Source organism: Streptopelia decaocto, assembly GCF_964273445.1.
Source record: "Streptopelia decaocto genome assembly, chromosome: 1".
Lineage (NCBI taxonomy): Eukaryota > Metazoa > Chordata > Aves > Columbiformes > Columbidae > Streptopelia > Streptopelia decaocto.
In genome coordinates, this window is record NC_138663.1 from 39,541,159 (window position 1) to 39,679,256 (window position 138,098).

A 138,098-nucleotide genomic window follows, 5' to 3' on the forward strand; every position below is an offset into this window, starting at 1 on the left:
GAGTGTCCATCCCACAGAGCTCTGATGTGCCTTCACGGCTCAGCGACGAGGTCAGGTCTCCCCATCCTGCCTGGCTCCCTCCTTCCTTGGCATTATTCGCCTGTGCCCCTCGCTGTCCCCCTGCCCTGGTCCCCAAATCCCTCCTCTCTCCCTTCCACTCTTCCTCCCTTTGCACTCCGCTCCCTTTCCCTAGCTGCCTCTCCCCCTCGCTGATTGCTATGCAGTCTGTAGCTGAGAAGTCAGTAACTCTGTGGTAGGATCCAACAGCTTTCCGCTCTACTTTAGCCCATCCTCGCGTGTGAGCTCAGAGCCACGGAGGCACCGCTGCTGAGCTGCCGTGGGGGAGACGAGAGCGCAACCATCAGCAGCGGGAAGGGGACGGCGGGACCACCAGATGCCCCGGGGAGGCAAATCCTCTCACTGGGCTGGCACAAGGGGCTGAAATATCCACTGTGAGGGCTTTTTTCCCACCTGGATTTGGGGTGCTGGGCTGACACCTCTCCCTGAAGAAGGACCAGGCTCTCCCAGCTTTTGAAGAGCATTTGCTACAGGGTATCAGCTCCCCACATCCACAGCCCAGCCTCCCCACCCTGCAGCGCTGGGGCTGTCCTGCTGGGACAGGCAAGGATGGGGAAAGGGACATGGGTAAGGAGGGACCAGCCGTCAGGGCTCGAGGATGGTGCATGGCCACCTGGCCAGGAAGCCTGGATCTGGAAACCTTCCCTGGGTCTCTGTGGCCAGCAGGATCTCAGGGGCTTTGAAGAGGTCACTTCTTCATGGGAATGCAAGGGGCCAGGGGACCCTGTGGCAGTGAAGATGCCCCTTTGATGCCAGAGAGAAGCTGGAAGCTGAAGAGAGCCCTGACCCTGCAGGCAGCAGCTGTAGGCACGGGCTCCCAGGGACAGCCCTGCAACAACCTAGTGGTGTCCATGGGTATGGTTTCCATCTCAGGGTCTCATCTGCCATCTCCAACATTAAGGTCTCTGCTGGAAAGTCAAAAAAGAGCAAAAACCCCACTTTTTGAGTGCCCTCTGGGTCCCAGTCCTGCAGCAATCATGACCCTCCCTGCCAAACCTCATCCCAAGATCCCCTGGCGCATGGATGCCCCCTTGCACAATACACTGCAGGTTCCTCTGTCTCTCACCTGTGGCAGCAAACACCACCATGGTGAGGACCATCTGCTTTTGCCTGGCAAAGCCACCCCGCGGCAGGGCAGAGGGTGTTGTTGGCAGCTCTCTGCACAGATGAGCAGCTGCATGTAGGGACCATGGCAGCCTCCCACGCCAGCCAGCTTGCCCCGGCCCAACCGTGGCCTCTACCCAGCGCGCAGCCTGGGGTCCCAGGGAGCTGTGGTGCTCCGACGGAGCAGGGTCAGCCTGCTCCCTCTAGCCACTCTACAGCTGTCCCTACAGGGACCTTGAAGTTCAGGGAGGGGACTTACTTTCCCAAAAGCCCCACCCCCAGTGCCTGTGGCACTGCATCCCAAGAGCCACCACCTGAGAGCTGCACAGGCACCCCATGATAAAGCATCGCTGCCCTCTGGCACCACAACAGGCCTTTCCTCTCCATGTGGTAAAGGGATGAAGATGCTGCTGAGACATCTTGCTCCTTCCCCAGGTGGGTGAAGCCGCCAGGCACCCACTCACCCCTGCAGCTCCCTCAGGTTCAGGCTGGGTTTCACCCTCTCTGCCTTTCACTCCTCATTGCCAGCTCCCCTCGAGACCTTGCTGTATTTCTCTCCACCTGGGCAGCAAGAGAAACATAGAATGATAGAACAGTTTGGGTTGGAAGGGACCGTCAAAGCTCATCTAGTCCAACCCCCCTGCAATGAGGAGGGACATCTTCAACTAGATCAGGTTGCTCAGAGCCCCGTCCAGCCTGGCCTTGAATGTCTCCAGGGATGGAGCATCTTCCACCTCTCTGGGCAAACTGCCGGTGTTTTACCACCCTCTCTGGAAAATGTTTCTTCCTCATGTCCAGCCTGAATCTCCCCTCCTTTAGTTTAAAACTATTAGCTCTTGTGCGGTCATAATAGGCCTTGCTAAAAAGCCTGTCCCCATCTTTCTTATAGGCCCCTTTTAAGTACTGAAAGGCGGCAATAAGGTCTTCAAGAAGATAATAGCTGCACTTTGTGCACGGCACAGCACCCTAGCATGGCCAAGAGGCAGCCAGCACAGCCAGGGCCATTGTTGGGCACATGGGGACATTGCACCAAGGATGTGACCAGCCTCTCGCTGTCCTTGTGCCCCAGAGGTGCCGTGCCCTGGCCGCCCCAGGCCCGCTGGCCCTGGGAGTGGGGTGGCTCACAATCACCACCCCCGCCCGTCTCCACCAGCACCGTCTTTAATAAGAAGCGTGGAATATTTTAGCACCTATGGAAAAGCCACCACAGACGGTGGTGGCAGCCGTTGCCAGGGAGACGCTCCCAAAAATAGCCCCACTCCGCCAACCTTTCCCGATGCTGCTGTGGGGATGGAGGAGGCAGAGGGATGGAGGGATGGAAGGGTAGAGGGATGGATAGAGGACAGAGGAAAAGGGGGAAAGGGAGATGGAGGAATGGATGATGGATGGTTTGGAGGGATGGATGGAGGGGTAGAGGGGTGGATGGAGGGATGGATGGTTTGGAGGGATAGATGGAGGAGTAGAGGGGTGGATGGAGGGATGGGTGGATGGAGGGATGGAGAAAGGGATTGAGGGGTGGAGGGATGGATGGAGAGAGATGCGGGGGCAAATGGAGGGTGAAGCAGGAGCTTCTGGAAGGTGAGCAAGCACTACCTGCCCCCTCTCCTGCCTGGGGATGAAGACAAGCACAACCACCATCCCAATAGCCCCTGCTTAGGCACCCAGGGTACAGCTTTTCTGTGACACCAGCTAAGACAGCACAAACCCTCTCTGTCCTGGGCAGGTCTGACCACAGGCGTTTAAACCACACAACACAAATTTGGACTCCTTAGCACCTGTCAGGCTCCCTCTGCCACCCTCCTCCGATCATCCCTTCTCTGTCCCAAGTGCTCCAGATCTGCCCCAGACGAGCTGCTCTGGTCACAGGGGCAGAGGTGGCTGATGAGGCTCAACCCCTCTGGGGATGCCAAATCACGTCCCGCTCTGTGACCTCTACAGAACGATTCCTGGGGGCTGCCCACCCTCTTAGGGAGACTGGAAGTGGCCTGAGATATGGCCTACAACAGAAACAGAGGGGGACTCCAAGCAGTTGCCCAGGGGGAAAAGCACAGAAGCCTTCCTGGTGGTAGGAAACAAATGCTTCAGCGAGAAGGAAACCTCCTTCTCCCGCCTCATGCCATCGCAGGACAGGCAGAGGTGGGGAAGGGCCCTCCATAGACCTGCTGCCACCTGGCCCAGCAAAGGCAGAGAGCAAAACTGAAAAACAGAACTAGGGGTGGGGGGGGGGGAATAAAAAGAAACACAAGAACCCCAAATTCCCATTTTTAATGCCAAACCCCAGCTTGTGCGCCTCCTTGTAACCCTGAGGACATTCCTTGTGGTCGCCATGGAAACAGGAGGCATGGAGAGAGCATCACCGAGCTGGGCGGTGGCAGCGCCCAGTATTATTTTGGGAGGCAGGGAGACACCCAGTGCAAGGCATTTCGTGCTGTGGCAGGGAGGGAGGAGGGAAGGTTTATTTTTACTTGCTCCCACCTCATGTGCCATTTTTGCCTTCTCTAAGTGGCCGGGTGCCCCTCACCTTCCCAGCAGCTTTCCCACGGCCCTCCTGCAGGCCACACAGAGATATCCCACGGGGAGACCCCTGCCCCACCACCGTGTCACACCTGGATAAGCTCGGCTGGGCTGCTCCCATGAAGTCCCTCTGATGGTCACCTCACATGATGGCTCCTGGAGCCACAGCAGGAGATAACAGTGTGGCTCAGGGCCAATCAGCTCTTCTTGGGAAGGTGCAATATGAAGAGAGCAAACATTTGCCACCCACAACAGTGTTATCCCTCTGCGCGAGGCTTCATCCCTTGGGTAGGGCAAGAAACTGCAAAGAGGAGCAGAGGACAAGGGGATGACAAGGTATCTCAGATGCTGTGCCCCAGGGGTTTGGGAGGGGATCTGTTGCAAGAGAGGACCTGAAATCTCTTTCTTCCCCCAAAACCTCCCATCCCACTCCATGGCTCAACCCTCTCTCTGCCGACCTGTGAAAGGACCTGGGCCACCAGAGACCTGCTGGGCCACCAGGACTGGGGCTTGGCTTTCACCTGCATGGCCTTGCAGGGCTCTGCTGAAAGCCCCAGCGGCTCCGCTCCAATGCCTGCAAACCAAATTTCAGCCAGTCCCTAACCCATTGCTCCTTTGCTGATGCTCTCCTTCAGTCTAACCTGCTCCACTCCCACCGCACCCGCCTCTGTCTCGATGCCCTGGCAGGGCCAGGCAGGGCCCTCCCCAGTTTCGTGGATCTGAGCGGGTGTTTTCCAGCCCAGCCTGGGAACACGGCTGGAAAAGCTCAGTGCAGCAGGTGCTGGAGCAGCAGAGAGGGAAAACACGGCAGCCAGCCTAATGGGCAGAGAGGAAATGTATGCAAATGTATTCAGAAAGGAATCCGGTGATGCTAATAGACTTGTTAGTCCTCTCAGTAAGCACCAGGAACAATATTTTTACACTTTAATCATTAAGGATTTTACTCCAAGCGAGCCCATAAGGACATGCCGAAGAGGGAGGATGTGGAAGAGATGGCCATGGGTGACAGCTGGGGACAGGGAGGGTGGCAGCCAGAGCCAGCCACAGGACAAAGTCACACAACTCTTGATTAACGAGATTAGACCCATGGCCAGATGCGATTTGCTAAGGGACGAGGTGACAAATTAAAACATCCATTTGGTTGCATTAAAGCAGCTTTATATTAGTGATTAGATAATGAATATCTAAAGGCCCTGTCTCAACACGGAGGTCCCTTCGCTGCTGCCATGAGACCTTCCTGTGTAACCGCAGCTGCAAGGACAAGATTATCCCAACCAGGCTGGTCCCCCAGGGCTGTTTCTGAATACATTAAAACTTTATCACCATCACTACAAAGTTCCTTTCTGTTAAATCTATAAAACCAGCAGTACCTACGCGCTACTTCCACGCAAAGCATATATTAATATTACATTGTTAGTAATCCGTTTGCAGGAATCCAGGATTAATATATTCAGCAAAGTTTGGTTCAAGCCAGTCTTTGGGAGGATCTTCTCTTTCCTCCAGGGCTGTGCTGTGGGATCTGTACCACTCCGGACAGGACACCCGCAGGCGGGGGGGGCTGGTGGGGGTCTGGGGGAGAATGGCTGTGCATGACCTGCTGTGGCAGTGGGGTGTCACATACAGCCTGATAATTCACATCTCTCCCCACTTCTTCGTTTTATCCAAGAGACAAGGCGGAGCACCAGGGAGAAGGCGCTGGAGGCGAGACAGGGCTGAGGAGGGCAGAGGGCAGGAGGCCGCCGGCTGGGAGCAAGACAGAGGTTAATGCACACATGGGGACCGTCCCTGGAAAGCTTGCCCCTTGCGGGACCGTGTGTCCCTGAGGCCAGAGGATGGGGATCCCTTTCCCTTTGCCTTTTCCCCTTTAACAACACTTCCGTGTGTAACTTGAGACAAGTTGGGGAGGAAAAAAAAAAAGAGGAAGGGGAAAAAAAAAAAGAAAACGGGAAAAACAGCGCAGTTATTCCCGCCTCCGCCTCCTCCTCTCTCTCCTCCCCGGCCAGCCGGGAGCCACGTCACCGTCACCCAGCGCTGGCTCGGGGCTGCTCGGCAGGCTCAGCCTGGGGCTCTCCGGGGGACAAACCCCAACTTTTGGCCTGGAGCAGGGAGAGAAAGGCCCTGGGGTTGGGAAGAGAGAAAACTCACCTTGGGGGAAAAGTGAGCAAGAGAGACGTCCAGCTTGAGTGCCTGGCAGGGGAAAAGTGCTTGCGACGAGGGGTGAGGGGAGCCTGAACTTTTCTCTCCCAGAAGAGAGGGATCCATACTCGGGGAAAAAAGGAAAGTTGAGCTGGAGGAGAGTGTCTGCTTGGACGAGGATCAGCGGTGAAACACTCCCTGCCTGCGCTCTCCCCACCCGCAGAAAGCACCTCGGTCCCTTTGCCCCAGAGGAGCTCCCCCAGCGCCATGAACATCTTCCGCATCCTGGGGGACATCTCCCACTTGCTGGCCATCATCATCCTCCTGGTGAAGATGCAAAAGTCCAAGTCCTGCGCTGGTGAGTGCTCCTGTACCCCAGGGAAGGAGGGGGGCTCTTCTCAGTGAGAGGTGCAAGTGAAATGGGTGCCAAAACACATGCAACAGCCCATGCAAGCTGGCAGCCCTCCCCAGTGGGCTCATTGAGGGAAGTCATCCTCCTCTGGGAGGTCTCCCTGGCAGGAGAAGAGGGCTGCGGTGGAAGGATGTGATGTGGCAAGGCGCACGGTCTCACACAGGTGTTGGTGGCGGGGCAGTGAAGGAACGGGAAGGGCAGCAAGGCCAGAGGGAGGTGGAAAATGAGTGTGAAAAGTTGTGGCAGCACCAAAACCGATGACCTTGAGAGAAAGGTGCTGTAGGGCAGCCAGCGGGTGGGCAGGTACCAGAGGCTTCCCCGGCCCTGTGTGAGGAGATCAGGGCAGCAGCTTCCCAGAGGACTTCGCTCAGAGTTCGTAGTTTCTTCCCCAAGAGGCCGTGGGGCTGAGCTGCGGCACCACAGCCACTGTCACAGGTAGAGAAATGGGTGGGTGTGACTGCATCTCCGTGCCAGCAGTGACAAAGCTCCATCAGGGCCCCTGGGCTCCCTGATCCCTGGTGTAGCAGATGTCATGTCATACAACCCATTGCCAAGGTAAGCAGGTGAGGGAGGGGCAAGGGAGGGAAGAGAAAGGCATTTTGATGACAGTAAGGATTGAATTGGCCAAAGAAGTGAAGTTGCCCACCAAGTGCCAGCCCCTACAACCCAAGGCCAGGCTCAGGAGTGTCATGAGGAGCCTGCCTTGTTACTTGGAAGACTCTGGCCAGTCCCGGGGTAGGTCTAGAACTGCCACAGCACCTACGTGCCAGAGCAGGCTCACAAAGCAACATGCACATATACAAACACTTCCAAAGGCATAAGGGGGAACCACCATCCTAAGGGTCTTTCCTCTCACCTGCCTTACCTTCCTTTCTTCTCCCTGCCACGCAGGTATCTCTGGGAAGAGTCAGATTCTTTTCGCCCTTGTCTTCACAACGCGCTATCTGGACCTGTTCACCACCTTCTTCTCTGTCTATAACACTGTGATGAAGGTAAGGAGAGAGCAGTGCAGAGGCAGAGGTTCCCCTCAGCTCGTCGTGGTTTCTCGGGCAGGGGAGGGTACGTGGTCACTAAGTTTTTCAGTCAGAAGGAAGAAGGAGCAATTCCATTTTCTTCACCTGTCACCCACGCTACAGGGGGTTATACACAGGAAGGGTGAATAAAGGTGCTTCTTTTGGTGTCACTGGCCCTTCACTGGCCAAAAAAAAACCCTCCCCACAGGCAGTGAGTGAGCTGAGCCCACCGCATTTAGTACCACCAAAACCAGAGAGGTCAGGAATCAAGCCTGGGTGCCCTTGCACAGCAAGAGCATTAACCGATGGCTACCACCAAACCAGCCTCTTCACACAGAGCCCTAGAGGGCTCAAACAAGTGTGATCCTCATGGTTGGGCAATCTTCAGTTGACCGCTAGAGTATCTCCAGCAGAAATCAATTCATAAGCCAGTACAGAAGAAGCGTTCACCACCATCTCACCTCAGCACAGCCCCACCAGAACCAGGTTAACAGGTCTTTACTTTGGCAAAGCCATCCTCTCTTCAGGCACAGAAGGTGCAATTACAGGTAAGGTCTTTCTGTCTCCCTTCCCTCCTCTAGGTAATTTTTTTGATATGTGCCTACGTCACTGTGTACATGATCTACGTGAAATTCCGGAAAACGTTTGACAGCGAGAATGACTCCTTTCGCCTTGAATTCCTGCTGGTCCCTGTCACAGGCCTGTCGTTTCTGGAGAACTACAGCTTCACCCCCTTGGAGGTAAGGAAAACATGGGGCAGGAGAGGGGAGGGGAAGCAGCAGCCTGACACCAGGCCGCAGAGTTAGCAGCACATTGAATGGCTGAGGTTTTTAACAGCAAAAGCAGGCAGGAAGGGCAAGGCGGGCTGGCTCTGAAGACTCGACCATCTACAGAGCAGCTCAGCGCGGTCTTCTCCCAGTCCCAGCACAGCAGGCTCATCTCCCCTGACACCAGCAGCACTACTCATCAGTGCTCTCCCAAATGAAAACCTTTGTCTCCTAACACGTGTTAAGCAGCACCAAGACTCTCCATTGCCTTCGTTTTGTGTCTCACAGATACTCTGGACCTTCTCCATCTACCTGGAGTCCGTGGCTATCCTTCCCCAGCTCTTCATGATCAGCAAGACGGGGGAAGCAGAGACCATCACGACACACTACCTTTTCTTCCTGGGCCTCTATCGTGCTCTCTACATTGCCAACTGGGTCTGGCGCTACTACACAGAGAATTTCTACGACCAGATTGCTGTAGTTTCTGGAGTGGTACAAACCATCTTCTACTGTGACTTCTTCTATCTCTACATTACCAAAGGTAGGTGAAGGGGATGGTATAAATCCAAAATGTTCATTCAGCACTCCTGCAACGTATGGTGGAGCTGCAGCTCGCCATACATGAACCCTCATATAACTTTATTCTTTGCCGTATTTGCAATGCACGTTGTCCACCTAAAATGCATTTTAAAAAACCTAGTTGTTGAACTAAAGTGGGTATCTTCACTCACAAGGCTCCAGACATGCATGAGAAACAAAGTAGAGATTACCCCAAAGCTAAGTTTGGTTTAACCTCACTTCGGGAAGTTAACAATTGAGATATATTCAATTCTACGCACATTTTGAAAGATTATGAATCACACAGAAAAACTTGGGGGGGGGGAGTGTGGAAATAACTGTAGGCAGATGATGTACCTCAGAAAGCAACTGCAGACATATGGAGATATTATTAAGCCTACTTTTTCTTTTGACGGAAGAGATGTAATGTTCCCAAAAACTTATTCTGTAGGAAGACAGGCATCTGCACGGACAAGACATCTCTGCTTCCCCAAATCAGATACCCCTTCCACTTCAGCTTTGGTAAACGGCTGCAGATCAGAGCTACCAAGTGCATCAAGGGCATTAAATCTGGTAGAACACACTACAGTTTGCTGAGGCTGAAGTATGCTTTAAAGCACTTCTCTGTTGAGGAGGGTGGAATTTGATGAAATCTAGCTGAGCAAACAATATTTTCTTCCTCCTTCACGTTCCCGAACCAGCCTGCCAAAAGCAGCAGTGACAGCCTGCGCTTGAGGGATGGATCTTTGGTGGCTTCATGCAATCTACCTGCTGACAGAGAGGTGACAGGAGCACTGAGCAGGTGGCTGGCCTTGGCAGATTAAGACTTCCGTCATTAAAACATTTTTGTAGCCAGAAAAGTACTTTGTGAAACTGCCATCAAGGTGCTCCACGTCAATTCCTTTCTAATTTTTTTTTTAACTAATTCCCGTTTTAGCTTCACTCGATTAATGTGTCCCATGTCCTTCTGTATTTTGTCAGAAATCCATACCCTTTGTGGTTGCGGATTGTGGAACAAAAGGGGGAAAAAAACAACTGCTGGCTTTCAGTCTCACATCACTAGTGATAAAGCTGCAAAATTTAGATGATATGGGAGGCAGAAGAAAAAAACATTAATCCCCGGGACATCACAGCAGGAACAGAATTGCCTATTATTTTTTTTTTTTGTTAATTTTGCACAAACGTTCTGGATCATGAGAAAAGGTGACTGAAGATATGCAAATGCTTTGCAGACATTTATGAAAGCCAGCAACATTATAGCAGGTTGCATCTCTTGCAAAAAAACCCATCTTTTCAAAACATTTCTAACACAGAAGAGCTCAGACAAAAGGGCAGCGATGCTGAGAAAAAAAGGCAAAGAGGCGTTACATAAAGCAATGTATTTAATAAGACTTCAGAGCCTATACCAAAGCATTATAAAGGGATTTTTATAGAACGCAACTTCTCTTTATCTTGTTTTCAAAACTAGATGAGCTCCTTTCTGTTTAACACAGGGACCTGAAAGATACTCCGAGGAAGCTTTCAGCTCCCAAAAGCTTCTGTTCCACAGAACAGCTGAGGTTGGGAGCAACTGAGGAGGATCATCTAACCCACCCCCTGCTCCCAGCAGGGTCACCCAGAGCAGGTTCTTCAAGGTCCTATCCAGTCAGGTTTTGAGGAGCTCCAGGATGGAGGCACCACAGCCTCTCTGAGCAACCCGTGCCCATGTCTGATCACCCTCACTGTCAACATTTTTTTCTTAAGTGGAATTTCCCCCTGCCCCCTCACTGGTCATCACTGAGCAGTCTGGCTCTGTCTCCTTTACTCCCACTCGCACGCACTTATACACACAGAGAAGATCCCCCCCAGTCTTCCCCAGGCTGAGCGCTCAGCTCTCACATCAGATACTTCAGTCCCTTCATCATCCCCATGGTCCTTCTGGACTTGCTCCAGTATGTCCCTCTCTCTTGGACTGGAGAGCCCAGAGCTGGACCCATCGCTCTGGCTGTGGCCTCACCAGGGCTAAGCAGAGCTGAAGGACAACCTCCCTCAACCCACCAGCAATGCAGCTCAAGAAGCTGTTTGCATTCTTTGCCATGAGGGCACAGTCATGGCTCATCTTCAATTTGGTGTCCGCCAGCACACCCAGGGCCTCTTCTGCCAAGCCACTTACCAGCTGGGCAGCGCCCAGCAGGTACTGGTGCATGGGATTGCTCCAGCCCAGGAGTGGGATGTGAGATTTCTCTTTGCTGACCCTCATGAGGTCCCTTCCAGCACATTTCTCCAGCCTGGCACAGTCCCTCTGACCCCATCAGCCACTCCCCCTTCGCTGTGCATCATCAGCAAATCACTAAGGGTGCACTCTGCCCGTTCCTCTGGCACCGAACAAAGACCTTGAGTAGTACTGGACCCAGCTCCCCCTGCCCCTGGGGTGCACCACCAGTACCAGGCCACCAGCTTGGACTCCACACCACTAACCACCACATGGCCAGGGCAGACACTTTCCCATCCACCTCACCCAAGCCTACAGGCTCCTGGTTATTTCCAAGAGGCCGCCCCATCCCAGCTTTTTATTGGATGGAGTGGGGAAGGCTCAGGGGGTTCAGCCACAGATCATTTATTCAGGTCAAGTTCTCTATTCAGAGGAGCAAGGGGCAGAAAGCAGTGGGGGTAAAACAGCAGACTCCATTTGACATCATTAAGAAAATATGGGGAATTTAAGAGGGTTCACACATGACAGAGTAACCATGGAAGAGGAAACAAGAACCTTTTCCTTCAGCATGATGAAGAAAAAATAGACGTGGGGTGTTTGCCCCCTTAGAAGCAATTTTGTAGTGGTTATCTCCCATCAAGGATCACATAAACCCTTTCCTTTTCTCCGGGTTCCTTAATTTTACCCTTCTCACTAAAGATGCTCCTTCCACAATGAGCACGATTCTCCAGAGCTTAGTGTGCAGTCATAACAAAAGACAAGCAGCTGTGACCCCAAGAGAGCACAGCTCTGCTTCTACCAGCTACAGCGGCACACGGATGCCTGAGAAGGTCCATTCCACAGCTGTAATTTCATTGCCATTTGCAAACATAGAAACCTGCTACCTAGCGCTATAAATAACAAGTTTAGAAAAATACTTGTTGAAACAATGGAACAGTTTAATTATCCCAAGTTCATCCATTACCTTCTCTTTCTCTTTGCACAGTCCTGAAGGGCAAGAAGCTAAGTCTTCCCATGCCTGTTTGAAGACGTTTCCACAATACCACACCAGAGATGCCGAAGATGCAGCTCTTAAGACCGCGGCTTTCCTCTCCTGGCCATTTTTCACCGAGGGATGGCTCAGCTGAGTCCCACTCCAGTGCCAGGAAGACAGCGAGGCCTGGAAAGCTGATGCGCTTTTCACCTGCATGAGACGTTCCCTCTTTTTTATTTCTTTTTACTTGAATTTGGTGCTAGTAAGTAGTGCTGGCCAATACTGAAGTAGTGCAAATGATTCTATCCCAGCTCTTCCCAGCATCTGCCTCCAAAACACAGCTCCACCTTGACCCTGAGGCAGCACAAGGAGTACAGGGGAAACTGTCACTACCTTTAGACCTTCAATGAGTGCCCACGGTAAATGGAACATAGTACTATTAAGTGTGATACCATACACAAGGGCCACTGACCCATTTCACACAGCAGATGGAACAAACTATTACTTCAACTCTGTATGAACTAAAATCCTCCTGGAAGTGAACCCTGCCTGATCCCCTAACTCTATTCAAGTCCCGTAACATTCAGGAGCAATACATTCCCTTCAACTGACATGAATCTTCCAGTTCCACAGGTATTCGAACACCCTCCCCACTCACTTTCAGTGACGGCAGTTCCTCATGTTCTACAAATGGGGATCATTTCAATTAAAATTCAGTGGGTTGCCAACAGGTGTTTCCAACTCCTTGAATTTGACTTTTTTTAAGCACTGGGAAGAACAGGGGCAAAGATGGTTTTACACTCCAAAAATAAAGACAAAGTTCACAATTTATTGACAACAGTGTTTTTATTTATACCTACAAAAGAAAACAAGATGGTATCAAAAGGACAATTTACAAACTAAGAATAGTAACATAGCTCTTAGTATCCTGTGTCTGAACACCACAGATCTATGGATCTCTCAATTCAAGTCTTCATTAATACAACAGGAATGTGTTCAGAGACCAGCAGGTGTGTGAAACAAGCAGCTGATCCCACACAAAGCCACTAACCCTTCCATTGTTCAGAGAAGTCCAAACAGTAAATTGCTTCAGGAAGTGGGAGGGGAGGAGACACCCAACTTATCTGACACTCCCACAAGCTTTTACAGATTGAAAACAACGCAAACGATACTAGAAGCTAATATGCTTTATCAACATGGGCTCTCCAGCTGGTACACGGGACAGAGCAGCGAGCACCAGGTGGGACAGGGCAGCATGTGCCATGGTGCGTTCATGGATTCAACAGTCTGGTTAACACTCTGAACTGAACCGAGACCCTGGGCTTCCGCTGACCTCAATGGCAATAAAGCACCGCAAGACTTGGCATATGTGTTTACACGTGCACAAGTCCTCCCCCAAAAATAAGTGAAAGCTATAGCAGACTGTAAGGCAGCTTTGGCGGTCCAGAGACCCTTTATAAAGCCAGTCAGTGAGATGTCCTACCCCTACACCCCTCAAACACATTTCTGCATTTGAACTCGCAAATTAAAATTAAAAACAAAAAACACAACAAAAAAGTCCCCAAAACAGCTCTACGTTTGCTTGTGAGGGAGGCCAAAGACAGGTCAGTGCCTGGATAAACAAAATGCTTCTGGCTTTCACTTAACACAAGCAAAGGAACTTCCCGTCCAAGCACTGGAATTAGAAGATGGGATGAGGGAACCAAAGTTCTGGAAGATCTCTCTCCCTTTTCCCTCTGTGTCAGCAACCTACCTGCGTATCGCACCAAAAAAAAAAAAAAGCGCATTCGTCCCCCAAAATTTTACTCTGGGAAGAAATTAAATTGAAAAAATAAATCACTTCCGTATAAGCAAACTCTTTTCTTGGGCTCTAAGAAGTGCCACTCTCCTACAGAAGGAGTAGGCTACCTTGGTCATCCATATGCAAGAACACCAACAGAAGAAAAAAAAAAACAAAATAAAGAAACCCCTGCATTCTTGTAATACAAAGAAAATGCCTCACAAACCAGGAGATGTATCCATTCTTCTGTCACATTATCGGATCAAGAGCAGCCAACTCCTGTTATCATCTACTGTCTCTGAACCGTCTGGTATTAGAAATAACAAGTCAACAACATGCTTTACTAAAGGGGAACCCCCCCTCACACCCACCTTAGCCAGTAAAACAAACAAGTTTTATTTACGTATTTACTAAAATTTCACTCTTCTCTAACATTTTCTAAAATGCTACCTACCTGTGAGAGCTCAGCTCAAAAGGACCAATGGAGCGGGGAAATGCACTCAAAAGCCAGGAAAAGCAATAGTCAGAGCAAGGTACAAAAGAAAAGAAGCTTCAGAATCAAGATGCACTAACCAGCTCACTGCTTACCTCATGAAAAGGAGATTCCAGGCAATCTCCCTTTCTTCCCTTCCTCCCCTTGCCCTCCCCCCAGCCCACCCTATTCAAACCTCTTAAAGTAAAGTGTGGAAAACTCTGTCACGTTTTATTCACTGCAGCAGAATTCAAAGCACTGCCCATGGCTAAAGGTAGTTTGTTCATGGGCAAACAAGATACGCTGTTCACCATCTCTGTTAAGTTTCTAGGCTCTCAAATAAGATTTTTCCTCAATAAACTCAATAGGAATTTGAGAGCAGAAACTAATTTAAGGATAACCAGGTTCCACACATTTGCAATTCTGCAATTTTACAATTGTAAGGAAAGAACTTACTTGGCTAAACATTGTAGCAGTGGTACCTACAGTGACTATCTGGTTTTCAGGTATGAAATCCAAGACAGGTTTGGTCTCTTGACATTGGGGTTTCAATCCCAGCTTCCCTACTGCAGGCTGCTAGAAGTACCAGAAGATGGGGCCACTGCTCCCAGAGCTGCAGCAAATGCCAACATTGTACCTGGGGCATTACTCTGAACACTGCCCAGCTCAGACAAGTGAGCAGAGTTTTCCTATAGAAATTCACCTATGATAGATTACAAGCAATAATAGTGAGCTTTAAAAAAAAAAAAAAAATTAAGATTAGAAGTGAGCATTGCTCCCTTGCATTTATAATTTTAAATGAAGTGCTCTTGGTTCCCCAAAGTTTCCCACCTCTCTTGATACTTCCTGAAATTAAGTTAACATGTTACAGAATAGAAACTTTCACCTCTCAAAAGCAAGTTTTCACACAAACCTTAGACACCAAGATGATCAAGCTGGGACCTATCTGCCTTATACCCATTTCTTTTAGAGAAAATAAGATTTCAAATTTCCTCAACATGCAAGACAAAAAAATTAATAAATTTTCCAGTCAACTATATATATCTCTTTAAAAAAAAAAAAAGAAAAAAGAGGACAGGGTCAGCAATGTGGACTGAGGGCCATTTTCGATGGGCTTGAGGGATTTGAATGGTGAATTCTAAGTCTAACCTGCATGAGAAAGACATCACAATGGGAGAAAAAGAAAAGGTTCCTTTAAATGCAAGAGGTCTACACTGGTCACCACCAGGTGGGCAAGTGGTCTCATTTGCGGGAGGGGGGAGGGGGTGGGGGAGGGGGCGGATACTGGTAGGTGGCAGTCTGTCCCATATAGCCCATCACGCTAGTGCCAGGGGGCTGCGGAAACTGTTGTGACATGAGCGGCTGTGGCTGCTGGCCCGAGCGCCCCACCATCCCTGCATACTGCTGTTGGGTAGTGCTCTGTGAGGTTCTCCCAGCGGTGGCAGCTGTGGTGCTGGCACCATAGCCACTAGCACTGTACTCTGCAGTGCCATAGCCACTCGTGCCATAGGCAGCTGCTCCATAGCTCCCTTGAGCGTAACCATACTGGCTCTGCGCTGCCCCAAAAGCAGAATTTGGGCTCCCGTAGGCACTGCCATAGGTCTTGTTGGCTCCGTTGGCATAACTGTCAGCACGCTCACGGTCTCTGAAGCCACCCGAGTCTCTCCGGCCCTCCTTCACTCCCCGGAGCCTCCTGTCACACTCCTCCTGGTACATCAGGTTAGGGTTGTTTACCGAACTGCTCGTTCGGTAACGAGAACGACCTCCTGGCGATGGATATATTAAGATTTAGTACCACAAACAAGTTTTAAATTATGAACTCTGGTACAATTATTACCACCCTTTCTCCCCATTCTACGTCCACAATTTTGCCCACAAGGAGCAAGTTCTCTTGACTGACTATAACTTCCCTACATCCATCTCTTTGTTTTGTTCAAGGTGTAAATATGAAGTTCAAAAAGGGTTCCTAAGGCATGTGCTCAGAAACAAAAGAAATTCAGAACTAACTTAGAAATATAATGAAATTTACTACTGCTTCAGGGAATGGGAGGAAAAGTAGTCTCAGTCCCTGAAGGCAAAAGTCAGTGTATCCCTTTCGTGATTTCAATTTTGCATGTGCATGCACATACACCCTGTTGTCTGTGTTTAGGTAGGAACTGAAAGGACTCACAGAATCATTAATTCTAGCAAATTAGTTCTGTGATGACCTTATCAGGAGGAAAAGAAAGAAAAAAATCCCAAACTTTATAGCTAAGGCAGAACAGTGGACTACCTCTTTTGGACAGAAATACTACACCTATGAAACAGTCTTATTACTCATGTGCTGTGTGTTACCTTAGACTTGGGCCTTCTATTCCTCTACCCTTATCTAACCCTCCCTCCCTCAAAATGGGGACCCTATTCCCTGTGTAGCCCTTTCCCCGTGTGCCTTTACCTCCACCACCACCTCCTCCTCCTCTGTGGTCCACAAGCTGCATCAGTTTTGGATTGATGGCTTGATTGGCTTCTTCCAACACTTTGATAAGCTCCCTGGCTTGTTTCAGGTTTCCTGGTGTGAAGAAGGTGTAGGCAGTACCTTTGTTGGTACTACGTGCGGTACGACCAATACGGTGCACATAATCTTCAGAGCTGTTCGGGTAGTCGTAGTTTATCACAAATTTAACATCTTCCACGTCTTGTGAAGTGCGCAGGTGCGAAGCACAGTGAAGGGGTGGGGTTGAGGAAAGGGGAGAAGAAGAGAGGACGTGCCAACGAAAGGTGGGGAGCACGAATGCAGGTGACAGTAATAAGAAAAAAAAATACAAAGTTAGTAATTGCACGGAATAAATACAAGACAGACTCATCCCAAAAGAGTAGAAGGCTCTAATTTAAGATCATCAGGAACAAAGATCAGTGTCCTGAAAAACAGTGGCAATTTTAAAGCAGTTTTGCCCTGCACTCAAATTCATCCTCCCCGGAATGCATTTCTTTGTCTTCCTGTGTCAAAGACACCAAGAGTTGTGAATGAGCTAATTGAATTCCATACTTTTTTTTTTTTTGCTTTTAAAGAAGTGAAAATGCCACCATCAGACAGAGCAAACTGGGGTGGAAGAAGGGCAGAACTGCCATGGTGCAGCTTTTACTCTGTTGGGAGAAGTCTAACAAATACTAACAGTAATGAGATCACTTACCTTCCACTTGGCAACATGAAATAAAAGGCAATCTTAAAAATATTTACTATTATAAGCCTAATAAAAACACAGTGAAGTACTTTCCCTAGCCTACAGTTTAAGGCACTCCAATTACATTATTATTCAGCCAACTCATTAAAGATTATTCAGACCTATAATATCTTAACTCAGCTTTCTAGTTATCACCAGAATGCATTGCACTAACATTTCACTGTGCTGTTCCATCCAGTTCTGGCAAGCTTTTGTAATCTGGACAATCCTGAGTTACATTAGCAATTCCTTACTTCTAGTGTCAGATGGAAGCAGGAAATGAAATTATCAAAATTGCTTCTTATTAAAATTTAGGAGATCAGAACCATGTCTCTTACATGAAGACAGACTTCACAAACTTTTGGGACAGAAACAAAGTAAATGTTAGTGTAACACTTCAGTGAAACCACCTCAAGTACCAGAAGCACGATATTACAGTAAATGCTCTAACAGCTCATTAAAAAAAAAAATTTAAAATCTGCATTTTAAGAATATTCTGAAAATATCCAAAATAAAACACAGATTTTTGTGATTCCCTTCTTTTTGTTTTAAATAGAGAAACATTCTCTGTTTGTTACCAGACCGATGCACACTCCCTCCTCCTGTGGGAAACCGCTGCAGCCGATCCCGTCTCTTTGCCTTTTATTTTTGGCGGCCTCCTTTCGAAAACTCCGCCCTCTGACACGGGACCACTGGAGCGCGGGGAGCATGCATCAAGGGTCCGTGGCAGCGAGAAGTCCCCACACACGCTCGCTCTGTGAACTGGCTTAGACGCTTCTCTGTTGCCCCATTTGGTTGTGAAGCGCCGGAGAACCTGGGTTCAGGTAAAAGTTTCAGGTCCTCCAACGCTTTTTGTCCCCTATTCGGGGCTCTTGGGGGCAATTGTCAAAAAAATGAAGATACAAAAAATTACATCCAAAGGGTCAGGCTGCATCTATTGCCCAGACTGCATCAATTTCAAAGGGGTTATAGGAAAAATAAAAACAAGAGGGTTGTAGTGACAAGAGGGGGACTTTACGTCTGTTTCTTATTACAGCAAAGGGGGGGCTCCTCAGTCTTTGCTGACTCCAAAGTCCTGAATCACACCAAAAAAAGGGAGTGAGAAGGCAGGTTTCACAGGGGGCTGCGCGAGTCTCCAGCTAGGGTCCTTGATGCAACAGTTTTTTTATAAAGGGGAAAGTGAAGTAAAGAGAGGAGTACGTGTGACAGATTGCATCTTCACAGCCAGGGTGTAACTAGTCTGACAAGCTGCAGGGTATGTGATCCTCAGCCAGTCCCGTTTTGCACATCCATCAGTAGCAAAGTGACTTGAATTACCACAGAGGATACGAGGACATGCTTTCCCAGCAGAAAGCACAGGGAATTTGTAGCTACCAATGCAGACGGAACTGACTTGGCTGGGGAGGAGTGGGAAGAATGGGGAGGCAGGAAAATGCAAGGGGTGATTTCCAGGCTAGACAGTGGTCCTGGTAGAGCACGCAGCTTGCTGAAGAAAGACCAGAGCAAGACTCGGCTTCTCCAGTCTAGCATGCTCCAAAGCACTTGCGCACATTCACAATCTTCCTGCGCTTTTAGAAGATAACGTAGCAGGATCAAGAACTGAAACTGTAGATCATTTTTGACAGCTACCAGGTAAACATTCCCTTTGTCAGACCATCAGAATACCTTATGGCACCGACAGTCTCTGATAATTTATCAGGAGAAATATAAACTAGCAAACATGCCAGTCTAGAGAGCTGTTTAGACCGCCAATGTAGATGTGCCCCAACCCCTGCACTGAGAATGATCTGCAGCTGATATCAAAGCTTCTGTTAAAGAAAACAAAACAAAACAAATTCAATGTTTTTAGTTTAATAGACTGAACAAAAAAATAAAGTAAAAAAAAAAAAAAAATCAGTGCAGAGAGAGGACCTCACTCCAGGGAATTATCACAAAGAAGTCGTTACGGGACTCAGAACTTACCTGGAAGAAGCTTTTTTGAAACCAGTGTTCCATTAGGAAGAGGGAAAGCCCTGGTGACTCAGCCAAAAGGCGCGCGCCCCTGTGTTATGTTATTTAGGTAGAAGCCTTCACTTGCCAGGATCTTGGAGGAAGTCGTCCAGAAGTTTGCCAGTTAAGTGACTTATTTTAAGAAGCAGCAAACTCAGGGCCCCAAAACAAGCAGAGATGTTGTTCAGTAACAAGAAACAGACTCTGGTACCTTTCCCCCTTAGCTCAGGTGAAGTGGAGGATGGGAAGTGGGGAGACTGTTTTCTGAAGTGTATTCCAATTGAGTACTTTTGCAGGGGGAGTGTCAGTTGGTTTTTTTTGAGGTGGTGAGGCTGTTTTAAATGTCTAGGCAAGATGCACAAAGAAGCTACCAGCACATAGCAAGCCTGTTTAAAAAATGCTGCTCCATAAAGCAGCTCTCTTTCATATAAACTGGTTTCAGGCCTCAGTCCCTTCTCCCAACAGGCCCAAGTTCTAACTGCACAGGTCCAGACATGACCCTAGAGGGCAGAGACTGAAGTCCATATAATCACCTCTCTGAGGAAGTGTTGGATGTTTTTTGAGGGGGAGGGGAAGGAGGGGTGAAGGTTGTGTGAACAAAGGCTGCCAAGTCTAGTAATGGTCTGCCTGTATTAAAGTGACCATATGATGCACAGCACAGCCACCCTTTCAGCACATAAAAAAAAGAGAGCTCAGATACATGAGGATTTTAACAGCTAAAGACTTTTCTGAGCTTATTTGCAATGACTTGCAATAGTATTATCTAAAATTTACTACAATGGGACATCAACCCCCAAGTAGTTTATCTGCTACCAGACTCAGGGAGGGGGCAATATTCAATGTCCAATATCAAACTCGGAGCACTTCAGAAGTCATCCTCCTCTTCTAGATGTATAAAGACTGTGCTTACTTGGCACAGAGTGTTTCACTATACAAATATGCTTATTAAAAAAGGGGGCACAACTGATGCATCCAGACAGATCATTTTCATACCAAGAGAACAGAGCTGTGCAATTTTGATTCAATTATATGTTTGGGTCACATGATGTTAAAGACCATATATAATCTCAGTGGTCCTGCCTAGAAGGAACACAGAGGAGGGAAGGTTACACATCAAGATCAAAGTCTGGAGCAGTGCTTTCTCAGATGTGAATACATCTGTGGGGTAAACATGCGTGTACACTGGGGTTGGTATGTTCAAATCTGTGGTGTGTCATATGGGGAGAATATTAGCTATTGGCTGTTGAAATGCTCTCCCACAACTTCCTACTTGAACTTTAATCTGGCACGCTCTGAACTGAGAGCAATCCATCCCTATCATCCAGCATCAAAAGCTGGATTTGGGGAAGAAGTGAGTGTGGTGGAAGGGTTGGGTTGCATAATTGGACGTCTCTTCTCCCTCTTGGCGATCGATTGGTCATGCCTAGGCCTTGCTGCAGACCAAAGCCTGTTCATTAGGAGCAGGAAGAGACTTTGAATATGAAAGAAAAAAAAAAGATTAATGTTAAAAAACGTATTTCACATGTGGGGGAAAATCACGCTTTGAATTTTTTTTTTTTTTTTAAGAAAACATATTTCAGTCCAAAGAAGAAAAATATGCAGCAGTAGGCAAGAGTGGTCTATGTGTACAAACCTAGCCCACGAGATGCAACGTCGGTAGCAATGAGGATAGGAGCCTTTCCAGAACGAAACTCTGCAAAACAAAGCATGCTATGAAGTAATTTTTTTCAAAAAGATAAAGTTACCTGAACTTGATTTACACTAAATGCTCATTTTCCACAATCCAGGTAAGAAGGGTCAATGTCAGAAACCCCAACAAGTCAGATACAAGGTGCCAACTATTTTTCAAAATCCAGCTCTCTGGGTTAAGCAATTGTCTCATTGTGTCTTTGTCAAATGAAAAAAAAAAAAAAGGCAAATACAAGTACCAAAATTAACAATACAAAGGTAAAAGGAGTTCTTCTGAAATGCAATTAGGTACAGCAGCCCAAATTATTCTCCCCTCAGTGATGGACTCACCATTAAGCACCCAATCTCTTTCTGGCTGACTCTTGTCTCCATGGATACACATAGCTGGCCAACTGCCAAACAGAGATGCACATTAGTATAGACAGAAAGTACATATCATACCTTAAAGGAAGCTCTATTGACATTTCAGGAGAAAGAACGCAAAATAGAAGACTTGGAAAATATTTTATTCCCTGTCCTCTTCTGACCTCTATCTACCTAGCACATATACTGTTTTGTTTCCTCCACGTTAAATCCACTACCTACATAAACAACCATCTAAGCCAAGTCACATTTGCTGTATTGATACAGTCCCAATCAGTGCATCTGTATCCTGATACACTAAAAGCTGCCCAGCTTTACAAATACTCTCTCTTGCACTAATGCTCTGAGGAACTGGAACCTTCTGGGAAACCAAGACTCAATTCAGACAAGAAAAGAACAGACGAGTTGTTCCCAACAATAGCATCATGGACATTTAAACCTTTCTGATTTTGATTATAATTTCTGTTTCCCACTAGAAACAAGAGGAGGGAGGGGGGAAGCTAATCACCCATCTCTGCGCATCCTTCGAGTGAGATCATCACATCGCCTCTTTGTCTCCACAAAGATGATAGTTTTGTTTTCCTTCTCTGCCATGATTTCTTCCATCAGTTGTATCAGTCTAAAAGAGACATAAGAGCTAAGATGTATATCCACGTACACAAGGAGCACCCTCTCAGCTTATGTTGATAACATACACAACATGCAACTGAATAGATAAGTCAGTATCACACAGAATTTAGGTGTGTTGTACAACAGTGTGGTTAGAATATATGCAATTGATTAGTTAATTACAGGAGTCACTCATTTTATAACGTTCAAAGGTTAAGTAACACTACAAGTAACTTCACTATTCAGAATTCACATAAAAAAGAAATGGCAGGAAAATCAGCTTACTTGTGGTCTTTCTCACTTTCCATGCATACATCCACTATCTGCAGGATATTGTGGTTAGCACTCAGCTCCAGGTTTCCCACATTGATCTGAACGTAGTCCTGCAGGAAGTCCTCAGCGAGCTGGCGCACTTCTTTTGGCCAGGTGGCACTCCACATCAGAGTCTGTCTGTCAGGCTAAGAAAAAGGGAAAAGAGATTTTAAGTACTGGACTTGAATGGGAAACCAAAGGAGGCTGTCCTTTTACAAGGTACACGCACCCTTATCTGGTCAACAATTTTACGAATTTGGGGTTCAAATCCCATGTCCAACATCCTGTCTGCTTCATCCAGCACCAGGTACGTACACCGACGAAGGTTGGTCTTTCCTGCCTCAAGGAAATCAATCAAGCGGCCTGGTGTAGCAATGCAGATCTCCACACCTTCAAAACAGAGCAAGGAAAAAAGAGTAAGGCTCTTCATTTGAATGTCAATTGGTATTTTTAGTCTGAATGAATCACCTTCCAGAGCAAAATAGTTTTTAAAAAAAAAACAGCACCACCCTCATCCGTACCCAAGATTGAGTCATTTCAGTAGAAGCCCTAGTTTCTTTTTTTTTTTCCATTCTGAAATTACTGCTACAGTGCCATTAGAATAATAAGTGCAGTAGAGAAGCTAAAAGCTTACTGTCAGAAAACACCTGTGAAGAGCTGTCCAAAAATCAGAAGTAAAATAAACTTCTACTCAAGTCTGACCCACCTTCATCCAGAACTACGCAGTCTAGAGAGCTCTCTAGAAAAATAACAGCCAATTACAGCTAAACTCCCCATTTTAATCAAATATGAAGTGCTCCTCTTGCTATACAGGTTAAACTATTTCCACTTTTTTTTTTTTTAATATATAAAGCCAAAACATGGGCTTTAATACTGAGTAATTATGCACCAATGACGACAGGCAACCATCCTGCCTGTATTTGTTAACATAGAAATGGAACTCAAATATTTACAAACTAACATCAGGTATGGCAATTTATTTCCTAAAAGGACAGACTGGTTTCCACCAATTCCCAAATCTTACAGGCAAGTCCTTCAGTGGCACTGAAATGTCCAAAGAAGGTAAGTTTAGGGAAGCAGAAGGGTGAAAAACACCAAAACCCCAACAGCTTTCTCAACACTGCACTTACAGATGCAGAGTGTTTTGTGGCAACCCATATTTTTTGTCTGTGTCAACTTGGAGTTCTCAGAGCTGACAGAGATGGGCACGCTGCTAGTTTCTATAAAGCTCACACAAGATTAGGTTTCTAATGGCGACTCGTCTGCCAGGGGGACTGGATAAACTGCAGTCTCTGTAGTCAATTATGTACTCCTCAAAAGTAAATTCACTAAATACCCCAAAGATCACAACTGAGAAAAAAAAAAAAGTTTTGTGGACTCTTAACTACTCAATAATCTTTGCTGCAGAAAATACTAAGGAATCGTCCAAAATAACACCTGAAAGGACTGAAAGCACTTAGCCTGCCCACATCAGAACACTTGTTTTAGAGCACTCCAGAAAGGTGTGCAAAACCCCACCAAGCTGGTCCTCCCAAGGTCTCTTTGTGTAACTTCATGTAACATGTCTCTTCATTTGACTCTTCCACTGAAAATGCTACCTTTGAATTGCCATGCACTACCATTTTCTTGAACAGAGCTATCCCACAGCCTTCTACCATGCATATCTTTATCCCATTACTGCAGTTTTCAATAATGACTCTGCAATCTGCAGTGGTAAGTAAAATTTTCTGATTTCTTTAGTAGAGCTATATATATATGCTTAACTTTATAATACTTCTTATATCTTTTCACATAATTCTATTATTTATCTAGTGAAGATGAAAGCCATCAGCACATTCCTGCATTTGAAATGGCGTGTAACTAGGTTGCTTGAGCACTACTGTGTTACAGTGGTTGGTGCAGAACCATGGTTCCTCATCATTCTCAACTCCAGTCCCTTGCTAAGTATAGAAAAGGCACTTACAGAATGTTATGAGATACACAAACAGAAATACAGCTTAGTGCTTGAGAACAAACGAACAACAAGAAAATAACCACAAAAAAAAAACAAAAACACACAAAAAAAACAAAACAAAAAAACAACCAAACAAAAAAAACCCCACCAAACTACCAAATCCCACTGTCTCAAGAAGTTTCTATACATTCAGAAATTAAGTTTGATTATTTGAACAAGCCTCGGCAGAAAACTTGAAACCTGTTTTTTTAAAAAATTCCTTAAACTTGCTGCTACTGCATTTCCTCAAAATAACCTGTTATCTTTCTTGTAAGTTTCCTTTTTCTCCTTCCTATATCCTGATGATCTCCGCAAGTTCAAAGAGAAAACAGAAAGGAAATTTAATATCCGAAGCTGAAGTTGCTATACTACAAAGAAGCAAACTAACTCATGAACTATCACTGCAACTGGAGAGATAGCCACTCGCCCACACATAACCCCTTCCAAACAGGTTTTAAGGAGATTTTTTTTTTTTTTTTTTTTTTTTTACAGAGGTTTTACAATACCACCTCCGCCAGAAACTGCAAACAGCTATTTTAAAATTACCTCTTTCTAGATCTCTGATTTGGGGACCTTTGGGTGCTCCTCCATATATGCAGGTACTCTTCAGTCTTGAACATTTGCCATAATCATCAGCCACCTGCTGCACCTGCTGGGCCAACTCTCGAGTAGGTGCTAGAACCAGACACTGCAAAAGAAATCGATTCAGGATAGCCAAGCTGCACACACAACTCAAACTTAATGGCTTCACAGATACCGTAAGCAAAGATGGACCATCTGCTCTTCATTAGCTAAAACATTTAAGTATCTTTAGACTATGTCAGCAACTGCACAGAATTTTAACTAATGAGTGGGATGTTCATCACACTGTGATAGTAAACATTTCTCCACCTACTATTTTGAAATACCAATTAAGCAAAGCGCACATTTCATTAACAATACCATGTCATACACACAAAAAGACAAATGACAAGCACTTACAATCGGGCCATCCCCTCTCTCCAAATATGGCTGGTGGTTGATGTGAACAATTGCAGGCAACAAGTACTGAAACAGAAGAACTTTAAGTCAAGACACAGGACTTCAATATGCAATGCCATCGATCACCTGACATGACAAGTGGATCATGGCAACAGCCCACTTAGCCAAAGACCCCTTCGAGAAGCCAACACCTGATGTGAGGGACAGCAAGAAACCTTGACTATCTAAAACTCAGGATTCTGAAAAAACAGATACTTGCTATCCAACAGAACATAAGATTTTCAGACCTGCTGACCAATCACATTTGCTTTGACATAAGCACAAAATATAGCTGCTCAGCATCTCTCAAAGGAAAGCTCATTTGAATTTGGAGTTTAAGTTAGTAGAATTGAGCAACCCTGGCTCTAACCAATGTTTTTCATAAAAGATAAAATGCCTCCTTAAGCACTGCAGATAAAATTAATGTATACCTTGAAGAATAAACCATTTTTTTTATTTTGACTTGCATAGTTAAGAAAACAAGTATGCTAAAAAGCACTTACTATTTTTTTAAATCACAAGGTAAGCATAGACCAAAGAGAAGTGACTATGCATCCAAACAGAAAATGTACGCAAAATACATTCCTGTGAATAAGGCAGGCTAGTCGAGACTTAAGTATCACCCGTGATGCAATAAAGTAAGATTTAAAAACATGTAACCATCTCACTTTATGCTTGTAGTACTGAGAAGCCCAAAAACTACTAACAAGTAGGCAAGGGTAATTTCTGCAAAGCGACTAGGAATATTAACTGCATAAATAAAAGGGAAGAATACATACAGCTAGCGTCTTCCCAGAGCCAGTCTGTGCAATGCCCACCATATCACGACCACTGAGGGCTAAAGGAAAGCCTTGGCACTGGATTGGAGTGGGTTCCGTGAAGTTCTGGTCCATCAAGGCATCCATCACATACTCTAAGAAATTAAGAAAATAAAAAATTTCTTAAAGGATAATCAAGGCTTCAGAAGATCTTTTAAGAAACAGAACAGGCCTAAACAGTTATTGTTTTCAAGTAATCCTCATTAAGAATGGTAAAATACTTACGTGGAAAGCTACACTGGTGGAAGGCAAAGACTGGCTTGGGGCAGCCTTCCATTCCTCGAATTGTTATCTCTTTCTTTCTTCGCAATTCTTCAACTTCATACTATTTGGGGGGGTGGGGGGGAAACAAAAACAAATGCCAAATGTCAGCTGGGACTTAAAGCACATGATTCTAACTATTAACTCACTTCACATTTCTAGCTAACAGCTTAGAGAAATGTGAATTGAAACATATCTAAAAAGGACTGTTTTCTGAGCTACCACATAGCTTCTTCAGTCTCCAGAGGTATGATCTCTCTATGCAGCCCAGAAGGACCAACGCCTCTGTCTTCATCCAACCAGCCCTTTTTAACAAAAAGTGTCTTGAAATATTTTTGTAATAATTTTACTCGTCTTCCAGAGGTTAGAAATTATCAACAGCTGCAAAAGTTATTAAAAGTAGAGGACCAGATAAGAAATGTTGTTTATGTGACGGTCCTAAGAACAAAGTAAACAGACCCTAATATACTACAAACAAGCAGAAGGCAGGGCAGTCCCCATCCTTCAATTAACACATTCCAGAGGCGGTTAAATACAGAGCTCTCATGGGACAACTTGCAACTCAAATGTTGCCTTGAATATTTTCAGAATCAGCACTTTTTTCTGCATGAAAGAAGACGAGGCACCATCATAATGATACCTAAGACCTGATGATTTTTTTAATCATGGAACTCTTCAATTATTTCTGAAATGTCTGTATATGTAAGTATAATTTTAGCAGTAGAAAACTGTTTTATCTTTTTCTAGATTATCTTGCAAGTCCAACTGCACTTTGCAACAAGCCTCCACAATTCATGACCTTATTCTAATGCTCATTAAAAAAAATAGAAAGATACACAACAATTCCAAACACACACTTTATCCAAAGCAATAAATTTATTGTTCATGAAAATCTATTGAGCTTGAATAAAAAGGTAAAAAAAAAAAAAAAACAAAAAAACCCACTTCTGATAAAAATGTGAAAAGTCTTTTTAGTTAGCTAAGGCAAAGACACCTACAGCAGCTGACACTAACTGTGATTCAGTAGTTCTTTTTAGAAAGCCAGTGCATGCTTAATTTCCTTTATACCACACAAGTATCTCATTAATATTTCACATAAAGATTTGTAAGTCTATATAACTGGATAATAACATATTGTTTGTATTGTCATGTTAAGAATGAAATCTCTCAATTTATAAATATAAAAATACATTAAAGAGCAGAAAAAAGACTCCAGACGTAAGCTGGGTAGGAAGGGGAAATGATTGTATCTACAGAATAAACACAAAGTATTGCATCCACTTTTGAGTCACCAATGTAAGATGGGCATTGTTTATACAATTATGGGGAGAGAGCTAGAGGCTGAAGTGCAGGCAGTACAAAGAAAGATCAAGAGCACTGGATTTGTTTAGCTCGGCAAAGAGAAGACTAACAGGGGGATTTAACTGCTATTTGACAGGTCACTACAGAGGAGATATTGCAAATAATTATTAGGGGTGGAAATACCATGAGAAAAATTAAGCCCTGGGACATTACCCAGAGAGGATATAAACTCCCCCCATCCCTGAGGATAATTCAAATTCAAAAGGACAAAGCACTAAAGAACCTGCTCTACTTTTGTAGATAACTCTGCTCTGATCACGGGATTAAACTAGAGATCTTCCATGGCCTCCTTCAGCCTGAATTACTATTATGATGAAATACAGAGTGTTTCAAAAAGATGGACCCAAATTCAAAGCAGTATATTGGCAAACTGGATCCATCTTTTTGAAAAACCCCGTATTCCTTTCATGTATTTCTGCCACTCTTAGTTCATTATTTTAAGTTCTTTCAGGGCCTGTCTAGTACTGCAGCTCTCAATTCCTTCAAGTCTTGTCTACATTGACAAATAGCTAGACCAGACAAGTATTACAATGATGAATTATAAATGACCAACGGAAAATAGCTCATATAAACACGGCTAAGAGCAGAAGCATCATCTCTGCTAATGTTAAATATCAAGCACAACTAGAACCGCTATCTTGCAGAGCACAGAGATACCAAACACACTTAATAAAGAGACAGCTCTATCACACACAGTCCTGGACTTCTTAGGACACATTTTTTCACTTGTCACATTTTCTGCTGTAGGCAAAATGGAACAGACAGCACCTGAAAACTTACCGGAGTAAGCCTGGCCACTTCTGGATGTTCCACGTAAAAATTCTTCTCAAACTTGGGCAGTTCATTTAAATCCCATTTTTTCTTACGTAAACGTTCCCCTGGATTACCAAATTTCTTTGGAGGAAGAGGACCTCCACGACTTGCTCCAAACCTGGGAATGTCAATGTTAGTTACAAAAAAAAAAAAGAATATTTCATTACTCTGGAATTTTCAGGTTTCTTAAGCATTTTCAACTCTTTACCCACCCCCCAAGTTGACAAATGAGAACAATATTCTAGCAAAAGCCACCCCTCTAACAATCACTATAATGGCAAACAACGCTCTAAGTCAGTTCTAAACCCCAAACCATCTTAAAGTTTCCTTCCAGTACAGTCATTTGTAAGTCACTGCCTTAAATCTTCTGTCTTTAGGTTCCTCAAGGTTCCCTCCCTCAGGACAATGCTGTGGGTGCAGTTATACCATTTATCTTTTCTTCAAACTGACAGTACACTTAAAACACGGCTTCACAACTTCCTCAAGGTTAGTTTTACACAAAAATAGCTACTTCACTGTCTCACTCTCTCTGTCTTATCAAGCAGTAGGCCTCAAATGAAAAACATAATAGTGAAGAACAGAAAGTAAACAACTTCCAGCCAAGCCAGCAAGTTCATCGGCAATCCTGGAACCAAAGTAATAAAATTTTAAAAGAAGTATTTTTAGAGCAGAGCTTAAGAGGGGGGAAAACAGAAGAAAAATTTTAAAAGTAGCTGAGAAAAAAAATCATATCCTCTCTCAAATGCTTTTGATGAAGACTCAAGAGAGTAAGAAGTTAATATTTATTCTGCTAAAAAAATCCCTAACTAGCAGAACTACTCAGAAGTTACTGCTCTTTCTCTCTCCTAAGTTTTCTTCATCTAGTTGATTTAATACACTTAAGAAGGTTAAGTACTAACTGTAATGACTAAATGATGCATTAGACAAAAGAGCTGGCAATAATCTATAAGAGTAACTGAAAACTGAGTGACATAAAAAGATTATTTACTGTAAATATTATAAATGATGTATTTTTAAATGCCACAAAAAGTTATAGCTCTTTCATTACTATCATACAAACACAGCAGAAGGTACTTTTCCAAATGCTATCAGGTCAAATTTTGTCCTATTAGAAGTTCAGATTTTGGTTAATAAAGCTACAGCTTTTTGCAAAACATTCATTTATGAGAAATGCCTGTTCAAAACAAGACTTTTATTTAGATAGCAAATCCAAAGTGCCTGCACTTTACCGAGGAAGTCCACTAGTAAAAAATATGTAAGATCTGAAATAAATTTCTGAATTATCTTAAGCACAAGACTATCTGTTCAGCCAGTAAGAAAATATGCTCTCTTGAAATCACTTTCCAATCAAAACTACAAAGCATAGTGGTTAAGAAAGAAATAAAAAAACAGAACTCAAATAAAGGTATTAACAGGAAAAAGGGATCAAAATAACAACTATTTCTGTATCCAAGTAGTTCTAAAAAAAACCCACAGTCTCACTGAAGTCAGCCAGAGGTTCAAAGTGCCAATGAGTTTCCTTATCGAAGGAAACATATTCAAACACTGATTGCAAGACTGGACACCGAAACAGCTGGGTACTAGGAATATTTGCTCCACAGATATCTAGAGGGAAGAATCGATCTATTTTACATAGAAGTCACATAGTTTCAGTTTTCTATTCCTATACACAACATGGCTGTACACTGACCTGAAAGAAGCAAGCCCTGCAGCAGCCCTCACACGCTGCCTCTGCTGAAGCTTACCCACTAAACTGGCAGTAACTGACACTTTACATTCCAATTACAAGTAAAACAAGATTCCAATCCCACTTAAACTGACTGAAATCTATGGTTATTCCAACGATTTGCCAACAGCTCTCTTTTCAAGTAGAAATTCAGACTGACTCAAAACATTCTTCTCCAATAGAGTGTGTCATCATTTCTGGGACAGAACAGAATGAATTTGTTAAATTCCAGAGCAAAATAGTACAACTTTCAGTTCCAAGAAGTCACCTACAACTCCTTCCTGACAGGAAGAAAACAGCCTGCATTTGTTTACCCTACCGGAGAATCAGAACTGCAAGGCTGATAAACTTTTAACTAGCATGCTAGGTGGCTCAAAATTTTACAGAGGTTATGAAGTATGAGGGTTGTTAGTGGTTACAAATATTTTCACACCTTAAACAGACATACATAACAAACTGAATCCCAATGCATTAAAGCTTCTGATATAATATGCCAAGAAAACTATTTTCCATGCAAATGCCAAAAAACTTCATAAAGCAGCATGTAGGCGCTCCTTTTACTTATGCAGAATCCCTGATCTAAAAGAGAACCACTCACCTATAATCAAAGTCTTTGCAGAAATAAGATTACACAAATTTTAAGGCATGTCAAGTGCTGTGACAATGCTTTGGACAGTGTTAAATAACTGTATATAAATCTGCATACTCAAACTCACTCCCTAAACTCCAAAAACAGCTGGTGTCTGAACTAACTCAGACTTGCCAAAGCATTTACTCCAATGTCCCTGTGTTAAGCTGAGCTGGAAATCTCATAGTGGAAAAACACCAGAACTCTCCTATGAAAAAAATGAAATTATCTTTTATTTTCACAGTGTGAAATGTGGGTGTAAGATAAAGCAAGGATACAACTATATCTCTCTCCACAGACGACAAGGAACTAAATGTTAAAATGCATTGCAACATACAAACAAAATATTCCCAAATTTGCCAGCAAAGAGGGAAAACAAGGGAAAAAAAAAAAGGGGGGGGGGGGGGGGGAAGATTCATTAACCAAGATCTAGTCTGCCATATTAAGAATAACAGAACCCAAGTAATGTGTTTATTATTAATTCTTGAGAATGGAAGGCTGACGACTTGTGATCTAAAGGACAGAAAATGCCCCTCTCCTAAATCACTTCTTTCTCTTTAAAAATGCCTGGGATGAACCTTTTAGTACTGTCAACCCTAAAGAGGAACCTCAAGTCTCAAACTAGTTATATACTATAATACCATTGTATTTATTGTTGCCATCCTCGGGAGTAAAAAAAAAAAAAAAAAAAGATAAAGAAAAAAGAAGGAAAAAAGAAAAACCTGCAAAAACCTCTTCCAAGTCAAGCTTCCTTTAAATAGCAAAATAAAGAATATCAAGCCCTAGGCCTCTGCAGTGTCACACAGCTCCAGTCTGACTGCTACACAAGCTTGGCCAAGCTCCTTAAGTGTGGTCCAGGGCCATGTTCTCCGAGATCACCCGCCCAAGCATGCAAGTCCCCGGCATGGCAGCAATTTTCAATCTCATTTCCTCCAACGATAACCCTGGGAGCGCAACTGAGAAAGATCTTTCACCGCCTGCCATCTTTCTACTAAGTTCAGAAGGAGCAATGACAAACAGAAGGGCAGAGTGTTCAACCATCCCTTGCCAGGGCCACCGAGACCTTGGTGGCTTGGGGGAGGTGGGGGATGGAAGGGAAAGGGGGAGGGAGAAAGAGGCTGGAAGAAAATAAATTAAGGGTAGGGGAGAAAGAAAAACGCAGGCCTTAAAATTGCAAGCAATGCACACACGGTTACACATGAGCGATGGAAAAGCTAAATAAAAAAAAATAATTAAAAACAACCCACCCCACCCCCCCCTTGCTGCCAGAACAGTGCTAATGAAATCTCCAGCTCCCCCCAGCCCCCACACGAGAATTTCAAAGGAAAAAGCTCCCCAGATACCGCAAGCAGAACGCAAACCCCTTGTCCCCACGGCCGTCCCCCACCCTTCCTCCCGCCAGGCCCCATGGCGGGGTGACTGCTCCCCCCCCCCCCCCCACCCCAAACCCGGCCCGGCCTGCACTCCCCCCCCCGCCCTTACCCGCCGCGGTCTCGGTCGCGGCCCCGGTCCCCGAAGCCTCTCATCGCCCCCGGAGGGGTGGGAGAAAGGCAGCGGAAAGCCGGCCGTGGGGACGGCGAGGGGCTAGGGGTACGAGGAGACGGTCCAGCCAGGGGCGGCTGTGTCTCGGAGGAATCGCTTTGCGCCACCTCGCTTCTTTGGTGGGATACAAGAGGAGAAGAATTGGTCAGTGGGTCAGAGACCCGCTGGACGTCGGTGGAGGGAACGGCGGGGCTCTCGGTCGACTCCAGGGCCCGTGAAGTGTGGAGACACCAGCGTCTTGCTCCTCCGTGCTCCCGGCACAAAATGGCTGCCGCCGCCCCAACCCGCTTCAGTTACGCTACGGACGGCCCGGCGCTGCGCAAACAGCGGCCCTCGAAAATACCTACGCCTATTCCCGGAAGCCAACTACGCCCTGAGCCCCCTTGGCGAAATACTGCTCCGCGCGGCAGCCGGGTTACGAAAGGTGCGTAGCGTTCTTTACTAGAGCCGTGCCTCCTTGTGAGGAAGGGAGGGAGGAGAGTAACGCTGTCCCTATTCCTCAAAGTCTGCTACGCAAGAAGTCAACGCCGTAACCCCTTCTGGACAGTAGAGAAAACCCAGGCCGAGGCGTACGTTACGTAAGTACACGGCGTGCGCAAGTTGCGTAACTCAGGCTGACGTAGGGCAGGAAGAGCCCGTGCGTTTTGCGTAAAATTCTTTGGCGGATTGCGGAGCCAGGGTTGGCGGAGGGTCGGAGTGTTACGTTAATTTTGCAGCGTAGTCGCGTTTGGAGAAAACGGCCTTTCGCCTGGGCGCCCGCTGGCCCAGTGGAGGCTGACAGGAGCGCAGGGGAACTGCGGAGACCCGGCCCTGCGAGACGGGAGCGGCCCCTCGGGCCTCCGCGGCGGCGGGGCCGCACCGGTCCGGCGGGGTTGGGTTTTCCTGCGCTTTTTTCCCTGGCAGATCACACGGGATTTTGGCGCTGGGGTAGGAGGGACAGCGGCCATGATGGTTGAGTTCGCCTGAGCGCCTGGAGGCCGGGAGAAAATGGCAAAAGAGACCCCACCGTGCAGCGGTGGGTCACACACACTCCTCCGCAGCTGCAGGGGGTTCGTGGCAACCTCTCCAGAAAGTAAACTGGTACACAGTCACCCCCCGCTGTGGCAGTATTGCAGGTGTACGAATAAATGATTTGAAGTATTGAAGGACAGTGGGCACAGTGTGGGCACCCTGTTCGTGGCCTGCTGGCGTTTGATACCCAAATCAACCAGAGGTTCCTAGCTAAAATATAAAATAACCATGAGGCAATTATGTGGCATGGGCCGTAAGTTCCTTAGTGCTGTGCATATACTTGTAGCAGCTGCTTCACTTTCAGACCGTTGAAAGAAATAACAGCCCAAAATGAGACACCGATCGTTTACCATTCTAGTTTTGCTTGCTGTATGTATGGGATTTGTCAGAAAGAAAAAAAAGCAATCTTTGTGCTTAAAATATTGGAAGAAACTTGGGCGTTTCTAAGTAGGTGGGAGGGAGCCAAGTGACACGATCAGTGACACTTGGTATGTGGCCGTTAGACATGAGTGCCCGGTGTGCGAGAGACTGGTTAACACATAGAACTAGATGTTACATGAAATAACAATGGCTGATCTGTTCCTGGCTCTCTCAGATCAGCCGACCTCCCAGCCTTTGTCCCTCTAGACTTCACTGTGAAAAATAGCACTTTACCGCAAGAAAAACAGTAAATATAAGAAACCACTCAAGGAAGACAAACAAGGTGAAACCTGGCTACAGTGTCAGGTTTTTCTTGGATGAATTTAGGGTCATTGCTGTCTTTTTACTTTGTGTTATCTAACATGCATTAATCAAAAAGAAAAAAATATCAGGACAAGCTCTCTAACCAGACGCAAAAGTTAGTCCCATACTAATCAGCATTTTTATACAACAGGACAAAGTAAGGCCTTCCCTTAAAGTGTCCAATATATAAATTGTTGTGTTTATTTTTAAAAAAAGCAATTCCACCAGCACTGGAGGTAACATGAACTGAACTGGTGTTTTGTCCCCCAATCCCTAATTTCTTTACTCCTGGCTTCACCTTCTCCCCCATCCCCCATGATGTACAACTCTGGCTAGTTTGGAGCAATGCCTGTGCTGTCTGGCCAGACCCTCTCTATCCACTGGGTTTGTTTTCCTATGCTTTTTCATAATAATATTTAATATTCCTACTCCTGTTAGGAGGCTGACAAAGCAATTATGTGAAGTATGTTTCTTTCGAGAACTAGACAAAAGGTTTTAAAATATTGGGTTGCACCCAGTTTATTTCTCTCCTAAAAGACCAGTGAGATTATTGAGAGCAGGGTTTGATTCAAAGCAGCCAAACACAAGCAGAGTGCTGTTCTATTTCATAATCTTTATTTTTGACTTTAATAAGAACAGTTTTAAAACATTCTCTTCAGAAAGTAGAAAATGCTAAATAAAAGTACAAAAATTAGCTAGTAAAAATAAAAATGCTTGAAAACATATTTGTTAAAATAACTCATACCATCTATGGTACATGAGAGTCCATCCAGTTCTTGGGCTGTTCCTCCTGCCACTGTCTTTTCCCATCACTGTCAATTTTATAACTGAGGTTATTCCATTTCTGTTCCATTTTTCACTATTAAATTCTACCACATTGACCTTCTCTTTGAAAGAAACTAAAAAAGAGTGTATTAACCGCATATGAAGGACAGCTTTGATTTTCACAAAATACACAAAAAGGATTATTTGAACAATTCACAAGCTTATTTCTTAAATCTTTGTCTGCTGGAAGTCCGATTGAAAAATTAAGACCCTAAATGAACCAAGTTCTATTCAGATCAATATAACTGAACTGTACAAAGTTCATCCCAATGTACTCCCGAAATATCTCAAATGTTTCACAAAAGGCAGAAATGCAGCCAGGCAGTCAGTGACCTTGCACAAACAAATCTTCATCCCAGCTGCCCAGGTGGTTTTCAGCTGTACATTTACATTGGTTTTCTGCCTATTCTTTGGCATCCCCAATCCCTCCAGCAGTTATTGCAAACGTGGCTTCGTTTTCAGGCATCTCAGGGCTGTGAAAAAAATAAAGGAAACAAAGAACTTGTGGGTTTGCCCATGTTAATTGCAGTTGAGAAGCAGTCCTCAAAATGTTGTAAATGTAAGCAACCTGGAATACTTCAGTATCTTTATGTGCAAACTGTAGAATGTTACAATATTATCAAGATCAGAAAATGTAAATCCACCTCTTGGAAGATGACAAACACAAGGGAGGGGAATGGAGAAGGTGCAGGAAAGGGAGAGATTCTATCCATGCAAATTCTCATTTCAGTTTCTTAGTTCCTGACCAGAAACACTGGTCTCTCCATGCAGTTCCACTAGTACTATTTTTAATTACTTGAGTCTGCCACAACTTTCTAGGTAAACTGATACTAATTGTGTCAGCAAAATTTAGTAATTTAACAGCTCTGCAATTTTCTTGCCAAGTGACCACCAGTCTTAACAAACTACGTGATGCTCTTCTTTAAGAGATGCGCGTCTAATAGGATTTATGATGAAAGATTATGTAACTTAACTTTAAGTCCATTAATTCATTTGTCCTTTCAGATCTTCTCTCAATTTACCATTCAGAAATGTGGTTAGTTTGAAACTTTGAATTGGCTGTCAAGCCATTAAGTTTCAGTACCACGAACTTCACTGCTCGATGGTTGCTCATATCACAGCTTCTTTCCTGTGAAGGAAAACTGATTTACCTGTCGTATATCTTCGCAATACGCAGCTCCCCTCTCCCTTTCCTCAAACTAATTCTGGTAGTTGAAGCATGAGCAAGGATGTGGCCCCCAATAGGCTTTTTTGGGTCCGCCTGAAAGCTAAATTAGCAAGAAAACTGTGGATGATACACTGCACAAATTCCGTAGGTTAATACTGTGTTTTATTTTCAGATGAAGCATATTGAACACAGTGATGAATAATAAATAGGTAAATATATCAAAAAGGGACTTTAACACACTTGCCTCAAGACAGGATGTTCAAATGCTCAGTGCTGTCTTAATTTTCCTTTCATTAAATTCAAGAGGTTCAAGAAATACACAACTCAAACTACTCATAGATAAGCTACTCCAGAAGAAAATGGGGTGATTTTTCAATGCTTTTTATGGCTTGTTTGCTTCATTCAAGTCACAGTGAAAGAAGCCATCATGCCAGGCAGCAGGTAAATATAAAAAAACTCATTACAAACACTGAAACATATAGGTGTCATCCATTAATGATCCATCATACTGGAGAGACCAATGACCCATCCAAACCTCCATTTCAGTGCCTCTTTCTCCACACAATCTCAGTTCTCATCTCTGTTACATCAGTAATACAAAAGAGAAGAAACTTGAAATAAAGAGAAAGCTAAAAGGTATCTTACGTCATAGTGGCTCCTGGATCAGCAGTCATCTGGTTGGTCACAAACACAGCCACATTATATTCTGCAATACAATGCAAAGAAGGTGGACTATATCCAATTAGAGTTCCAAAATATTCTCCCATCAATGGTAAAAGCAAGGCTGCTGCTGCTGAAGCACTTCAAATTTCAAATAAAAGAGAAGCAAATATTCTTTATGTCTCATGGCTGGAGTTAGTCAGGAGACAGCCTAAATTTGCTCCTGTGTGAGTTCAACTGTAATACTTATGTGAAAAATGTGCACTTTTCAGAATTTCACTGAACAAGTCTTTCTTAGTTCCCATCTCTGTTGGCTCCCTGCCCTCAGCCCCCTCTACCTCCCTTTTTCTGTACCTCTTTTTTCTTTTATTTTCTTAATTTACTGCATGACAAAACATTTTCTCATTGATCATCAATATTTCTGAGACATTCCAAAGAGGAGGGACCCTGTTCATCCTGTCATCATCCCTCAGACCATTGCAAAGCACTAGGGCACGGCTTTCCTATCTCTCTGTGCCTTCATCCTTTTTTTCTGTTCTTCATGTTTTTTGGTTATTTAGACTGTCAAAATCTAGGGAAGACAATTTCTCTTACTGGATATTTGCCCAGTTCTACAATCTGTTCTCTCATTTAGAACTTCTCTTAATGGTATTTCTAGGAAAACTCTAAATGTTGAATAGTTCTAAAGAATCCTTAATGTGTCATCCTGTAATAATACATCAGTTTGATCTTTTTGTTAACTGACAAATACGTAAAGTGAGGAAAGATTCCTGGGCCAATGCCTGATTGATAATACTCTCGGACTCCCAGGTGGTCATGCAACCAACAGCTACTGTTTCAGTAACTCTAGTCCATGTTTTCCAAATTTTGCAATGCCTCCCTTACCTTCTGATATTTTTTGGAGCCTTGACAGCATCTGAGCCAGTTTCTGTTGTCGTTCAGCCAACTCTCCACGACCACTGAAATCCACACGGAAAAGTGCCATTATGGAGTCAATGATCTGCATTGTAATTATGCTAGGTAAGTAAATATAGTGAAAGAAAATAGGAAAACGTATTCTGAAAGAGGTAAGCACACAAAAAAAAAGTTAGTCTTGTACCAGTAGCTTGAAGATACCAGCTTCCTCATGGAACTTGGCTGCTACATAGTCAAGCAATTCCATCTGGTGTTCACCTGGTGGGATGTACAGTTGCCAAAATAAATTAGGACCAGAAAGAGCTTTGCAGCAGCAGAAGCCTAACATATAAAATCCCACTTTAAACATTGCACTGTTTGTATTTTCATTTCCAGCAGTTTTAGATCCAGTGTCCAACAACAAGCTACCCCTACAATAACCAGCAGTGCTTGTGCTTCTGCAGGTTCCAGTTTCCACTCACTCAGCTAACACAACTTCTTTGTGAAAAGCTGCACAACAAACCTATGCATGAAGACAATTTTTTTGTTGTGTTAAGAACTGAAAAGCATTATAAACATTTGAATTTAATGTTGAATTGTGCACAGAAATTGTATTAATCATATTATTCATGTTCATACTGTACTCTCAAAATAAAAGTCCCATTTAAAACTTCCTTGAAGTTTTAATGCAGTATCTTGTGACAGAGTGAGAATTTCTCAACAGCATTTATAGAATTAGCTTACATTCAGGCTACATTAATTGGTGCTTCTCTTACTAAGATGCTATGCTGATGCTCATCAGATACATGGCAAAGTTCACTTAATGTTGCATCAAACCGCAAAACTTGATTGTTTATGTAGTTCAGCAGAGCTGGAATACTTACACTGTCTGCTCAGTGTACAACATCAAAACCAGATAAGCTCACAACTTCTTTTATTAGAGAAAAAAAACACAGATATCATGCCACTTGCAATAATGGTCTTACTAGTATATGCACGTGCATACAGCACGTTGTCAAGTACTGCGTCGTGGTCAACGTTGAAGCGATCAGCGATGTCACGGAGACGATCTGGTCGGCTGACATTAGTGAAAGTTAAGGATTTCTCTTTGTACAAACCATGCTCTGAAAATAATAAAACTCCACTCCAAAATAGAACTATGGCGAAACAAAGAAGAGCATTTATTTTTATCCTAGAGAAGACTGACTTTTTCTCTTCATGCTGTCCCACATACCCTAAAGATAGTTTAGAGCTCGTGATGATCATTGTTTTGTGTTTAGGGTTTGAGGCGGGTGGGGGGCTGACAGATGGATCTCTGCACTCTAGCAATTTAGCTGTGAGCAAAACCTATTTATACGCAGTCTACCACAGATATAAAGTGTTAAAAATAGTGTTTAGTACTTAGATGAATTTTTCTTGAAGCAAATGGAAAAGCTTCTATCACCTGTATCATTACCAATAAAGTATATTAGATCTCAAAATACCCAAACCAAAACAACACAACAACAAAATGTTAAAATAAAATCCTAACTCCCTTTTTTTCCAGGTTGGATTACATCAAATGACAGAGAAAAAAGTCACTGCCTGTGGGCCACTACACACTGTGCTCTCCAGACTTTCTGTGTCTGTCATAATGTTTTACATGTATGAAGCTCTCTGGAGCCTCCTACTTGCTTATAACAAAATGAACTGTCTTTCCAGTTCACCATACCTGTAGCTTTCAAGAGTCCAAAAGATACAAAGTGTTTTCAGTATCAATGAAGATAATCTTTCCACCTGTGTAGCCGTTTGATCCTGGAAGCTGAGCTGTCACTACAGTGAGTCATAGAAGATCAAAACGAGAAAGTGGGCAAAATATTTTCTTACTCCCTCTATTATTACTTTTTAATAAAATACAACTGCTTTTCCATATCACAAAGAACCACCAGTTTTAATCAATGTGGTAATCATGAGTATCTCAAGGGTTACTACAGCTTGATCAGAAACTCAAGCCACTTTTCTTGATTGGAGATCAGATCAGGTTTAACTAATGGTGTCAAAATTGTGCCTTACTCAGTACCATCACTAAATCTGTATATTTTGTATTGAAAATAGGTGAGGATATTATTGATAAATTCTTACACACAAAGCATCATATTAATCCTCTGCCAAATTAATGGTACTGCTTTAGTAGGGTTGGTTTTTTTTCAGCTGTAACTCATATGATCAAAAATTCTCTGGATATAAATTTTTCCTGGTATGCAAATAGTTACTGATTGGGGGATTAGTCTCTTAGGAATGAAAGAGCTAAAATACTCAATTTGTTCAGTTGCAATCATGCATGCAAAAGGGTATGACTCTGCTGACCAGTCGACTGTACTAAACGGAAAAGGCCATATTTTTCCAGAAGGTGCCATAATTCCCTTTATAATATAGGGTTCATTTAAGGGAATGTTTGCCTATCCAGTGTCTGGTAACTATATTCCAGCAGCATTAGTAGTTGCATTAGTTATTATTTACTACTATTTACACATGGAGATATATGGTTGGGAAATCAGAGTCCTGCTGTATTGGGCACTGCCCAAATACGGTGACTGCCAAAATCTCTGTTTATCCAGTTCCTGTTAGTCAGTCACATCCTTTTAGTGTCCCTTCAGAAAGTCACATTCAGCAAAACCTCTTGAAACCAGGAAATTAAAAGACTCATTAAGAAAGAATCTTGCCTTTGCGCTTTTCTGAGCAATGGCCCTGTCCACCTGTAACCCATATTTGTGCTCTGCTTTTCCAGACAGTGTGTTTCACTGGTTTCTCCAAGATAATCTGTTACCTTCTCTCTCCTTGTGGCAAAACTTAGGTTGATGCGAGCAGTATTAAAACCTAATCATTTCTATGATTTCTCTATTCAAACACTGTTTATGGAGGCAAGAATCACCAAGGCCTGTTTCACTGTATTTCTACAGATAAAATATTCTGACTTGTCACTTATGTGTTTAATTCTGATATAATTGTAACAAATGGATTCACTGAGAAGAAACAGCTCTGTTTTAAGTTCATGCACCTACCACAAAGGGTGTGAGATATCTGGGTTTTGCCTGTCCGAAACTCTGTTAAATAAAGAAAAGAAAGGTCAGGGTTTATTTTTCTGTGTTTTTCCAGATTCAGGAGTTACTGCAGTTAGAAACACTCTTACAAAATTCACCTCTATCTCTACCTTTTAAAATAATTTAGCTGCAGTTTATAAATCATATTCGGTGAAGTAGAAATGTGCTACATGAAAAGCAAAATCCAAAAGGCTTTCATTTGATCATGCTTGACTGCTAAGGTCATTTATTTTCTGACTAGAACATAAAACCACATGACACCTGTGAAAAAGTATGAACTGAGGGAAGGGGAAGAAAGAAATGGTTGGTTCCACTGACCTGCCCCAGTATTATTTTCAATAAATGATCAAGGAGAAGCATATGAATTTATTAATTTCATATCAAATCATGTCAGTCTCCAGTATACCTTTTCTAAAGGGAAGAGTACTGTGTTTTGTGAGCTGTTGTTGAAGTGTTAACCACTAACAGATCAGGTTTACCATAACAGTAGCTTAATTGTGATTTCAAAGTCTTATATGAAATGCAGTGTATCCTAAGTGTGCATAAATAAAATATATTTTGTGGCAATTTTGTTACTGGAAAGGAACACAGATTACATCAGCAAAATCATTCCTGTGTGACACGTTAGTATTAATAATGCAATTTTGTACTGAACCTGTATGCCCCAAGTCTAATGATTACTCAGCTCAAACTTAGACTGCAAGTAAATGAAGGGGGAAAATGGGAAAACATTAAGAGAAGTGAATTCTTCTTACGCTCATGCAGGTATTCATCTTTATGACTACAACATGATAATTTTAGTTATCCATCTTGATTTAAATCTAAATCTAAATCAAGTTGCAATTCTTTATTCAGTAATAGTCATTTAATGTGATTGTCTCACCTCCAAAGGCCTCAGTGATTGCCATGCTCTCAATACCACCACCCAGAAGTTTACTGGAGAAAGGGAGAGGATTATGATATAGCTAAACCCACAAAATCACAAGAGGAAAGTAAAAAGGATAAGTTTTTGCTACTTTAAGAAAAGTTATTCCTGCCCCAAAGCCCCTCACTTGATGCATTAAGTGCAGGGCACTAAATGATCACTGATTCATCAAGAATTAACTGTATCTTAACCTTCCTTTCTGTGTGCAAGATCTATAGAAATTATTACAAGAGAGAAAGAGAAATCGGGAAAAAGAGAGAAAGAAGGAAAAAGAGAGAAAGCGGGAAAGAGAGGGAGACAGGGAAAGGGAAAGGGAAAGGGAAGGGAAAAGGGAAAAGGAAGGGAAGGGAAAAGGGAAGGGAAAAGGGAAGGGAAAAGGGAAGGGAAAAGGAAAGGAAAAGGAAAGGAAAGGGGAAAGGAAAGGGGAAAGGAAAGGGGAAAGGAAAGGGGAAGGGAAGGAAGGAATGGAAGGAAGGAAGGAAGGGAGGAAGGAAGGGAGGGAGGAAGGGAGGGAGGGAGGGAGGGAGGAAGGAAGGAAGGAAGGAAGGAAGGAAGGAAGGAAGGAAGGAAGGAAGGAAGGAAGGAAGGAAGGAAGGAAGGAAGGAAGGAAGGAAGGAAGGAAGGAAGGAAGGAAGGAAGGAAGGAAGGAAGGAAGGAAGGAAGGAAGGAAGGAAGGAAGGAAGGAAGGAAGGAAGGAAGGAAGGAAGGAAGGAGGAAATACCATTGAAAATATAACAGTCCATAAAAATATCTCAAGGGAGATCCTGAAGACTTATAATTTTGAACTGAAACCTGCAGGTTGTTTTGACTAGGTGTAAAAATGCTGATACATTCAGGATTTTTGGATGCAAACTCTGTTGATTTATGCTGACTGTACAAAGTCCAGTTTCCTCTCAAAAAAGGGGGTTGATTTTGTTGCTTACTGATGCAGGTATCTTTGAGCCAGCACTAGTTCCAAATGCATGGTAAGCTGTGTTATAGCTGGATATTTATTCCTTCATATTTTTGTGTCTCATTAAAGACAATAAATATGATTATTGGAACAATTTGGACTAAGGAAGTATTTAAGTAGACATGAACTTACTCAAATTCCTGGCTGCCAGTAGTAATGTGAAAGACCATCTTCCGTTTTTCACTGTACTCAAAGGCGGTCAGGAAGCCTGGTTCCTACGGCAGGCCAAAGAGAACATGAGAGGTTGATTTTAGCTTTAATCTGAAGGTAAAGTGCAATATTCCACCTAAATAATTTTTCTCCACTCTAGCCACTTTTACACAGGTGGGGTATGAAAGGCACCACAGCATTTGTCTGGTTGTTGCAGAGTATAAAGTACTATCCTTTTAGAGTAATAAGCAGAATAATTTTCAAAATTATCTTGGTGATGTGGTGAAAAAAATCTGTAAAATGTTGCATGGCATCTTGGAGAGGCCAGAATAAGTTTAAACTGTCAGGAAAGTGATTGACTTACAATAAGCTTGTTTGCAGCTTCTTTAATCTTGTCCACTTTGGCTTCTGAAAGCCCTTTTACATTGCACAGTGCCCGTCTGGTGGTCATCTGGATTCCTTTGATCGTGCAGATCCCAACTGACTTCAGTTTTTTAATATCTGCTACGTTCTGTGAAGAAAGATCTCTTCTGTGAGAACTTGTGACAGTTAACAACTAGAAGGCGAAGTAAACGTTTGAAACATATTTTATTATACATTCATATGCATGTGTATTTTCGCCAAGAAACAAGCAGATGTACAGTAAACTCTTTGTTATGTAGTTTGTGACACCAACAACAGAAAATTTGAGTTAACATTGGTGTGAGGGACCATGGTGCAGAGACTGGATCCTGGTGCTTTTGAGAGGAAGGTGTCTTGGGTCCAGTTGTATTTACTTGTCCCTGCTTAGTGTCAATGTTTGTAGATCCAAGCTGGTAGTAAAGAAACAGTACAGATTATTTCAGATACTGTGGAGCCCGGCCTAGTAAACCACACAGCACTGAAGCCCTCCTTGGTCCCTTAGCACAGATAATCTGATCATGGATAATTGGGAGCTGACTCTAACAGCTGTGCTGTTTCTGCTTGCTCACAGTGTGTCCAGTTTAAAACACACGTATCTTCCAGATTTGACCAACTCTTTGGGCTGGAATTAATTTACTGTTTTTTTCATAAATTGGGTACAGCATGACTTCAATCAGGGCTCTGTGGACACATTTGCCTCTTCTCACCTCATTTGATGATTCTGACATCACTGGAAACTTAAAGGCAAGCAACAGATTACTCACAAGAAAATATACCATGTGAAAGCTTTGGGATAATACTTCAATTTACCAATTCCAGCCAAGTTTTTTTCCTTGAAAAAAACTATGAACTAGATGTATCATCTATTCATCTAGAGTGTGTGGGTGCATAAGACATAAGATTGGAGCAAGGCTGTGTTAGAAATTAGTCATGTTCATTGGAAAGCTTACTTCTCATCCTGTGATGTGTTTTTTGATTATTACATCAATAGAGACGGATGAGGTAAAATCGGTCACGAATAAAAATTGCTCTGACACCCAAAAGAATATCATAACCATATAAAAAGGATTGAGCTTTTTTTTTACTGTGTTTTTCTATTAAGACAACACACTACTGCTGCAAAGATTATTTTTCTGGACCAAAATTTTAAATGCATTACCCTGCTTTTGCATTTCTTCTGTCTTTCTTGTCACATCAAACTTAAGGCAGTTCTGCATTACAAGTCTCTGTGTGGTAGGCCTGGTTATAGTTCTTGTTCTTTCTCTCACAGATATACCTTTCACCAACAGCTTATGTACCCACCAAGGTTTTAGGATATTCTCCTCCTTAGTCTATAGTTCAATGCTACACATTGTTCAGCTGTACTCCTGGGTAACATACTGACACACCTGCCCCCTTACACCAGCACCTTCGTCCTGATCCTCTGACTCATGCTGCAGCCCTGTCCCAGTTGTGGGCCGCTGAGGTGGAAAAGAAAGCAGACTGAGAATTTACAAAGCAAAAAAACCCTAAACCACATTTGTTGCAATCATATTCGGACTAATTGATTAACTAATCCACTTCACAGGGTGGCTGCAAAAGCAGATTGCCAGAAGAAGAGATAGCATGCTCCACAGGCAGGAATACTCAGCAAAGGCTGCGGGGTCACAGCACCTCAATTCCTACCTTTTGAACATCAAACCACAGCCTGGGTTGTGCTAATCTGACTCTCTTTGTGGCCACACTATCAGATCTAGTAAATATTTTTCTCTCCTAGGGAAAAAAATTCTAAACCCACAAAAAATATTTGTTTAAGCAAATGAATTTAACAGATATGGGTCATCATATGTTCATGCAAACATTTTAACCGGCACAGCTGAGAACAAAAACTTCCCCTGGGGTGTAGGAATAACCACTTGGAAGGAAGAAGAAAAAGGAAAGAAACTCTTATTAAGCTAGAAGAACAGCCCAAGTCATTATTCTTTATTTTCAAGATGTTTCATACCTTAGTATCATTCTCTGCATACCATGCCTCATTTAATATTGACAGGCTAATACAGCTCCTTTCCAGCTCAGGAGGTCAGCCTGGTCAGCCTCTTTGGTCAACTTGTTGAATTTTTAACACAGGAATTTGTGTATTATTCATGTGTCGCCCCATAGTTAGAGTTCCCAACCTCATTATCCATCTTCGTAACTCTCTTTAAAACCATCAGTGAATTGCCAATAAAAAAAGTTGACAACAATTACACCGTTGACATGCTGAGCCCAGTAACTATAGGGCTGACTAACACCATCTTGTTGTGTCTGTATCTTCCCATCCATATCTGTCTGTAGTCATTTATATTAAAGTTAAATCTTACAATACTTCAGGCAAACCTAACTTTTTATTATGCTTCTATGACACTGGATGTAATAGATTTCCAACCCATGAGCCAATTTCCTGGATAAACATATAATAATAGTAATTCAAATAAATAGGCGATGTTTATGTGATAATAATAACAATTATAGGAATTCATATTTGATTAAGAAAACTAACCACTTTTTTTCTCTAGCTACTAATATTTTCTTCACTCCCACTTTCCCCCCTTCACCAGCGTGCTGACAATAATATAGCAACAATTGTCACAGTGTAATTTCACAGGCACCAAAAATGCAGGAGTAATTACAAAGATTGGCAGGAACAGGAAGGAATCTATCACACAGTTTTCAAATAAATTAGCAACTAGCTGGTTTTTCAAGAGTGCTGGGTGCTAAATACTTTGAATGTATTGCCACTTTATTTAGGAATCTGGTGGGAATGAGATTTTCTGAAAACCTGTCTTATCACCACAGGCAAAATTTGTCTTTACATGACTGATGTAGAATTTATTGCACGGAGGAATTTCAGTTATTTGTATCAATGTGCATACGCTTTTGGAGAAGTAACCTTACACTAGCTTTATGTAGACAATTATTTGTGGTTAAGCCATTGGTAATACTTACAATTCCATGCTTCTGCAGCAGGTCAATATCCTGAAAAAAAGATTCCTAAAAAAATAGCAGAAAAAAAAAGGTTTTTGCTTTTTCTTCTAATTATATCCGCCTCATTATGTGTCTGTTTCAAATTCATAAACATTTAAATTATTTTCCCTAATAATCCATAACTTGTCGGACTACCCAAATAAGCAAAGCCACAGGAAGCCAAGAAGGCCTACACATTTCCTGTCACTTTCTTCATAAACTGTATATTCACAGGCAAGCAATCCTATACTGTGCTAATAAAACTTGTGTTATGATAATCATAATCTTGATTCTTTCTGCCACAGTTCCTCAGCCTTTTCAAGCTGATGACCATTAATTGGAAGCATAAAATTAATCAATAGTTCCCTTGCATTTAATGTAGAAGTGTAAAATATAAAGAAATAATGATAATCTCATTGAAAACTGAGCATAGCTTTTGAAAGGTTAATGAAGAGTACTTGAAGAGCAAGGTTGTACAGGCATTAGGAGAATGAGATTTTCTTGGTATTAGACTGGGACAAAATTTTAAATGCACTGAACTCCCTGATCATCATTGGGGACCTCCTGTCTCTTCTTGGATTTCATAATACTATCAAAATACCTTCAAACAGCATTTGCTGCACGTATTTTACAAAGAACCATAAGTTTACCTCATCATCTTGGTATCCTGGTTCTTCTTGGACTACTTGATCATCCATGGCCTTCATCGTGAAAGAGCAGGCAATAAAGTATTGATCACTACTGGGAAATGCAAACAAAGATAGTATTGGGGTGGCAATAAATGAATAAATGACTGTAAAAGGACTTTTAAGAAGTCCTTGAACTACAGAACCTTCTCAGTATGCCATTACATATGCATTTAAGCTTAGATTCCGCTTCCAACTTTTTGTTATCAGACCTACCAGACCAAAAGGAGAAAATCTGTTGCATTATTCTTGGACAAACCAGTTTGGCTAGAAAGGGTTTAACAGGTACTAGGAAAAGAGGTCTCATTCCCTTGGAAGAATCTTGGGTCAAAGTGTGGGTTTGGAAGTGGGAACATTTTAATTTTCTCATTAGTGGAATTTGGTAAGAAAGTGAAAGGCAGTCTGTATTTTTATAACAAAAGTCAGCAAAGTTGCAGACAGAATGGGTAATGGAAAGGCAACATCTCAGCTTCCCCATCTTTGAGTGACAGAAATCCCAAAGAATGGTGCTATGAGCAGGCTGCAACTCCCTAGTCACATACCTTGAGACCAGACTGTAAAGCTGTATTTGTTTTCAAGTTCGTGCTGGAGTCCAGAATACCTAATAAATGCTGAAAATGTGCAAGTAACACCTGTAAGAAGTATGCTTGCATGAAAAGAATAAAAGAAGGGTGATGAAAATCTGAGGCTTTTATTATGCAAAGACACAAAGAGAGCTTATTTCATGTTTTTTCACTGTTAACTTGCAGTACTTTTGGAGTGAAAATACGATGCAGTCACTTCTGTTAGCATTTAGTGGAAATACTCCTATAAAGTAAATACGATCCAGTCACTTCTGTTAGCATTTAATGGAAATACTCCTATAAAGTCAGTTGTTTCTGATAGTGCCAGCATATATTTCATTTCTATTTCAAAACCCTGGCAGTTATGGAATGAGAAACTATGCCTTCACATCATGCTTTATATCAATCAGAAAAATAATTACAGTAAAATATTAATTAAAAAATACTTGAAGAGATTTAAAAAAAACCCTTCACTTCAAATACTGAATGAAGAAAAGCAATGCTGATTAGGGGCCTAGAGCACCTTTCTTACGAAAAGAAACGGAGACAGCTGGGTCTCTTCAGCCCAGAGAAGAAAAGGCTGAGAGGGGATCTCATCAATGTTTATAAATATCTCAAGGGTGGGTGTCAAGAGGATGGGACCAGACTCCTTTCAGTGGTGGCCAATGATAGGATGAGGGGCAACAGGCACAGACTGAAGCACAGGAGGTTCCATCTGAATATGAGGAAAAACTTTGAGGGTGCCAGAGCGCTGGAACAGGCTGCCCAGAGAGGCTGTGGAGTCTCCTGCTCTGGAGACATTCAAAACCCACCTGGACACATTCCTGTGCGATCTGATCTGGGTGAACCTGCTTTAGCAGATGGGTTGGACTATATGATCTCCAGAGGTCCCTTCTAACCATTCAGTGATTCTGTAATGCAAAAGGCATTACAATTGTATCATGATCCCCTACTCCATTAAAAATATCCTCCTGAAATGCACATAATCCTGCACTCCAAGCACAGCTGAACAGGTTTTGGGATTGCTCTCCTACTCTCCATCCTTAGGCAACTGGCATCTCACAGCAGAAAAATGAGGCAGACCCAGACCTGTGCCTTCCCATGGGCTAGGAGGTAAAACTGAGAAATCGTAACACACCCTACTAAAAGCTTTAGGGTTGAAAAAAATCCTCTGGCTTAGTGGAGAGTCTTCCTGCTACCGGTGTGTTGGAGCGCCGGAGACCCAGAGGATTCGAGCCACCAGTGCCTGCAATGAACCAGATAAAAGGGTGAAAGTCTGAGACAACACAGCAAATCCACGAAGAAACAAGATCTTTGTGAGGAAACCCAAACACTTTTGTGTCATCTCGGGTTCCCTGGCCCTGCCGTTACCGCCCTGGGAGCCACTTGTTAGGGTAGGTGAGCCAGGTCTGTGTGCTGCGCTCCTGCCAACAGACACTGGCTATTGTGACAGGGTTTAACAAGCGGGTTTTAACTGACAGAAACATGGCAGCTGGCTTGACTGAGCCGAGTCTGCGCCCCGCATTAGGGCAGGAGGCAACCTGGCCTGCCCCGAGGTGGTGTAATTTCACAGTAAATGACTAATCGTGTATCAGCACATAGATTTATTTGGCTTTTCCTTGCCAGCTGCCTTTTCAGAAGATGGGAATTTCTGTTCCCAAAGGGTGAGGCGCTGCAGAATTTCGCACACACGCACACGCGGTGGAGCACCAAAAAACTCCCTGTCAAAATCACAACAATAATTAAAACGCTTTCTTAGGAAAAGAAACGCAGCTCATCCCCTGGCACCTCCGGGAGCGCGGGGCTGTCAGGGGTTACAGCACGCCAGCGTGTGAGGATCTGAGCTCGCCACACCAGCCCGGCTGCGGTGCCCGCCCGGCCGCCTCCCGCTGAGGAAACAGACCCGGCGCCTTTCCCGCCGCACCAGGGAGCCGGGGGGGGGGTGAGGGGGGGCGCTGCCCTCCCGCCAAAACAAGGCGGCCGTTGCTGCCCGCCCGCCCGCGCTGCCGCCGCAGGGAGGAACGGGGGCACCCCCTTTCCCTCACAGTTGAATTATCGTCCTCAATCCTTTTATCTTCTCAGATTTATCAACCACTATATTTGCCACCTCTAAGGAGTGTTATTACCCTTATTTTACAGCTGGCTTAATTAAAAACACAGAGAGGTGGTGTTTTGGAGGGTGTTCAGTTCAACAGGGCTCAGCCTTATTTTTTTGGGGTGCCACACACGTGTCTTCCTAAACAAGGCACGCAGCGTTTTTGGACGGGATGGCCAAAACCTGTCAGAGCACATCTGCTTCCAAAATCTGGATGAGAAGCGACTTGCCTGAAGTCACAGGACAAGAAAATGAGGCTGAGTCATACACATGACTTAATCTGCCATTTTAAAAGGATGGAAAAGGTGCTTTTTAGGATACGAACACTTCTACAAGTCTCCAGTGTTCTTGGAGGGAGTATTTGGAAAGCAACCACCCATTTTAGCTCTCCTCCAGTAGCACAGTTGGTACAGGCCTGTATATTAAATAAAGGGGATGTGGGTGCCCCCCTGGCTGCCTCTTGGCAGTGGGGCCCTGCTGGGTGACCGCGTTTCAAATGGCTGTGGGGATGGGAACAGCATCTCAGCGTCTTCCAAAGTGCTTGTGAAAACTCGCCCACGGGAGGCTGAGAATGCACATGGGTGCTAAGTTGGGAAACCACCCAACAAAACCAAGAGCCCCTAAGCACCAGCAGCACACTGCAGGAGGGCTCACAGGTCCCTATTCAAGACATCAAGCCATTTAGGTAAGTACCTAAAGCCTAACTCTAGGTGCCCAAGGCTTTGTCTATACAGAGAAACTGGCTGGCACTGCTTTTGAAAACTGCATTATTCCGCGAGAGCTGTTCCAGAAGAGCACTTAGGCAGACAGTTCTTTAAAGATGAATTCCTTCACTAAGTATGCTTTTATTCCAGAACAGAATGCACGTGCAGAGAGTGATCCTTGTGGTGCTGCTGTATGGCTCTGCAGTGGCTAATGCTGCTGTAGACAACCTTCCCTCCATTAGTCTTCTAGTTCATAAAGTAGTTCTCAGAGGGGTCAATGAATACACAGAACCTGAAGATAATTTCCCACCCCAAAGTGCCACTTTGGGTGATAAAATACATTCTACATCTTCAAAATGTGCATGCAGCTTGCAGCTGGTGTTGTGCAAATAACCCAACATACCCCATCGTATTACACACCAGCCAAGTGAGTTGAGGCATCCTGGAGTCTGCTCCTGCCCTCTCACAGGTTTTGCTGCTGACCAGTGCGCCTCTGCCTGCGGGTGAGGTGCTGGCAATGAGACACACCACTGTGATCTGCATTTCCTCTCATTTGAGATCTTACACCAGTTCAGAAAATATAAGAACCAAGTCAAACCACTGTCATAAAATACTAAGTATCCAGCTGATTTTTTTATCCTCACAAACCATTTTTATCTGTGGTTGCAGCAGGGAAATCATGTAGGGTTTTTTTTGGTTGGTTGGATTTGATTCAGATTTATGTGGATCAAATGGACTAGTGTAAAATATACAAACTAATGCCTTCTCTGAACTTTGGAGTCGGCAGTTTGCCTGTTCTTAATCAGGGCAGAATAATCTGATATTTGGCCTTCCAGAATATAACGCATGAAGATTCAGCCTGGGATATGAGTGTACATTCATGTCTGAACTGTTTTGGAAGAATGGTGCCTTCTGGTTTCCATAGGGATGCATTTCACATGGCAATCCAAGTACAAGTATTAACAAGGTAAAAACTTTCTTACGTCTCCTGCACCAAAGCAATATACAGAGTAGAAGTCCAGCACTGCTTTGGAAGTTATGTTAGCTATTACCTCCCCCAAATTACCCAAACCCACAGATAGTGATAACGTTCCATTGACGTCTCACTTCAGCTACTCCCTTAGTCACATCAGAATTAATGATCACTGCTTCCAAAACAAAATCTGACTAAAACCCTTCTATGAGCAAGTACCAAGAAAGCAGATTCTGCCTTCATCAGTCTCAGGGAAAGGCCGTGCTGCTTTTATGTGCCCCATGGAATTTGTACTAAATGCACACACACATCGCAGCTCACTCCTCTTTCTCCACGCCTGAAAGCTCTTCTGAAAGCCACTGCTAGCTAATGGGTTATGCCTCTAGCAAAAGAAAAGAACAGCAGGATCGGACTCAGGTTATCGGAACGCAGGAGGATGAATTTGTACTTAAGGAATTCTTGCTTATCTTTCTGCCACTTCTGCTCCAAATCCCTCATTTATCCACAGTGTCTCTGGCACACTTCTTTGAATGCTGTGTCCATCTTGTGAATATGCCTGAAACTGTCTGCATGTATGGGAGCAGACTCTCAGTTTGACATAAAGGAAACAGCCTTGCCTATGTTTTCCTTTTCTTTGGTTAGAAAAGCTGTAGGTGTACAGTGAGTCTCAGGATACGACTGGCAAAACATCAGACCAGCCAAGCTTCATAGTTCAGACTGGAGTAACAAGAGGGCTACGTTTTAAAAATGGAATTACTGGAAGGAATATAGATGGTACTGTGAGACTGAGTGATGTCTATGTCCCAGTCTCGAGATCCTTAGGCAAGGCCTTGACAAAATACTCAATACTTTGCTGTTGGGAGTGATCCTGCATTAAAAAGACACAGATTTTGCCACTTCTAATTTACCTTGAGTTAATCATTAAGGATGTGGCTGGTCAGGCACTAGGGCTAGGCCTGAGTGGAATAGGAGCAAGGCCAGGCTCATATATTCCCTCTGCTTTCTCCTCTTGCAACTCTCAGAGTTGGCCAGAGCTTTGGTCTGAGCCAGCAGGGTGTTATGCTCTCCCTGATCTAAATGGATTTTCATTTCTCTTATGTGTATTCACTCCGGGCTCATCTGAACAGTAAAGAAGATGGGTACAGGCAGCTGGGGGATAAAGCAGAGAGACAGGGAAAGACTAAGGACTGCCTCGGGAAGGTGTCAGATCACCTCCAACACCAATGGACTCCCACCATTCCTGGAGCCAGAGGGATTTCTCTGGGACTGAATGCAAAAACAGGAGGTAGAAATTGCATGGCAGCAGCTGTACACATTCGTGCATGAGACAGGAAAAGAGAAAAAAGCAATGGGGATTATTGATTTAGAAGCAAACCGAGGCAGAAAACTTGATTTAACCACAATAACTTACCAGAAAGGGTGTTAAAACAAGAAAATTGCTCATGGATGGATCTGCTGTGCTGCAGAACACAGGACTGTCTGTGTATTCTTCACATCAAAGAAATTCTGACTCCTACTACAAACAAGCCAGAAGTACTGCAAATATTGTCTTAACTGTTATGTCCGAAAGAGTCAATGCTTTCTAATTTATTCACACACCAGCACTGAAAATTAATCTGAAACAGACACAAAGCAAAGCCGCTTTACCCACAGAACATAGGAAAGCAGAGTTTTCAGTGTTGCAGCTAAAAAAGGATAATTAATGGAATTTGTTTTTCTTTTTTTTCCTCCCCCTCTAATACATTCCAGCTCACAGAAGCTGAGTGCGTCTGTTGTCAAGCAGGTTGAATAATGACTTCAAGTACTCTGCTCTGTTTTATACTCAGGACAACATTTTCATTGGCATGCTTCAGAAAGAAGAGTATATGTAAAGTGCAGCTAGTAGAAAATTTTTAATTTCTAGGTCACCAGAATTCACTGGTCACATCAAAGAACAGCATTTTACAAGAAAAACATTTTTAAATTTACACTTGGAAGAGGTTCAGCACTGGTATTCGAGACATTTCTGCCTTAAAAAAACCTCAAACTTTGAAGAACCCCTACTTGAAAAATTAATAATTTTCACAGCATTTCCATGTACCTTATGAGTTTGGAAAAGTTAAGGCTTTCTAGCTCAGTTGGTAGCAACTTTTCTTTTAAACCAGCCATGCTGCAGAAATGAACATGCTCTTCTTTAGGCTGTTTTTCTACTCTTGGCTTTGCCTATTGCTTCTGCAAGTGAGTTTGTATATAAACCACAGAAAAACAAAACAAAACAATCTTACTCCATTTGTATTCTGTTTGTTTGCCAGGCTAGTGGCCAGAAGAGATCATGAGCAGTTTCTTTTCCAAACCGTAAAACTTGGATAGGCACCAACTGCATAATCATAGAGTTATTTTCACTTTAGGATAATTTTTAGAGCTCTCAGGAGTTGTAATTAACTTTAAAATACTGTGTTTGCTTGATTTTGCTACACATAGAGCCTATATTATCAGTAATGGTCTGGCTAATAATTTTCTTAAACCTTGCAGCTTTAAACTTCAGAGATTCATTAACCTGATTATTATTGTTTTATCCTTTGTTCCCCTTTCCTTGGATTATCCTGGTTTCTTTACCAGCCTTACTGGCAGTGTGTCTATTGCTTAAACATTTCCTCTGTCCATATCTGAAGAAATCTTTTAATGTCTCCTCCTCAACCTTTTTTGGCCGAATCAGTGATTAAAAGTGACATACCAGTGTATCTGAAACTCAGTACAGGTGCACAATTCCCACTGGGTTCAATATATCCCAGTACTTCCTACTGCAGTCGTCCTGTTTTGTCTGTGGTTTGTCCCCACTGTTATTTTCCCACTGGATTATTAAGGCAGTAGTTCCTATTTTAACGGCCAGGCAATCCAAGACAGAGGAATAGATCAGTTTCTGAGACCAAATTTCACACATGGCCTCTGTTCTTAGGGTGATGAGTATGAGACGAGTAGAAAACCACGTAACACTCAAATCTTTGATTTCAAAATAGTATTCAGTAACTGCAGCCATGAGATGTCCCTAACTGACCAGCCACTGTTCCCCACCCCCAGCTGTCACAGTGCTAACGCAGCAAAAGCAAACTGCAATAAGAAGCTGAGGAGACTAACAACCATCTTTCATCCCAGGCATTTGTAAGGAGTGACTGAGTGTCTTTGAAGGAACTCTCTCTAAACTAAAAGCATCAGTGAATCAGCTCAAGAGTCTGAACTATCTGGGTGGAGGACTTTTCTGGGTGTTGCTTCAGGAGGAATGAACGTATATTTAATAGGGAAAAAAAAATACAGGGAAGGAAACTCCAGGCACAGCCAGAATAAGTATGCAGTATATGGTTTGTCATGAACACTATATTAAAGCTCCTAAACAGCAACTACTAAAGGAAGCCTGTTGAGGAGCACACATTGATATAGACTTCAGAACTGTCATAATTATGAGATTAAGAATATATACAAAGCACTAAGGTTTGGAAGCTGTACTTGTCAATAGTTTAACACAACAGAAGTTGCTTAAACTCTCTTAGAGGACCTGATTCCAGAGAAAAGATCAAAGTCCTCTCACCCATTCTTCTCAGGAAGACAAGAGGTTTTAATGGGGGATGGGGAAGGGACCTTACTGGCTTAAGAGACAGAATCTGGAGAAAAACCGACAAAAACATTAAGAAGTGCAAAGCAGTCCTACTTACACACTCCCTTTCCAAGAGCAACTGCCCTTAAAAATCTTTTCTGTATTGCAGGGCATACATGGATGCCAAGAAGATCAGCCATGGCAGTGGGAGAGAGAAAAATTCACTCAATGTTTCACATCATCTTCCATCCTTTTCCAAACACTGCATCACCTCTCTAGGATGAGGTGCTATTTTTAGTCTTCTAGTTTTAAGGATATGTTGAGACTGCTTCCAAACACGTTCATTCTTATCCTTTTCAAGCTTTGCATCTTGAGTCTGGAGGTCTTAAATATTAAACATTAGCAGTCTGATTCCCCTTGCCTACCACGTGTCACTGAATCCGCTACCTTACCTAAGGAAGTATTTGCACTAATTAGACTCACACAAGAGGATACACAAGCAGCTCTGATGGGTTCCAGCTGTCTAGGGGTGACAAATATATACACATATATGTACACACACTCTCCTGCTTCTGGTATGGGAAGCACATATTACAGCATAGCAAAGGCCTTCAGAACAATGAGTCTGCAAAGTGTTCATAAAATAAACAATATTTTACCATTTCTTCCCCATTCTATACCTGGAAAAGTCAGTGTTTTATATTTTACCCGTTTGGACTTGGAAAACTTTGCTTGTTTGATGAAGCTTGTACTTGCAAGAAGCTTGTCCATGTTTCAGTTCCTTCAAGTAAAATTAAAGGAAAAAAAAATTTTGAGTATTTTACCATGCTGGTAGGATTAATGTCATAATTTTCCTGTATTCTCTTTAAAAACTCTTGCCCATACACAAGTGAAATGTAGCTGTTTCTAGAACAAAATGCAGCAGCCACTAGTGTTAGCAGCACCACATAGCAGTCATGGGAAAAGGAATAAAAGCATCCTCTCCTGCTGAAATGGCAGGAAATATTTCAGGGTGATAGAAGGCCATTATAGGCTTGCAAAATAACTATGACACCAGGGTAATGACCTTATATGGTAAAAAGTAACTGATGGAACTGTTCCATAAATGCCCAGCCAAGTCAGCTGTCTCTAACAGAAGCAAGTGTGGAAGATTCCTTCCCTTCAAGATTTATTGACTCCATAAATTGCTTTAACAAAATAAATGAAGCACAACACACTCATATGTGTTTCAACACACAGATCTGGGTAATAAATGGCACTAACATCTCATGGTTACTGTTGTTTCTCTAAGCCAGTTTTATAAGCAAACTAAACTCTCCCAAATATCCACTTCCTGCATAATTGCACAGTGAAATATTTTTCCCCTTGCCACTCCACAGTGACAAAGCAGCACTGGTGAGGGGTCATCTTCTAACACTCTGTAATGGCAAGACCCTTGAGGTAGTGAGACAAACTGATGTGCTGGCAGTGTGGCAGTATCACTTTTATGATATTTAAATATAAGCAAAGACATGGATTCCAAAGAATAAAAGTGATCTTGAGCCTGGCATGGTTGCTCTAATAGTGTACATTAAAAGAAAAAAATACACCAAACTCAATTTATCTTTGTCAAGAGAAACAGAAGTTGTTGTCTCTACTTGTTGACAGATGTGACAGCACAAACTTTAATTACAAAAATAGTAGAAATCAGCAAGATGCAAGCTGAGTAAATTGTGTCTTATGCTGAGAGAAGTAAAAGTCCTCTGCAATACAAGTAAATACAAAAGAAAATGCTTGATATAACTAATTTCAGATTTTAAGGAGAATAACTTGCTCTCCTGCCAGCTTGTTTTCCAGGACTTTAGATTTTAGCAGCACAGGCAGACATTATGACTGATCACTTATTTCTTTTCCCTTTCTTCAATGTACAGTACAGGAAAAAACCCACAAAGTGTATAACAATACACACATTGTTCTTAACTTTGATTTAAGAACAATATAATTCAATTTATTTCCAAACCATTTGTAGATAAATAAATTACTATCATTACCAACTTTGAATGTTCTCACTGGCCTCTGTCTCCCAGCCTCCTATTCCACGCAGCCTCTGTGTACATTTACTACTACCATTCCTTCCACCGTTCATACTTTTTTCCATGCTACTTTGCCCAAATACCCTTCTCTTGCTTTTTTCTTCTGCTTTACTTCGTTTGTTCTCTATGCTTAGAACTTTGCCTTTCTTTGTATGACAAATAACCATCTTTTCCTTTCTGCTAAAATACTAACAAAAATATGTCTAGAACCCAAATGAATTAGACATTTCAAAGTAATTTGCTGCACTGTATCGAAGTACAGAGGTAATGCTTTGCATTAGTCCATCATCCAGGTCATTCAGCTCCCAAGATTTCAAAACAGGAATTCAATCAGAGGCTCAGAATTAAACAGCCAAAGCTTAAATGCCAGGCATCTGCCATTCCCATTTACTGCTAAGTAAATGCTTAGAATGGAACATTTTGGAAAATGTCACTACCTGTCTAGCTGACAAAATATCAAATTAGGATATTTGTTTTGGAAACGGCAATCCCCATTGTTTTCACTGGCTTGATTATCCTTATTTGCAGCCTGTCAAGCACTGGCTCACCTGTCCCAGTTTAGATTACACACTTCCCCGTGTTCTACACAAGGCTTGACATACTAACATGATCCCTGACAACAAGTTATCACTACCAGTTGTTTAAACTTGGAACTGAAGTAGCACATCGCTTTGGCAGTAAATGAATGGATGAATTGTGAGAACAGCCTGTCTGCTGACCCATGAAAACAATTTAGCTTTCTTTCAGATTGACAAGATTTAAATCTTCAGAGACTCAGATTTTCATCTGCTTTTGTTTCCAAAATGAAACAAATTATATAGATGTGTGAGCTGGGAACTGTTTTCTAAATATGACACCCCTTCCCTCCCAGTAAGGTTAAAAATACAAGATTCTTCACAGTATTTAAGGACTTGGAGCATAAGTCAAAGTTAAATATAATTTTCCTTGTGCCACATTCTTTACTTACTTCTTTTCTAAAGGAAATGTCTGCTGTATCTTGGCTGGAGAGTACAATATAGACAGCAAATGTTGCCTGTGGAATGATGACCTGCAATGAGCATGAATCCCTAAACAACAAGGGAAGTGTAAAAAAAAATGCTCGTGGGGCATGTGATTGAAATTAGTAAGATCAAACTTAGAAAATGAGAAGAGTCCTGATGACTTCAAGGAAGTATTTCTGAATGGTTAAGGAAAAACTCCTTTTTAGTGTTATCTGACAAATTGATCAAAAAACCCTAAACCAACAAACTTGTCCGTAATAGAAACAAGATGAAGAGGTCAGCAATGGATACTTTTAATTAAAGCCTTAGCTTCTGTGACACATCCACTTGCTGGCTGCACATCTTTGTGAACCTATTTTTATCTTACATTCTTCTACAGAGTGCCTACCAGTCTTCTCTGGACTGCTTGTCATCTTGAAGGAATCTGGGGAAGGGAGGCAGAAAGAAAAACACAGTTCATACGTTTAGAATCCAAGACATGAAACCGAGTTTATGCAGAGAGAGCACCCTCCATACAGCCTCACTTTGCTTGGACATTCAGTGCAAATTCGAAATTAGTATTTTCAGCGTTTTCTTTCCCTTGTGAACTACTGAAGATCCTGCTTTACTGCTGTTGAACACACGGACACCACATCCAGCTATTTATACGACAACTGCTGAGCTATCAAGACCTCCTTCTACCTGGTCCTAGTATGTCTCATATTTGCACCCCTGGCTACTGCAGGGAACAACGCAAAATTAAGACAGGAAAACAAAACAGAACAATCGGATCTTCCATTTTCTGCACTACAGCACCTGGCCTTCATGGGTCTCATGGGAATGGGTTCTAAATCTCCTAGTGTCCCTCAACAGCTTTTACCTCAGGCTAGTTCAGGCCATCGGTGAGCAGTCATCTGAATTCCTCAAAAGCCCAAAAAGCTACTTCATCTGCAGATGAGCTTGTAGCAGACACTCAGCACTGGAAAGCATTTTTTGGGCCACGCAGTCCATTCTCATGCCACTGCAGACACCACATATCTAAAGCTCACAGTATTTTCCATTTTTGCCTTTGGTAAAAGGCCATCCACAGGCATACCTTTCTTACACAAAGAATCAGTATAGAGTAAGACCTGTAGATCAAGGCATCCTGGGGAGAAAAGTGATCACCTGGTTTGGATACAAAACACCTATTTAGATTAGCAGGCAGGGAAAACTGCTTACAACGGTGTTCTTACAACTCTCCTCTCCCTTTGGTGACAGCAAATTGTTCATTTGAATTTTTCTGGTTCCAACTGAGAATAACCCCAGTTAATGTAGCTTCTTGGGTTGGTAGTGTGCCAAAGTGGAGAGAAGGAAGGAACAGTGAAAGAACATGGAAGAGAAAAAAAGATACTTAGCACTTTTCTCCTGTCTTCATAGTGTGCCAACACACCAAGCTTCACATTTTCTCATGATGCAGTTATCACTTGTTTGTACAGACAAAGCACAGTTGACGTTAATCTAAGCCATGAGATAAAATAATCTTAGGAGGGGATTTAGAATGCAGGCCCTGTTTGCGCTCCCTTATACACAGCAGCTCAGCCCCAAGGCCCAACATCTTTTCTCCAGCAGCTGCCAGCTGTGGACGGTTACAACAGAGCATAAGAAACCAACCCATCCTGAGAGATCCTTTCTGTGGTGCAGCCTCCCTCCATCTACTAATTGGGAACCTACAGGCTAGAGGCTTAATATTTCATCATTTCCCAGAAAGGACTTCTTAAGTGACCCACAGAAACAGATGGCTGTGAAAGCAAGAGATAAAGAGAAGAATGGGAAGACACAGAAACAAGGAGTATCCAGCTAACAGGAACAGAATGAAATAGAGCTGAACAGTGGACTGTTCAGGACACTGCGTGTGTCCTCTGAACCTTCAGTCTCCCAGTCACCAAGGGCAGCCTCATGGCAAACTCTGTCAGGAAGTAAAGGGATCTATCCAGAGCACATGAGTGGCTGAACTGCCTGTGTATTTGCTTAAACTCTTTAAGGTGAACTATGATTGGAAAGGCTCTTTAGAGGCCTGGGATCTTTGTATACAACATAATGGCTTCATATACACTTTTTCTGCTTCTTAGAGGATACACGTTTTGCACGCCACTACATATAAGAAAGGCCCAAGTAAACAAATGTAAATCTGTGGAAAGTATATGTGTGAATTCAGGGAAGTAGGGCAGAAACAGTTTGAAAGACAAAGGATAACTCAATTTGCAGCCCGCAGATGGCACCAGCTGCATTGCCACTCTCACCCATCATCCAGTCTGAAACTGCATTGCAAAGCTGCGTCTTGGACTCGTCAGTACTGAAACATGACCTTGGGAAACCGAAACAGAAGCAGATATAGAAGGCTCGACTCAGCAGTGAAGAGCAAAAGCTAGGATTTAAGAAAATAAAAATTGCAACTCTATATACGTTTTGGTTAAGATATTGTGGACACATGGTTCTTTTGAATAACAAAGGCTACATTTCAGCCAAAGGAATGACTACAGCTTTGAAGAACCAGTGATTAAGGAAAGAAGTGCACAATTTGGCAAAAAAAAAGGGGATGAAAATATTTCTCCTTCCCCCTTTCTTTAAAGAAGGTAATGATAGCAAAAGAGAACAATTAGACTGTTACCGCAGTTATTTGGAACTTTTAGGAGACACTAAAAGCCTGCTGTGAAAAGTGAAAGAAAATTAAGAACCCAGGAATAAGTAAATAAGAGAGAAGGCAGAGGTGAATTTAGACAGGCATATTCTTTGGGTGAAAGATAGAGGACAGATGTGAGTAGAAATCAAAGCCATGTGTTACCCATTTTATTATTTTACTTAGTTATTAAGAGCTTTACTATGCAGAAGATAAAGGCATTAATTTCCTGGCTATTGCTTGGTGATTCAATGCAGGGATAACACCCATGACACCCTCAGATGTTACAGTACAACTAATGGATGGATATTAGGATTCCTGCAAGGATCAATTAATAGATGCCTACACAGCACTCTGAGAATCTCTGTTTATAGGACAAGTATTGTCCTATGGGGACAGGTTTCTCAATCTTACTTCACTGTCCTCCTGTTTTCTTTGCCGAGCTACAAGCTCTTTACTGAGGGCCTCCTGGTGGTGGAATCTGCGACAGCCAAGCAGGAGCAACGTGTAATTCTTTGCAATGTGGTGAAACAGCTGTTCTCTCTCTTGAGTTGGCTATAATGAAAAGAAGAAACGAAAAGATAAAAAGAGGTGTTTGCTTTGTCAATAAAATGTAGGTGAAATATTCAAATATCTAGGATACTACAGGAAGGGACATAGTTAACTGCAGAGGACTGAGGCAATGGGAATTCTCTCACTGCTGAAGAAATTAATTGGGCATGGAATACATTTCAGTATGCCAAAAAATCTATTTTATAGGTTTTAAACTTAGTCTTAGTCTACCAGTCAATGTGGCAAGTTTCAAGCAGCAGTAATTCCAATAAATATTCACCTTGACATCAGAGCGATCCCAGAGTAAGTCTACTGAATTCACCAGTCAGCAGAGTTTACCTATAATTACTGGTATAACAGAAAACAATAATAATCCCACAGTGTATAAGAAAAAAGGCAAGAGACACCACAGAGTTAAAAGTGGCTTTGAGACCACCTAAGCTATAGGTTCTGTATCGCTTGTGAGCCGAAAGAGCTGAAGAGAATGCTGCAAACTAGGCTACCAAAACATTCCAAAATGTCCATGTCATCATGTGCTACAGCCCTGTCTGCTGTCCTGTCTCTCTCTCAGCCTTCCGCCAGCGTTCCCAAAGATGTCGTCATGAAAAGACTTGCAGTTTCCTTACACGATGGCTGCAACAGGGAGGTTCCTCACAGTTTAATGAGCTTTTCCAAATCCTAAGTGATATCTCTCGTTATTGTACTGGGAGACAAGAGTGCCTGCTACGTGTTTGCTTCCCCACAAAGAGGGGCTCTGGGGCTCCTTGGGTCTGAGATTTGTTTGGAAACTCAGAAGTTTTCAGTGCGTTTAACAACTAAAAATTAATGAAAGCGAGTGTTCAGAGCCCATTTCCTCACTGTCCTGTGTAGTCTCTGACTCTTCTAAGCACTTAGGTTAGCTACAGAGTTTTTTTCAGTTTGAAATTGTAATTCTCCCAAATTTTCTTCCAAGGTTCTTGCCCTCAATTCACTTCTGACCCTTCTTACTTTCATCTTTGTCATCCAATATATACACATGCACAGTCATACGGTGTTAAATGCTGACAGGAGCCACAATTACTTCACAAACCCCTTGATCAGAACTGCAAGTTTTTATTCTACTTTTAAGGTTGCTGGTTCTGCCCTCCCCCCTAAATCCCTCATCTTATTTAAAACCAAACAAAAAAAATCACTAATTTCCAGTGCACAGACTCTAGTACACAGGGTCAGAAAGATACTGTTTTCATGGCATGTGTCCTGGAAGAATCAGATATTGCTTAACTGGACTACCAGCAGATACTGCAGCCCCCGAGATTTTTTTTGTCTATAGTCAGGGGGTTGATACTGTGGTATCTTTCCAATTCTCATTCCAAATGAGCAGTTTTCTGGTTCACTTCAGGCAGGGTGCCCATTAAACACTCTGAAAGACTGTTAAGAGCTTTGTTCTTTTGTGGAGTATTAATACATGTACAAACCAAATTAAAAGGTTGGTGATTCTCTTATTTTCTCTTATTTCCAGATACTCCTGTTTATCAGTCTCCCTCCTTTTTTTTATTTTTCTTATCAGCATCCTAATATCTCATTAACCTAAAAATTTTCAAGGAACCCTCAAAAAGTCCTCGACAGAAGTTTTTCTAACAAGGAAGCAAATATTTTCAGATCACTAAGTTATAACAGATTGGAGAACTACTTTAAAATTTAGAAAAAGGCTGGTATTTTGCCTCTGTGATATAACAAAAAAAATCGGTGATATGTGCCACATACCCCTGCTGTTCATTCAAAATATCAGCCAAATCAACTACCAAAGCCACCTCCTACAGAATACAACCCAGCAAGTAACACAACAAATCTTAATTTATCCCAGCATGTGCTGAGACGGGAGGACTTTGCAACACGCACAGAAAAATCAGGACACGGGACTGCTTTGGAGGACGGTTTGATAAAGAACTGCCTGCTCTTCTCTCTCCAACTTTTAACCCTGAATTCATTGTGTTTGCGCAGCCCAGGACCCCAGAGTTTCTCCACTTTTTCTCCCGTGTTCCCAAGCAAGGACAGATTCTCTGCCTTATGGCGTTTTATTGTTTATCTAAAAAAAAAAAAAAAAAAAAAAAAAAAGAAGTCTTGCGAACAACTCAAGCATTTTAGGAATCAGCGAGAGGAACATCACAAGCTTCCTGCAGCCCGACCACGAGAAGGGCCCCATCTCCACAGCCGCAGCTCCACCACAGCCGGCGGGGCTGAGGGGCCGGAGCGGGGCGCGGAGCCGGGACGGCAAGAGGCCGCCGAAGACGCCCGTCAGCCAGGCCCTCCGGCACGGCCTCCTTGGGCTCCCGGAGCATCCCCCTCGGCCACCGTCCTCCTGGGAGCTGCCGGCCCCGCGCCGCCCGGGCCGCCGCGGCAGCGGGGAGGAGCGGCGCAGCCCCGCCGTCGCCATGGCAACGCGACGGCCGCAAACCGCTCCCGGGGCACGCGGCAGAGCCCACCGGCGGGGCAGGGACGCGGAGCGCCGGCTCGCCGGAGAGGTACTCTGCTTTCTCCCCCCCGCAATGAAGGCGAACCCCGATGGAACAGCCTGGCCGAGCCGCCCCCGCACCGCGGGGCTGACCCTGCACTCCACTCTGGGGCGGGGAGGGTGTAGCGGGTGTTTCGCATCTGCTCGGCCGTCGCCGACGGGTTTCGCCAGTGAGATGCCGAGGGGGCAAAGAGGAGGAGGGACCATCCGTGTGGCGGGAACCGCGCGCTCCGCTCCTCCGCTCGCTGCTCGGCGCTCCGGTTGGGTGGTACGGCCCGCTGCCGGGCCGCGTGGCGCCGAGAGTTGCCGAGTGCGCCTGCGCGGGGGGCTCCGGGTGGGGGGCGGTTTCGGGGGTGCCTGGTGCCGTTAGCCCCCCCCAGTTTTACCCCGGTTTGGTCACGTGGCGGAGAAGGCGCGAGGCGCGGGTCGTGTGACAGGGCAGCGGGCGGGCCAGGCCCCAACCCCCCCGGCACTGACCTCGCTGTGACGGGCGGGGGTGCACGGCCTGAGGGGAACGGGTCTGGTTTTAGCTGGACACCGGGTGACATCCGCGGAACCGACGAGAAACGGCCCTCCGTAAGAGACCCTGTCACCGCTGACCTGGCCGCCTTGTCACATCGCTGCTTCTGACCCTCGGCCCGGCCGCACCCCCCCTGCTCAGGGAGCAGCACCAGGTCTGCGGGAGCACCCTGGACCCCCGGCTGGCAGCGCGCCATGCCGTTCTTCGGGAGCACCTTCAGCCCAAAGAAGACCCCCCCCAGGAAATGCGCCTCCCTCTCCAACCTGCACTTGGTGAGTCCTGGCACCTCTGGCTTCGTGAGCAGGGGCTCCTGCTCTGAGCACCAGAACCCTTAGAAGAGCTCACAGCTGTGCCTTCCACCTCCTGTGGTGCGGCACCATTTCTGATCACTGGTGACTATATGCAGAGATGAAAATGGGATAGCCTGGGGAAGGATCATAATCGCCCCACACACAGTCAGAGACTTTCACCTAGAACTTCTCACCAATGGTCTCTAAGCCAAGGGAGATGAGTGTATGTTTGGACAGGAGAAAGTGCAGACGTGGTGAACTGGTCCTCTACTGCAGTAGTATGTGTCTGAATTAGGATTTCAGGGTCCAGGGCCAGTGGGATTAGGAGGTTCCATTGGAATGCCAATCACTAAGAAATAGGGGAGCAGGAGCTGGCTTTGGGTTTCTGTAAAACTCTGAGTGTGAATTCCTTCTTCCAGCTGGACCGATCGACCCGTGAGATTGAGCTGGGCCTGGAGTATGGCACCCCGACCATGAACCTCGCTGGCCAGAGCCTCAAGTTTGAAAAAGGCCAGTGGGTGGCAGGTAGCGTGCAGCTCAGCGTGCTTTGATCTGCAGTAGCCACGGTTGGTTGACAGTCCATATTTTGACCATGTTCTTTACTTCCAGAATCAGGAAGCTTCACGGGGGATCGCAGGGAAATGCAGCGTTTGCGCAAACGGAACCAGCAGCTCGAGGAAGAAAACAACCTCCTTCGGCTGAAAGTGGATATTCTGCTGGACATGGTGAGTCTTTGCCTAACTGCCACCTGCCCATAGCAGCAGAAATGTCCAAGCAAAGGGTGCTGGGACTGCCAAATGAGGCCGTTCCTCGCTTCATCCTGCTGCACAAGACAGCTGGCAAAGTGACTGTGGGGTTAAAGTCTGATCTCGTCTGCGAGAAGAGGGGAAGGTTCCCCCTCGCAGCAGAGCTTGACTTAAGTGAACACTGTGACCTGATCAGGGAGGAGCCCCTGCAAACACCACATCTCCTCTTTCCCACTCTGGCCTCTGCCCTTACTGTGAAACTGAGTTACAGTCACTGCTTCTGATCTCAGAAGATAAAAGCTTCCTTCTGCTGTGACAAGTGGTGCAACATCTATCCTATGTGTAAACCTGTGGATGAAAGAAATCGGAAGCCCTAAATAAACAGAAATTCAACCTTAGTCAGAGATCACAGCTTTCTTGCTGAAAATCTGGAGACATTTTCAGTGAAACAGAACACAGGTCTCAGCCTGTTGAGTGGTTTAGCCTTTATGTCAGTCTGAACAAACACTTATTCCTTCAGCATTTTCCTTCCTTACGCTCTTCATGTGTTGTAAAACTGGCAAGCGGCTTCTTTGGCTGGAGCCCCAGCTGCTCCTCAGGTTTTCCAGGTGACCTCGGTGAGGTGTGAAATCCTGGCTTCCCAGGAACAAATTCCCTTGCATGGGGGCTGGCTCACGGCTGTGCCTCTCTGTATTGTCTCTGGAAAATGTTGTGCTGTGAAATCGGAAAAGCTTACAAGGCACAGACAGCTCGCTGTGTGCCCTGCGGTGACATGAGGTGCTTCTGCAGAGAGAGAGCAACCTCTGAGCCCGAGGGTCTCTGATGTCCCGCCACGTGTGTCCGGGTCCGTGGCAGAGTGCCGAGCGGCAGACCCAGTGTTAGCCCTGCAGCACGGGCTGCAGGCTGGAGGAATTGCTCACTCTTGCCGTTCACTGTGTGTTGCAGCTCTCCGAGACCACAGCTGAGTCCCACCTGATGGAGAAGGAGCTGGAGGAGCTGAAGAACCACAGCCGGAGGAGGAAGTGAAGGAGTGGTGGCTGGGTGGTCAGGAGCGAGGAGGCAGCTGTGAGTCTCAGCAGTGGCGCGAGGTCTGGCTCGTGCCTCCTCGCCGCGTTGGTACTGCGTGTAGGTACTTTGTTCCACAGAACCATGAGTAAACAGATGCCCCCGGCATCGTGTGGTGCTGTAGGTACTGTAGCAAACAATTGCCTTTGCAAATATAATAGGCCCAGGCATGATCTCTCAGCAAAGCATATTTTAATAATGATTTTGCAAGATCAGGTGTTCTGCCTAAAGGTAAGCACATGAAATAGGGCAAAAAGCCCCTGCTTATAGCACCCTGCAAATCCCAGCCACAAATTCCCTCCCCTGTTCCCCATTGCTTGGTACTTCAGGGTTTACAGACTACCCGACACCTGCCTCAGTTTACCAATCTTATTCATCTAATTCTAAGAACCTCCTCCCCTTATTGATTTATTTAAAATATGGATTCCTGGCTCTTTGGTTACCCTTCCCCCAGCACAACTTTTTAAATACAGTAGTCCGTTTGCATTCCAGGATTAGTTCAAAGAGACTTTGTTTTATATTAAGGATTCATAATCTGATGTCTCTCAGTCCTTCCCGCCCAGCTGGGGTCAGGCAGCAGGTTCCCAGTTCGGTAAAAACAACACTCCTTTGTTAAACGTTCCTTACAGGTACCGTGTAGCAGCTGTTGGGACACCCTGACATGTCACGTCATTATGCTGTTCATTAACACTCAGGTGCTTTCTCAGAGCGCTTTGCTTTGGTTTCCTCACCGTGGCCCAGCGGTTTGTACCCTCTGACCTAAGGCAGCCTGACCACAGACAGTGCAGAAGATCCACCCCCGGGGGGGCCTCTCCCTGCCTGCTGTGTTTAAAACCACAGGGAAACTCCCAACCTCCCCAAATCAGTCCCGTTGCCGGGGCCCACGGGGGCTTGGGCAAGTGTCACTGTCTGCCTTTGGGGAAGCAGGATGCTGGAGTTGCTTGTACTTGAGGATTTTGCATACTGCACATAAAAACTTACATTGAAAACCAGATTCTGCGGCTGTTTTGTAAGGGGTCGTGCTGTGAGATACGGGGGCGGGAAGGGACCCGAGGTGGCGTGGGGAGCCCAAGAGGAGAAAGGCGGCCGGCGCTCCTCCCGGCCGCCAGGGGCCGCTGCCTCCTCCCAAGCCAGGGCAGCGGGAGCACCGCTCCACTTCCGGCGGCGCTCCGGCCGCCTTTCCGCTTCCGCTGTCTCTCCGTCCGTGTGTGGTGGTGATGGCTGCCGCTGCGTCCCTGTCTCCGGAGGAGCTGCTGCCCAGGGGCGGCTCGGGGGGCGCCGAGGAGCTGGAGGACGAGCTGGAGGAGGACGACGACGAGGAGGTAGCGGGGCGGCAGGCGGCGGGCCGGGGCGGGCCTGGCAGGCCGGGCGGTCGGGGTGACCCCGGCGGGCGGGCGGGCCTGACGCGGCCGTGTCCCTGCAGCTGGACGAGACGCTGGCGGAGCGGCTGTGGGGGCTGACCGAGATGTTCCCCGAGAGCGTCCGCTCGGCGGCCGGAGCCACCTTCGAGCTGTCGCTGACGGTAGCGCAGAAGATGTACAGGTGAGGAGCGGCGGGCCGGGCGCGGGGCCCGGCTGCGGGAGGGAGGCCCTCGGGAGCGGGGCCCGGGGGAGGCGGGGCGGCTCCCGCGGCGGCTTCGGCCGTTGGTAGTGCAGTGCGGGCCGGGCGGAGGACTGGCACGGCGGCGGGGGCAGAGCCGGGTGGGGAGCGCGGGGGAAAGACATTGAGGTGCTGGGGAGAGTTCAGAGAAGGGCAGTGAAGCTGGCGAGGGGTCTGGAGCACAAGTCTGATGAGGAGCAGCTGAGGGAACTGGGGCTGTTCAGCCTGGAGAAAAGGAGGCTGAGGGGAGACCTTATTGCTGTCTACAACTACCTGAAAGGAGGTTGTAGCATGGGGGGTGTTGGTCTCTTCTCCCAAGTAGCAAGTGATAGGACGAGGGGAAATGGCCCCAAGTTGTACCAGGGGAGGTTTAGATTGGATATGAGGAAAAAATTCTTAATGGAAAAGGTTGTCAGGCGTTGGAACAGGCTGCCTAGCAAAGTGGTGGAGTCACCATCCCTGGAGATGTTTAAAAGGCATTTAGATGAGGTTCTTAGGGACATGGCTTAGTGTTAGGTTAGGTTGTGGTTGGACTCAATGATACTGAGGGTCTCTTCTGACTGAAATGATTCTATTCTATAAGTTGCTGTGGATGGGTCACCTCGGAAGACTTTTGTGTAGGGTGCAGAAAGGAAACCCGGGAGGAATCTGGTGCCTGCAAGAAGCAGGTGAGGAGCCAATTCTTATTCCTGATGTGCTTTTTCTTCTCTAGATTCTCCAGGGCAGCTCTGTGGATTGGGACCACCTCCTTCATGATTCTGGTTCTTCCTGTTGTCTTTGAAACCGAAAAACTGCAAATGGAGCAACAGCAGCAGCTGCAGCAGCGACAGGTGAGGCGGGAGCACCCCAGTCCTTTCCCTCAGCCTTTAGAGTCGGCTTGGGGTGCCCACAACTCTTCCCAGTGAGCATCTGTGGAAAGAGCTTAGGGAATAGGAACCAGAGGGTCCAGTTTGTTGTACATGGTGGCCTCCATCCTGCCAGATGCTGTGGTTGGATTTTCCAATGGTATGATATTGCTGATTCTCAGTAACAGGCTGGTGGTAAACTCAGGCAAACGTAACCCGGCTTTTGCTGGGCTGAAATGCGCAGCAGGGAATGCATGTGGGCCCAATGCAGCACTGTCTGGATCTGCCCCCTTTGTGTTTGGAGTGGTTGAGTGAAGAACCGACGCTGTAGAACAGTGCTGGTACCTGGCTGGGTGTGTGACGTGCCCAGTCCCTGGGGTGCTGTGTGGGGGAGGGCAGCCACCCCGTGTCCTCGCAGCCCCTCACCTGACTGTTTTCCTTCCAGATCCTCCTTGGACCCAACACGGGGCTCTCGGGGGGAATGCCAGGGGCCCTGCCGCCGCTCTCTGGGAAAATCTAACTTGTAGAAGCTGCGTTGGATTTGTATCATGTGGGAAGACCTTGAGATTATGATATCGAACTGTTGATTTGTTGGGTCAGGGCATTTTTTTGTCTGGTTTGTTTGTTTTTGGTTTCGGTTCTCCTTTGGGACATTAACCTGTTCATAACTTGGGGGGAAAGCCCCCTCTCTGGACCTGATGACAGCTCCTGTCTGCATCCTCCCCCTGTAGAAGCTGTGAGTCTTTCCTTTTATTTGCTCAGCACACCATAACCAGTTACAGACTCAAACTGGGGGAGATCCTCTCCTGGACTCCTTGCCCCCACAAAACCACCCTGGGGCACAGGTCAGGCTTTGAATGGTGACAGTCAAACAAACCCAATCCTTCCTGGCTGATTGGGGACCCGAGGACACCGGTGACAGGAGCTGCTTTCCCAGCAGGCAAAGTGGAGGAAGGGGGGGGTGCAGGGAGCTGCACCCACCAAAAACACTCTCCAGGAAGACACATCTGCAAAAATACTGTCACAGCATCTTCGTGTGCATGTGAGCACCGAGGGAGCAGCGGGCCAGGTGCAAGACGATCACATCCATGCTGATCCTCATAAAGTAGAATTTCAGATATCAGCTGCATATTTTTTTGTATTGAATATTAAATAAATCCAACCTGAGCAGTGTGGTTTTAATAGACGTGCTTTAGGGAGGCTCAATTCTTTTTCTTTGCAGGCAAGAGACCTTTTGGTTTCCTGCATGGTCTGGCAGTTGGGGGAAAGGGAAGGACAAGCAACCAACATTCAAGGTTCTTGACTCACAGAAAGGTTGCACTTTTATAACCAAAGAAAAAAATTTATTTTTCCTTTACATACTTTGTTACAGAACAATTCAGTTGAACATACAGAAGTGATAGGACATTTACATGGAAACTTTTTTTATTCTATTTTTAATATTTGGTTAAACAAAATACATCTCTGTAAACAAACCCAAGACAAGGCTCTAACAAAACCAAACAAGCAAGAAAACAAACACAGGCTTTCCCACTCCCAAGCGGTGGGACTGGACCAGCTCGCCCCCCCTCTTGGGCCCAACAGCCTCACCTCCTGTGGGGGTGTGAGCACACACCTTCCCTTTACCTGAGCAGCTGGATCACACTGTTCCCCCCCACAGGAAAGGTGCCGACATACAAGGAAAGTAGCCCCAAAATATTTTAAAACATCTTTGCATATTGTGCACTGATCCATTGGCTTGCAGTTTCCATGCAAACAGGGTTTCTCCAAAGTGCGACTTTTAATCAGCATAGAAAACATTGCTGTTGAGATTTACTTTTTTTCCCCTCTTGAAGAAATGGCTTCAAGTCATGAGCAGGACATCTGCAGGCTGCACGTCCTGCCTGTAAAGTGTTTAAAAACTCTGCCAGCTGGTATTGGTCAGTGGAATGTGTTATGAAATAGGACCTTTTTATAGAAATGTTGGGTCTTTAAAATGTTAAGAGCCATTTGCCCTTGACTGCGGGAGGCTGTGCTCAAAGGACTGCAAAATGATGCTGGCCAGATGCCCGCGGGTCAGCGAACATTGTCCACCTGCTGCCCCATGGCCTCTGTTTTGAAGGTGCAAGCATGGGGGTGTCTCAGCTTCAAGCACCCACTCGTGCTTTGTGGAGCTCTCAAGAAAAAAACTACTGAGAAAAGGTAGTTATAACCCCTCTTTTTGCAAGCTCGCACACCAGAAATGGGACCTGCCTGCGTGATGGAGCAGGACCTTCAAGCTCCATCACATCCCAGAGATCACTGTTTAACTGAGACATCCCATGCATCGAGGGTGGAAGCAAACAGCAGGAAGAGTTAAACGCAACGAAGTCTGTCCCAAATTCAGCATTTCCCCCTCCTGCTGCGGAAGGCGTGACCAAGCTACAGCTCATCCAGGTGACTGGGGAACAGCCGGTGGAGATTCCTCTTAGCATCTCCATACCTAGTCACCCTTCCCCATGGAAGGAAGAAGCAATTAGTCCACTAACGGAATGTTTGTTGACCACCACTAAAGAGAGGTTGGTTCAGCTACCAGGCCAGGGTCTCTTAACACCCAAAGGTTCTGGTGGACCCTCTGCATCTCCCACATTATCAGCCAGCAACTATAAAAAGGGCAAAACCTGGCTTCCCACCTCAGCTGATTTTTGCTTTGTAACTTTACTTCTTTCTGGGATATTTTGCATGACATTCCTGACTGGGCTGGACCTCTGGAAAGAGGAAAATAAAAGCGAATTCATTCCTCTCAAAACCCCTCTAGTTTTATTCTTTTCTCCAAGCAGCCCCTAAACTATTGGGTGGCCATGTAGAAAACCAACATAGATATTAAAAAACAAAAAAGACAAAAAGAAATATAAAAAAAAAAACCAACCACGAACAATGTAGCACAAAGAAACTCAAGCAGATTATGGCCTCTTTCCAGTCCAGAAACTCAATACTCCTCAATTAGCCTGTGCTCGCTGTTTCCACGTCGCCTTAGTGATGCTCATGATGCCCAACAACCACTCACCACAGACAGTGCCTGAGACACTGCAGAAGAATCCTCTAGCTACCTGAAGAATTTCTTGCAAGATGACACTTATTATTGTTTTCCAATTCCTGGCACAAACCATCCCTAAGAAGCAGAGGGTCGTGCTGAGCACCGTACCATTCCTAGTGTTTGAGAGCGTCCCGAGAGACCCTTAGGAATTGCAAACATCTTCACAACACCTTGTTTTGGAAGGAGAAACTTGTGAGGAGGTGGCAGTGTGCTCAGCCCCCAAGGGAGCAGCATCACACCACACATGGCCTTGACTGACATGGGGAAAGGGAGGCCAGAGGCTTCCAGACACCCTCACCCCAGAGCTCAGTTTTAAAGAGTGGAATAGCTAAAGGGCATGCAGCTCATCTGCCTTTGCAATTAGAGTGCTTGGCTTCCAGTTTCCTCCACTCTGCCCTCAGTTCTTCCCCACCTGCCACCCCCAATGTCTTACACTGTTGCCCTATTGCACCAAGGAAGGAAGAGAAGAGCCTAACAAAGGAAATTCCAGAGGAGAAGAGTTGGGGCACCCATTATCCAGGTTTCAGGACGTCGGGAGTTCAGTAAAGGGGAAGAGCTGTAGTGGGAGGACAGAGTCAGTCTGGGTCACACGTCAGCTCTCCAGCTCTGATGTGCTTCCACCTCCTCTGGCACCACCAGCAGGAGTTCACAGTTCTTTCCTCTCAGCTGGTGTTTCAAAAATTTCCTGTCAGAGACACAGAAACAAGCACTACTGAATGCAGAATGTTGTCTTCTACAACAACTAAATGCAACTAACTATGCAAACGTGACAAGAAATGAGAAGGAAATCCCCACACATTGTCTAAAGTTATTTTCTGACAATAAAAACCCACCCTAATCTTAAACTTGCCCCATGAGATCCCACACACCTCTACACAATAAGTTATGGCAGAATCAGATAAGCATGATCTTAACTTCAGCAGAGAGGCCTATTTAGATATCACTTTCCAATTTTCCAAGATGGCAAAAATAGAATTAAAACAAAGTTCAGTTTCTTCAGATCTGAGATCAAGAATGCCACTGTATTTTAAAATAATTCAAACAAATCCAGAATACTAGTGGGAAACCCCCTGCCCCATCACTTCAACGTCCTTATCACAGGCCACAGCAGCAGTGTACCACCTGGTCATTTGACAAGGTTCTGCAGCCCTTTTCTGCCCATAAGCTTTTTCTAATACCAAACCTGGATTTTCTCCAATAACTGTGACAGTCAAATTGATGTTTTCGCTGATATCTTTCAGCCTAGATTCCAAAATTCCCTATATATGAAGCCCTTATTTATCGCTGAAGAACAGCACACCCAGGATAAAATCCACCGGAAGCTCTGCACAGCAGTTCCAGAACCATGTTACTTTACTCCAGAAGTTCAGAAAAGGCTTACATTCACTTTCCCAAGACTTTAATGACTTGGTAAGCTCTGCAAATACTGCTCATGTGCAATCCCTGCCTCAGAACAAGTCTGGCTGAGGCAGCAAAGCTGCCTGTGGGCTTTAGAACAGGATGGAATGGAAGATGAATGGCAAGTAAAAGCAGGTGAGACTTTATGATCAAAGTAATTACATGAACCATCTCATGTTAAGATTAAAGAGGGGAGGGGAGTCAAGCCAGAAGTGCAGCGCGTGCTTACATGCGCAGGTGACTCCCAGCAAGCAGCTTTCACTGTTGTCAGGGATATGGCTACACTTTTAGTCTGGAAAGCTCTCTCTTGGGAACATACACCCAGGTGGTTACTAAAGAGGCAGAGGAATGCTGATATTCTCAGGTTTGAGGAGAGGGTGAGAGCAATGAGCACATCTCATTGCAGGTGTCACCCACTGATACCAGACTTGGCCTCTATCTCATCACTAGTGACAGAGCCCGCCACTGAGAGACAAAGGCTCTCCTGAGCTCACAGAGACCACCACTGCTGAAAGCATCTTCCTAGCTTCGCATAAACAGGGTATAAATCTAAGTGGACACACAAGAGCCTTATTACTTTCAAATCTTTGCTACTGAAGATCACCCCCAAATGTTTCAACTGATAACTGTTCACAGACAGCTTCCCCACTTCTAACAGGAAAGGACTGGAGGGGGAACAGAGTACAAGAAGTCCTACCTGAGCTCACTTTCACCCCCAATCCACTCGGGCACCTTGAGTTTGGAGTCAAGGTTGTAGTAGGTGCCTCCCACCTCCCGGACACAGATCCAGTGCTGTCGCTTGAGGGGGAGCTTCAAGGGGCCCCAGCAGAGGCTAGATGGCAGATTCATGATGAAGCCCATCACGTTGGACAGGGCGATGACGTTAACATCCCTGAAAGAACGCAAAAAACGAAGACAGTGATAAGATGATATTCTGGTACTTTAAGTTACTATCTTTCTTGCTTTTACAAACAGTGGCCACTTCCAGAATTACGTGACCTCTCAGTACCTGCGCTTGTCCCACCAAACCGCCTCGTAGCCTTTGGTCTGAAGCGCTGCCATGATCACGTTCACATCATAGTTTCCGTTTCCCAACATGCTCTTCTTGTGGGGCGTCACCATGGTGTTGGGAGACAGCCTGCAAACAGAACGGGAGACTGTTGTAGCAGGTGTTGGCTGAACTTACATACCACAGCTGGAAGGGGCTACTCGCTGTATAACCTGAAGCCTGCTTTCAGGGCTTTTGTGTTTAAACACAAACTACCCTGTTCCCCCTCACCACTTAACAAAGGGGCAGAGAGAGCTAAATAATGCATTAACAATAACTCTGACATACAAAACCTCTAAAGACCCTAGCTTTGATGTGAAAGAAACTGCAAAGCAGCAAGCTCTTTTCCCCTTCCTGGAACTGGTACTTCTGAAGGATGTTTCAATTATTTTTTTCCTCAATTCATGATTGGAGTAAATGCCAGTTTGCCATTTAGAACAACAGCTATCACTATTTAATGAGTTTAACATTCAACACCAGTCTTGAAGACTGGGTAAGATAACAAGAGGCGGAACAGGTTTGCTGTGGAAAAGGTTGCTCTCCCTCACCCCCCGCCACTTGTAAATGAAAAAAAATATTCAGATAACAAAGCCATGAAGATATTTGGGTTTGGGAGCTTTCTAAAGTATTGCTGTTGTTGTATGATAAAAAAAATATCTGTTGCTGTAGGTAACTAAACAGCTAACCATGTTGGAAATTAATCTTTGCAGCTTCAACCTATACCCTTGCCTAGACATCACTTGCATTACTATAGCATCTAAAAATCCAAAATCATGCTCCATCACATTACACACAGAAATAAGAGACAACCTTTGCACAAATGTAGATAATGAATGCAAGGTATAAAACATAGAGGGGAAAAAAAACCCCACCCTAAACCAAAACAAAACAGTTAGACACTTTTATGCTTTATGACTTCCCCCCCCAAAAAAAAAAAATTGTAAGAAGGGGAAACAACAAGGGGGTGAGTTAGTACGAAGGTGACAGACGGGCTTCAACAGCTGGCAGAGCAAGCACAGGGGAACACTGGGAGCAGAGAACAGCAAGGTTCTCGTGCCAAACTAAAGAAAGACAAGCCTGAGATATATTCTGTTGTGATGAGTTGCTCTTTTAATTGGTAAGGACTCCATTAGCTCTGCTGGCACAAGGTTCCGACATTTCATATCATCTGAACACCCAGGTTTCACCTACCTCTCCCTCATGTCAATTCCCTTCCCAAAACTCATGATGTTTCTGCACATTTTTCACTTGCAAGTGCAAGTTCACTTTTTGCAGTGCAAGTTCTGCATGCATATTTCTTTTAGTGAAAATCCCTCAACCCTGCTGCATTCCTCCCCTGACAACATAACGCAGTTGACAAGAAGAAGAACACAGTGGACTGAGTAGGGAATTTCACACCAAGCAAGGCTAGAGAGGCTATAGACAGGGAGCTTCTTGCATCAGCTGGGAGTTTTTTTGCAGTGGAGCAGACTGCAGCAGAACCACCTGGGAAGTGACTTAACTACAGAAGGGAGAAGAGTCTGAAACAACGTGGTAACAGGAGAAGCTATTAATAGCCACCACTGGGCATTTCTTAGCCAGGCAGTGACATTTTCAGAGAACCATGGTTTCCAGTCTCTAAAGCTCTACCGTACTTTACTAATCACAGAGATGCTACTGTAGCTTGTCACAGCTCTTCCACCACCTTCATAAATCAAGATCACTTGGCTACAACTAATTCCTCAAAATCATTGCATCAACCTATTGTGAGTGCCAGTGAGCTAGAAAATCCCCCAAATTAAAAAAGCCCTTTGGGTTGCACAGGCACCTCTGGTGCCACCATTTTTCCAGCCACAAGCTTATCTGAGAGCCAAACAAACACATTTATCTTTGTTCCTTCCCGCAACTTTCAGAGCCCCAGAAATGAGACCTAGAGATCAGGAGCGGTGACACACTCAAATAGAGTGGTACTCATCAGCAAACTTTAACCAAGAATTGCCTCAACATCCCTACACACACACCTAAATAGGGTCCACAGCTGAAGGATTCTGATTATACAAGGAACTAAGCTGCCCCCCGCAAAGTGGTGGTGGGTTTTTGTTTGTGTTTTATCTAGACACTAAGCTGAAGAAGATCAAGAAAGCTGGACAAAAATGCAGGTAATAATCCTCCCAAGCTTTCTAAGTTAGAAACTTTTATCAACATGTTGTCTTAATACAACAGGCTCCAAGATTCCTGTACACAGCTGTCTTTCCTAATCAGGTCTCAATACACAGGCTCCAGTGAAGCGAAGAGATTTTGTTTGTATCTCCATGCAACATTTGGTACATGCAATCTTCCTTCCTGCAATGAAAGCCAGAGGAACAGCAAAAGATATTTCTTGTGCTAGAGGGAAGACAAGACGAAGGACTACAAAATCAGAGGGGAGCTTGGACCAAGTTTTGGCATACACTTGAGATTATAACCATCTGACTACACTGGCAATGGGACGCAGCAAAAGAGAAATTAATGGTTAAATAACATGGTTCAATCATTCTTCAAGGGACATGGTAAAAGCTAGAGAAAGTTTAAGCTTATTTGTGATTTTGTTACCTTGTCAACATCACGTTTAAAAATCACACCTCACCACATTTTGGTAGCTTATTAAAAAATATTCATCAGTCCTTTATCAGAGTCATCAACACACACAACATGACTAGACACAAGAAAAACAAACTGAAAAGTGACATGTAAAGGGCAACTAAATCCACACTTCTTAAAGGCAAGTCAAAGAGCTGGACATGAGTAGCAATCCAACAAGGGTACAAAGGTAATGGCAATTCTAATGCACAGCCAATAGCTCATCCATTTCTGAGAGGAATTTCCACATATATTTCCATACTACCATGGGGCTGAATCAATCTGTGTATCTTGATCCAAATATTAGGGTGGAACAATACTAGACTGCAATCAAAGACAAATTCTCCCTTCAAGGGCAAGAGGTCCAACAAGATTAGCATCTCAGCTCTTTCTAAGAAATTTCATGCTGCACACTAATTCTCCCTCACAAAACCAAAGGGACGCCAATTAATTAGATCATCACACTCCTCCTACCACATGAACTGCCTTTGTTTGCTTCAGGCCAATAGCAATCCATCTGTGACTGAGATTCTGACAACTGCTGCTCCAGAACAAAACGACAGTGTCTTTGCATGGGACAAAGAGTGACCTCAGCCTGCCACAGGCCAGCTCCACTTCTCCAACAGGAGTTTTGTTTACAATGCTATTAAAAATAGCATTTCAATCTTATATTTGCTGTTGTCCATCACCACATTTCTTTTGCCAAAGGAAGACAGGCAGGTGTTTGATGAGTCAAGCACCAGTTCCATAAATCTGCTGAATTTCAAGACAGCAGCAACAGGCACACGGTTCCCTGCTCCTCAGCACAGGGCACCGCAACTGCCTTGTACAACTGTACCTGAGAACTGCTGTCATGAAGTGCGATTTTCTACCTGTTAGAAACACAAGATGTTGACAACTGCTGGTAAGGGCTATTCAAGTGTAACCTTTGCAATGAGTACAACATGCACAGACTGAGTATCTGAGGAGACTACTTTTCCTATTTGACTGCTTAGCTTCATTGATGAAAGCTCACCAGAATTTTCAAAGGCATGCACACAGGACAATTTCCACAAAACATCAAAACAGTGAGAAAAATATAAGCTATTGTATAGGCCACATTAATAATTTACATTTAACCCAGTAAAACTCAAACCCACTTATTAATTATCTGAAGCTGCTGTGAAACACTTAGCAATACCACAGAAAATGGGGATCTAGCTACTGAAATTAACTCCAGTTTGAGACTACACAGGGTCTCGCTGTATTGAAAAAAAAAACATAATATTTGAAGAATTTCATTTAACCACTTGAACAAGGAATCACTCACTTGGCAAAGCTCCTAATTTCAAACAAACTTGGAAGTGTTGCAGTACTAAATCAGTAAGTTTTTACGATGACCCATTTGTTATTCCTGCCGCCTTCACTATCTCAAGCCAGTCCCAAAATCTGCTATTAACATCAATGAGACAGGGGCAAAAAATAGGGAAAATGGGTAGACGATGCATTAAGGTTGGTGAGGGAGAAGACAGCAGTCCAACCACATGACAGCATCTTCAATAAAGCCCTTGGACCCAAAATTGGCAGCTAGAACAGTTTAAGAAACAAGGAGAATTTCTGCATGGAGGGAAAAAAAGGAAGAATTTTCAAAAAGCAGTTACATTCAGTTCAAAGCAGTGGCATCCTCTGAACCCTTTCTTTGCTCTAATTTTCCCCCCAAATATGATCTGAAAATTCCTCTGAGCAACAGAGGACAAGGGGACACTAACACCAGCGCAGAGCATATCCTACCTCTGGAAAATCTCCTGCAGGGTTTCCCTAGTGAAGGCATTGCTGTCCTGGAAGACATTGTTGAGGGCATGCAGGGCACACAGCTCCCTACGCTGCTTCTCATGGTAAATATGCAGTGGTGGTGGCTGAGGTGGCTCTGGTGGTTCCGATTTGGTCTTGTCACCTTTCCATGGCATGCAACTCATTTTCTCGCAGGGTGGATGGAGAGTAGGTGGTGAGAAATGAAGGAGGCTGAAGTTTCTTCCTCCACAGTCACAACAGCGACCCACTGTCCCTTTCTTTTGCAGTCTAGTGCTGCTTACAGCTCACAAACCCTCCTCTTGTGCTTCAGTTTATTCAGTAATTGCCTCTGATTGCTGGTTTTAAAAACCACATAAAGATCTGCAAAATATTTTTCCTCCCTCCTCCCATACCCCATAAAATGTAGCACTCCCACGCCCCACAGAAAAAAAAAAAAAAAAAAAGTCAAAAGATACGAATCCCCTTAGTCTCAAGGTATCAAATGGAATTTATCACATCGCTCCTTTTCTTCCATCTCCTTTGGTCTGTAGTGCCACTAGAAACGTACCCAGAGCAGGTAACAGAGAGGCCCGCTCCCAAGGTGCCAAAGTGGAGAAGAAGATAGCTTTTGGTGCTGCTTGTGGGAGCACAGGGTGGTTAAAGACTTATCAGCTGCATTCCCCCATTTCTTTGGGAATGCCTGAATCCAGGCACGAAGATGCCAACAGTTCGAGAAAGGAAACTGCCTTTTGCTAGGCCACAAAAACACACAGGTCCAGGCTCCGGGGAAGGCAATTTCCTCACAAGTCACCCTGCACGCCGACAAAGGGAAATCTCCGTTAGCGAGGAGAAGGGGCGGCACAAAGCCCGTGGGGACGAGGGGGGGGCAGGCAGCGGGCGGGACCAGCCCCAAGGCCTCGCACTCCCCACCCCCCGGGCCGCAGCCGTTGCCCACAGCCAAGGCCCAGCCTCGCGCCCCAGCCCCAACGGCCCCAACGGCCCCCCGGCAGCCCCGCGCTGAGGAGAGGACCCGCCCCACCTCCCCCCCAACGACCTCCGCCTGGCGGCACCCCCCGCCCCTCGGGGCTCGCTGCCGGGCCGAAGCGCCCGCCCTTCCCCTCCGGAGGGACGCGAGGGGACTCGCCAAGCCCCGCCGCCGCCGCTTCACCCGCCGCTCGGCCCCGGCCGCCCCTCACCAGCACCGCCCGCGCCTGCGCGCCAGGCCCCGCTCGCGCCGCTGTTACAATCCCCCCGACCCGTGACCCCCGCCCCGCACGCGCGCCCCCACCCCCTGACGTCAGCGGGGCGGCCTGAGGTGGGCGGGGCCCCGGCGCGGCGGCGGGACCGGACCCTCCCGCCTCCCCCCGCCCCGGGGCTGCAGCGGGACCCGCGCTCGCCGCACAACCGCGGCCCCGGAGCGGGGCAAGCGGCCGGCTGGGTGTGCTGTGCTGGGAGGGGAATGCCCCGGCGTGCTGCAGCTTCCCGGCCCTGCCGCTAATGTGCTGCATGGCCTGAGGCAAGTTAATTTCCCTGAGCTTCAATTTCCCGTCCCTTCCCTTCTTGCTGCTTAATTAATAAGAGCGTTGAGTCTCACGCTGCGATAAATAAGCCGGGACGACTGAAGTGGTTTACCGCCTGGTGAATAAATATAAACCCACCCCGAGTTCGCAGTGTGCCGAGCTGGAGCCCGCGGCGGCTGAGGAGCTGATGCGTGACCCGGCACAGGAACAGGACGGACCGCTTCCTCCCCGCCGCTCCGGGGTCACCTGCCAGCCCGCAAAACCCCTCAGCGGGCGGGATTTTCTCCTTTTCTCGGCTCTGGCGTCCTGCCGGCGTCCCCCGGGGGCTGCACCTCACGGCCTGAGCGCCGTGGGCTCTTATGGCGGGCAGGTGGGGCGGTGGAGGGGCCGTTCCTGTTTGTACCGCGGGCGTTGGGCTCCTTTGCCGACCCCGAGCCGACTGCGGGAGCCGGAGGTCTCCTGAGCAAGGCGTGAGCGCTGCCGGCACGCGGGGCCCCCGACGCCCGTCACCTCGGCGAAGGGCCCGGGCGGGACAGCCTGGCCCGCGGCTTGCAGGCACACCCGGCGCGCTGCCTCCCTGTTCCATTGGTCTACACACCTGTCCGTGAAAAATCTTTTCTTTCTTATTGGCTATCCTTAGAGAATATCCGCCCATTAGGGCGGGCCCTGCCCCGTGTGTGGCAGTGGTTTAATCCCACCCAGTCGCTGGACCTGTGTTATTCGATTGGCTCTTAGGGTTGTTTGTCACGAGGGACAGCTCTTCTATTGGTCAGGGAGCACCGGACACGTCGAGCGGGCTCTGTTGTGTGTGTGTGTATATAGAAAACAAGTCGAGCTGGCAGTGGTTTTCCCATTGGCTTCGCGCGCTTCGCGGGGGCGTGTCCCTCTGCTCTGAATAACAGCGACCCCGCCCGCCGTCGTCATGGCTACAGACTAATCGCCCCGTTCCCCCGCCGGCGATTGGCTGGCTCCGCCGCGCCCCGCCTTGGCGGGCCGGGGGCGGGGCCGCCGCGCCGCCCGGCGCGGAGGGGCGGGGAGGGGGTGGGGGAGGAGGGCCGGGGCAGGGAAGATGGCGGCGGCGGAGCGGAGCCTGTCCCCGATGGGGGGCTCCCCGGTGCCGGCCTGCATGTTCGCCCCGGAGCCCGGCTCCCCGGGCGGGGGGCCTCGCGTAGCGGCGGCCGCATGTCCCCTCGGCGTCGCCTTCGACGGCGAGGACGGCGAGGTGCTCAACGGCGAGCCCGAGATCGACCTCACCAGTAAGGTAGGCCCGGCGGGGGGGCGGCCGGCGGCGAGCGCCATCGCCTCGCTGGGTCCCGCGCTGCCCTCTCTCCGGCGGCTGCCTTCCCCGTGTGGCTGCCCCCCGTCCCCGCTGGAGCGGCGCGGCCCATCAGCCGGGGCCGGCCCAACGGGCGGGCCCAGCCCCTCTCCTCCGCGCTCGGGAGAGCGAGGGGCCGGGGACCCGCCGGCCTTCGCCGGGCTGGGGGTCACCCAGGGGCTTCCCTGTGGGCTGCAGTTGTGTCCCGGGGGCTCTCCCGGGCCGGGCGGCAGAGCCCGCCGTGCCGCGGGGAGGCGGCCGGGAGAAGCGCGGAGAAGTTGAGCTGCGTGGAGCTGAGAACCAGCTGCGCCCTGGCCGGGAAAGGTGGGTGCTGGCGGGCTCGTCCGCCCGGCTCCCTGCCCTCCTGGGCTCCCCGGGGAAGCGCCTGCAGCGGGTGTCGAAGCCTCTCGGCGAGCGCGGGGCTGGAAGTTGACAGCCCTTTGACGTCTCACCAACGTTTTTCCTCCTCGCCGGTTCTCTGTAGTTATCTCTGCTGCCAGTTGTACTGGTTCCCAGGGCTTTCTTCGCAATCTTAAAAGCAGGTCAGAGCTTGTAACTTTTCGAGTTTAAGGGCTCAGTGACAAGGGTGCCTTGCTCTTGCAAACCAGATTGCATCAACACAAAAAGGTTTGTTCACCTTGCATGGTTGCTTGCTAGGATCACACAGTGGTAAAACTGTGTGGTGGTCTTACTCTGTCAGAACTTGTTCTTGCTTCCATCGCGTCCGAAGGTACATTGTAGTAACACTCCCACCACAGGCTACATTAGCTGCCTTCCTGTGCCGTCTTCTGTTTTGTCCCAGTTGGCTCATCTCTTTAGCTGTGTGTCCTTTGCTGTTAAGCGTTTGATGTATCATGATGCCATCTCCCATTCTAAAGTCTCCTGAAAACTTGGTTCAGTCCACTTGTAGTTATGTGATCCCGAAGTCAGCATAGCTGGTGTTTCCTCCTGGTTTTCTGCCATCCATTCTCTTCATCCTTCCAGCTGGAGTTGTCCCAAAGTCCTGGATTTTCTTGCCCTCTGTGATGAAATGAAGAGAGAGGAATTGTGGTGTGTGGATGTGGAACCGTTTGTTTTTGAGGGGATGACTAGATATTTTACAATGTGGTGCTGTATTAAAACAAATGTTATGAAGATGTCTCGTAAGAAAGTAAAGGACATAAATCAAACCTGCAGTATCTATTGAGCCACCTGTTCGTGTCTTAATGAGCTGGACAAGGTTTTGATACAAGATGCCAATATTGATCTGTGCTTTGTCTTGGATGTGGCTGATGTGGAAGAAGGCACAGGAGGAAACGGAGAGCTGTCTCACCGATTCTTGCCAGCCAAGAACCTGACCAAAACTCTGACGAAGAGAGAGGAATGCTGTTCTCCCACAACTGTTTGTGTTGTCAGCCCATCTTCCACTCCTAGAAATCTGCAGGTGCTATGGAGGAGATAGGTAAGCGGGTTTTTTTATATATTTGTTACAAGTTAGTTTTCCATACAGCAGTGTACACCTGCTGTATTTCCCCTAGACCTTTCATTCATCCCCATCTTGGATGAGAACTAAGACTACAAGCTGGGCCCAATCTCTTAGTCTCCTGCTATGTGCTCAAAACAGCAATCCCACATGGTGATAATGCAGTAGCTAACCTGCCATCCCCTGATCTCCCCATCTTTTCTGCTTTCGAAGTTAAATTGCTCCCCTCCAATTCCTGCTTGAAATGGTGATTCCTACTACAGTCAGTTTGTTTGGAGCTGCTACTTCTGTTCTGACCCACCCCTTTACTGCCTTACATACTTTTCTCCCAGTCCTTGCCCAGTGCGTTCATTGTGAGGTGTGCTCTTTTTTAGAGAGGAACACTTTGGGATTCAGTTATCAAGTGCACCTTGTCAGCTGGTCAAGCAAACAGTTCTATTCATCAGCACAAATTCATTGTCATGTCAATCTTAATGGGTGTTTGCTTTCCCTTCAATACTAACACACTGCAGTAGTAATCACCTTTCAGGTCAAAACTGTATCACACAGGCTGTTAGTGAAGCTGATACTTATATTAAATCTATATTGACAACAGACCATTAATAGCACTTGAACTATGTAGGTCCACAGGAAATAGAAAGCAAAATATGACATTACAGAAGGTGCCTTTCCCCTGATTTCCCAGTGGCTGGTGATGGCCTTCCAGCCGTGAAAAATGTCAGGCTGTGTTATTCCAAATAAAGAGCAGCACTACGTACCACATAGTATTTGGTTTGCCCTTAATCTTTATAGTTTGTCCATCTTATGGATATGGGATGCTTCTTTTGTAAGGTCTCCTTATAGAGCTGATACAAACTTAGCTCAATCTCAGTGGTGTCTTGAAATTGCTATTAATTAGTACTAAGGCGTCTTGCTTGCTGTTGGGCAGTGCAGCATGGTGCAGTCCAACTGTCCCCCTGGAGAAAGCTCAGTCAGCTGTAGCTACTACCTACCTGTGGTCTGTGTTCATCCCAAAACTGGTCAGAGGAAAGGTGGGGAAAACCACCTCGCCCCAGAAATTGGGAAGGGACTTTAGAGATGGCATCTCAAACTTGTGAGATATACTTCCTTCTGCCGTCGTGAGAATAAAACAATAACTGGTTGTTACTTTTTTTTGCCCTATAGGAAATCTGAGGTTGCTAGACACACATGGCTCCTACTCTTAACTGCTCAATGCCTGGCAAAGTGGAAAGAACAAAAGTGAAAATTTTTGACTTGTGAAGAGCTCTGAAAAATGCAAATACGTGGTGCAAGCATGGAGGAGATTGCTCCAATGTGAAAAAGAAAAAAAGCAGAGAGACCAAGAGGGAGGGCCTCTGTCCGACCAAGGAAATGGCAAAGAACAGGCCCGCTCTGTCCAGGAAGTGAAAGAGCTCTTCAAAACAGCAATTAAAATCGTGCAGTGACCTGGGAAACTGCAAAACTGGCTGGGCGCTGAGAAGCATTGGAAGGGGTCATCCACGAAAGTTGCTATTTGCTCTACACATCCTTCTCTTGACATCCTGCTATATCAGATCAGCTGGAGGCCTCATCAGCCCCGGGACAGGCTTTGGAGGCAGTCTGCCGCTGGAACACCCTTCAGCAGCACCTTTGCGTGGCAGTGAAAGGCGCCAGGTGGAGGAATGGTGGTTTGAGCTGATGCGTGTGGATACTGTGCTGTTTCAGCCTCCAGCCCTTCTGCCTGGCACCAAGAAGAAAGGCTGCACCGAGCTGCTCAGCTGAAATGTGCCCTGGTACTTCAGACAACACCCTGCCCCTCACACTGCTGAAGCATTTGGACTTGTAGAAGAACAAAGTTAGTGATGAGGCTTGAAGGAACTGAAGTTAGTGTGCTTCTGCACTGGTGGCCCCTGTTATTTTATTGATCTTTATGTATATGGCAACCTGTTTAATAGATATTCCTGAGTCCCTGACTTGTGCTGGGGCTGTAGCCTTAGCAGTGAGCTTGTCTGCTCTGCTTCCAGGAGTTCCTGAAAGTGCTTGCTGGGCAAAACAAGCCCTACACATCAACACACAGCCTTCCATTCCTGTCCAAATCAAGCCTCTGAACAGTTGCTGATTTTCCTCTCAATACATTTACATCAGTGGTCTCTTTTAAGAAGAAAACAAAACCAAAAGAACAGTTAGTATAAGGCAAAACTCGATCCTTTGTAGCTCTAAATAGAAAGATTATGTGGCCTTCCAGATCAGAATGTTTGCTGCTCTTTGCAGACTGCACCAGGTGGTTCAAAACCTTAGGGAGGGCATGCATCTAAAGAAGGCACATGAAGGTGATTGCTCCTCATAGCTCCCTGGCCCTTGCAGACACATCCATGCTCTGTGTGACCCTGAGCATTTGGGGAAAGTGTTGCTTTGGCTGCCTTTAGCCTTCTAACCAGCACTTGCTGCCTCTGCTTCGGTTTTCCAGATGCATGCGTTGCTGTAGTAGTTGTGAAAGCCGCTTAAGTTGAGGGGTTTTGGGTTCCCTTGCACTCGAGATTTCTAATCAAGGTCTTCATTACCTGTGAAGTAGCAGTAGGTGTGAAAGGTAGTTTTCTTTGAATGCACATTGTGTTAGCTGTGCTAGCAAGACAGGCTGTGTTAGTAGAGAGTGTTGGGCAGGCTTGAAAATGTGGTCATTTACAAACTGCTGTAAACCATATGTCTTAGGCAAATCTGGCACAGATTTCAGACTGACCTTGGTGCATAGTGACTAGAAGTACATCTTTCTGGGTGTGACTTTGGAATGTGTGAGGACAGCTAGTGGAAGTATGAACTTCGTTGGGTTCTGCAGCGTGGCACAGGAGTGCTTACCCATAGGGTTATTGGTAGGCGATAACTTTTATGGCTCTTAATAAAAGTGGCTTTTTAACAGAAAAGCACATCTCAAACACAGCAGCTGTTGAGCCACTGTACCGGGATGCTCAGCCTGCAGCAGGTTGGTAAGACTGGACGCAGGCAACTCTTGGGTCTTGATGGATGTTGAAGGTCTCCTTGGTCAGCCACAGCCACACCACCATTGTGGCCACTCTGTATGAGTGTTTTCAGCTTGATTGTATGAGTGACACGGGTTTTTGCCTGAAATGGTGCTACACCATTCTGTTCTAAGAAAAATCCTCTCTGAAACACTGTCGTCTTGCCCTCATCTTCTGATTTGTTTCTGTTTACTTTTTTCTTCTCTTGATGCCTCTGCAGGGAAGGGCAAAGGAAGTTGAGGTGGTGCAGTAACTGCAGTCAAAGCTTGTTGGTGACACAGCTGCTGGCTGGCAAAACTGCAGCTCTCCACTATAACTTCCAAATATATGTGTACAACCTGCTTTGTATGTCTGCCTTTCAACATTATAGTGTAAAGTACCTAAAGTCTTGTTAGTAGTTGGAAAATAATCCTCATTTGTGTTTTAATCTGCCCCTTTGGAAAACAAAAGGAGACATTAAGCATGTGAAGAACTTAGCAGATGCTGTAGGTTTTGTTGCCCGGGTGTGCTCTGCAGTGAGATCTTCCTGGGTTCCTCTGGCTGGCCTGTCGTGCCTTGGACGAGCAGCAGCACTCTGTGCCGTGGAGATGGTGGAGCACCCACCTAAGGGATTTCTTTGGATGAAATCTCTCCTCCCCTTTCTGTTTTCCTTGCACGGAAACATGTATTACACAGAAATATAAGTGGGATGTTCGCTTAAATGTGGCTTTTAAGCATTGGTTACTTCAAAATGAGGTGCTTGGTATTCTTATTTGCTTTGAAGTAAATCTTCCAACATAAATGAACTCTGAGCTCAGACAAATAACCTTGTACAGTGTCATAAGGAAATAGCTGTCAGTGAAGCTGCTTTAAAAAAAAAACACACACAAAACCAAAACACCAGAAAGCGGTCCTTGCAAAAGGGCCCTTGTCTTTCCATAAAGCACACGGATTGATTGCCTTTTATAAGTGCAGCTGGTTGTGAAATTGTTTGCTTGACATCTACAAATTGGGTATTTATTTTCTTTTTCCAGCTAGTGATGGTGAGTCCAACTTCAGAGCAGTATGACAGTTTGCTCCGGCAAATGTCAGAGAGAATTGATGAGGGATGTGGGGAGACCATCTATGTCATTGGTCAAGGATCAGGTGAGTATCGCTTCCTCAGGAAAACAGCAAAACCCATTCAAATTAAAAGAAAAACCTAGTTCATCTAACTGGCTGCTGCAAAAGGTAGTATTCCTTCTCCAGAATAACTTGGAAACCTCCATAAAGCATAGCAGACCATGTGAGACAGATTCTTTTTTATTCCTGCCAACAGCTGTATTATGTAGTAGATCTAAACACATTTTTGTATAAAATCATACATGTTCTTTTTGGAAATAAGGCATTAGTTGTCTGGGCACACTAGGAAGAGATGAAGGATCTGGAATTACAGTAACAGTTTTAGTGTAGATGTCTGCAATGTCTGATGGAGGTTCTTGTTCTGTCTGGTTTTGTTCACTTCTCCATTGTAAATAACATTATTTTTTACCCCACATGAATGTATTGGAGGTGCTTTGTATAGCCAAAATAGATGCTGCTGGCTTTCTTTGTTCATGTGTGTCTGTACTATGGAGAGAAAGGTTTTCCTTTTCTCGGCGTGAGGTCTTTATTGTTGCATTAACTCGGGTGTGACTATCATCATTTGCCTTTGCAGGTTTTAGCAGTTAGCATGGGTTACTTTTTTGTTCTTTTTCACAATTTGAGTATTTGCATCTGATGCTGTTAGAACAATATGGAACGTGGCCTTGCTTTGAAATCCAGATTTCTTTTCTGAATGCAAAAAAGTGGTCTATGGCTGTCATAAGGCTAAAGGCACGTTTCAAATACATCAGATATCAACTGGATTTCAAATTATTATGATCAAACATTCCACTAGTTACTGCATTTGAGGAACAAGACAAAACTCTGGTCATCAGTGCCAGGGTTGGCTGAGATAATGGAGAGAGAGAGTTGTGTTGCCTCACAACTGTGTGCTTTTGAGGTTTTCCTGGTATCTTGTGAAGCAGCCAAGGTAGAAGAGAAGCCAGGATTAGATGGCTAGTGGTCATGCAGCCAATATCACAGGGATAATGCTCTTGTGTTCAAGTGAGCTTCCAACGTGTAATCTGAATTCTTGGTGTTTGGGATAATCGCATCTGCAGACTAGTAAATGCTTTCTCTTCTAGGATACCTTGTAAGTCTGTTAACTGGTGGTTGTTGCAATGATGCACTTAGAAGCAGGCATTTGTTTCTTAAAATGTGAGCTAAAACTTCTGACTTCATTTTAGGTTTCTGCGTAGTCAAGGAAGGTGGGGATCACTTCTGTAAACTGGAAACAATAGCCAATAGAAAAAAAAATCTTGATATCCCTGCAGCCATCCCTCCTCCTCATTTGAGTGTCTGTGATTTCTGTCATCACGGATGCCCAACTGAGAAGCAAGTGAAACCTGCCAGGAGGCTCAGAGCTTCCTCAGCAGTGACCCTTGCCTTTCTGCCTTGTCTTTTCCCTTCTCCTGGCTCCTCCTTCTCATTCGCCAGCCATGGTGCTTTTTGTTTTCCCCACCATCTCAACAGCTTCTCAGCCAGCTTATGAGCTATGTTGGGAATCACCCAGCAGCTCTACTTGTAGAGCTGCGCAGTAGTTAAAATGCTGATTAGTTCATGCAAACTGCAGTTGCTGCTCACCAGCTGATGAGTCAGCCATGCGTATGAATGCACACACAGCAACAGTATTGCTCATCCAGGTGCCATGTGCCGCTCCACCTTTCTTGGTTTTTGTTTTTTTTTTTTTGTGTTTTTTTTTTTTTTGTTTTTGTTTTTTTTTTTTTGTTTGTTTTGTTTTGTTTTGTTTTCTTTTACCCACAGAGGAGATTCTGGCCTGAAATCTGTGCAGCTTCTCAGCACCTGAGTTAGGAGAGAAGCTGAGAGCTGTGGTGGCCTTTAAGCTGTCCAGGTAGTTGCCTCTGGCTTGCTCTGACTGTCAGCTCTTTGCTTGGGTGGGCTGTTCAGAGACAGCAGTTGCTTCTTGGTTTTTTTCTGGCCTCATGTGCTGTCAGTATTGCTTTCAAGTGCCAGGACAAAGGCAGTGAGACATAACAAAACTGTAATTTTAACTGGAGTATTTGGGGGCTAAAGAAGGTGCTGTGTAAGCCAGACTTGCAGAAAAACTGCACTTGGGATGTGGTTTTATAAAATAAGCTGATTGTTTAAATTGGTCCCACGTTCACTGGTTAATTGTGATGATATTTCAGTCAGAGGTATTCTCTTGTTAATGTTTTTCCTTTTATTGCAATGTGAGAGGAGATGTTTTATCTGGCCAAAGGAAATTGCACGAAAAGTACCTTCAGCATGTGAAGTAAGGGAATTAGACAGAAATGTGTCTTGCTTGCCAATACCTAAGTATTTGCTTGTAGAAGTTGTGAAGAAACCTCCTCTAGATGAAAGACGGTGCTTTTCTAGTATCTTTTAAGACTTATAGCGAAGACCATCCTTCTTAATTGTGGGCAAAGGGTGCTTATTCTGTTTACATAGCTGACATCTCCAGTCCACATACAAATCCTGATGGGTGTGCAAGTCCCAGGCAGGGTGACATTGCCAATGGCCATTGCCAGGTGGTGCTCACCGACTGTCCTTTGTCTCCCCAACATCCTCCTAGATGGGACTGAATACGGTCTGAGCGAGGCAGACATGGAAGCGTCCTATGCCACCTTGAAGAGCATGGCGGAGCAGATGGAGGCCGACGTCATCCTCCTGCGGGAGCACCAGGAGGCGGGGGGCAAGGTGCGGGACTACCTGGTTCGGAAACGTGTGGGTGACAACGACTTCCTGGAGGTCAGGTGAGGAGCTGGGTGGAGACAGGGTTAGTCAGCAGCCCCAGCTGCATTTTTGCCCTGTGAACAGTCCATGATGCTGAGCCAGCAACGCTGGTTCCAGTCTGGGTGTTGTAGCAACAAAGGGAATTGAGCTTGACCACTCCTTGCTAATGAAACCGCCGTTTTGTTGTTGTTGCTGTGTCTTTTGTGAACAAGCTGTTTGTGGGGATTTGCCTGTGTTTAGTTCTGAGGGCTGTTGATCTCTGAGTGACAGCTTTGCAGTTTGAGAATTTTTTGTGTGCTGGAATCCCTGCAGGGAGTCACATATGCACGTATCTGTGCATATGCGCACACTGCTGGCGTACATTACTTTTGACTAAGGGTTAAATTCTATTCCAAGACTGTGGTGATCCAAGTCACCTTTTAATGGACATAAAATAGCTTGTGCAACTTGACTTGAGAGACTGCCCAGACCTGGATGGAATGGATTTCCAACATTTGCCAATAGCCATAATAGCCACCTTTATCAGAGACAAGGAAGGAGCTTGCTGTAGGAGAGGATTTTGCCCTGAAACATTTCATTGTTCTTTGAACTTTTCTGGAAACAGCAATTTAAATTTCTGTGCTATCCCTAGCACCTGGTGCTATTGTAACATGAGGGATATGAGAAAGGCAGAGGTATTCTAGACCGAGTTGAGATTTAGCCTTTATTTTGATTTGTCACAGCGTACGTTTTGGACTGCAGAGACTCAGAGTTGGTAGAGAGAGATTGTGTGATCATCAAGTGATGTTGGGTTCAGCTGACTGTGTTCTGGACACCAGTGACATGTTTCCACAGTCTTCCACATCCCAGTCTCCAGAGTCCAGGCTCTCTGCTGCTAACTAATAACTGTGAAAGAATCTCTGCTCTGCTTGTGGAGGTCTAACATTTTGAATCTCTGTTTGAATGTTAGGGAGAAAAAGTTATTTGCACAAGCAGTGGTGTTTGGTGGTGGTTTTTTTTGGATTTGTTTGTTTGTTTGTTTTGATTGCTTGTTTTCTTCTTTGGGTATCAAATTTTACCAGGTTCCTTTTTGCTTTCCTCTCCAGGGTAGCAGTGGTTGGCAATGTGGATGCAGGAAAGAGCACGCTGCTGGGTGTCTTGACACATGGCGAACTCGACAACGGCCGAGGCTTTGCCCGGCAAAAGCTCTTCCGCCATAAGCACGAGATAGAGTCAGGCCGCACCAGCAGCGTGGGCAATGACATCCTGGGCTTCGACAGTGAGGGCAACGTGGTGAACAAGCCCGACAGCCACGGTGGCAGCTTGGAGTGGACAAAAATCTGTGAGAAATCCACCAAGGTCATCACTTTTATTGACCTGGCAGGTCATGAAAAGTATCTGAAAACCACTGTCTTTGGCATGACCGGCCATTTACCTGACTTCTGCATGCTTATGGTAGGTAGCAAGAAAGATGTGTGGTACCAGCATGAGTGGGGCTGTTCACAGCTTTAACAGCCTCAACTTCTTTCCTTTTGCAAAGTTCCTGTGGGGTTGTGGAGGGAGGCAGCATCTCCCAGAGCTGGAAGGCAGAAGCCAGGACTCTGACACAAGTGCCCCGGGACTCTCAGTCCCAGACAGACCCAAGATGTGTGATTCTTGAAAACAGAAGTATTTCTGAATTCTAGAAAACTTTGTTGAAACTGAGATGAAATGAGTCCTTAGCCAATGTCCAAGAGCACTTGAAATAAGCTGGGTCTGCTCATACAGTCCCAGCAATGCCTCTAAAACCTAATTACAGTCTGCTGCATGTCTTCTCTGTAACCCACCTCACTGCAGGAGGAACATTTCCATCGCCGTATCTTCTATCCCTGGTGTAGGTTGGTAGTAATGCCGGGATTGTTGGAATGACCAAGGAGCACTTGGGCCTTGCGCTTGCACTTAACGTTCCTGTCTTTGTTGTGGTGACCAAGATTGACATGTGTCCTGCCAACATCCTGCAAGGTGAGTCTCACAAGCTCTCTCCGGGGCTGTTTCTTACCTCTGTATGTGCTGTTGTCCTCTGCTTGGGTTGAGAAATTACCGCTGGAAGAAAACTGCTTTATCGGGTTTTGACTGTGTCTTAAACACTTTCCATAAATCTGTCCTTTTCCCTTGCCAATTTTGCAGGCAGTTCACTCACAGTCACCATTTCAAAATTACCTGAGTTGGGGGGCTCCGCTGGGCAACCCAAAAGTGTTTGCTACAAGGTTTTGCATAGCTGAGCTCTAAGGGGTGAAGCAGGCAGTTGGGGTTCTGGTTTTACTTTCCCTCTGGGTGTTTAAACCTGGAGGGAAAGTCTGGAAGTTCTCTTGAAAGCTGCTTTCCTCCTTGCCCACAGTTTGAGTGTGATCTTAAGCTGTGATCAAACTTCTTTTCTGGCAGCTATTAGGTGAAGGGGCAGCTGCTTGTTACATTCTGTTCACCTGGGCACTTTTAAAATACGCTGAGAACTACAGCAGCTCCTTCCTCTCTCTGAACAGCCAATAAATCATGATTCAAAGCAGCTACCTGTGGTAGCAGCACTGAAACTGAGCACAGGCAGGGATGGCAATGAGCAGCAGGGGCTTGTGACTCTTTTGCTCAGCAGCAGTTAAAACAGCAACTCTAAACCCCAGCAGTGGCTCTTTGACCTCTGCTTGACATTTTTTCAGGCTGTGACCCACTCTCACCTTTAAAATTCTCTTGATTCATTTCGCACCCCTTCAGGAACACACAGTGGTTAATTGGAATAGTGCTTTTTTTGATAAGCAGTCCTGAGAACCAGGAAAGTGGGTGCTCCTGGTACTGTCTGTGGTTAGTTAATTATTGTAAAAATCCTAAATATGTTTCAGGTAAACAGACACATATGATCAAAAGATAATCTAAATATCTCTGTAATAGATGTTTGGCAAATAAATGTAAGGCCTGGCCACAACATAATAACAGGGAAGGAAGGAGAATGGCTTAGGGTGAGAAGAGCTGCTCTTGGGAGAAACCACTCCTGTGTCATGTTCTGTTTAAATTAAATAAAGACGAGATTTGGCTCAAGTGTATCAGTGAATAGCAGATGGCATGATTAGATGTTTGTGTTTCTGTATCCAAAACATGGCTTTCCCATAGGCAATCATTTGTTCACAAAAAAGTCTAATTGGATGACAATTGTAGAATATAAATTATTTGCTCTTTTAAGCCAGGCTTTACTAGCCTTCTTTTTTTTTTTTTCTTCATTTATCATAAGGCACTTCGCAGGAGGCTGTTGCTAGTGAATCAGGTGTTGCCCCTGCTGGCTGATAGATATGAGGCTTAGAAAATAAATGAAAAAGAGGCAAGAGATCAAAGTTGGAAGCCATGAGATTTGTCCTAAAACATTTATTTCTGGTTCTTGTCCACCTACACTGTCATATTCTGTGGTGGTGATCTTTACCTCTTTCATGCTCCTCTAACCTTTTAGGGCAGGTTGATTGCCAGACAAAGTGTGTTGAGGTTTGTTTTTTCAAAATTGTTTTCTAATTCACATATTCTCGGTTATGTCAGTTCCTGAGTGCTGCTGATTTTCATTGAATTCAATATGGAAAATCCTTTATAGTAATAGGAAACCCCTCATAACTGCTTAAAGCTACTTAATAGACAGCTGTAAAATGTCTACTTCACAGCATTGCACTTGCAGATGCAAATGTACGTGTCTGTTCATGTATGGTGTCGCTTGGCAGCAAGCTAGCTGGCATGAAATGGAAGATGGAATGGCTCCTGAGTCCTACCTGGGCTGCAGCAAACACATGGTCTCACTCATGCGCCTTTAGCCATCTTCTCCTGTCTATTTGTGGCAAGAGCACCAGTCTCCCCTTGAGGAGAGACCCCACAAAAGCGATTTGTAAAGACGGGAGATGCTGCCCTAACAATATTCATTTCACCCTTTAAGAAACCCTGAAGCTGTTACAGCGACTGCTGAAGTCCCCAGGGTGCAGGAAGATCCCCGTGCTGGTTCAGAGCAAGGATGATGTCATTGTAACAGCCTCCAACTTCAGCTCAGAGAGGTAACGGGAGTAGAGGAGAGTCGTTTCTCTTTCGATCCTATTTGGAGACTGGGTGAGAAGGCTCAGAAAGAGAGTCACGTTGTCTAGATATGTGAAGGTTGCATCTGCCATCTGGTGTGTTGATTCCATAAGAATGTGTTCATTCTGAGACTGACCTGCTTGTGTTCCCCTGTCTGAGGCAGAAATGAGAGGCTGCTTCTGGGCAGTCAGCAGAAGATGGCAGGGTGTTCGCTTCCTTCAGTCCTGGAACCTTACACCTCTTCCTGAATGTCATTAGAAGGCAGAGGCAATGTTGCAGGGTTTTCAGACATGGGGTGTTGTGCATCTGACTGCTTGCCAGGCTTTCCCTTCCTAGCACTGTGTATTGAATTCAGTCCCAATATTTTGGATGTCTCCTTACACGTGGAATTCCAGGCAGGGAGGTTACCTAACTCCATTTTCATCAATTTTCCTTTACAGGATGTGCCCAATTTTCCAGATTTCAAACGTCACTGGGGAGAACCTAGATTTGCTGAAGATGTTTCTTAATCTCTTGTCTCCGCGGACCAGTTACAGGGAAGAAGAGCCAGCAGAATTCCAGATAGATGACACTTACTCTGTCCCGGTAAGAGGCCTGGCATTTCGAAGAATTTTCTGCTTCTTTTAGGACGAATAAGGTCTCTTAGAGCTCTTCTGCTAGCATGATTGAGTAACCCCAATTATTGTTTTTGATTCTTTGGCATAGGGTGTAGGAACAGTTGTGTCTGGGACAACACTGAGAGGCCTGATCAAGCTAAACGACACCCTGCTGCTGGGGCCAGATCCCCTTGGCAACTTCCTACCTATTGCTGTCAAGTCCATCCACCGCAAAAGAATGCCTGTCAAAGAAGTGCGGGGAGGCCAGACTGCCTCCTTTGCTTTGAAGAAGGTGAGGTGATCTGCTCTAGACCTCCAGAGCAGGAACTGCCCTCCTAATTTTAGAGTGCTCTTGGAGTTCAGCTGCAGTAAGACTGCTTCTGCAAACCTCAGCTGCTTCGTTTTGCAGCAGAATAAAATCCCATGGAACCTCTGTGGTTCCCATGTCCTGGTTGTTCCACCTGACAGCTGCCAGGTAATAGCAGTGAGACCCAAGGTAGTGAGGAATAGTGCTGCAGATGTGTAATGAAGTGGAGGCGTTTCAAGAAAAATGTCCTCTTGTGCTGCAACTGCATTAGTATCCTCTACACTATTCCTCTCAGCTTGTAGGACCAGCTGCATGATTTGCTGGTTTAAAGTTAGCAAAATTTGATGCAATTGCTCCTGCAAAAGGTTTCTGACAGTAGATTCTGCACTGACTTTAAGGGGTTATGGATATAGCTATACCAGACTTTGTGTTGAGACTTATCATGTTGTGTCAAAAGACATCATGCTTCTGGAGAGATCATCTGCTTGGATAATGTGCAACCAGCATGTATGTTTTGCTTTTAAAGGATCAGTGACTTAAAACTTCTGTGTAAGTGTCCAGCATTCCCAGCACTCTAACTGAAGCTTCCTTAGAAACTTCAGCTGAATTCGAGTTTTGCAACCTTTGCATAACATCATCACATACTGCTAAACAGCTCTTGTTTTGCCTTTTGGTGAGCACAAGTTAATATCTGTGAAATCCCTGTAGGATCCTTCTGGATGCAGTCAGCCAGCAAAGCACATTTCTTCCCCAGAGAACCATGCTAAGGTTTTTGTATCTCTGCTTTTCAGATCAAGCGTTCTTCCATCCGGAAAGGCATGGTAATGGTGTCACCGCGCCTGAATCCACAAGCATCGTGGGAGTTTGAAGCAGAGATTCTGGTCCTCCATCACCCCACCACCATCAGCCCACGATACCAGGCCATGGGTACGTGTCTGAGTGTTGTCTCATCTTTGTTTCCCAGTGATAACAGGTTGTATCAGCTCTAGCCTGAGATAATTTTGCTCCTGATGACTCTGTTAACATGAATATAAGCCATGGCTCCTGGTTTTACCTTTCCCAGCAACATGTTGAAGAGAGGGAAGGGAGCTGACAGTGGGGGAGGTTGCAGGTAAAAAGGACTTGTGTGAGTCCAGGTGTACCTGGAGCCTGCCTGAGCCAGATCTCTGTGGTGCAAAGATCCTTCGACTTCAAATGCTGATGGAATGACTTATTTTGGGTCCTACCCTCTGGACCAGTTGCTTGGTGTGTAGGATTCTGTTGAGGGTCCTTCAGGAAAGTCTCTGTTTTAAGGCAACTGTTCTAGCTTATGTGTTTGCTTTCTGTAGACTGAATAAAGGCAGCCACATGACCCATATGGTCTTCGGTACACCATAGATTTTTACATTCCAAACTCGTTGCTGTTAGCTGCAGGGTAGCAAGAGCTGCCTGAGATTTCTGTCTGAACCTGTTTCCACTAATGGCACTGACTGCTGAAAGCCTTTGTACATTACATTTGCAGTGCATTGTGGCAGCATCCGTCAGACAGCCACGATTCTCAGCATGGACAAGGACTGCCTGCGGACAGGGGACAAAGCCACGGTGCACTTTCGCTTCATCAAAACCCCAGAATATTTGCATATAGACCAGCGGCTGGTCTTCCGTGAGGGCCGCACCAAAGCTGTGGGTACCATCACTAAGGTAAAGGCTCAGGAGTCCAACTTTTTTGTTTTGTTTTGTTTTTACCAATAAACTAGTTTTGGCGAGGAGAAGCCAGCAGGAGAATCCAGATGGCTCTGGAAAATTGAGGGAAGAAGACTTCCTGTGATCACAAACGTCAGCCCTGACATGGGTTGCTTTGTTGTATGATGGGTCTTTAGCTGGTGTGAACCAGGGAATGCAAAGGTGGGGGTTGAGCCACATGCCTCTGATTCATTTCTTTGAACAGCTGCTGTGGTGTTCTCCTGATGGCTATTGGTATCAATTTTCTCAAGGCTTTTTGTTAAAAAGCAGCATTGGACCTTGCTAGGTAGGCCTAACTATTTTAATGCTGATTTTGACCTCCCCCTTTATAATTTTCAGTTACTCCAGACCACCAATAACTCACCAATGAACTCCAAGCCACAGCAGATCAAGATGCAGTCAACCAAGAAGGGAGCAGTTACGAAACGAGAGGATGGTGTTCCCCCATCTGGGATGGCAGCTGGGGGCCCACCACCGGGGGATGAGGCCCCCTCAACAGCAGCAGCACCACCGACTCCTACTGCCCTGCAACCATTGGTAAGTGAGGAAAATATTGGGTCTGTCCTAGCTGTTTGTATCCCGGTTTCATCTGTTGAAGGAAGCGCAAGCATTATCTCCTCATACCCTTTGAACTCGACTTGGGACTCTCTGTGCAATGGAAACAAATAGGAGTACAAGTACTCTCACAGAATTCTCTGATGACTGGATGACTCATTGTCTGACCTTTCAGCAGCTTAGAGTCCTGGGACAATTCAGGTTGCACCTCAGGAAGTGTCTAGTCAAACCTCCTGCTCTAAGTAGGATTAGCTGTGAGGTCAGAGCAAGTTGCTCAGGGTTTTATCCAGTCATGTCTTGAAAACATGCAAGGAGGAAGATGGCACAACCTCCCTTGGCAACCTGTTTCACCACTTCACTGGGTTCATGGTGAGGAAGCGTCTCCATATACCCAGTAGCTGAACCAGCATAGCGTCTAACAACCGGCCGCAGAATGAGTCTCTGCTGTCTGAATGAGAGGTAAAACATCCCTGCACTAGACAAACTACAACTTACGTAGTAGTATTAGACACAGGTTGTCTGCCTTGTCAAGGAGGGAGGATGGAGACATCCAAGGATAACGAAAGGCTTATCTCTTTCTAGATACATTTATCCAAGTTGTTTTGTTGGTTAGGACTTCTCAGCTCAGATCGTCTGAGAAGGATACTTAGCCCTTCTGGTCTGAAAGCTATGAAAGCTCTAACTGCCAGCTTTGGGAGCTGTTTATCAGCTTTATTACATGGGTCTTCTCCTTTTAGCTTACTTATCTAGGAACTGATTCTGTCAAGAGACCTGGTCAGTGTTATCCCCCTTTAATTTTAGAAATTTTAGTTGTCTTTGGTCAAATCTCACCCTATTGAGCCAGGCTGGCTGCTGAAAGAGGGCCCTCTGGCAGTGGTTCTCTCCCTTTGCACATGCCTGTGGCTTCTTACCAATCCCCTGTCTCCTCCTTGTCTCTTGTAGCATCACCGTGGTTGTAAGTAGTGCTCCCAGCTTGCCCTTTGTTTCATCCCTGCCCCTGAGAGTCTGTGTTGCTTTTATTCTTCCTTACTTCTGCCTCTTTCTCCTCGCTGCTTCCCCTCAGCCTGCTCTGGATGAAGAGCCCCACATCCGTGAGGGCAATAAGGTATTTGGCTGCTTTAAAAGAGAAGAGTTGCTGGCCTGAGGCTGGGAACAGAGTCAGATCAGCAAGAAAGCTCTGGTGGTGGGGTGGGAGGGCTCTCCTTCCATTCTTCACAAAGCCAAGGAGCCTGAGGCCTCAGTTTGCTGGATGCTGAGCCCCATAACACCTGCTGATTCTCATGGGAGTGAAGCATTGAGAAAATTGAGGAATCCTCCCCAGCTTGAAGGGCTGAACTTCATGGTGTGTCTGTATCTCCTCCTTCCTCATGGTGTGTCTGTCTGCCTTATTGCCTTCCTGCAGTGGTAGGAAGCTGATCAGTCACAACTGCCCTCCTGCTGTCTGGACGTGTGTGCAATCCATCTCAACTCTGATGTGTTGATGCTCTGATTCAGAGGGCACTGTGCGCTGAAGTGTTTCTTCTTGTTTTTCAGTCAAAGGTTGGAGGAGGAGGCCGGCGACGTGGAGGTCAGCGCCATAAAGTGAAGTCTCAGGGAGCCTGTGTGACTCCTGCCAGTGGCTGCTGAATTTCTTACTCCTTCTCCCTCTGAGGAGTTCCTCCCTTTCCCTTCATTTCTTATCCAAAAGATCCAGAGCAGCTTAAACCAAAACCCATCCCAGCTGATTGGCTGCAGAAGAATCGTCCCTCCTCCCAGAAGGAAGCAATGGAGAGGAGCATAATTTATAAGCTAATGAAGGTGATAAGACACACAGAACTGAGTAACTGACACCTTCCTCTTCCCCCTGTCAACACATTTTTGTACATCATGGGCTTAGTTTTTATTCTTATTAGTTTTTATTATATTTTGTGTGCATGAAGATGAAAGGAGAGTCTGGATAGAATTGGGAAGAGCCAGTTAGCTGCCTCCCTCCTCCCTCACCCCATTCTGTCCACAGGACTTGTTGCTCTCCTCCTATGGGCCGTCTCAGATCCAGGGGTTATCAAACACTTGAAATTTCAGACTTGCAAAGGTTAAAACATGGCTGCGTAGGGCATTGTTTCCTCACCACTGTGGCCCCATGCCAAATATGTTTCTGGATTCCTTCCATCTTAAACTATTTCTAAATGGATTTAATGTTGTGGCAACTGAAGTTTGAAGGAGGTGATAAAAAAATTCAGTAGTTGGAGACCTAAGAAGGAAGCAAATTGGAAAGCAGTTCTTGATGTTAAGTTGTGGAATCCTATACTAAATATCCTTCTCAAATATGTTGATAGCACTTAAAATTTTAAATAGAGACAGAATTAGATGGGCAGTCATTTGTCCATCCTGTTCCCCTTCCATTATGCTGCTTTTCCTATTGTCTGTTCAGTGCACATTGGAGCAAATCTAACCTGTCTCTCAAGGCAGTGGCAGCTCAATTGACAGTATTAAAAATACAGTGCAGGAGCACTCACTCTGTCCCTTGAGCCAGAGGAAGCTGCCTTGCCTCGACAGACAGAGGTCACAGGTGGGAATATACTTTTTGGAACAGAGACACCAGGCAAACTTGACCTCCCCTTGATTTTGTTTACTCCAAGATTTCCCAGATCTTTTCTGGAACTCACTGGCCAAGCTTTGCCATGGCAGAGGTATTGTTTGTCACCTCCCCTCTTGGCCAAAGAGGGCAATGATGAATTGTTACCAAACTTAGAGAAGTGCTTTCAGGTTTGGAAGTACGTGGTAGTTTTTCTGCCTTTCATTTGATTTTTTTAAAGATTGTATTTTTTTTTAATGATAATTTCTGATTTCTCCAGGAAGGCCCTGCAAGGACAGTCTATGAATTAACATTGTTATCACGGTGGGGGTTTTGTTTGCTTTTTTTTTTTTTTTTTAAAACCCTGGGTTATGCAAGTGATCAATCCTCTGCTTATTTTGATCTCTGTTCTTCTAACCCTGCCCCTTCCCTTGGCTCCTGTGAGGACAGGAGTTATCTATCTTCTGCCGGCTTGTGGTAGCATTTTGAGGAGGACATGGCATCCTCAGCAAACCGTTGCTCTCCCCAGCATGTGCGGTCAGCCTCGGTTTCTTTGAGGGGTTCATCCTCCAATGAAGGACTTTTATATTAATTAGAGGGAGACTGAAAGGTTTCTGTCCCTCCTTAGCGAGTTGTTCCTGTTTCTCACTCTGTGGCACCCATGTGAAGTTCATTCCAGTGCACCTTGTGATTTGAGGTAGGCTTTCAAGCCGACTGACTGACAGCAGGCTCGGCGGGGTTGGAGCGCATCTCCCCATGCCGGCACCAGCATCCAACAGCATTAAGCGGTGTGGGAGAGGTGAGGAACGTGGTTTGGAGATGAGGGTACTTTGCCTTAGAGCCTGCAAGGGCCTGAGTGTGGATGGAAAGCAGGGGGAGGTCAGACGGTCCTTTCCAAGCTCCGTGTCTAAATACCAGCACTCTCCTGGCGAGGGGGGAACTACAGGCGGCTACAACACTAATAGCACCCGCGTTGTGAGGGGGTGTGAAGTGTGGCTAAGCAGAGCACCAGGGCCTGGTTCCTTGTGGCCCTGCAGCAGCATCAAACTGCATCTGATTTCACTGCCCTCTGCTTCCCAGGGGAGCAGGGAGCTCTGGGTAGTGTTCTCTTTCTCCATTCCTTGTGCTCCAATCGAAGGAGACAGCCGAGACTGGAAGAGGGTTTACTTCAGTTTGTGCAAAGGAGGTGGTGTGATCTCTCTTTTGTGACCAGCATTCAAAGATCACTCTGGCTGGTGTGATCTATAAAATAAATTTTAAAGAAAAGTTTGTTCCAAGTTAAAGTATGCCTTTGTTGCTTTTTGTCCCTCTGAAAAAACAGTGCTTGCCACTTTAATGCCAAAAGTCAGACTGACTGGGTTTGCTTGGCACTGTGCTCCTCTGCTGGCTATGAGAGGAGGCTGTGTTCATGGTGACAGCAAGGGAGGACATGCCATGTCGCAGGAGAGCTGCCACTGAGCCTCTGCCCAGCCCTGACAGCTTTTACACTGCATAAGACTTAGTGCTTCTTGGTGACGGAGTGTTGGAGAGAGACTGAGACTGCTTGCATGGTGCAAGCTCTGGTGTGTGATGGGTACGTATGTGTGTGTGTGAATAGCTGCTATAGCAAAGCATTTGGGGCCAGCTCCACTGGAGACCCTTTGCTAGAGGACACAGTTTTAGTACAGCACGTCCCCTGCCTGCATGAGCTTGTGCTCCCTGGGCCCTCGCTGTGACTTGCACCTCACCTGTTTCTGCAAATAGAGGGGCTCTCCAGTTCTTGGAATGGGCCTTCTCATGTCTCCTGCATTGGTCTCAGAGGTTCGCGAAGATTCTTCCTGCCCTGTGCAGCCCTTTCACAGGTAAGTGTTGGGCTGGTGGTAGCTACAGCAAAGGCCTTTCTCCTCCTCCTGGAGGTGGCTGGTCCAGGGCCAGCAGAGAACAAGCCTTTCCCTAGGGTGACCTTTTGCAAGGAGCTACGTGGGTCCTCCTCAACATGAGCCTGCCTTCAGCCCATTCTGGTTAAGCAACCACCAGTGTGAGCCCTGAGCCCAAACGAATCCAATTTTCCTTTTTGCAGCCTTTTTTTATGCTCTAGGTTAAGTTCCTCATGCTGAGGACAATTAAGTATTTCCTTTCTACTCGCTCTTATCTGCCTGTTGAGTAATTTACAGCTCTTGTTAAGGAAGAGACAGCAACACACAGCTGCCCTTATTTGTGGTTTGTGTTAAGCCGAACCTCATTTGCCACTCCAGGGCCCAGTTGGGTTCTGCTTATGGCCATGACAAGGTAGAGGGCAGGCTGATAGCCAGGGACAACTTTGAGGTCACTGGAGGACGGACTGAGCACACAGCCTTGGTCTGTCACAGACCTAGACTGCTAAAAGTCATCAAAAATGCAGTATTTTAAATGCCCCAAGAAATTCAAGTTTTTAAGGGGAAGTCATGTTTTCACCATTGCTTTAAGCAGCTTTTGCATCCTCAAGCCTACCTGATGACGAGGTGAAAACTGCTGACCCTAGGTTTAGTATGTCAGGCTGGAAAATAAGGATTTGTGTTCTAGAAGAGCTATAAAAATAGCTCTGTCTACCACCCCTGTATTGTTCCCACCAGCAAACCCCCCTGCAATGCACCCAGAACACAGCAGTTTTGATATAATTTATTTGTCTTGGTCTTTTTTTTTTTCTTGCATAGGCATAAATTACAATCTGTTGATTAAAAAATAAAATGAACAAAACAGTGCAGCATTTGCAACAGGCTACAGCATCAAATACAAACTCGTCTCCTGCCTGTAACCGTCTGTTTCTGCAGGGCTAATTTGTAACACACGTATGGGGCAAACTGACAAGGAGGGAGAATAGAAGAGGGAAATGGAGTAAATAAGGGAAATCTGCTCTGACAGCTGTTTTGCATTTCTCCTGCCTCACCAGCTTCACCTTCTGCATCAGCACTGGGATTAAATATCCCTGGGCGGCGATGCACGGTGCTGAAGCAGCAGTCAAGTGCCCTCTTTTCCTTTGCAGCTTGGGAAAACGCTACAGAACGCTGTGAGCTGCTGCTGGTGTGGGGCAGCTGCCTGGGCCCCTGTGCTTGGGCTGCAGGTACCCTCAGCACGTCCCCCCTGGAGATCCTCCTGCAGTCAGCATGGCAAGGAGGCCTCTAAAACCAGCACTAACCCCTGGAGAAGGGTGTAAACCCCAGGGGTGACCTCTCCTTGGTGGCTCCAGGGGGTTTTACCCTAGAAGAGTGTTATTTTCATCTCTAAAGGACCAGGCCCTATAAAGCCAGACGCTTCCTACAGCAGAACCTGTGGTTAACACCCCCTTGGAAGGAGCAGAGACCCTGCTCCAGCTCCATTCTCTGGAAAAGCGGTTCCCCCTTTTCCCCACTTCTCACCAGCATGCCTGATTTACCGTGAAACTGTTTATTTTTGGGCAAAGACCCAACAGCCCAGCCCAGAGACCAGGGAACCAGAAGGGAGGTAAGAAAAGGGGTTTTCCAGCCTCATGGTTACAGCATTTGCTCCAGGTGCCAGAAGACCCCTAGGGAAAGGGGAGAGCTCCATCTCTGCTTTCTGTTTCTCATTCAATTAAATACAGGAGCTGCTCTGCTGAGCCCAGGACAGGTCTAGGCATTCATAAAGCACAACTCTGTGCATGCAGGGCACTCACAGACATGACTCCAAGGCAAGCAGGCAGCTGCAGACAAGTTTAAAATAACTTTGGCAGCAGATGCCAAGAATTAAGACTATGCTCAATAGAGGAGAGAATTTATCCTCCCTGGATCTGGCTGTGGGTCTGCTTTCTCCCAGCAGCAGGGCCTCCCAGCTCTGCAGGGGGCTGCATGGGGTAATTTTAACTTGTCAGAGATGGGGCTGCACCCTTCAAAGTCACTTCCCTTGCTGGAAGGGAGGAGACCTCTCCAGAAGGGAGACACCACCATCGCACTCAGCCCTTTGGGCTGGCACAGAGGGGTGCAGGGCTTGGCCCTGCTGCCCAACACCCATCAGGGCATGGTGAAGGGAGATGCTTCTTCAGCCCTTTCCCCTCCTCTACACCCCTCACCCTGCAGCACTTCAAACAGAGAAGACCGGAGTAGGGCTGGATTTGGGGTGCTTCCCCAGTGCTTACAGATGATGCCAGCATCAGACAGGGCTGAAACGTTAAACATCAGCCCTTTAGCTTTTCTTTGAACAAAACACAAGACAAATGTGGAGGTTGTAAACACTGTCCAAGAACATAAGCCAAACTCATTGTGTGCTGCAAGCAGCCAGGAGGTGGAGTGGCCAGCTGGCCCTGGTACTCCTCAGCTCAGTGAAGGTCCCTGTGCATCCTTCCTGCGGTCCCCTGCCACAGCTCCCCCATCACATGCAGGGCACAGGCAGGATTTACATGCCCGATGCAGGCAGAACTCCTTGTCCTGCTCCACCACAGCCCTTTGCAGCCAAGGCTGAGCAAACACAGGGAGGAGAAGGCAGGACAGAAAAGGGAGCACTTCCAAAAGAAAGGAGGCCAGCCTGCACCAGCCATCTGCCACAGGGCACCGGGAGGTGACAGAGGCAGCCCCGAGCGCTGCAGGTGGGGGAGGCCCTGCTGCCACCACCCTGAGGTGCAGCAGCACACCTGCACCAGTAACCCCTGTAGACTGCCCCATCTCCCACCCCAGAGACCACCCAGGCACAGAGACAGTCGTGCAGAGCAGCAGCTCCCACTCGCTGTGAACAGTCACTCGTGCACAGGTGCAGCCACACGTTGCAGTCTCGGAGAACATCTCCGGAGCAAGGAGGGCAGCAGTGCCACCAGCACCCTGCCAAGCAGCAGTCCACAGAGGACCTTGTCTCCCAGGTCCAACCACCACGCCACTGACAACCCAAAGCTTGTATTTAGGAGCTCCGCTCATCTCGTTCTAGCTTATCTTACTGTGCATGTGCACTATTCTCCTACTAAACAAAGCTCTAGCCCTCTCTGCATCTAAGCTACTCGCCCAAGCGGCACCACGTAACATTCTCTGGTTAAGTAGAAATCACATGGAAAAAGTATTTTTTTTCCTTTGTTACTACAAAAAAAAAAAAAAAAAATCCTCAACATCTCAACAGGAAAACACCCCCCTCCCCACACCCCAAAAAAACCCCAAAACAAAACAACCCCATCAGAACAAACCCAAAAGGGGAAGCAGGCAACAGTAGCTTTCAATAGCATTGTCAAGCTTAACATGGGTAGGCCAAAGGCATCATCAAGACCCAACACAGCCACCAGCAGAAGGGCCCAAGCGGATGGACAGCAGCACTGGGGCAGGCTCCGTCACCCATGGCTGCTGAATTTCTCCCCTCCTGCTGCCTCAAACTGTTACTTTTATGTTAATACTTCAGTAATACTGTCTTATTTCCCTCCTGCCAACCCAGCATCAAAGGTCTGGAGATCTTTACATCACCAAGGGAGGAGAAATGACCTCATGCATGGAGGGGCGAGACTTCGTGGCCGTGTCGGCTCTCACCTACTCTGGCAGCACCAAGCCGGTCACCACGGTCCCGTACACCGTGTCGCGCTCAAGCCTGCGTGAAGCACATCACAAAACTACATACCCCTTTCCCAAGCCCCGGCCATGCTAGGCACGCCATCAGAGAGGAGCAGGGTAACAGGGACTGGGGGCTGCGCAGACCCAATTAAAAAATTAGCTTAAAAAGTTAAAAATGTCCAATACGCACTGAAAACAAGCCAGGCTGTGCTAGGACCCACGTAGGATGCTCTTGCCTCGCCACCCCGGTCCTTGGAAGAGTGAAAGCCTCGCCCCTTAAACACCAGCTCTTCTTCCCAGAGGGGAGCATCTCCCCAGGGCGGCTGCTGGTACACCCCAGGATTTTTATGTGCGAAGCAGCAAGCCAGACGAATCTCCTCCTGCTCTCAGCCTGGCACCATCCTCATCTCACGTGGGAGCCGGGGATCAGTGCACCGGCTCTCCATGCACGCGGAAGCGGTAGATGCAGGTGTATTCGGGGTGGCCCCAATTGCTCAGCACCCGGAGCTCCACCAGCTGGTACGTGCCTATGGCATCACCCTTGGGGAGAGGAGGAAGAAAAAACCTGAGCTAGCTCTTGAGGGCTCAGAGACCCCAGATGCCTCAATGTCTTCTTGGGGTCAGATGCTCCAAGGGCAAAGCGCTTACCTCCAAGTAAAATGTTTGGATGGGGTTGCCATCATGGTTGTAGGTGAACTGGCCCAGGAGAAGTCCCTCCTCCTCTCCCTCCTCCTTCAAGCCCTATGGGGGAGCAGGGAGGCAGAAAGTGAGAACCAGGATAGTCAGAGAGGGAGAACCAGAGTTGAAGAGGACACCCAGGACAGCAGAGGGAGATGGAGACACAAGCGCACTTTGGCCCCTGCTCCTACTCTTTCAGGCCAAAAGAGACAAATGAGGTCAGGGGCCAGTGGGGAGGGATGAAGGGGGAAAATAGAGAATTATGCCTTTCCCATTGATATTCCCCAAAATCCTTCCCAAAACCCCTCTCCTCTCCTCATACTGCTTCCTCCCCCTCTTCAGGCTAACACCCACCCCCCAGAGGAACCCACAGGTGCATACCAGGTATGGGGCTCACTAGCCCTCCTGTCCTGTGCCCTCCACCACAGCACCCTCCCAACATGTACCCCTTCTCCTCCCGGGTCCGGGTGAGGGCACTCACATAGACAGCGAAGTCCTTGGGGGCGCTGGGGATGGTCCCCTGGGGTGAGAGCGCTTTTGGGATGTGCTCCAATGTCACAGCTGTGGGGCGAATGATGCTGGAGAGGCGGATGACGGCAAAGCCCTGGGACCCGCGAAACGCCCAGCAGTTCCCAGGGTTGACATCTGGCTACGGGCGCAGGAGCGAGACACCAACGTTATCACCGTCAGTACTGCTGTTCTCCCCCCGAACAGCAGCCTGGCTGCTTGCTGGGAGTGACAGCAGGGGCCCAATAAAACCCACCAAACTCACATGAGAACCAGCCTGGACCATCCTCCCCTTCAGTGGGGTCTTGCCCCAAGGGTGCTCACCTGCAGGATGACACGGGGGGACTGCGAGTGGTACCACAGGGGGATGCCGAACAAGCTCAGCAGTGCCGTCCGTGTCTCGTAGGTTTCCGAGCAGCGAGTGTTGATGACGCTGGCCCCTGGCACAGAGAGGGAACGGCAGCTTGTAAGCTGCACACAGCACCCTGCGGTCCCCTCCCCAGGACAGCTGGCTCATCCTGGGCAGCTGAGAGCCCCACCACCTACCTGCTGACTCCAGGGCATAGTCAACCATCCCCACGCGGTCCTCGCTGAAGCGCTTCAGGGCCTGGTCCACGATGAGATGCACTTGCTGCAGTGGGAGCAGAGGGGACAAGAGCAGTGAAGGGCCGGGGCGGGTGTCCTGCCCCCCACCCGCCTGGGAACAGACTTCCCACAAAACAGCTGGGGGATGAATCACGGTGGCAAAAATGAGAGGACACACAATTGGCTGAGAAGCCTTGTTAGAGGTTGCTAAAAATAGCCCAGACGAGAGGAGCTGTGCAACCAAGGGGCAGTACCCAGGCACACTGGCCTTGCCTGTCCCCATCCCGAAAGAGGGCCTGACCCCCTGGGGAGAAGGGGTACCCCCAGCAGGGACTAGACACAACCTGACCTGCCACCCAGTCCTCTCCAGGATCTGCTGGTCCCTCCTGCCCCATCTTGCAGGATCAGTGCGAGGAGAAAACAGAGGGCTGGCCAGAGCATCCCTCTGGAGACAAACCCAGCCCCAGGAGCTGGGACCCTGCAGCACCACTCTAGGTCAAAACTTTGTGGCGTGTGCAGACTGTGGGGACTGCTAATACCAGCCTAATCCCTCCCTCTGCTACCTCCCCAGGGAATTGCCAACAACTCTTTCCAAAGCAAGCAGGCTCATTTTTTCCCTTGGTGTCATCCTGCTGAAATGCTTTGCCCTGAGTGACTCAGTGGCGCTGCTGAGGACAGAGTTAAGCAAAACATTCAGCTCACAGAAACCTTGCTGGCACCTACCCCACCTTCTGGGTGAAAGACGCATGAGCAGAAATTTAGATTTTTAAGCCAACAAGAGCCTCACAGGACTGTGGATGTAACCACTTGCAATCCCTTCCAGGGCAGGGGCGCAGCCCAGGGGAGGCTGGTGGCAGAGAAGAAATGGATGAGTTCCAAGGATGCTCTTGCCAGGTGAGACATCAGCCCAGGATCCATGTCCCAGCTGTAAGGGCTGTCCCCACAGCTCTGCTGTCTGCCAGGCACATGTCACCTGCCCCGTACACACACAATGGGACACACGCCCTGATCCCACACCTGCTGTCACCATCATGTCCCTGGGGCTCATGCCAGCACTCACCTCCTCTGTCACCCCCGTGGCTCCCCCTTGTCGCAGGGCTACTCCGATACCGGCCTGAGCATCCTGTGCTGACAGCCTCCTGTCTTCCAAGACTTTAGCCAGGATCTTGCTCTCCAGGGCCTGGAGCTCTGCTTGCAAGTCTTCCTGCTGGAGAATGAAGCCAGCGGTGCCATCCCGTTGGGACTGCAACAGGAACCGACTGACCCATGTTGGGAACTGTGCTTCCAACTGAAACGATGGGGACAGAGCTCAGTCCTGGGGCAGGGACTCTCATGTCTCCCTCTGCCAAACAGGGTGGGGACCAGGGACTCACATCAGCCCGCACAGCCTTCAGCTGCTCCAGCATCCCCTCCAGGTGCTTCCCCATCACCTCCTGGTCCGACCTGAGGCCCGCCAGCTCCCTCCTCAGTGCCGCCACCTCCTGCTCCAGCTTGCCCACCTCCCGCTGGAAGCTCCCTCGCAGGCTCTCCTGTGCCGAGCTGTGCCGAGAGAAAGGCAACAAAGCCTCACACCACCAGTCCCAGCTCCCTTCTGCAGACTGGGGAAGGAGGTTCATCCCACATCACCTATGCTCAGCCCCATCTCCAGCCCAAAATGGTTTTAATTCCTGCAGCAATGACCTCTTCTACTGCATCCTGTGGGAGATCATGCCCAGCTCACCCCTTGGCTGAAGGGCCACAGCAATGCAAAACAACAGTGGTGATGGTAATTTTCTGCAGCTGCCCTTTGAACCCTTCTGCCAGCCAGGGTGCTTTCTTGCCAAGATATCCACATATCCATCTGTCCTTTCTCCCCCAAGACTGAGCATCTCCACCTCTTTCACCCCAAGCAAACCAGACCTGGAAACCTCTCCCCAAGCCCAGCTGTAGGGATTTCACCCTGCCACTGCCTGTCCCTAACAAAGGCTCTGCCCAGACAGCCAGCATTACCTCTGCCATTCTGAGTTCAGCTCCAGCAACCGTGCCTCCATCTCCTGCCAGGAGAAGGAGAAGGGGTGAGAACTGTGAAGCCAGTAGTGAGGATGTCCTGCCTGGGTACCACTGCATGCTTGTCCCCTTACCTGAGAGGCTTGTGTCATCTTCCCCAGGCGCCCATCTAAATCCCTTTGCACCTGTGCTCGGAGGGTGGCCAGCTCACCCTGTGGGGTGAGGAACAGGGGAGAATGTCAGACCCCAGCCCCACATTTCCCCATCTCCCCGTGTGCCCCCCACACCCCTCACCTGGAGGTGGCTGGTCATGTCACTGCGGAGTTGCTCCTTCAGCCCTGTGTCCCGGCGGCTCACCAGCCCCTCCAGCAGCGCCAGGACGTCCCCAGGGGGTGGCTCTCCCCCTGCCACCACTGCTGCCGCCCCCCGCTGCAGCTCCCACCGCGACACCTCGGCCTCCAGCGCCTCGAAGCGCTTCTCCAGGGCCTGGAAGCGAACCAGGAGCCGGTGCTCACCCCGCAGCCCCTGCAGAGACAAAGGCAGGGTGCAATGCAGCCCCGTGGTGGAGTACAGACCCTCGGGGGGCAGCTGCTCCACAGGGACCCCCGTGAGAGGAGATCCAGGCTACCTGGTCCTCAGAGTCAGTGACATCTTATTAATCTGCTGCATCCCAGGAGAGGGCAGATGTTACCCCTGCTCCATCCCTGGGACACCCTGAGAGCAAGATGGCCACAGCTGAAGAAGCCATTTCCACCAGCTTGGAGCCACCATCTGCCTCATTCTCCACCCCAGCATCTGCTGGTCCCTCCTGCCCCATTTCACAGGATCGATGGGAGCTCCTTCCATCCAAAAAAGGGAGAGCTGGCCAGAGCATCCTTCTGGAGCCAAACCCAGTCAAACTTCCCCATCAGCTGGAAGGTCTCCTTGAGCCATGGACCACGTTGTCCTGGCTCTCCCTGCAAGGCACACACCCAACCTGGGCCACCGCTGCCCCTTCCCCAAGGCTTACCTGGTCCAGCGCAGTCAGGTCCCCTGTCCCAGGCACATCAGAGGAGGAAAGCTTTCCAGCTCCCCACCACGGGAAGGCAGGGAGGTTGAGCGTCGACAGCCCATATGGGTAGAAGTACCAAGCTCCTGGGCACGCAAGGGAATGAGATGGTTAAAATGGCAGGCCAGTAATGGGCTGTAGCAGGGGACAGGGTGGATGTGCAGGGGCTCAGCCACCCGCATGGCTTGGGGTTACCAGGAGGACCTAGTGCTGGGGTGAGGGTGCACCAGGGTACCAGGAATCATGAGCTCAGGGCCATCCTATCCCCCAGGTACATCAGAGGGATGCTCTGTGCTGCCCCAGATCTCAGGGCAACAGATTGAGCTGGGCTGACTTACCATAGGCAGCAGCAGCAAGGAGCAGGAGAAGCAGGAGCAGAAGCAGGGATCTCTTCACCCATGGGTAGCGCCTGGAGATGAAAGAGGTGCCTGAAGGACAGTAGCCACCTTCCCCCACCACAGCACTTCTCTGGATGGGGGCCAGAGGGAAAGCAAAGCCCAGCTGGGCCTTGGCACAAGATGCCCACCCCACGCATGCCAGGGTCTGCAGGGCACCCCCTCTCCGGGGTCCTGCAGGTGTTCCCCACGCCTCCGCCATCCTGCTGTCCCACCACCACACTCACCTGGAGAAGGGGACGCTGCCCAGGCGGGGAGCTGTGCCGGTCAGGCGATGCCAGGCAGCTGCCACCCCTGAGAACAGCCACCCCACGAACCGAACTGCCGGGAGAGAAACTGAGCCTCAGGCAGGGTCCCGCCAGGGATGTCCCCTCTGTCCCTGAGGATTCGCCCACTCCTCCACCCAATCAGGGACCAGCACACACAGCATGTGGGGAGGGGAGATGCCGGTGAGGAAGAAAGGTGCTGCTAGAAACCCCCCACCAGGCCCCCCACTCACCCGGGGAGGTGAACACCTGCCAGAGGAAGGAGCCCACTCGGGAGGCTGCGGTCCTCAGCCCCGACCCGGAGCTACTCTGGCCTGAGTAAAAGTGACCTGGAAAAAAAGAAGTGAGGCATTAAGTCAAAACCAGAGCCTGCGTCCCTGTGCATCACCCAGGGCAAAGGCTGTGCACAGGAGGTGGCGTGCAGGGGGCGCTGGCAGCACCCTGGGCACAGCCAGGCCCTGGGCTGGTCCCCTTAGGGAGACCTCTCCAAGCATCCCTGTCACCATAGAGAGGCTAGTGTGTCCTTACCATTATAGTCATCTTCCGATGAGTACCCAGATGAAGAGGCATAAGTGTCATATGTCTTGCTCTCCAGCAGCCCGTTGATCTTACTGGATTCAGTGTCCCCTGTGCCTCTTCTTCTCCTGCTGGAGAGCTCCCCACCTGCACCCAAAACAGAGAGTCCCCCTGAGAAACCACCTACCACCATCCCCACATGGGGCCAACCCAGTCAGCTGGCTTGGGTGGCTGTCCCGATGCCCCTTTGGTGACCAGGGAGGTCCCCAGATGCCACGAGAGGGAGGGAGGGCTCACCCCAGTACGTGCTGCTGTCCAGGGCATCGTCCAGCATGGAGCTGCCCAGGGCAGCGAGGCCCCGGCTGCCTCCCAGGTAGGACTCGCTCATCATGGACTCGCTGTAGTAGGAGGTTTGGGTGCTGGGGGCAGGAGAGAGGCGCTTGGTGCTGCTCGATTTCCTCCTGATTGTCCTGCCCGGGGTGAGAACGGGCTCATCAGCCATGTGTGCTTACACAGTGGGAGGTGTCACAGTGCACCCACGGGGGAGAAGTGGGGAATTTACCCCAAACCCAAGTCCAGCATCACTTCCTTCTGCCCCACCCCCACCGTACCGGACGGTGACAGGTTTCGGAAGGTGCAACCGCTGCTTTGCAAAAGGCCTTCCCGCCCGTCCCCGGGCAGCTGCCGGCACCGCTTCCGCTCGCACCGCTGCGGTTTTCCGGCCCGGCACTCGCAGCACCTCCCTCCCTCCCTCCCGCCATCGAGCTGGAGGCGGTGGCAGCGGCTGGGAGGGGGCACGGAGCCACCCCGAGCTGCCCGCGGTGGCCTCCTGCGCTGGGGCATGGGGGGCACAGCGGTGCCAGGGGCGGGGAGTACGGGGCTTTTGCCAGAGCGGGGGCACAGCCAGTGCCAAGGTGGCCGGCAGCCATGCCGAAACACAGCAAGCTCGCTGTCATGTTCCCTTCTGCAAGCTGCTTTGATGCCCCACCCCAGGAAAGCGCCTGGTCCTTGGTGTGGGATGGAGCGTCCTGGCCACGTTTGGGAGGAGGTTCCCCCCCCCGCCCCTGCATCCCACTAACCTGCCACTGCTCTCCTTGAAGGGGAGCTGCTGCCCCCCCAGCAGGGAGCTGCTGCTGGTCGTGGCATCGTCGTCCTCAGGGTAATAGCGAGTGGTGACGAGGCGCTGGCTGCGGCGGGACATGGTGGTGACACGGCGGGGGGGTGTCACGGTTCACCTGGGGGGCCCGGGAGAGAGGGAAGTGTCGGCGGCAGGTAACCCACCTGCAGCAGGGGCCCGGCACACACCGAGCCGCCCGCGCAGGCGGCCGGGGGGGTGCCCGTTGCGGCCGGGGGTGCTCCGAGCCCGCCGAAGGGCACCTGCTGCGGGACTGGGCCGGGATGGAGCCGCTGCCCCCACGCCGCCAGCGCGGCCGCCTCCCTTTATAGGGTTAAAAACCTCTTTCCTTTCCTCTCCCACGGGCCACCCACGCCAGCACCCACCCGAGCACGGAGCCGCTGCCCCACCGGACCCCCTGCACGAGCCGGCCCACCCACCCGCAACTCCCCCCCGTCCAACCCCCCCGCAAACCCGCCGTGCCCGCGCCCCACGCAAACCCACCGGCGAACCGCGCAGAGAAGGAGCGAAACCCCCACGGACGCCCCGGGCTGCCGCCGCTCCGCTCCCTTTTGTTTTGCAAGGGAAGGCGGCCGCCACCCCCGCCCCCCCCGTTCCCCCCCCCGCCGCCGCCCCGCCCCGCTGCACCGCGCGCGCGCGCGCCGCCGCCACCGCGAGGGGGCCCCCACCCCCCGTAGGGGTCTCTTCCATACCCCGATTATTATTATTGTTGTTATTATTATTATTACTACTACTACTACTATTACTATTGTAATATTGTTATCATCGTTATTGAAATATTATTGTTATACTTTATTTTATTATTATCATCATAATTTGGAGGGGGCGATGGGGAGGGTGCAGCCCCACCCCCTGGCTGACCATGGGTCACCAAACGCCTCAGCCCCCAGCTGGGCTTCCCCGACCCGTGCCCACCAGGGGCCACAGCCACCCGCACTGCCAGGCAAGGGCAGCCCCCCTAGCAGGTCCCATGGGTGATGCTGGCCCAAAATGGGGGCTCCCAGCTGCAGGGCTGCACCCCAGCACCATTTCGGTTTTGCTGGGGTGGCCGGTTTGCCAGCCCTGGCCGGGTGGGAAACACCCAGCACGCCCAGGCAGCAGCTGCCACAGCCGAATCTGTCCCTGTGGCGCGGGCAGCCCCGCTCGACGCCTGTGTGCCCATGCCGCCTCGACCGGGCAGGCGGGTTCTGCTGCTCCCTGGGCCCATGGCCTCAGACACCCCATTTACATCCCTCTCCCCACCCTGGCTGGGCCGGCTCGGCAGAGGGGTGCGAGCCAAACCTGGCTGCTCCCGTGGGACCTTGAACCTCTGCGGCGGCACAGCCGGGACCTTGTGCAAACTTGCCATGCTGAGAAAACACCCACCCTCCCACGTCCTGATTTCTAAATCTGACGGTGCCTTGGAAAAAGATTTGTCTGAGGGGAGAATCAGCTGCCTGTGTCCGGACATGGTTGTGGGGCCACATCCATGGGGCACAGGGCAGGAAAGGCCCTGCTGGCTTTGAGTACGGCAGAAAAATGCATTTATAGAAAGGGTTACAAAAACACGAAGCTGGCAGAAGGGGAGTAACCTGTTGCAAAACAGCCCTGAAACCTTTTCCTCACCATGCCGGGGTTTGGTGCAAAGCTGGGGCAGCAGCAGGAGGATGTGCTGCCAGCTTTGGGGGGGCCACACTGCAACAAACCCCAATTCAGAGTCCCCATGCCCGTTGTGTAATGCAGACAGATCCTCTTTGTCTTTTTTTTTCTCTCCCTTTGAGCTCATTTTTCATTCCAGCCAAAATCTCCGCCTGGCTTTTCCAGGGCAGCTCCATCTCCCACTGTGCCAGCTGCCCTTTTTCACCCTTTCCTGCGGCTTCCCATCGATCCGCGAGTCATCAGCCCAGCCAGAGGACATCTCTCCTCCCCGCTGGCACCTTTATCTCTGGCCATGCTGATGCCAACCCCATGCACTGCCATGGGGACACTGGTGGTGGCCGTGGCTGTGGCACCTGCCCTGGCTGACGTAAACCTACTGCGGATTAACCCCCCTGGGAGGCTCAGGGGATAAGCTGGGTGCTGAGCCACCAGGCACTAAATAGGGTGCACGGCCCTGGGTCAATCTGTCCCCTCCCAAGAGCCATTTTTTTGGGCAGGGAGGGAGCCAGCGGCAGTTCCCAGGGAAACTGGGGAGGTCCTGGGAGGGGGAAGTGGGGCCAGTCCCCCTTGCTGCACCCCCAGTGCTGCAACAAAGGTGGTGATGCCAGAGCTGTGAGGGTTTTTGGGTGGGTGTGGGAAAAGCGGGGCAGGGATAACTGGCAAGTGTCTGGGAGCTTGTGCCTCAGTTTCCCCACAGCAGCAACGGGGAGCCTCAGCTCTCTTTTTGGGGGTCACCAGGGCATTGCTGTGCTTGGGGTGGGGAGGGCATAAGGAACTTGCCAACTGCTAGAGTTTGGCAGGTCTTGCTGGGGAAAGGCAGGAAAAATCCCTACCCTTTCCTAAAAGGCTTTGGAGGGCTGAAGTGACGCATCCAGGCATGCAAGGACAGGCCAGGGCTGGAAAAACAGCCTGAGTCGGGGAGAACTCAGCTTGCGTCTCCTTCACTAGGTCAACCTTTTTATTTAAATACCCTCCACGTCCCTGCTATCCTTACAGCCTTCTTTCCTGGTGCATGGCGTCGCTGGCTCCAGCACCACTGAAAGCTGATGCTACATGGAGTCAGAGCTCCATGCCGGTCCCCATCAGCATGCCAAAACACCCAATCCAGCAGGGTACCCACCCCCCCATCACACCCGTGACCCCAAGTCATTCACCAGCACCTTGTCCGGCTGGGCTGCCCCGGCCAGGCAGTGTTCCACCACTGCCAGCACCTTCCCCAGGCGGCGGTCCAGTGCCCACAGGTGGGGCTCAGCCAGGACAGGGGCCAGGGGGTCGGTGGCCAGCGCCTCCCGCAGCAGGTCGCTCAGGCGGTAGGGCTGGGTGGCCAGCAGCTGCAGCCGCAGGTAGGTTGACTTCTTGATGCTGCCAAAGATGAGGAGAGAGAGGTCTCAGTCTGGGGTCCCTCTTCCCAATGGCCATCCATGGGAAGGGCGACAGGAGCCCCTTACCTGCAGCACTGCTGGAGGGGGGCCAGGATGGACATTTCATCACGTGAGTGTGTGCCAAAACTGGAGGGGAGAAACCTGCCAGTGAGTGTCAGGGCAGCATCACCCTGCAACTCAGAGCCCAGTGAGGGGCACATTTTGGGCCACAGTTGGCAAGACCCATGGTCTCCCTCCTCCCCTTAGCTGGGATTGTTTTCCCCCATCCTGCTTTACCCGCGGCCATTGTCCAGGTGGAGCAGGAAAGTGTCATTCCCAAATTTCTCGAAGGTCTCATAGTGGTGCCGGTCCATGTTGCCTGTGGTGAGGCAACAAATCAGCTGTTGAGTGGTGGCCCAGGAGGTGCGAATGGGGATGTGGAGCATCCTCCTGGTGCCAGATCGAAAGTGGGAGGCTGGGGACACCTCTAAGGATGGTATGGTGGCCACAGCTGAGGAGGGCACCCAAGCTGCAAGCATGGGGCCTCCAAGTCCCTTCTCACCCCAGCAGCTCCCAAGCCACAGAGGGACAACAGCAGCAAATGGAGCAGAAGTAATGGCAAAGGCATGGCTGTGGTGGCTGGAGATGAGGAGATGGGAAGCTCTCCAAGTCAGAAGAGGGGGGACAGGGCGGAGAAGAAGGAGAGGCCCCAGGGAAGGGAGAGGCAGCATGAGCATCGTCACTGGCCCTTGCTCCACAGGGGCTACACATGGGAGCTTAATGGGAGACGCTTCCCATGCCCAGGGTGTTTAGCTGGGATATCCCCAGCATCTCTCATCCTTCAGCTTCTGCCCAGGATGTGTCAGAACTGCACAGACCTTGGCTTTCATTTTGGGTAAGAGCACAGCTCTCTGCAGCATGAGCAATGGTTTGTACAACAAAAGTTGCAGTGTGTGGTACCACGGGACACAGAGCGCCATCCCAAGGAGCTCATGCAGCCCGTGGTACCAGCACAGCAGGGCTCACCCATAAGGAAATCGAGGACTGTCAAGTCGATGAGGTCAAGCAGGCGATGGCCCCTGTCGTAAGGCGGCGTCTCTCGCACCTGGGCACAGTAGTTGGGGTTGAGCTCCCACCTGTGGGCAGAAGCCAGGGCAAGGGAAGGGGCTGTGAGAGCAGCTGTGGGGCAGTCCCCTCCCATCCCACAGCTCTACTCCCTTACATCCCCATTCCCTTCATGTCCCCCTTGTCCCAGCTCACTCAGCCTTCCTGCTCTTGTGGTAGGAGCGGCGCCAGGGGCTGCGCCAGGAGCGGCGCTTGGCCAACGTCTTGTCGGGCAGCAGGGTGGCCATGGAGCCCTCCAGCTGGTCCGGCTTGCCGCAGAGGGCATGTTCGGTGGAGCAGTAGTAGGAGCACTCCCCGTAGAAGCAGACATTGCCAGCTGCCGTGGGGACAAAGCAAAGGTTGATGAAGAGCTGGAGGGCAGTCAGCCTCATACACCCATGCAAGGTGGTCCGGCAGGCGGGCGATGATGCTTCATGCACCATGGCCACATGCCACCAGGAAAGCAATGGCAAGAAAGGCCTTGAGGAGCAGAGCCCCACATCAGGGGACCTGACAGGAGCTGGAGCAGTCCCGAAAGGGACAGTTTGTCCTGGTGCATGGGGAGCTGGGTCAGGGGCAGACAGCTCCAGGTGAGCTCCATGTGGGTGGCCACAAGAGAGGATGGTCAGCATGAAAGCTCACCTGGGGAGATGAAGAAAGTCTTGGCCAGTTTCTTGTCTGTGGTGATGTCACGAATCTCCTTTGTTATATTGACCAAACGGCCAGAAACTGGGGGGATTCGCCGGAAATCCAGGATCCTGAAACACAGAACTTGGAACCATTTCTTGATGACCTTGTCTGGTTTTCACAGCAAGTTATTAAAACTGCCATGAGGTGGAGGTATCCCTTGCAATGAGGCCAAGCGGAGGGATGAAGGAGCAATTTCTCTGCCACTTCACTGTTGCGGGAGGGCAGAGTTGAATGCAAAGCTGCCGCTCACCTGTCCAGGTGGAAGGCTGCAATCTCTGCATTGTGCCGCTCAAAGTCCGAGAAGTAGAAGAAGTCAGCGGGGGTCTCCTGGTCCCGGGTCTGCCTGGGAGGAGAGGGGTAGGTGGGGGAAATGGCCACAGACAGGGTCAACCTGAGTGCAGGCTTTGCCCCAAACCAGCCCTTGCCTTGTGTCTCCAGTGCCACCAGACATGTGGTCAGACCCAGTCACCTCCAGTTGCTCTAGGCTGGGTGGTGAGGCTCCAAAACCCCAGCCAGGACACCATGCACCCTCTGCTCCCAACCCAAGGGCTGGCAAGCCCTCATGGGCTGGGTGGTCCTGCATGGCCTTCCTGGACTACCTTCTTTCCACCACTGGAGGTCACTACCCCATCACAAGCTGCAGCTATCTTGCCGCAAGCATCACTAGGGAAGGCGAGAGGAAGGGGACCATCCCGATCATCCCCATTTAGGGTGGAGGGTGCCGAAGTGAGGCAGCACATGAAACATTTCACTGTTCCTCCCTCTGTGGTCTTCTCCGGCCGCTCCTCATCACCTAATGGGGCCGTACAGATGGGATATGGGGTTGTCCCCATCTCTACTCACTTCATGGGCTTGAAGAGGGCCTGGCCGTAATTTGGGAACGTCATGATGAGTTTGAGCTGGGTCCCACCAGTCTTCTGGACTGAAAGGGGGCACAAGGGCATGAGGAAGGCATGCAACAGGCAGCAGGACAGAGGTACGGGCAAGGGTGCAGGCAGGGAGGTGGTACCTGAGCTGACAATCCTCTGTGTGGCCAAGTCCCGGAGGAGGATGGGCATCAGGGGGTCCTGGCGGGGGTACAGCTCATAGCGGTTGATGCCGACGTGGAATTTAAGCCAGGCAGGGTAGGTGTCATAGGCCGTCTTCCCTGTCGGGAGGAGCGTCTCGGCTTTACTGCTGCTGACCCTGCAGCCCAACAGCCACCACCACCCCAACAACAATGACAGGTTTAGTTGGGATGGGACTGGTCCCACATCCCCAGGCCCTTCCCAGGAGCTGGCACATGGTGGGTGAGGCTGGGGGAAGGCCCAACTCAAGCCCTGGTTGGTGGCAAAAGCCCCTGCCCCATGTGCCTTTCTTGGGGCTGCTGGCACCTGGGCAGATCCCACTCATGGCTGGGGAGACGTGCTGGCATGGCTGGAGGAGGCTCGTGGCTTCCCTTGCAACCCCCACAGAAAAGCCCCAGGCTGATCTTCCTCCTCTCATCTGTGCCTTTTTCTTCCCTGCTGGAGCAGCTCATCTTGTTGTATTTCCCTAAGGGATTAGCTGCCAGTAATACCACTGGCTATACCCCCACCGTGTGCTTGCTGGGGCCACACTTGTCCGTAAAACAGGGGTGGAGTGGGGGCTTCCCAGCCATCCCTAGCACTGACCTGAACTCCTACCCTCAATGTCCAGTTCCCCTTAGATGGTTTTGTCACACACTATCCCTGTCTTGGTGCCTCTTGCAAACTTGCGGTTTGCTGGCATTCAAGGGGGGTTCCTGGGGGTATCTGCCCCGCTCTGCAGCAGCTCCTACCGTTTCTGCCATGAGACAGTCCAGCTCGGGGTGTCTGTAACACAAATCCATGCCTCTCTCTCTAGAAAAATGCAAACTGTGCCCCAATTTCATCAAACCAGACCCATCTCACATGGTTATCTGTAGGTGATGTGGTCCTCAGAGCCAAGGCAAGTGCCCATTTGTCAAAACCAGCTCTTAAATCAGCTTTTATTCTGTACCATTTTTAGCAGTCACCACATTTGGAAGGTGTGCTTTCCATAAGGAAGCTGCTACGTGTTATTGACGCTGGAGCTTTTAATATCTTCCCTCCTAATTAGAGGTTAGTAGACCAGTGATAAAAATAGGCTGTCGGCAGCAGTGAGTTCACCATACGGCCAAGCCTAAAGAGGTCAGGCGGTGTCCTGCGAAATGCAGGACGGTAATGGTTTCATGGTTAGAGCTAAGCTAGACCTCCAGCATTTTGAGAGAAGAGATAAAACTGGTTATAGATCTGGAGTGGGGACTTCCTCATATGTATATCTAGAGAGATCAAAGGCTAGAGTCTACATTGGGGAAGGAAAAGAGATGAGGAGATGACCTAAAACATATCCTACAGAGTACTATGAATAAATCAAGAGTCTCCTTCAGCTTTGTCATGTTCTACAGGTTCCCAGGTAGCAGCCCAGAAATTCAGGGCTAAGGGAGGATTTGAGGCACAAGTAGAGCACCTGCAGCAATTCAGGCTCCTCTGAGGTGCGATGCTGGTCTGCACAGGGAAACAATGTGTTTGGTCCCTGCAACTTGTCCCCTCAAACCCACATATCCCCCAAAAGCAAGCCAGGGCTGAGTTTGCTGCTCACCATTCGTCACTCCCGCTGCTGTGCAGGCTGAATTTCTCCATGGGGTTGACAACAAACAACTTGTCTTTCTCTGTCACTTCTGGGATCGGGATGTTGTAAAGAGGATGCTTGAAGAGCGATGCCAGCTTTGATCCCTTAGTCTTTCCCAGACTTCCATCTCCGTGCTGGAGCTGGGCCCCCAGCTCTCCATCCTTTGCTTGTGGCCCTGCTCCCTGCAGCTGGGAGCTTTTCTCCAAGGAGCTGTTGCTACCACTGAAATCCTGAAGGATTCTCAGGCTCAGCTTTTTGCAGCCAGCAAGCACAGAGCTGCCTGATGGGATCTCTGAGCCTTTCGCTGCTTTTGCATCACAGCCACAGGGTCTGCGGGCTGTGGGGAGAGACAGATCCATCGCCAGGTGCATCAGGAGGGCCAGGAGCAGGAGAAAGAGGAGGCCGTCTTTAAATTTCCTTTGGAAAAGTGTTTTCAGCCGGCACCGCATTCTTCCTCACTTGAGATGCTCAGCAAGGGGTTGACACCCTTGCGGGGCTAAAAGAGAGTTGATGCGGCTGTGGTCCCCTCTCTCCTCCGTGGAAAAATAGGAGCGAAGGGTCCTGAACTTAGAGCATCGCAGCAAAAAAAGCAACTGGTGCAAAGGAAAAGCCAGGGGAAGAAAGATCTGTCACCTTGTGGGGTGATGCTGCTGGGCTGGCAGTGGGATGGAGCGGGAGCTTTTGGTGGGGTTTATCAGCGCTGATAACGGGTGAGCTGTCACCCCCAAGGTTAGAGTGAACAGGGCAAGTTCCAAACCAATAGCTGCAGGGCTGGCTCAGGGACAGTGATGGCCAAAGATAACCCATGTACTGTCCCATCCCTCCATGCTGTCACCTGCATGGGGCTGCAGAACATTTTGGGGTCTGCAGGGCATTACAGTGGTTCTTCCTCTCTTCAGCACCCACCCTGCTCAGCACTACACAGGCCCATTACCTGTGTTCATCATATCCACACACTCATAATCCCAGAGAGTTTTCTTGCTGCTGCTCAGCCAGAGCAATTTTATCATCCTCCCTATATATCCAAGGTCGTTTGTGCACACCCCATTTGAAAACCCACTCGAATTAGGCAAAATGAAGGGGATGTGAGCAGCAGCATCAGTGGGAGCAGTGTAGGGAAGGGCTGCCAGGGGCAGGCATGCTGCCAGGGCCTCTGAAGCAGGCAGGGAAGCTGGGCAAGCGGGAGCTGAGATGCTGCCTGCTGCCTCAGGCATCAGCACAGAGGGGCAGCAGGACTCACTGAGCACTGGGAGGACCAGCAGCTTGTAGTAGGGAAGGGCAGGAGGTCCCTTCCAACCCAAACTATCCTATGATTCTATGATTTTTCAAGAAATTAACTTTTCCGGTGGCAGCCAGGGTTACAGAGCTGGACAGCCTGGGCAAAAACTGTTTCTGACTTGTGAGGAGGAAACTTTGGATTTGTTGAGGGGCAGAGAAGCACGGGACCACCTGCAACCAACAGAGCACTCAGACAAGCACGGGGCGCTTGGGCACAGAGTCCAGAGTGATGTTTTTCATCTTTTTTATTTCCCAAAGGATGCAAATGGCACGTGAAATCCCATACATCAGGCAGTCCTTCCTCACTGCGTGATGTACCAGCAGCCAGCTGGGACATTCTCACTCCAGGCCAGGGAGGGGAAGGTGAGCTGCAGGCCGGGGGGGTATGCTGGAGACCACCCTCCTTTGCTGCCATTCATGCACCACCCTCTCCACACCAGCCCGTGCTGGCTCTGTTTTTGTCAGGTTCAGTCCCCTCCTGGGTGGTAGAACACGGTGTTCCTTCCCGGTGTTCTCAGCTCCATGTCCCACGACGCAACAGTTGCCTGGAAACTGCCTCCGGCTGACACCATCAGCCGTCCCAGATTCAGCCAGCCCCGCGTTCCCTTCCCCGTGCCTTGCACTAACAAGATGGCCGAGGGGAACCAGGCCTGTGGGGAGGAGGAGGAGGAGGTGAGCTTTCCAGCCCGGCTGGCAAGCTCCAAGCCCTGCAGAAGGAGCTGGAGGGGAGCAGATGGCTTCCCCGGGGAAGGGAACGCGGCGTCTTGCTCTGGGAGGTTTGCCGTATCCAGTCCGGACGTATGGTTTGGAAAGGCATCTTAGGAGGGGTTGTAGCTGGAACATGGGATCATTAGGTCATTTCTTAGCAAAAAGAAACAAAACCCATGTGCTAATAGTTTGCATCAAAGGAGCTGGGCTCGGCTCCTGGAACATAGCCACTGATTTCTTTATTACAGAGCCAGCCCTGAGAGACTGAGGGGAGAAGCAGACCCCCCTCCTTCAAATGCCCCAAACCAGCTCCAGACTGGACGGGGGGGGGGGGGATAGAAACCCCCCTCCCATGTCCTAGAGCAGCACAGGGACACTACGGGCTGAAATTGCCCTTCTGACCAGGAGTTCCACCCCTGGGGTAGGGGAGTTCACAGTCCCCCCAGCCCGATTTAGCACCCCCTCAGAAAGCAGAGGCAGGGGGATTAGGTGGGGCACTTGCCACCCTTAGCTCTTCAATGCCGGCACTAAATATTAACCAAAAGATTTTTCAGAGATTCAGACACAAGCCCACAGCAACAGGGAAGAGCTGGAGAGCTTCAAAGCCTGCCTTGCCGGCCTGACAGCGTGTCCATGTACCTGTTGCCATGACATCATCACAGAGAAGCGGTTGAGTTTGCATCTCTTTCTTCCCATCTCTACCCCAACCCCAGCTCTGCCTCCATCTCCCCAGTGCCTTCCCCCCTTCCCAGCAGGTTCCAGTCACCCTTGGGGTGGAGGAGGAGCTGCACATCTGAGGACATTTCCACCGCTGGCATAAGTCCGGGCTCCCTGGCAGCCGATAATGATGTTGTCCATCTCCCCTCGGTGGGGAGGGATGAAGTCATGAAGCACAGCCCTCTGAGCTGCTATCACAGCTTCCTGGGACGGGCAGATAAGGAAGGGTCATTTCGGCTGGCATTGATGCATCACCCTGTGTTTTTCATCTCCTTTGCTACATCTGACTCAGCCTGACGCTTTGATGGATAACGGCAGCAATATGCAGGGGGCAAGGAATGAGAGGGAGAAGAGAATACAATCGCGAGCCACCTGTTGTCAACTTCCCCAGCTTTCCGCTGAAAATTTGTATGGTAAAAACCTCCAGCAAGAGACTGCAGTTTTATAGTCAAAAGCAGATAGGCCCTGGAAGCTCCAAAACATCAATCACAGAGGGGTCTTTTTTCGGGAAAACACAGGACAAGGGTCCATACCATCTTGGGCTGCATCAAAAGGAGCGCAGCCAGCGGGGCAAGGGAGGTGATTCTGCCCCTCTATTTCACTCTGGTGAGACCCCACCTGGAATCTTGTGTCCAGCTCTGGGGTCCCCAGTACAGGAAAGGCATGGACCTGTTGGAGAAGGGCCAGAGGAGGCCACAAAAATGATCAGAGGGCTGGAACAGCTCTGCTATGAGGACAGGCTGAGAGAGCTGGGGTTGTTCGTCCTGGAGAAGGCTCCAGGGAGACCTCATTGTGGCTTTTCAGTACTTAAAAGGGGCCTGTAAGAAAGAGGAGGACAGACTTTTTAGCAGGGCCTGTTACGTTAAGACAAGGGGTCATGATTTTAAACTAGAAGAGGGGAGATTCAGGCTGGACATGAGGAAGAAATTTTTTACAATGAGGGTGGTGAAACACTGTCCCAGGTTACCCAGAAAGGTGGTAGATGCCCCATCCCTGGAAACATTCAAGGCCAGGCTGGATGGGGCTCTGAGCAAGCTGATCTATTTGAAGATGTCCCTGCTCATTGCAGGGGGTTGGACTAGATGAGCTTTGAAGGTCCCTTCCAACCCAAACTATTTTATGATCTCTGATCCATTAATTGTGCTCACCTGAAAATTACACACATGTGCAAAAACATGCCAGTTCCACAGCAAAAAGAGAGTGAAAATCTTCCTTCTAACACATATAGGCCACCGCAGCATGGCTCAACTTGCAGCGGGCAGGAAAATTGATCTGTCTTACTGAACACTTGCCTCAGAGCAGGGGCCTTGACACTCACAGCCGAATTTTGGGAAGCTGAGGTTTGTGTTTTCACATACAGCACTGATGACAGGCACACAAACCAGTTAAGACAGGTTAGCTTCTTCGTGGTAACTTCTTGTGGGAAAGCTGTTACCCTTGGAAACAAAAATAGCCCATAAGCCACCTTGCACTTACCTTGGGGGAGTTACAGCGTGGGAGCTGACTTGCTGCAAATTCACACCTAGCTCACCTCAATCTGTTTGCACACTCGTGATTTGAGAAGGCTGAGGAGCGGTAAACGTTCACCTATTGCCAATACAGGTCATGGAGACATTAGCTTTGGTCAGCTGGTGGCCAAAGAGATAACAGACTGGCAGCAAGGCCAAAAGATTGTGTGCTGAGGTAAGCAGGTCCCTATGACCACCTGCAGGTCAGCACGACCCTGCAGAGATGGCTATGACCAGCATGTCTGTGCGTATGCACACAGCAGTTAATTATTCATTAGTGTGAAAGAGGCATAATTAAAGCAACTGTGGTATGGCTGACAGTATCGTCATGCTCCGGTGTAAGGCCACTACTTCAAAGATGCTTGCTTTACCTTTCCCTCCGGATCTACAGGGGTAAAACCTAGAGGAGATAGGAAGTTGTGGAACAACAAATCAGCTTTTCCACCTGCCAGCTGCAGAAAGTGCCAGTCAACATGTAAAGGGAGCCAGCTGGAGTGAGTAACCACACCAAGAGACAGCTCAAAGGATTTGGACTCTTCTACGCTGCACAGTGATCCTGCCACTGTGGTCCACCACACAGAGCAGGTATCACGGCACCAGCTACCTTCTGATACTACCCTGTTTCCCTGAAAATAAGATAGGGTCTTACATTAATTTTTGCTCCAAAAGATGCATTAGGGCTTATTTTCAGAGGATGTGTCATTTTTACATGAACAACAATCTACATTTATTCTAGAACAAAAAAAATCAACATTTATTAAAAAAATAGTCATGTCATCACATTGTCACATCTGTCACACTGCATTCTAATTTTACTTTTCTACGTGTATATCTGCCTGGACACTATTTAAATTGACTTTTTAAATGAACTGTAACTAGGGCTTATTTGGGGAGTAGGGCTTATATTTTGAGCATCCTCAAAAATCCTGAAAAATCTTGCTAGGGCTTATTTTCAGGGTAGGTCTTATTTTTGGGGAGACAGGGTAGTTACATGTCCCCCCTGCCTCGCAGTTCCCTTCCACCTGATCAGTAAGGAATTGTGTGAAAGGATGTGAGGCCCAGCCAGAACAGATGGTCCAAATTTGAAACAATTTTAGTTGTCTTCATATTATTCCAATTCCTGGATTATATAAGAGCTCCTGACATGTTGAAATGGAGGAAGGACATCTCTACCATCACACTGAGGTTCAGAGAAGGAACAAAAGGAACCATAAAACCCTCCGCCAGTTTGATCCACCACAGCCACTAATGCAGAAAGGTCCTTTGGAACTGAACTATGGACTGGACGGTGAACTCTCATAAATCACAAGGTGCCAGTGGTACTGCTGGTGATGTTCTCCATGGAAAGTCTGAGAAATCATGGAAGACCCAAATGCAAGACCCTGAAGGTCAGAGCAGAGGTGCACTGCCTGGGCAGAGGACACATTAGTTTTGCTGTCACTGCTGACACCTGTGTGGACTTCGGCCAGCAGCACCACAGGTCTGGCAACCTTCCTCAGCATCGTGGCTTGTGCTGGTGAAAGGAACCGAACGGTGAGAATGAGAATGTGTCTCTGGTACCCAAATCACCCAGGAAGCACATGTGATGGACACCTCTCACTGTCCTCCACCTGAGCTACACCACTGCTTGCTTACTTCCACATTTCCTGAACTACTATTCTTTCTTGTCTTCCACTTTGGGATTTTCATTTTAGAACACACACAGAAAAGGACATTTTACTAAAGTTTTATTGTAAAAACACAGCTCCCCAGATTTATATAAATAAGCCATATACGTAACATACAATTATGTTCACTCCATCCTCCAACACTGACAGCTTTAAAAAAACGAAGCAAGCTAAAAGAATGCAAGTCCAAACAGACGTTAGGTTTCTGATGACCAAGTGATATCTCACATGGAGCCTCCTTCCTCTACCAGCCTCCAAACAAGATGCTGAAAGTACACAGCACTTGCAACACCCCCAGGAACTGACAGGGAGGCATTCGAGCCTTATGAAGAGTTCTCACCCACTCCCCAGGCATCGTCAGCCGCCCATGTTTTCATGCTGTGTCAGTGTGCGGTGGGTGAGAAAGGAGGGGGCAGTTTGCATAGCAACCTCCTACACCCAGGCAGCTCAGCTGTTGTACCCTCAAAAAGAAGCAGGGAAGAGCAAGCAGAGTCTGCTTCCCTGTGGCTGACACCTCCAGCGGCAGCCCAAAGGGAGACCCTTGGCACTGCCAGTTCTGTACGGATATCTGGGAAGCAGGGAAGAAGGTATTCTCAGCATTCAGAGAGAGGAGAGACAGGTGCTGGTCAGAGCCCACACCACATGATAGTGGGGAAGGCAAAGAAGAGAGGACACAATGTTGGGCAAGTGGGAGGAAAAAAAAATACAGGGCTAGACAGCACCTTTTCTTATTCATTTCCCCCTCCTAGTGCTGCTGTACAGCTCTGCAGCATGTCATGAGACTACCTGTTCCCCATCTCCTTCCTGCTTTGGCTCAAACACCAAGGAAAGAGCCACAGACAGATGAGAAATCCCACAAGCAAGGACAGGAGAGCTTAGCAAGTTTATACGCACGCACACACCAACTATGTGTATCCCACGGAACTGTTAGTCAGTATGAAAAAAACCAATCTTGACGTTTAACTATTAAAAATAAAGCCCCACCTCCAGATTGTACAAAATCTGTCAAGAGAAGGAAGAAATCTCTTATATGAAACAAATCTGAGACCCAGCCAGATGTCAGGAGCACTTCCAGACACATACAGCCAAGCTGCCACCAAAGAACATGTACAGTAGATTCTTCACCTCATGAGTGATCTCAAAGCCAAAAGCTTCCCCGATCACCACATGCCAGGAGGACCCAAATTTCTTGTCCATCATCTCTTTGATCATCTTGGCAGCACTCTGGAGAATGTTAAGAAGGAGAGTGTAGGGTGAGACAGAGCAAGCAGTGAATTTTTATACAAACAGCCCCCTAATCATCTTCTCCTTTTATTAGACTACTCAACAGGTACAGCAGCTGCACCACAGGAACCAGGACCTCTCCAGAGCTATGCTCAAGGGTAAAACAGATCTCTGTATTCCCAGCAGCCCCTGACACAGCAGCCAGAAGAAATTAAAGAACTGCATCTCACAATCACTTCTCTTGTTCACACAGTCTGAAGCGAGAGTTCTGGTTCAGCTGCTGATGGAGTTATGCTGGGTGCAGCAAGTGTGAGAGGAGATTCAGGTCACTAAGCTGCAGCTATTTTTACAGGAGTCCATTTTTTTCCTCCAGCTAATTACCAAAACACTGAAACTAGGCTGACTTTTTAAAGGCTCGCTTCTCCTAGATCACACCCTGCTTGATCTAAAAAAGGAGAGAGGAAGATCTTGCAATGACATGAGGTGTCTCAGGCAGGATGGGACAGAAGGAATCTCTGGTTTCATAGCTTTACCTTGCTCCAACACAAAATTGATCTGGCAACAAGCAGTCTGTGCCTTGCCCATAGAGCGAGGTGTGTTTTCCTTTATCGTTGCTTCTCAAAGTTAAGGGCAACCTTTCTGAAAACTGTAAATTCGGCATCACACCCCATTTATATAGTCTCAGTAATTTCATTCAGGAGGCTGAAAGCCGAAAGGGAAGACTTAACAGACTGTACCTAAAGGTTCAAAGACTTTGAGGTACTCATCCTCAAAACAAGAGTCTCTTCCCCGCTCCAGTGGGGATGGCCTTGCTCAATGCTGAGTAACAGTCGAGAAGGGCCCATCTCCACACAGTTCTGAACCTGCCCTCAGGACACAGGGCACTTCAGGAACCAAGTGGAAGCATGTCACAGGTAAATCAGGATCAGGAAGAAGGTAAGGTTTGGGAAGTGTCATTGCTACTAATCTCTACAGCTTGCAGGAAAGCAAAGTGCTGTTATGGGTCTTGCTGACAAAGGGAACTGAATCTGAGTTCTAGCCAAGCTCTTTGCTTTCTTCTACCCTTGCTCAGTGCAGAGAGAGAGTAACAGGACATCAGTGTCTGACTCCACTCTGCCCCGCACCTTTAGCCCTGCTCCTGCAGGTTCCCTGAGCTGCAGCAGCTGAAGGCTGGCCATTTTGGGATTTAGCTAGTACCTCATTGTTGGTGGCGTATTTCTCACATGCTGTGACACACAGCTCCATGGCCTCTACACGCATCTCCTCCGGCATGTCTGTGTGCTGGAAAGAGCAAACAAACAAGAGGAACTAAGCAGAAAAATAAAAGCTAGACACAAGACAATAGCAAATAGCCCTTACTTTGCCCAGGCTATAGCAGGGGTCTAGACTGCTGGGCATGGGAAAAAGGCAGCTGGTCCCTGTGACTTTTAATGCTTGCTTCAAGATGGGGGCATCACCAGCTGCACAGGCTTGTCCGTACACTGAGTATTTCCACTGTTTCAGAGAAGAGTAAACATAAAAATGGCTTATTGCACTACAACTGACCCCTTCATTCCTTTGTCTCAGATAATGTAGAATTTTTCTCTACCTAGCATTAACACTAGCACTAAGTAAGCCCAGCTTAGAGGAGTAGATAAATACTTTTTTCAGTTTTTCTGTTATAAGATGAAGGGAAAACATGTTAATACTGCTCTAACCACAGTACTTAACTATTGCTATAAGCATAGTAAAGAACTCTAAATTACATAGCCTTTTCTTCCTCTTCTGTTACCTGGCTGGTTAGCAGGATCTTTTACTCCAGCTCCTCTAGGAAAAAAAGCTGTATCCAGAACACAGGACAAGGCTCCAAATGCAGCATGTTCAATCTATTAGATGGATCACTTTGCCCCAGGCTTCCCCTGGCTGATGGGTGGAAAAACAGTGCTAATAAATTTCCCTGGCAGAGGTCGAGGACAGGTAGAAAGTAGTGGTGATGACTGGGATCCCTCCATAGGACCATCAGTACCCAGATTCTCACAGCAACTTGTCAGGGGAGAAATTCTAGTTTGGAAGGTTGGTAAGAATCACAGAATGTTAGGGATTGGAAGGGACCTTGAAAGATCATCCAGTTCAATTCCCCTGCTGGAGCACAGGAACCCATTCAGGTGGGTTTTGAATGTCTCCAGAGAAGGAGACTCCACAGCTCCCCGGGGCAGCCTGTTCCAGTGTTCTGTCATCCTTACTGTGAAGAAGTTTCTTCTCATATTTAAGTGGAACCTCTTGTGTTCTGGTTTGTACCCATTACCCCTTGTCCTACCATTGGTTGTCACTGAGAAGAGCCTGGCTCCATCCTCCTGACACTCACCTTTTGCATGTTTATAAACATTAATGAGATCACCCCCTCAGTCTCCTCCAAGCTAAAGAGACCCAGCTCCCTCAGCCTTTCCTCGTAAGGCAGATGCTCCACTCCCTTAATAATCTTTGTGGCTCAGGTAGAATTTCATATCTATAACAGTGGTAAACACATAAGGCATCTCTCTTCTTACCCTAATCAGTGGAAAGCTGTGAAGTCTTTTATAATCAGACTCCTCCTTTTTCCCCTCCCCGGTGTCTGCCATGGTCCTTCCACAGGGACCCCGGGAAGGGGTGGAGGGGCTGCCTGGAGCTCAGCAAGGTGCTGTGGCACTGACAGCCGAGAGGAACACGGCTCTGAGGGCACGGGCAGAGCAGCTTCAGCAGGAGGGGATACTTCTTAGCTCAGAGGACACTGCTTGAACAAAAACACAGGAAAGAGAAAGCAAGCCTTGAATTAAAATGGAAGGCAAATAAAATTGTTACGAGAATATTGTCCCATCTCAGTTACTTACTGCTTTTCAGTACCATCTTCGCACGCCACACACTTAGAGAGTTATCATTAAAGCAAACAAATTTAAAACCCCTATAATTTTCCATAAATGAGGCTTCAAGATCACAGCACTTCCCAGAAGCACCAATCGAGCTTGAGGTAAGAGCCGCATCAGGGTACAGCTTCCGACAAGGGATGAGGGAACAATACATCGACCATTATGTCTATTGATTGATTCCAAAAGTATTCTCCCAGGATGCTATTATCTGCGAGGGTTTCAAACTGTGCTCAACAAGCAAAGGGTAAGAGTATTTAAGAATATGATCAGTGTACATGTCAGGACGGAAATGTTTAGCAGGAACATCTTGGTCTGGTTTGTGCACTTGCTCCTCACATCCCCAAGCATTTGTCAGCTGGGGAGGACCATATGGGAAAACATTGGACCATGGCCCTGGGCCTAATTACCAACCAGCCTCTTCTTGAGCAATGCAGAGGCACTGCACTGTCTGACTGGCCTCTGCATATCACTCTGCCCTTCCCTCTGGTACTCTCACTCAGAACTAAGCACCTTTCTCTCCTACCCAGAGGAGGTAAGGATGACCCCATATTAAAGGGAAAACAAAACAAACACAGTGTCAAGCAACACCACCCAGATGAAGCATTTATGCCAAGCATGTAGAGTTGCTGGCTAAAGCATCAACTCTGACAGACTACCGGCTCTCACAAGGGAACATGGAACCTGTAGATGTCCCCACCACAACCTCCACAGGACAATAAGGCCACCCGGCTGGCACCCGCCTCCCGCAGCGGAGCAAACCCCGGGAGCTGCTTCAATACCAGCTTCTCCCTGAGACGTGCCCGGGGCTACAGACCGAGCAGGTCGCCGGGGGCTGCCCCACGGACCGGCGGCGCCTTTCCCGGGAAGGAGCCGCCGAGCGGCGGCCGCGGCGGTCAGAAGACATGGCAGGGAGGCGGTCCGGGGGCTGCCCGCCAGCCGTGAGTCCAGAAAGACGCCCACAGCCCCGGAGGTGGGGGGTGGCGCAGCCGGGATCGGAGCCACCGGGCACAGCGGCGGCAGGGGGCAGGGCACGGGGGAACCCCCTCTGCGGCACGGCCAAGGGGGAGCGGAACACGGCCCGGGCAGGCCGCACACCCGAAGCAGTCCCCTCACACCAGCCCGCCGCTCTCAACCCCGCGGAGTGAGAAGGAAGGGCTCGGCAAGTGGCCCCAGAAACAGCAAGGGGAGGGGAACGAGGGAGCTTCGGTCACAGCCTCACCTCCGCCGCCGCCGCCGCGGCCCGCACCACCACCCCAGCGCCGGTTGCTAAGGAAAAGCCGTGCTTGTCGTAGCAACGGACGCAGGAAGTCCCGCCTACCCCGCCGTCCATTGGCTGTGAGCGCACTGCCCGGCGCACCTGATTGGTGGCCCGTATTGCCGGCTACCTCGCGGGGGCTTGGGACGGCGGCGGTGAGGTGTCTGCGGGCCGCCGGTTCTGCGGCGCCACCTGTCCTGGGCCGGTGTCCGTGACGGAGGCGGGGGAGCGGCCGCCGGTACCGCGGAGCTGCAGTCGCTAAACACCCCGCCGTGGCCTGGGGAAAGGCCCCTGAAAAGGGGCTTCCACGGGGCCCCGGACTTCCCGCCTTCCGCAGGGTTCAGGGGGGGTTTGGCCACAGCGACGGGCTCTGAGCCGCACCCATGAACCCCCTTGTATCAGGAGACAGGATATTTTTATGACTTAAAACCCTTTTGGGGCCTAGTTCTACCTTTAGATTTAAACAGCAAAGATAAATATTGGAGCGGTTTGGGGAAATTAAGGAGGTTTGCGTGTTTTCATTCTATGGGACGGGCTCACGTTTGCGTGTTGATGCAAATGGAGAAAATGATGCTGTGAGGGTGGGTCATGAGTTTGCAAACAGCTCCTGTAACACTAACCCCTATCTCCACTGAACTCGCCACCCCTCTGCTGCCTTCCACGGCCTTTATGTTTTTAATGGCTGCTTTGGGGTTTTCCTTGTCTCTCAGCTCTCTGGGAAACCTGTGTTGCCTCTACATCGCACTAGCCAAACACTGATTGCCTCTAAAACAGGGCTTAAATGGTTTCCTAGGGGTCTAGAATTGTGTTTGTCTGAAACCCATACAGGTGGAGAAGCAGCAAACTCCAGGATAATACCGAGGGCAAAGACATATCCTGTGCAAAGCCCTGTCTGCTAGGTGTGGTGCGTGGGTTTCCATCAAGACCCGTCCTTGTCTTGTAGAGTGGTTGGTGGGCCAGATCTTCCATGCGGCCTTCTGGCTGGTGTCTGTTTGAAATGTCCTCATTGCTGGCGGTCTGCTAAAAGAGTAATTGCTTTCTAGCTGTCTGAGGAGGAAAAGAGTGGGGGAGGAACAAGCTGGGCACTCTCCTGCCCCTGCCAGCTCATGGAGAAGTCCTCTTCCCTCACCATAATCTCCAAGCCCCCAGCTCTGCCCTATAACCATAGGGAGGACATTTTGTTGTCTCTTCCACCAATATAACAGTGAATCAGACCTCCCGGTTGTCATTTGCCTGACAAAGCAGTGATGGAGGCAGCAGAGCTGCTTCTGGGCTTGGAAAGACGACACACATCATTTGTTTTTCTCTGCCTTTGCTGCCGGTGGTGACAGAAATTAAGGGCTGCCTCCTGTCCCCCTTGTTCTCCAGCCGCTCCTGCCTCCTGCAACGATTCCTTCTCCTTCCTCCTTTCAGTGAGCGTTGGCCTCTTGTAATGAGGCAGGCACAGCACTAAAATTGTCAAGAGACAGATAAAAGCTGGGAGATTTTTTTTTTTTTTTTTTTAGAGGAGATAATTAGGAATAGAATCTCTACGAGGAAGATCTTTCCATCATCATTACTTTATCTCCAGGCAGCTACTCTAATCTCTCTGGGGACACAGTGCTTTCAAGCACCGTATTCTTGCCGTATTTTTTTTAATGCTTTAATCCCTATGTAGTTCACCCACTTTTGCTACTAAGCAGCAAGTCAGCATGAGCTGCTGTGTTTGTGTGTGTATGGCTCTGGCCGTGTGTGTGGAGGGGAAGCACACATGCATGTATGATTCAGGGTTCAATTAAATGTGCTTTTTTTTTTTTTTCATTAATGTGTCCCCATGGAGTGTTTCCCTTGGGAAGTGCTGGTTGTAAGGACTATTCATCAGCGGTTCCCAGGTGAAAAGCTAAGGAAAAATGGCCAAACCCAAAACTGCAGAGGACCCAAAGATGTGGACACTGGTTTTGACTGTGGTGAGTGATACAGCATGGATGCAAGGTAGAGATACCACCTGAGGAAGGAGAGCATCCCGCTGGCATGTCCCTATCTGCAATGGCTTCAGTTTAGGAAAATGTAGGCGGTTTGTTTGTGGACCCTCAAGTGCAGGGTTTCCATGGGTGCCCTCTCTACAGTGCCACAAGCCAGTCGGAGCCTTGTTGGGCCAACACAGCCAGCACATACCTGTCCCTTTAGCTGCTAGTGTAAAAAGCAGATACACAGCTGGCTTCACATCACCTGATCTTTAGTTTCTGTAGGTGAAGGTGAGTCCAGAGCAAGGGTTTGATTGGCCCCTCTGGATCTTTAAGGAACTGCAATGGTTGCTCTGCTCTGGCTGGTCCTTTCTTACTTGCCACTAATCACAGATGGAAACTCTTCAGCCCTTTGCTCTCAGCAGCCACAGTGAAATGCATTAAAACAAAGAAGTGCTGTTTGCTGCCTGACATTAGATTGTGTTGTACTCCTTAGCTGAGAAACAGAAATGCAACTGCTGACTGCAAAATACATGTATCTAGAACATATATACTGCCTCATGTTTTCTTTTAGCTGTCTCCATCATTGATGGTAGGAGACTGGATGGCAGGCTGACTCTTCATCAGGCTGAGGGCACCCACAGACTCTTTCCTTGGCCACTTCTGGCCAGGTTTTGGGACCTCCCCATCATCTCATGGGCACAGACCTTGCCGTGCCCCGTATCCTCTCTGCAATAAAGCAGGGGGCTAAAGATTGCTGTCCTACCTGTCGGCCACAGGCGGGATAGCACCAGAGGGCCTGGGGAAGTGGAGCACACCGAGCTCTGCCCTGCAGCTGCCCTGGGATGGGTAAGATGGTCACAGCTCTCTGGAGGCAGGAGGAGCACTCAGGAGGCCCTGTGTGGATGCTAAAGCCACATTTCACTGGGATCAGAGTCCCACCATGTTGTGTTGAGCTGAGGGAAGGCAGCGATGGGGATGCTGGTGTGCGGGAGCGGTTGGCAGCCAAAAGCAGCCTGGTCTGCTATGGAGGAGAATCATAGAATAGTTTGGGTTGGAAGGGACCTTCAAAGCTCATCTAGATCAAGCCCCCTACAATTAGCAGGGACATCTTCAACTAGATCAGGTTGCTCAGAGCCCCGTCCAGCCTGGCCTTGAATGTCTCCAGGGATGGGGTATCTACCACCTTTCTGGGCAACCTGGGACAGTGTTTCACCACCTCCATTGGAAAAAATTTCTTCCTCACATCCAGCCTGAATGTCCCCTCTTCTAGTTTAAAACCATGACCCCTTGTCTTATCATAACAGGCCATGCTAAAACGTCTGTCCCCATGTTTCTTACAAGCCCCTTTTAAGTGCTGAAAGGCCACAATAAGGTCTCCCTGGAGCCTTTTCTTCTCCAGGCTGAACAACCCCAACTCTTACACGAGAGAGCAACCTGCTTTGGGACAGCTGGATCCCCTGGGCTGCTGGACAAGGCAGTGCCCTGTGCGTGATCCCATACCTACTACCTATAGGAAGAGCCACTGCTGCAGCACCGGTAGTCGCATGAGGATGTTCCTGTGCCAGATCCTCTGGAAGCCCAGGCCGTTCCCCATGTGAGTGCTGCACGAGTCTTAATGAACCTTCATGGGGAGGGAGCGGAGGAGGCTCCTGGCAGGATGGAGAGGCACAGGAAGGCAATTAGTGCAGCCCCCCATTGCTAGGGCAACGCGAGGAAAGGGGGCGTTGGAAGTGTCACCTCCTGGGGATGAGGTATGGGCTGGCTTGACCTGGTTTGAGGGGACCGGGACGCTGACACACCACAGGGAGCCATGAGCTGCGAGCATGGAGTTCCCTAAAGCACAGGAGCTCCCCGCAGCCCACCCTAAATGGAGGTCCCAGGGCTGCATGTGTCCCGGGGAGGCAGAGCCTGGTGGTGCCCTCCAGAAAATCGGGCAGGGGCTGGAGGGGTTCAGGAATCCTAGTGGTTTTCTTTTCAAACCTGATAATTAATAGCCATCAGGCCTGGAGGTTTCCTGTTGCCATGTTTGACCTCATTGGCTTCCCTGCAGGACAGCTCCCTTCAAGGGGGGTGGTGTTTGAGTCTGGCTGAGCCCTTGGCTGACGGAAAGCCCCGCAGCAGCGAGACCCGCAGATTAGGAAGGGCAATGGCCGTCCCTCTCCTCCCCTTGAAGCATGTTAACAGCCCCTTGGTGGGAAGACAGAGGAGAGCATACAGGCGGTATCCATCGCATCTGCCTGTCTCCCCCAAAACCTTCTCCATGCTGTTGTTAAAATTTTCCTTCTTTAACCTCCCCTCAGGGTGACTTTGTTGTTCCTCGTCTCTTCTGTGTGCGACGTGTTGTTTTCCAGCCGGCTCCCCTTAGAGAGATGCAAGGCTTCTCCTGAGTGCTGCTGGTTAATTTAGAAACAAGCAATATGTGTAAGTCATTGTAATTACTCCTTCCAGCCAGCAACGTCATTGATTTGTTCTCTCCTCCACCTTTTAAGCTCCATCCTAGGTTTGCAGCTCTTGTGAGGCTCAGCTTACCAAAAATAAATGGTCCCTTTTTGCTCTCCTCCTCCCTAGATGGGTGAGAAGCAGCTTCTGCTTCCTGCAGAGAGCCAGGGCAGGATGGAAATCAAATATTTATTCCTACTCTTGATTTTCTGTCTCCCAACCAGTTTCTAATCTCTCTGTAATGCCTTTGGTTCCTGAAGAGCCTTATACAGAGGCTTTTCCTGTAAGCTTTTAAAATGTCTGGATAAATTACATCAAGTTTTCCTGCGTCCCCCCTGGTCTGCCCAGCCCTCTGGGAGAAGAGGTCACCCTGCAGAAGTCGTGCCACCAGGCTCCTCCATTTCTCCTGTCCCAGCAGTGACAGATCCACATGTCCCAGGGACATGGCTGGGGTTGGGATCGCACCAGCATTGTCTGGCAGGGAGGCTGAGGGCAGCGCCGAAGTCCCTGCCTGAGCATCTCCTGATGTCCCCTTTGTTTCTGCTTTTCTGATGGGGGTTCACACAGATTTTGGCATGGGCTGGGTTTCCAGGCTCCAGAGAAACAGCTTTGATGCCAGAAGCCCACGCCAGCAGCCAGGCTGTTTCCACCTTTGTACATCCTCCTGCAGGTCTTCTGCCATGGCTGGCAGCCCTAAAAGCCCCCTTGCAGGGCTCCTGCAGTCTTAAGAAGAGAGTTTTCCAGACCGGTCCCCCCACTATTTCACCTCCTCCTAAGTTTGTGGCAATTGTTTTGGACATTTCCTCCTCTAAAAAGTGCCATCCTTACTAATTATGCTGCTGTCACTTGGGCACAGGAGCAGAGGTCACCTGTTGAACCCCCTCCTGTTAGCGACATGAGGGTAAGCCTCCAGCTTAGCAAAGCCCTTGAGCTTACACTCCAGCTGAAGTACGTACTTGGAGTCGTTATTTTTTTCTTCAAAAAAACCCTACCAGCTTTGATGAGATGTGCTGAAGGTCAGAGCCCCAGACTTTGCTTTATGGCATGAAATACCCTTTAGAAGAAGTGGGAACAGTTCTGGCTCAGTGAGGAGACCCCACCAGCACGCCAGCGATGTCAGAGCCCTGGGAAAAACTGAGTCCTCTGGCTTTATGCTGTTTTCCCCAAATATTGGTGAAGTTGTGCTTTTCTTAGGAGGGACAGGACCCACCGAGGGGCAAAAGCATTGTGCAGAGCTGGCCACAGGTAGCTCTAGAATAGACGGCTCAAAGAACTGTGCCGAGGGCAAACCAGCTGGAGCCTAGCTAGGTCAGGAACTCATTACTAGTACTTAATTAGACTTATACCCAATGTGAGCTCCTCACCATCACAGTCTGACCTGGGGGCCATGATTTCCCACTGTTTTCTGCTTCCTTGTCATGGGGATGGGAGTTCCTCGTTCACAGCGTGGTGCTTCCCCCCCAGCCCTCAACAGCAGCCTGTACCCCATGCTGCTCCATGACAGGGTAGATGAGGGGTGCCCAAACTGTGACACCCATCCCCCAGAAGGCAACAATACTCAGGTACTCATGATGATATTTCTGTAATGCCAGATACGCAGCTGTGGGCCAGCTGTCTCACTCCAGGGATGCCACCCTGAGCATCCTGGCAAAGGACACCTCAGCTTGGGCCAGCTGGTCCCCTCTGTCCCTGCAGCAACCTCATGCTCCATGGGAGGCTTGAACAGAAAACGTCACGTTTATTGTCCACAATCAGCTTTACAAAAGAAACGTCCCAACACAGGCGCACATCAGGGGCCCCTTTCACGAACGTGCACTGGAGAAAGCGCGCAAGCAAGCGAGGAAGAGGGGGCAGCTCAGCAGGGTCCACAAAGGTCACAGTGTTTCCCACTTGGCACAAGGGCTATAGCCGTCCCCACTGTGTCCCCCCAGTGGGCTGAGCTGCGGCACTGCTGGTGGGGATCCTGCTGGGGGGGTGCTGGTGGCAGGGCTGTCCTCTCTGCCCACTTCATCTGCCCCAGTCTGGGGGGCAGCCGTTGCCGAAAGCACAAAGTGGGATTTGGGGTAGCGGGGAGTGCTGGAAGCTGGACATTGCATTTAGCAACCATGAGACCCCTGAAATAACCCTCACACCCCGCTAGACACACACACACATACACTCACATATCAAGACGTTGGTGACCACGTGGCGTGGAAACAGCGTATACTCAGGCACTCCACAGGGAAAATACCAGCCCACATCATCACCCCCAGTCCCAAGGCTGGCAGCAGCCCTGTCCCTGGCTGGCAGCAGCCCAAAGCAGGGGACCCAGGTGAAGGTGAGGGCAGCAACCCCATCCATTGCCCAAGAGGCTGGGGGATGGATGCCGGGGCTCCTCCAGCCACCACCATCCTCCATCTCTTTCTCTTTCTTGCTTTAATGCCCTTTGATAGCAGTGCTGCACTCCCTCCACCCCAGCCAGGGCTGGGGAGATGCTTTGCTCCTTTTCCCCATTCCCTCAGTGTCCAAATGACCCCCCAGCTTGGGGGGGTCCCATTCTGATTCCCTCTGCCTCAAAAGTCTGACTCCCCTCGGGCAGCCCTGCCCAAACAGGCAGCAGAGGCAAGGGAAGCAGCACAGGGGTGGAACACCACAGCAGCGACCCTCTATCATCTTCCCTTGGACCCCCCAGGGCTGTGCTTGAAAAAGCAGGGAGGCAGGAAAAGGGATGGGGCCTGAGGGGAAGATGCTCCCAGCTGAGCCTTTGGATTCATTTGGAGTACGAGCTCACAAAACCAGACAGAGGGGCACTAGAAATAAATAAGGAAAGGGGATGTGCTAGGGGGATGTCTGCACACTGGCATCCCACCAAGGCCGGACCATGCTTGGGGCAGATGGAGGTCTCCTTCCCATTCCCCATTGGGGCTGACAAGGCAGCGACCCTTGCCGTATCAGAGATATCTCCAGGTACAGCGAGGTCATCCTAAAACAGACACGGAGCAAGACAAGACCCTGCAGCAGGTCTGCTGGAAGGGTGGACAAGCTGCACTGCTGGCATGAGGGCAAGAAGGAGGCTGCCAGCCCACCCCCCCATCCCAGGACGCCACCGCAGGGGGCTTGAGCATTGCCCCAGTGCAGTGGCAAGGCTTGGTGGTCTGGGAAGGGGGAAAGGGGCTCCCCGCT

The 138,098-nt window shown here is 47.8% G+C and overlaps 11 protein-coding genes across 14 annotated transcripts in view; 4 read left to right on the top strand and 7 right to left on the bottom strand.

Moving 5' to 3' along the window:
* Positions 1 to 5,677: 5,677 nt before the first annotated feature.
* On the top strand, positions 5,678 to 12,577 carry KDELR3 (KDEL endoplasmic reticulum protein retention receptor 3). Its single transcript, XM_082053281.1, has 5 exons — positions 5,678 to 6,190; positions 7,136 to 7,236; positions 7,839 to 7,997; positions 8,313 to 8,565; positions 11,759 to 12,577. The coding sequence occupies exons 1-5, from the start codon at positions 6,100 to 6,102 to the stop codon at positions 11,797 to 11,799; spliced, it is 645 nt and encodes a 214-aa protein (XP_081909407.1). The 5' UTR covers positions 5,678 to 6,099; the 3' UTR covers positions 11,800 to 12,577.
* DDX17 (DEAD-box helicase 17) lies at positions 12,574 to 32,860 on the bottom strand. The gene is made up of 13 exons (XM_082052894.1): positions 32,264 to 32,860; positions 28,395 to 28,545; positions 26,217 to 26,316; positions 25,953 to 26,086; positions 25,135 to 25,200; positions 24,700 to 24,841; positions 22,390 to 22,550; positions 22,134 to 22,306; positions 21,748 to 21,858; positions 21,207 to 21,268; positions 20,821 to 20,880; positions 16,433 to 16,672; positions 12,574 to 15,764 (listed from the first exon to the last, which is right to left on the bottom strand). The coding sequence occupies exons 1-13, from the start codon at positions 32,305 to 32,307 to the stop codon at positions 15,241 to 15,243; spliced, it is 1,968 nt and encodes a 655-aa protein (XP_081909020.1). The 5' UTR covers positions 32,308 to 32,860; the 3' UTR covers positions 12,574 to 15,240.
* A 2,425-nt stretch (positions 32,861 to 35,285) lies between these two features.
* Positions 35,286 to 46,802, bottom strand: DMC1 (DNA meiotic recombinase 1; the record flags this gene model as incomplete). Its single annotated transcript, XM_082053149.1, has 13 exons — positions 35,286 to 35,355; positions 36,034 to 36,150; positions 36,696 to 36,756; positions 37,596 to 37,710; positions 37,810 to 37,883; positions 38,591 to 38,682; positions 39,344 to 39,416; positions 40,646 to 40,687; positions 41,568 to 41,620; positions 42,694 to 42,776; positions 43,076 to 43,222; positions 46,078 to 46,122; positions 46,746 to 46,802. The coding sequence occupies 13 exons, from the start codon at positions 46,800 to 46,802 to the stop codon at positions 35,286 to 35,288; spliced, it is 1,029 nt and encodes a 342-aa protein (XP_081909275.1).
* A 16,137-nt stretch (positions 46,803 to 62,939) lies between these two features.
* CBY1 (chibby 1, beta catenin antagonist) lies at positions 62,940 to 67,073 on the top strand. Of its 4 annotated transcripts, none has more exons than XM_082051010.1 (6): positions 62,940 to 63,448; positions 63,969 to 64,230; positions 64,668 to 64,773; positions 64,858 to 64,973; positions 65,940 to 66,059; positions 66,689 to 67,072. In XM_082051010.1, the coding sequence occupies exons 2-5, from the start codon at positions 64,153 to 64,155 to the stop codon at positions 66,018 to 66,020; spliced, it is 381 nt and encodes a 126-aa protein (XP_081907136.1). In that variant the 5' UTR covers positions 62,940 to 63,448; positions 63,969 to 64,152; the 3' UTR covers positions 66,021 to 66,059; positions 66,689 to 67,072. The 4 variants fall into 4 exon arrangements, 3 of the variants coding, with proteins under 3 accessions (XP_081907136.1, XP_081907135.1, XP_081907134.1); XR_014183901.1 differs by having other exon boundaries at positions 62,941 to 63,448; positions 65,940 to 66,082; positions 66,689 to 67,073; XM_082051009.1 differs by having other exon boundaries at positions 62,969 to 63,706; positions 65,940 to 67,071.
* Positions 67,074 to 67,249: 176 nt separating this feature from the next.
* TOMM22 (translocase of outer mitochondrial membrane 22) lies at positions 67,250 to 69,689 on the top strand. The gene is made up of 4 exons (XM_082050997.1): positions 67,250 to 67,381; positions 67,483 to 67,601; positions 68,371 to 68,488; positions 68,949 to 69,689. Exons 1-4 carry the CDS (start codon positions 67,277 to 67,279, stop codon positions 69,021 to 69,023), a joined length of 417 nt encoding a protein of 138 aa, XP_081907123.1. The 5' UTR covers positions 67,250 to 67,276; the 3' UTR covers positions 69,024 to 69,689.
* Positions 69,085 to 78,802, bottom strand: JOSD1 (Josephin domain containing 1). Its single transcript, XM_082050982.1, has 4 exons — positions 78,373 to 78,802; positions 73,966 to 74,094; positions 73,654 to 73,848; positions 69,085 to 72,243 (listed from the first exon to the last, which is right to left on the bottom strand). Exons 1-4 carry the CDS (start codon positions 78,555 to 78,557, stop codon positions 72,144 to 72,146), a joined length of 609 nt encoding a protein of 202 aa, XP_081907108.1. The 5' UTR covers positions 78,558 to 78,802; the 3' UTR covers positions 69,085 to 72,143.
* A 2,146-nt stretch (positions 78,803 to 80,948) lies between these two features.
* On the top strand, positions 80,949 to 100,545 carry GTPBP1 (GTP binding protein 1). Its single transcript, XM_082043512.1, has 12 exons — positions 80,949 to 81,153; positions 86,676 to 86,787; positions 89,318 to 89,498; positions 90,564 to 90,912; positions 91,335 to 91,458; positions 93,395 to 93,509; positions 93,969 to 94,113; positions 94,234 to 94,416; positions 95,223 to 95,358; positions 95,933 to 96,111; positions 96,493 to 96,690; positions 98,242 to 100,545. Exons 1-12 carry the CDS (start codon positions 80,962 to 80,964, stop codon positions 98,332 to 98,334), a joined length of 2,007 nt encoding a protein of 668 aa, XP_081899638.1. The 5' UTR covers positions 80,949 to 80,961; the 3' UTR covers positions 98,335 to 100,545.
* A 1,338-nt stretch (positions 100,546 to 101,883) lies between these two features.
* On the bottom strand, positions 101,884 to 112,445 carry SUN2 (Sad1 and UNC84 domain containing 2). Its single transcript, XM_082043043.1, has 18 exons — positions 112,354 to 112,445; positions 111,815 to 111,970; positions 111,033 to 111,205; positions 110,748 to 110,882; positions 110,453 to 110,548; positions 110,181 to 110,274; positions 109,897 to 109,967; positions 109,520 to 109,644; positions 108,805 to 109,035; positions 108,645 to 108,722; positions 108,514 to 108,557; positions 107,898 to 108,063; positions 107,585 to 107,812; positions 106,486 to 106,570; positions 106,264 to 106,379; positions 105,914 to 106,081; positions 105,403 to 105,495; positions 101,884 to 105,294 (listed from the first exon to the last, which is right to left on the bottom strand). Exons 2-18 carry the CDS (start codon positions 111,934 to 111,936, stop codon positions 105,181 to 105,183), a joined length of 2,139 nt encoding a protein of 712 aa, XP_081899169.1. The 5' UTR covers positions 111,937 to 111,970; positions 112,354 to 112,445; the 3' UTR covers positions 101,884 to 105,180.
* A 2,190-nt stretch (positions 112,446 to 114,635) lies between these two features.
* LOC309449376 (extracellular serine/threonine protein kinase FAM20C-like) lies at positions 114,636 to 119,761 on the bottom strand (the record flags this gene model as incomplete). Its single annotated transcript, XM_082071450.1, has 10 exons — positions 114,636 to 114,870; positions 114,957 to 115,016; positions 115,167 to 115,248; positions 115,896 to 116,005; positions 116,130 to 116,310; positions 116,616 to 116,731; positions 116,914 to 117,006; positions 117,507 to 117,585; positions 117,673 to 117,848; positions 119,283 to 119,761. 10 exons carry the CDS (start codon positions 119,759 to 119,761, stop codon positions 114,636 to 114,638), a joined length of 1,611 nt encoding a protein of 536 aa, XP_081927576.1.
* Positions 119,762 to 125,233: 5,472 nt separating this feature from the next.
* DNAL4 (dynein axonemal light chain 4) lies at positions 125,234 to 130,550 on the bottom strand. Its single transcript, XM_082052178.1, has 4 exons — positions 130,516 to 130,550; positions 128,940 to 129,160; positions 127,612 to 127,695; positions 125,234 to 126,414 (listed from the first exon to the last, which is right to left on the bottom strand). Exons 2-4 carry the CDS (start codon positions 129,009 to 129,011, stop codon positions 126,250 to 126,252), a joined length of 321 nt encoding a protein of 106 aa, XP_081908304.1. The 5' UTR covers positions 129,012 to 129,160; positions 130,516 to 130,550; the 3' UTR covers positions 125,234 to 126,249.
* A 6,128-nt stretch (positions 130,551 to 136,678) lies between these two features.
* NPTXR (neuronal pentraxin receptor) overlaps positions 136,679 to 138,098 on the bottom strand; it is a gene marked incomplete at its 5' end in the record, with an annotated part of 10,434 nt that continues 9,014 nt past the window's right edge. The window contains one exon of the mRNA XM_082072406.1: positions 136,679 to 138,098. This exon is cut by the window's right edge and continues 280 nt beyond it.

Excerpts from the sequence above, each read along its gene's own strand:
- KDELR3 (XM_082053281.1), top strand. The coding sequence starts at position 6,100 with ATGAACATCTTCCGCATCCTGGGGGACATCTCCCACTTGCTGGCCATC. Across the intron at positions 7,998-8,312 it reads ACAGCTTCACCCCCTTGGAG|ATACTCTGGACCTTCTCCAT; the intron begins GTAAGGAAAACA and ends TGTGTCTCACAG. Across the intron at positions 8,566-11,758 it reads CTATCTCTACATTACCAAAG|TCCTGAAGGGCAAGAAGCTA; the intron begins GTAGGTGAAGGG and ends CTCTTTGCACAG.
- DDX17 (XM_082052894.1), bottom strand. The coding sequence starts at position 32,307 with ATGAGAGGCTTCGGGGACCGGGGCCGCGACCGAGACCGCGGCGG. Across the intron at positions 26,087-26,216 it reads CCACCAGTGTAGCTTTCCAC|AGTATGTGATGGATGCCTTG; the intron begins GTAAGTATTTTA and ends TTAATTTCTTAG. Across the intron at positions 20,881-21,206 it reads AAGAGATTGGGTGCTTAATG|AGTTTCGTTCTGGAAAGGCT; the intron begins GTGAGTCCATCA and ends TTTGTTTTGCAG.
- CBY1 (XM_082051010.1), top strand. The coding sequence starts at position 64,153 with ATGCCGTTCTTCGGGAGCACCTTCAGCCCAAAGAAGACCCCCCCCAGG. Across the intron at positions 64,774-64,857 it reads AAAAGGCCAGTGGGTGGCAG|AATCAGGAAGCTTCACGGGG; the intron begins GTAGCGTGCAGC and ends CTTTACTTCCAG. Across the intron at positions 64,974-65,939 it reads TGGATATTCTGCTGGACATG|CTCTCCGAGACCACAGCTGA; the intron begins GTGAGTCTTTGC and ends TGTGTGTTGCAG.
- TOMM22 (XM_082050997.1), top strand. The coding sequence starts at position 67,277 with ATGGCTGCCGCTGCGTCCCTGTCTCCGGAGGAGCTGCTGCCCAGGGGC. Across the intron at positions 67,382-67,482 it reads AGGAGGACGACGACGAGGAG|CTGGACGAGACGCTGGCGGA; the intron begins GTAGCGGGGCGG and ends GTGTCCCTGCAG. Across the intron at positions 68,489-68,948 it reads AGCAGCTGCAGCAGCGACAG|ATCCTCCTTGGACCCAACAC; the intron begins GTGAGGCGGGAG and ends TTTTCCTTCCAG.
- JOSD1 (XM_082050982.1), bottom strand. The coding sequence starts at position 78,557 with ATGAGTTGCATGCCATGGAAAGGTGACAAGACCAAATCGGAACCACCA. Across the intron at positions 73,849-73,965 it reads GTTTGGTGGGACAAGCGCAG|GGATGTTAACGTCATCGCCC; the intron begins GTACTGAGAGGT and ends GCGTTCTTTCAG. Across the intron at positions 72,244-73,653 it reads GGGGGTGAAAGTGAGCTCAG|GAAATTTTTGAAACACCAGC; the intron begins GTAGGACTTCTT and ends TGTCTCTGACAG.
- GTPBP1 (XM_082043512.1), top strand. The coding sequence starts at position 80,962 with ATGGCGGCGGCGGAGCGGAGCCTGTCCCCGATGGGGGGCTCCCCGGTG. Across the intron at positions 81,154-86,675 it reads AGATCGACCTCACCAGTAAG|CTAGTGATGGTGAGTCCAAC; the intron begins GTAGGCCCGGCG and ends TTCTTTTTCCAG. Across the intron at positions 96,691-98,241 it reads CTACTGCCCTGCAACCATTG|TCAAAGGTTGGAGGAGGAGG; the intron begins GTAAGTGAGGAA and ends CTTGTTTTTCAG.
- SUN2 (XM_082043043.1), bottom strand. The coding sequence starts at position 111,936 with ATGTCCCGCCGCAGCCAGCGCCTCGTCACCACTCGCTATTACCCTGAG. Across the intron at positions 108,558-108,644 it reads AGATGACACAAGCCTCTCAG|GAGATGGAGGCACGGTTGCT; the intron begins GTAAGGGGACAA and ends TTCTCCTGGCAG. Across the intron at positions 105,496-105,913 it reads CCAAGGACTTCGCTGTCTAT|GGCTTGAAGGAGGAGGGAGA; the intron begins GTGAGTGCCCTC and ends GCTCCCCCATAG.
- DNAL4 (XM_082052178.1), bottom strand. The coding sequence starts at position 129,011 with ATGGCAGACACCGGGGAGGGGAAAAAGGAGGAGTCTGATTATAAAAGA. Across the intron at positions 127,696-128,939 it reads ACAGCTTTCCACTGATTAGG|CACACAGACATGCCGGAGGA; the intron begins GTAAGAAGAGAG and ends TGCTCTTTCCAG. Across the intron at positions 126,415-127,611 it reads AATACGCCACCAACAATGAG|AGTGCTGCCAAGATGATCAA; the intron begins GTACTAGCTAAA and ends AACATTCTCCAG.